Source organism: Myxine glutinosa, chromosome 6 (genome assembly GCF_964187855.1).
Source record: "Myxine glutinosa chromosome 6, kmMyxGlut1.1, whole genome shotgun sequence".
In the NCBI taxonomy this organism is placed as follows: Eukaryota; Metazoa; Chordata; class Myxini; order Myxiniformes; family Myxinidae; genus Myxine; species Myxine glutinosa.
The window spans coordinates 122,729,066-122,864,253 of record NC_136266.1 but is presented as its reverse complement, the minus strand read 5'-3'; the positions used below and the strand labels follow the sequence as shown (position 1 = coordinate 122,864,253).

Below are 135,188 nucleotides of genomic sequence, written 5' to 3'. Positions count from 1 at the left end.
TCTAAGCTGAACACTCACCTCCGTTTCTTCATCCCTCTATTATAAAAAATTGTGACACCAACTCCATGTATATCTTATCTCGTACTCTTCACTCTAGTTTTTAAGTGCTGTCGATTGTCATCTCATACTTTCTCGCTTACCCACTCCTGCTCTTCTAGTTTTGTTAACCCCCTGTGTCCTCTTTACCACTTTGTTTTAGATGCGCAGTGGAAAGCTCTACAATTGAGTGATTCTTTGTTCCCTTGCCTGAGACCCAAGGTTCGAACAATAATTTCCTCCTCAATGTTGTCAAAACCTCGGCTGGAGAGGTTCTGGACCATGAACATTTTATATCCTGTACAATTACAATTAGTTAAGAATACCCCAAACATATCGCAACTTAACTGCTTCTCTACACCTCTCCCAAAACTTCTCTCCTGCTTCAAGGACAATGGGGAGATTTTAATAACAGTTACCTTTGCTGCTCCAATCCATCGCTACTTGTCCCGACTCCAGTGAGATATTAAAGATATCCGTTAACATCACGCTTACCTGCTGTGCCACCTCCCTCAATACTCACAGGTGCATATTTCCCCCCCCCCCCCCCCCCACCCCATTCGCGGGGTGTTATCGACTCTGATTTCCCAACTGTTTCTTTACTTTCTCCACTCCACTTTTCCAAAAGCCATTCCTCATCTCCTTGATAGTTGCCCGCAGCTTTCAACATGGAACTGATTTGTACCATTCAGTTTGTACACTTGATGATTAACGAATTACCAGAATCATTGATTTGTCATCGGAGATGCTTCTTTTTCTCCTAACCATTCAGGAACCAAGGAGTGAAATGGTATCCCAAATATCAGATAATCCAGAGTGCCTATCATTCTATCTGAATTTGGCACTCGGTCTGTGTTTTCAAGACTCAAGAACATGGAAATTCTCCAGGGTATACAGTGGGGATCAAATGTGTTGGAGAGGAAATATTTGTGAAAAGTGATTCACATGGTCAAGATGAAGGTAAATGTTCAGCTTATGGCAAAACCGTAATTCTGATCGACGGTCACTTCCACGTCGCCCGTCTTCCACGTCTTCCACGTCACCACTAAACGGTGGTCACTTCCACGTCGCCCCTTGTTCAATACGTCAGAGAAATTGATGTGATCATTGTGTCAGTTTCATTATATGCAATGTCTGATTTTCATGATGAGAGAATAATTAAAATAAATCTCGAGTTTAAAGCAAGAGTTTTCATTAGAGAACTTATTTTCAAGTGCATTAGAGCATTCTTTGTCTGCATTTAGAATTTGGGACAGAGAGAAGCACCCACAATAAATGGTTCCCCTCACTCTGCTCGACAAAATTATATTTGACAATGCAATGCAAATTCTTTATGTCCCCCCCCAGTCTAAAATCATAGTTTCACATCTGCCACTCCTATGTTTGTACCACAAAAGGTCCCATGAGACGTGTTTTCTCTACATTTACTGACAGAATAACTAGGTCAAAAGAAATGCTTGAAATCCAACAAAACCTGTTTTTAACCAATCCAAGGTACAGAATTGGTGTAAATAAATGGTATCCAGAAGCATTTTTTAACATACAAAGTCGAGGCTCGTGAAGGAGATAGAACACAGAATGAATGAATGAGGACGTAACAGAACAAAAAAGAACAGTATAAAGAGGGGGGGGGGGGCACCAACAACAGGACTGAGGGGAAAAATAGAGGGTGACTTGGAGAAACTAGATGGTATTCATAGAATACTTACCTGCACAGTAAACTCTTCTCTTTTTGAAGGTTTTTTTTTTCTTCTTTGATCCAATATGACTGCCAGATTACATGAGCAATGACATCATACATTTATATTCTCTAATATAATTGTTGTGTAGATCATGCTCAATAAATTTCAAACTGATCAGACTAAGCGTTGTCCTTGTCGAATGACATCATAATTAAGGCACCAATGACATCATAGTTAACAACACTTATTCCCCCATGCGGAGTTCTTTACAATGAGCCACGTTTCAATATTTTCCATGGAGCGGTTTCGGAGATAGAGGTGCAATGTTTTTCGGTTTTTACAAGATGGCACCTGTACCACGTGACCTATGACATCATAATCATTAAAATATTCTACAGGAGGAAGTGCTCCTTTGGCGAAAATTTTGTGTCCATCAGACAAATCGCCTGCGATGAAGCTAACTCCGAGGGCCTTTCACTCAATCACCGCAGGCAGGTTGGTGGTCTTTCTGTCTTCTACAGACTCCTCTCTGGCCTTGCTCCCCCAGCTCTCTCTGTGCTCTGTCCCCCAAATATTCCTACAGGTCGCACAAGATCTGCCAGCAATCCTCTTATGGTTAAACTGCCAAAATCTAGGCTCTCTGCTCAACTTCACTCTTTCATTCCCCTTTTCTCCCACCTCTGGAACAAACTCCCCCACTCCCTTCAATCCCTCTCCTCCCTCCAGGTCTTTAAAACAGCTGTTCACCACCATCTCTTATCTTCCCCCATGCAAAACCTTGATCTTTTCTACCCCTGCTAATTCACCCCAGATCCACTTTTTTTGAAATTCCAACGTCTTTCCTGGAAGTCCTTGCAGTGTCCATATGTTTTATACCTCTCCCACCTCCCCCCAAGCCCTCTCCCTCCCACAGTTCTCTCGATGTCCCTGCTCTCAAATGTTGTGTTTGTGTCCTTCCACCTCTCTCCCCATCTTGTCAACCGCTCCCCTTATTTTGTGTTTTATGTGTCGGTTTGTGTCGGTTTGACTTTTTGTGTGATTAATGTTAGCTCTTTCACGAGCCTCGATGTTGTATACAAAAAAAAGAAAAAAAAACAGTTGCAGAGAAAAAAAAAATCATGCTGATCAGATGAAGCATCATACTTGTCAAATTATGACATAATTAAGGCACTGATGACATCATCATTAACATATCTTATTCCCCATTAGGGAGCACTTGACAATGAGCCATGTTTCAATTTTTTCCATTGAGCGGTTTCAGAGATAGAGGTGCAACGTTTTTCGAAGAAGGCGTCCATACCACGTGACCTATGATGTCATAATTATGAATAAAAAAAATTATACAGGCGGAGGCCTCCTTTGGTAAAATTTCATGCCAATTGGATCAATAGTTACCGAGAAAACGAACTTTAAAAATGCAGACACGCTCGTACGAGACACACTTAAGCAACCATTCGCAAAAGCCTGCTTTTCGCTTCGTAAGCGGAGGGTTAAAATGGATGTGTGACTAATTAGTGGGTGAGGGACACAGGAGCTGGAATAGAATGGATAGCTACAAATTTTCAATCACAGAAGTGGAAGGAAAAACTGGAAACCCAGAAAGAGATGTGCTTGGTGGGGTTAAAGGGGATGGGAGTAGTTGTGGATGTGGGGGGGGGGGGGGGGGGAAGGGGGGAAGGGATGACCCGAGATGGTGGTGGACAAATGTCTTGAATGTCTGGAGGGAAGAGTGAGATTGAAGAAAGCAAATCAGCTTGGAAAGAGCCGTTGCACCGAAAAACCTTATCAATTTGCTGATGAAACGTAGCTCTGGTGTTCTTAATGATGGCTGGTTGTCAGCAATCACTGAACAGAGAAAGAGCGCCATTGATACATATGTACACACATACATATATAGAAACATGCACACACACACACACACACACACACACACACACACACACACACATATATATATATATATATATATATATATATATATATATATATATATATATATATATATATATATATATATATATATATATATATATATTGTTACGGATATGGGATTTGCATCCATCCATATCCGCTTGTAAATATTCCCCTATTTCCTCAATACTTCCCAACTCTCCCCAATCCCCCATTCCCTAGTCCCATTTTCTGTAAACAACACTCTGTAGACCCGACCTCCCCCTATTTCCCCCATTAAATGTCGCATCCAGGTCCACCGCATCTCAGGTAGACAACGATAGGACATCTTGCTAGTTATTCTTAGTCTACGTCAGTTAAGGATTCGTTTCCATTAATTCTGACCCTTCGTTGCACCAGAATGTGATTGTATGGCACCGTTAGGAAGTTTAGGACCTCCCAATACCTCCCCGCAGCTCTTCCTCACAGTTCTCTACAACAACAACAACAACAACAACGAGCGCAGGGAGTGCGCGTCCTCACTCCGACTTGGTTGGTAGGAGTGGTGGGAGGGCACCAGGCCTTCCCAATGAGCCGCCATCGGACATGTGCTCGACGGGGTTACCCAACAGGGGCGGAACGTGGCTCCCTGTCGGCTCCTCGTCAAGGGCGGAGCCCGGTAACCCCCACACCCAATGGAAGCGGCGGACCGGCCCCAGTTGGGGCGGAACCAACCAGCCGAGGGCGTGTCACTCCCCGTTGAGCATGCGCAGTGAGAGAGAGGTGACGTCAGAGATGTGCGCTGAGCTTGGAGCAAGCAAGACCACCTCCGAGCGCTGTGAGACCTCCCTGCATCTTGAACCGTGCTTTATCCTGTCCCCGAGCCAAGGTGCACCTTGTGCCAGCGACCTACCTGTCCATTCCTGCCATCAATCCCCGTGTGAGTCTACCTTGTCCGTTTGTCCGTGGTCTGTCGGGGAATAGATAAGACTGTATTTAAGTGCCCATCTCTTCTGTGTCTTTACCTCACTCTGCCTTGTAATCTACCCCCTTTTCTCCACCACTGTAATTATACCCTCCTCCGGAGGTCTTGAGAACTGTACCCCCCTTGCGTCGTTTCATCTTTCCCAGACGTCGTGTCCTTTCTATCATTGATTTGGCATAGCGCGATTTGGCCAACGTCTGGGTGAATCGGGTGAGTCGGGAAGAAACGGGGAACAACTGTTCGGCCGCGGTTACCTCCGCTCGGTAAATAACATCCAATCCGCGGACCGCAACAACTGGTGTCAGGGAGTGAGATACGAGGCCCGAACCAAATTTTAAAAACAGCTAGACAAAATTTGGTCAAAATTACAAAGTACCGAAATTGCTTTTGTTTTACAAAAACCCGAATTTTGAAAGTCGCGCTATGGGAGATCAAGACGGCTGGGTTCCGGTAGAGGAGAGTGAGGCAGGGTCGATCCAGGACCAAATTGAGGGACATGAGGAGAGCGAAGCAGTGAGGGCGGCAGGTTCGCAAAATGGCGGCGCTAGGCATGGGGAAGAGGAGCGCGAACAACAGGTCGGCGCTGCGCAGGGGATTGCGGTAGCTGTACCCGTGCCGCCGATGGACATGCAAGTCCTCATGGCGCAAATAGGGGCCCTGTTGGCCCAGAATAGCGAGAAATTGAGGGAGGACATGGGGTCCAATAGCGAGAAATTGAGGGAGGACATGGGGGCCCAGATCGGAGGGTTAGGGAGTAGAATAGAGGGATTAGGAAACAAATTTGAGGGACTAGACAACAAATTTGAGGGATTAGACAATAGATTAGGGGAAATACAGGAGGGGTTAACGGGGGTAGAAAACAGAATGGCCGCTCAAGAGAATCAAATGGAAGGGATGAAAAATGGGTTAGAGGGGTTAGAAAACAGTATGGAAGGCAAATTGAGGAACATGAGGGACCAAGCGGAAAGGGAAGTTAAACAAATGGGGCAGCAGATAGAGGGGGTCAGAATGGGGGTAGAAACTAAATTGGATGCTCACAGGGAGGAAATGGAGCAGATGAGGGTGGCATCTGGGCAGGAGATGCAAGTGATGGGAGGGGAGATCAGAAGAGGTGTGAGTGAGGAGGTCGGAGGAGGGCGCGAGGAGGTAAGGCACTGTGAGGAACGCATGGAGAAGGAGGTGAGAAAAGGGACTGTAAAATTGCAAGGTGGTATAGAGGAGTTGACGCTGGGAGTAGAACAGCTGACAGTGGGACAAAAGGAGTTGGGGGACCAGGTAAAGAAGAACACAGTGGTAATAGAGGGTTTAAAATCGACACAGAAGGAGATGAAAAAGGACGTAGGGGTAATTAAAAAAGAGTGTCAGACGGTACATGAGGACCTGACGAAGAAAATGAACAAGGTGGTAGAGGTGATGGAGGTTAAAGAGCGGAAGGTGCGGGAGCACATAGAAAAAAATAAGGTGGAGTTAGAGGAAGAACTTAAGGGGGCGCACGAGGAGATGAAGGAGGTGAAGCAGAAATTAGAAGAAGTGGAAGAAGGGGTGAGCAGAATTAAGAAGCGACGGAGAGAGGATAAGAAAGAGATAAAAGAGGAAGTAAAAGAATTGGTCCAAAGTCTGTGTTCGGATCGTGATGATGTGCTCATTAACCGGATGAGGGATTCGCAGGTGATGGAGGAGAAGCGAAGAGAAAGAGGACCCGGTGTAAGTGGTGACCAATATGGTCGTGCGTATGATGCGCCAGGTGATTTAATAAACTTGGGGGTCGAGATGGACCCGGATGTTCGTGAGAGGCCAAGAGTGAGGTGTATGGCTGGTCCGGAGTGTATGGAACGAGGGTGCGAGCGAGAGGGTCCGGTGATGGGAGAGGTGCAAGGTGTGAGTGAGCAAGGTTGTGGTGGTATGGAATGGGTAGCGGGTTGCGGAAGCGTGACCCATGCATCGACACCAACAGGGGTAGTTTTTAGAGGGACAGGGGAGGCACGGGAGCCTCCTGGGGGTAATGTACTGTGGGGGCCCAGCCGGTTCGGCCCCACGCTGACCCCGCAAGGGGCGACGCACGGGGTCCGGCAGGCGGGCAACGACTCGCATACGAGGTGGTCCCACAAGGTACCCACTCGCGCCGTATGACGGCAAGAGTGATCTACGAGCGTACCTGGCGCAGTTTGACTGTGTGTGTAAGGGCAACGGTTGGGGTGAGGATGAAGGTGGAGTACACCTGGTGGCCGCGTTGCGCGGCGCGGCGGCGGAGGTGCTGACGGTATTACCACCGGGTGCTCTCACCCTGCCAGCCCTCCGCGACACCCTAATTAATCGATTCGGCATTGAACAGCAGAGCGAGCTTGTTAAAGCTCAGCTCACGCTGCGAAAACGCAAGCCCCAGGAAGCCATCGGGGAACTTGCCCACGACATTCGCCGCGCAGTGGGGATCGCACATGCTAACATGGCAGCGGATTCCCGGGAAAGCCTGGCGCTGGACCATTTTATCCAGGCCCTCCCGGATATTGAGCTCCGGCAACAGCTCGCCATGTGGCGCCCGCAGACTCTGAGCCAGGCGGCTGACGCTGCAGCCCGTTGGGAAGCAGCGAGGCCCCTGGCCCGGGGGAGCGAGCGTCACGCAGTGGCGGTCCGCCAGGTGGGACCCCCGATGGAGGGAGGACCCCTTAGGGGGCCCGCCCCCGACGTGAGTCCTGACCTGGCGGGCATGGTCCAGAGGCTGGTGGACCAGCGCCTGGCGGGAACTGGACCATGGCAGGCGGCCCCGGAGGTGGCCCGCGGTGGACCACGAGCGGGTAATCCAATTCGGACCTTCAGGGAGGGAAATTTGGAATTCCGGAGACAAGCACCTTATCAGGTGAGGTGCTATACTTGCAACCGTCTGGGTCACCTGGCGCGGCACTGTCGAGCCACGCGCCGGGATGATCCCCGGCGGTTGAGGTCCTTAACTCCGCCCAGGGGGGAGCGGGTTAGCCGACCCCAGACACCCCCCCCCCCCCCCCCCCCGCCAGCCCCCGGGAAACTAGAAGGTTAGTAGGAGACTTAGGAGTAGGAGTAGGTTAGTAGGAGTAGGTTAGTAGGAGTAGGTTAGTAGGAGAAGATTTAAGTAAGAGACTTGGTACCTGTAGTGGGGACGTAGTAGCTTAGTGTTTGATAATGACGTGGGAGCGCTGAGTGTAAGGGAAGACGGAGGAGCGCGAGTTTTAGAAGGGAGTAGACAGAGCAGATGATGCAGTATGAATGGAAGTGCTGGTGAGCAGCTTCAAATGAGGCATCGGTGAGGCAATGCTCCGAGGTGTGTGTGAGTGTACAAGTGATGAATGAGAGAGCATTGCGGATGAGTGTCATGGTGAGTAGTGAGTGTTGTGGATCAGCGCGAATGCGCTTGGGGGAGAGAAGGGTGCAGGCGGCACCAAGTATGAGAGCACAGGTGTGCAAGTACAGGTGTGTGGAATATATGGAGCAGAGAATGAGTGGTGTGGAGAGAGTTGGAGTAAGTGGTACGGAGTGGTGTGCGTGGTGCGAAGGTGTGGATGGGGGAAGAGTGGACCCTTTTCACGAGTACCCGGGGAGGGTAGTTTAAAGAGTAGTTAGAAGGTATAGGTAAATTGTGGTTGGATATTGGCATTTGTGGTGCGGTTGCAGAATGGTATTGTGGATGGGTGCATTGGTGTGGTGAAATTGGCTGGTCGTGTGGCCTGTTAGTATGAGTGTGAATGGTTGGGCACTCCGCCACTGTTAGATGTCGGCCAGGTGAGGCCGCAGGTGGGCTCTGGGAGCCGTTAGTGTCAGTGGGTGCCTGAGGATCCTGGGTGTGGATCGGGCAGCCCGTGCCAGAGAGGGCACCGAGGGGGTGAGAGTGCGAGAGGGCCTTCCCCAGTTAGTTAGGATAGGGTGAGGAGCAGGTGAGCTCGGTAGGCAACAACAGTGGTGGAGGTGTGCAGGTGGGCAGACCAGCTGGGAGCGTCACACGACCCAGCCACCGAAATTGTGCGGGAGCACCGAGTGTTGAATCGGGGAGTGAGACCCAAATTGATGGTGTGCACCACAGATGGTCAATGGGATTTTGGTTCTTCGAACCACATAGAGTAATGAGGGCCAATGGTTTGGCAGGAGAAAGACCCCAGGTAATGTAAAGTTGTTAAAGTCATTTAGGAAAGTTAGGATTGATGAACCTGTCGCACCATACGCAGCCACTGACCTGAGGTGATGATGATGACTCCACACCTGTGTTTTCTTTGTTTTGTGTTGCAGGAAGTGAGAATTGCTGTTTGGATTTGTGAGACGCATCACGATGTGGATGAGACATTGGGGTGATTCCATCTCTCCCTCCTTAGGAGGGACTGATGATGAATTAGTGATGGCAAATTTTGATGTTGAGTTGGAGATGGCAAATTTTGATGAGAGTTGAAAATGGCAAATTTGATTGGTTAGGGGGGAGAGAAGACGAATTTGGTTTATGGGAGGAACGGGGAAGACAGTAGGGACGTTTGTTGATGTGTAAAGTAGATGTTTATGGGTAGTGTTGTGTTTTGTGGATACAGTAAGGGGTAAGGGAGGGGCAATGTAGGTTACCTGGTGGGGGGGGGGGGGGGTACGGTAGGAACGTACCTGTCTCACCTGGTTCCCATGTGCCCCCAGTGTGCATTACCTTATATTGCATGCACTTTTGCGCCCTTACCACCTTATTCACCTGTCTTCTTTTGTCTCCCACCTCCGAGGATCTGGCTTTGGGGCAGAGAGAGAGGAGAGAGAGGTGCTGGCTCCGCAGTTGTGGGCCTGTACTTCCGCTGCTTGCTGCCTGGATCGATACACCATATGGACCGCAATTTTTGTGGCCACCCACAATGGACCGCAGTTCTTTTGCGGTCAAGCACCACCCGTTGATGGACCTCTGGGTCAACGTGGCACCTATGCCATACAGGTGAACCACTTTTAGTTGGCCCCCCTGACGGCCACAATTAAAAAATGGACGCGGTTGGCGCCTTTCTTTATTTCTAAAGAAGCCAGAAGGCCAAGTGCACTCCATGAAGGCAAGACCAGCGGCAGAACATTGGCCGGCTGCGACACCACCGGTGACCATGGACACTTGATTGTGCATTTTTATTGAACACTTTATTGGTGCACCGGATGGTGCTGACTGTGCATAATGGGGTGGTGCTTTTGGTGCTTGGAAGGGGTGCTCTGCACATTATTAAAGGCCGTAGGGCCACAGGGCACTCCTGGGTTGGTGTATCGATGCTGGCATGCGTGCTCTCCCTATGCATAACATCTGCATGTGTTCCTCAAAGAACAGGTCCTGGATTGTAGTGTAAATATCAGTGTAGTCTTGTATAAATGATGCTCCCTACTGGCTGTATGTTTAGTTTGAGGATGCTTTCCGCGATTCGGTTATCCTGTGGGTGTGTTTCTGTTAGGAGAAGGGTGCAACGTCGCAGGGGGACATATTTACTCATTTGTGAACATCTGTAAAACTGTCGCACTCAGGGTTGAGTTAATAGTAGAGGGAACTACATCTGAGTGCCACACTAAAGTAGGTAAAAATTTATCGGGTCGGGACGCCCCGAGGTAGAGAAGGGTGCAATGTTGCGGATATGGGATTTGCATCCATCCATATCCGCTTGTAAATATTCCCCTATTTCCTCAATACTTCCCAACTCTCCCCAATCCCCCATTCCCTAGTCCCATTTTCTGTAAACAACACTCTGTAGACCCGACCTCCCCCTATTTCCCCCATTAAATGTCGCATCCAGGTCCACCGCATCTCAGGTAGACAACGATAGGACATCTTGCGAGTTATTCTTAGTCTATGTCAGTTAAGGATTCGTTTCCATTAATTCTGACCCTTCGTTGCACCAGAATGTGATTGTATGGCACCGTTAGGAAGTTTAGGACCTCCCAATACCTCCCCGCAGCTCTTCCTCACAGTTCTCTACAACAACAACAACAACAACAACAACAACAACAACGAGCGCAGGGAGTGCACGTCCTCACTCCGGCTTGGTTGGTAGGAGTGGTGGGAGGGCACCAGGCCTTCCCAACGAGCCGCCATCGGACATGTGCTCGACGGGGTTACCCAACAGGGGCGGAACGTGGCTCCCTGTCGGCTCCTCGTCAAGGGCAGAGCCCGGTAACCCCCACACCCAATGGAAGCGGCGGACCGGTCCCAGTTGGGGCGGAACCAACCAGCCGAGGGCGTGTCACTCCCCGTTGAGCATGCGCAGTGAGAGAGAGGTGACGTCAGAGATGCGCGCTGAGCTTGGAGCAAGCAAGACCACCTCCGAGCGCTGTGAGACCTCCCTGCATCTTGAACCGTGCTTTATCCTGTCCCTGAGCCAAGGTGCACCTTGTGCCAGCGACCTACCTGTCCATTCCTGCCATCAATCCCCGTGTGAGTCTACCTTGTCCGTTTGTCCGTGGTCTGTCGGGGAATAGATAAGACTGTATTTAAGTGCCCATCTCTTCTGTGTCTTTACCTCACTCTGCCTTGTAATCTACCCCCTTTTCTCCACCACTGTAATTATACCCTCCTCCGGAGGTCTTGAGAACTGTACCCCCCCTTGCGTCGTTTCATCTTTCCCAGTCGTCGTGTCCTTTCTATCATTGATTTGGCATAGCGCGATTTGGCCAACGTCTGGGTGAATCGGGTGAGTCGGTAAGAAACGGGGAACAACTGTTCGGCCGCGGTTACCTCCGCTCGGTAAATAACATCCAATCCGCGGACCGTAACAATATATACACACAGACTTGGCATTTAATATGGAATTTTTTTTTTTCTTGACTTGGGTTTACTTTCTTAACTCAGTATATCAATCTGGTGAGTTTCTTTTCCACTTTGGTGATTTATTTGTTAAAAGAACCATGTCACTGATTGTCTGTCGCAGCAAGACGTCAACAACAGGATTATATCATAGGTGGCATGGCAAAATGTACGGACAGGTGCATTTGATGATTGGCTTCACAGTCGGGTATACAAGGGTTGTTGCGTTCTGTGTTAGTGGAAAACAACTGCTGCACATCTCCAAAAGTTATTTCCGCTTCCTCTGGAGATGGTCCGTCAACTCGACAATGCTGTTTGTCATGGAGTGGTGGCTTTACGAAATTACAGCAGGAAACAGCGTGCTATTGCTCGGCAGTATGGCATCACTCAAGGTCAGGTGTCAAAGATCCTGAAACGAAATGCTCAGAGGGGTGTCCCTACTCCAATACCGAGGCCAGGACGTCCCCGCAGAACCACAAGGAGGGATGATCGCCAGCTGCACCGGTTAGTCCGCAATGGCCATACCAAGTCAGCTAATCGGCTTAGGGCTGAGTGGCAGCAACTGACAAATGTGCCTGTATCCAGAAGGCTAGTCAACCAACGACTGGTTAAAGCAGGCTATCGTGCCAGGCGTCCCCTGAGAAAGCCACGCCTGACCAGACAACACCGCCAGCGCCGATTGCAGTGGGCCAGAGAGCACCGTCAATGGCAGCCAGGACACTGGAATCACGTGATCTTCAGTGACGAGTCTAGATTTCTGGTCTATCGTCAAGATGGCCGCGTCTGAGTGCGCAGACAAGTGTATGAAGCCTACAACAAAGATTGTATAGTGCCAAGAGTCCAAGCTGGAGGTGGTGGGGTGACCGTTTGGGCTGCTTTTCATGCAGGGGGCAAAACTGACCTGGTTGTTCTGAATGGAAACCTGCACCAGTTCAAGTACAGGGCCATTCTGGAAGAAACATTGCTTCCATTTGCTCGTGCAGCCTTTCGAGGAAACTTTGTCTTCCAAGATGACAATGCACGGCCTCATCGTGCTCGCATGATCCAACACTTTCTTGCTGACCATGGTGTAGGGCATATGGAGTGGCCTGCCATGTCCCCGGATATGAATCCGATAGAGAACTTGTGGGCAGAATTAACACGTCAAATCGACCACTTGAACCAGCAGCCGACCTCTGTGCGTGAATTGCAGCAGTCTATTGTCACTGCATGGCAAGCGATTCCTGTCCAAACCTTGGCAAATCTCATGAACAGCATACCTCAACGTGTACGTGCTCTCCTGAATGCTCGTGGGGGTTACACGAAGTAATGAACTGTAATTTTACTGTCCGTAATCCCAGTCGTAATTTAACTTTTGTTTTTGTTAAAAAGATTTTTGGCTAATGTGCAAAATAAAGAGATACTTCTGGAAAACGTAAAGAAGTTTAACACAGTACTGTCCATGAATTGAGTTCGATATCAGTTTACATCACTTTCAAGGATCAATTTATTTGTTTCGAAATGTCAAATGTGGTTTTTGTTTCTTTTAAAGGTCACATTAACAAAATCTAGAATAATTTTAACATAATTCCAATGAACTTTTGGTTCTAAGACATCTTGAAAAGTAAGTTCACCCCCACAAAAAAAATATTCCATATTAAATGCCAAGTCTGTATATATATATATATACACACATACATATATAATGTATATATATATATATACACACATATATATACACACATATACACACACACACACACACACACACACACACACACACACACACACACACACACACACACACACACACACACACACACACACACACACACACACACACAGTGTGTTCAAAAAGTATCCGACCTTTATTTTTCGTGTGTAAAAAAAAAGAAGCTAGGAAGGCGTTGATTGGTGCACGTATGTAGGCGATCCTAATGTGCACGCGTGAATTTTTTCTCACCTGCAGAAGCTGTCATTCGACGACAGACCGCCGATGAGTGAGGACATGTAAGCGAGCGCCGTCGGATTTTCGTTTTTGACAAAATGACGGAAAAACTTGAACAACGCTTGAAACTGAAACTTAACTTGAAACTGAACTTGAAAACTTGAAACTGAACAACACGCTGTTTTTCTTCCTATTTAAAAGGCTTTTCTCAATTTCCTCTCCAACTCATTCCACCTCAAAAAAAAGAAATTCAATATCTTATACGTCTCCCTCACTACATGGTCTAAATTCACATTCATTCCATCCCTCCTCCATCATTCTGAACCGGATTGCTACCTTGAAAATCACAACAAACCCAATTTGTTTTCAATGTTCGTCTTTCATTAATCATCCACTTTCTAAACTCCCCTCTTGCCCCTCCCATCCAAATCCCTCCCCTTGCACCTACACTCCTAAACTCCCCCCTTGCCCCGCCACTCTTAAACTCCCCCCCTACCCCTCCACTCCTGAACTCCCCCCTTGCCCTTCCACTCCTGAACTCCCCCCTTGCCCTTCCCCTCCTAAACTCCCCCCTCACTCCTCCCCTTCAAAACTCCCCCCCGACCCCTCCCATTCAAATCTCCCCCCATACCATTCCTCTCCAATTCTCCCTCCTCTCCCCTCCTCCTCAAAGCTGCCTCCTCCCCACTTCGTCTCCCTTCTATCTCATACCTCCACCCCCCCCCAACCTTCTTCTTTCCTCTGCCCCCCCCCTCAAACAACCCCTCACTGTGCCTCATCCCTTCACCTTCAAACCTTTCATCCTCCTCATCCTTCCCTTTCTTGGAACTCTTCTGCAATCGCTGACACACTAACAACTGCTCTCCCTACCTCCCCCTCTCATCCTTCATCTTACCCTACTCCTCCCCTCCCTTGTCCTGTACCCGATGCTCCCCCTCTCTCTTCATTAACGGTATGGACCTCAAACATCCGGGGCCTTCGCTCAAACCTGACTGATCTCTCCATACAGGTTGCTTCTGACAATCCAGACTCACTCTCCTTGCACTGCCCTCTCTCCTCCTCACCCCCAGGAGTACCTCTGGCTACGGCTTCCTCTCCGCTCCCACCTTTTGTTCATATGTGTTCTGTACCGTCCCCCAAACAGTGATGACTCCATCTACATTTCACTGTCTGACAACATGGACCAACTTCTATCCACTCATCCCAACTCTCTCTTCCTCATATGTGGTGACTTCAATTGTCATCATGCCACCTGGTTGGGTGTGGGTTCCTCTCTCACCAGTCATGGCACCTCAGCAAAGGACTTCTGTGACTCACTGGGATTGACACAATCTGTCAATTTCCCGACCCGGATCTCAGCCAATGGAGTATCTTCTCTTCCAGACTTGGTTATGACTAACTTCCCTGCTAATGTCTGCTGCTCTTCTTCTGCTCCATTCGGTTCTTCTGATCATGTGCTTGTCAAAGTGGACATCTCTCTGGCCATTCTCAGAGAGCCTCCTCAGCGTCGACGAGTCTGGCATTTCACTCAGGCCGACTGGGACGGTCTTCAAGCAGCTATCAATCGTCTGGATTGGTCTCCCATCTCCACTGCCTCTGACATCAATTCTTCCTGGGAATTCTTCCAAAGCAAACTGATCTCTCTCATGCACAGATTTATCCCATCTCGCCTTCAGTTGTCTTACCCTTCCTCCCGTCCATGGTACACTGAATCTTGTGGTGAGGCAGTTGGCCTGAAACAACTTGCCTTTGCCTCTTGGAAGGCTAATCCAACTGAAGGCAATCTCAGTTCCTTCCACCAAGCTCGGAACAAGTGTGTGTCTACCCTCAGGAGTGCCAGGAAGCACTATCTCTCCTCACTCAAGAATGAACTCTCAAACCTGTCTCCTTCCTCCAAATCCTGGTGGCGTCTGGTCAAATCCGTTTCTGGTGTTTGTTCCCCCTCCATCCCCTCCCTTACCTCAAATGGCCACACAGTTGACATCGCACGTGACAAAGCCGAATGCCTCAACTCTGTGTTTGCCTCAAAATCCTTAGTCCCAAACCCATCTCTCTCTGTTCCCACCTTTCCCAGTCGAACCAAACTGCTCCTGGACTCTGTGACATTCTCTCTTGACAAGGTGGAGGAGTTTTTGTCAAACCTCGACTCTGATTCTGCAACTGGACCAGATGGCATCAGCCCACGGGTCCTAAAATCCTGCTCTGCCGCTCTATCTCACCCTCTCTCTGTTCTTTTCACCCTATCTTTTGCTCAAGGTCATCTGCCAGCATCCTGGAAATCAGCAAACATTACCGCTTTACACAAAAAAGGTGCAAAAACAGATCCTTGCAACTACAGACCAATCAGCCTGCTCCCAATTATCAGCAAAGTCATGGAATCCATCATTGCTTCGGATATGAAATCTTTCCTCTTCTCCAATGGCTTGATCTCTGATCATCAATTTGGTTTCAGACCAGGTCACTCTACTCTGGACATGCTGCTTCTGCTGTCTCAACAATGGATGGAGGTCCTCAATGCCAAACAGGAAATCAGAGCTGTCTCCCTTGACATATCACGTGCCTTCGATACGGTCTGGCACCCAGCTCTGCTCACCAAACTCTCCTCCTATGGTATCCATGGAAATCTCCATGCATGGCTTGCGGATTTCCTCTCTGGTCGTAGTCAACGTGTGGCCCTGAATAGATTTCTCTCATCTCCCCTTCCCGTTCAGGCTGGAGTTCCCCAAGGCAGTGTGCTGGGCCCTGTGCTTTTTCTGGTCTTTATCAATGATCTCTCCGACTCTCTGGAAAATCCTCTGTATCTCTTTGCTGATGACTCCACTCTCTGCCGCTCCATTCCTCCTCCCTCAGATCGGCAGTCTGCAGCCTCCTCACTCTCTGAAGACCTGGACAAAATCACAGACTGGTCAAACATGTGGAACATGTCTTTCAATCCTGACAAATATCACACTCTTACTATGTCTCTCCGAAAAGATCGACTGGACAACCCTCCCATCTACTTTCTCAACAATCCTCTCCAAGAAGTTCTGTCGCTCAAGCTTTTGGGTCTCACCATCTGCCATGATCTTTCTTGGGAAAACCACATTTCCAAGCTGGCCTCCAAAGCTAGTCGCCGACTGGGCATCCTCCGTCGTGCGAAGTCCTTCCTAGGCACACCTGAGCTCCTCACCACATACAAGGCTTTCATCCGCAGCTCAATGGAATACTGTTCTCCCCTATGGGCTGGTGCTCCTGCCTCACACCTGGCTCGGCTTCACGCTGTTGAATCCAAAGCTTTCAGAATCATTGGAATCTCCCGCGATGAAGCTATCTCTGAGGGCCTTTCACTCACTCACCGCAGGCAGGTAGGTGGTCTTTCTGTCTTCTACCGACTCCTCTCCGGCCTTGCTCCCCCAGCTCTCTCTGTGCTCTGTCCCCCAAATATTCCTACAGGTCGCACAAGATCTGCCAGCCACCCTCTGATGGTTAAACTGCCGAAATCTCAGCTCTCTGCTCACCTTCACTCTTTCATTCCTCTTTTCTCCCGCCTCTGGAACAAACTCCCACACTCACTTCAATCACACTCCTCCCTCCAGGTCTTCAAAACAGCTGTTCACCACCATCTCTTATCTTCCCCCATCCAAAACCTTGATCTTTTCTACCCCCACTAATTCACCCCAGATCCACCTTGTTTGAAATTCCAACTTCTTTCCTGGAAGTCTTGGCAGTGTCCATATGTTTTATACCTCTCCCACCCCCCCCCCCCCCCTTCCCATGCCTTTCCCCCAAAGCCCTCTCCCTCCCACAGTTCTCTCGATGTCTCCATGTCTCTCGGTCCCTGCTCTCAAATGTTGTGTTTGTGTCCTTCCCCCTCTCTCCCCATCTTGTCTACCGCTCCCGATGTTATTTGTTTTGTGTGTCTGTTTGTCTTTCTGTGTGATTAATGTTCGCTCTTTCACGAGCCTCGATCTTGTATCCCAAAAAAATAAATAAAAAAAAAAATAAATTATTTTAAAAACGCTACTGCATCAAATTTTGTGTTTTTTGGCCTCGGGGATGTTGGATGCTTCCATTGTGATGACTGCAACTTGGTTTCTGGGTCGTACCCATAAACCCAGGACTCATCGCCAGTGATCACTGTGTTGAGGAAGCTGGGATCGCTGTTCACAGTCTCCAGCATGTCCTGTGCGATCTCCAAACGGAGTTGCTTCTGCTCAATCGTTAGCAGCTTTGGTACGAACTTCGCTGAGATTCTCCTGAAGCCCAAATCCTCCTTCATAATGGAATGAACGGTGTTGAATCTTGCGGATCGTTTCCACTTGGGAATCGCCAAGCTTTACACAAAATTTGATGCAGTATCGTTGTTCAAGTTTTTCCGTCATTTTGTCAAAAACGAAAATCCGACGGCGCTCGCTTACATGTCCTCACTCATTGGCGGTCTGCCGTCGAATGACAGCTTCTGCAGGTGGGAAAAAATTCACGCGTGCGCATTAGGATCGCCTACATACGTGCACCAATCAACGCCTCCCTAGCTTCTTCTTTTTTACGCACGAAAAATAAAGGTCGGATACTTTTTGAACACAGTAGTATATATATAGTGAAATATATATAATCCTTTAAAACAAATCCAACGTCCGCCATAATGAAATAAAGCTGACGTGGCCGTTTAACACAGTTCCTTGGGGTAAACACGTCGCGATGCCAATTAGTCTGGGCCTCATTGGTATGAGGATTACTTGCGCCTGAAGTCACGTTGAGCTGGCCCGTCACCAGGAGCACTCAAAATCGGAAATTTTACTTCGCGTGCATTGGCTCGCTTGCAAATAAAAAGGGGGACTGTGATCCACTGCACATACCCTTTATTGTGCAATGTCTGTATGAATTATACAATGGCAAACCAGATATACAACACATCACAGCCAAAGCTCACAGCACATGACAAGTATCGTGTGTGGGAAAGAATTAGCCGATTGCAATTTTAGACAATATACTATATTTGGAGGTCAGCGTCCAGTAATAGCAGCACAATTTTTCCAAATAGATTCCCAGAGCTTATCACAACATTGTGTAACTTCATCCACGTTTAAAAAGGTCTGTTCTAGGCTATGTGCAATTGTACAATTAATAAAGGTAAAGTTTGGACAAACCAAGAGCCACCCCTGCTGCACCACCACAAAGTTCCCCATCCACCTAGCTCTACAGTTGCTGTTCAAAGTGAAGCATGACGTCAATGGATGCCACGACGCAACAACACAATTGAATTTTCTCATTGCACAACCAGTAATTCCATCACCTCCGAGCCTGCACGCCATACTGAACACAGCAGGCCCGGCTCCAACCTGCACACAGCATAAATGTTGATGCATATTATTTAATACACAGCATATCTTAAAGCAAATGGCATTAACTCAGCAACACCAAGCTGTGCCTTCAAGTCTCAATCAACTGGGCACAAAACCAGATCGGGAGCCGCAAGCCAACGATATGTAGCATATACAACCAGTCCACATAACCATTTCCCAAATTGAAGAACCCTGCTAAGAAGGACCTAGAACAGTTACTCGGCCAATATAGTGCCCTGCAGTGTCATTAAGGCAGTTCAATCCACTATGTACAGTCACATTACACCGAGTTGCTCTGCCATACTGCACAGCTACAACTATATACAATTAACAAAGTGCAAGAACGAGCTCTTTACACATTACAACTAAATAGGGTGAGGTGTTGGCGATTTAACTACAAATCCCTGGAAGAAAATCTGACCCAGGAGAAATAAAAAATATATATATATATTCCGTATTTATAAGGAAACTACAAGATGATGAAAGCGAGCAGACTTGTATTTGGAAAAAAACGCACCAGGTGACAAATTATGTGAAGAATGCCAGATACGCAAAAGCAGTCGGAGAAGGAGAGGGCCCTTTATTTATTTTTCAACAATTTATCTGAAGTAGCCTGATTTATATTTAAATGATTTGAGACTGCAGAAGGTGCAAGTAAGGAAGCAAAATAATGGAAGGGATTGACAAGGAGTAGAGGAATGAATCATGGTATACAGGAAGGTGCAGCTTCAAGCATCCTGGTTTGTGCATTTTCCAATGACAACCTCATGAGTGCGAGACAAGGAAAAGGCTTGCACATCAGCATGTAAACGCTGCAACAACTGCAGATGAGAGGTCCCACAGGAGGTGCAGGGAGACTTCCAGCCCTGGAGTGACACAAGCTACCTGGCTAGCTATCCAACAACGCCGAGAACTCAAGCGGTCGCCCTCCATCACTTGGGATTAGGTACCGGTAACACGCTTTGCAGACACGAGCGGGATCGTACAGTTGCTGAGAGGGGACGGGAACCTTCTGACTGCAACAGTTCCAGCAGAAGACATTTCCACAGTTTCTGCAGTGATGCTTCCGGTTCACGGTCCAGAACTTGCTCTCACAGCTGAAGCAGCTGTTGGCCACGTGGTCTGGCACCCAGCGTGTTACCTGCTCGCAAGACGTCACCACAATGGAGGGACGGAATAATGTTTAAACAATGACTATCGAGTTTACATTTTGACTTTAACTACGACAGTATTGTATTCTGATGCATCATAGTCTGTTACAGTGAGTCAGTGCTTCCAAAACAGTTTCTTGGCAATGATTATGCTGGGTGGTTTGCCATTGCCTTCCCAGCAATAGTTACGGCAGGAATTTAGAATTTGTCCATGGTGCCGGCGATAGCTCACCTATTTTTCATGAACACCGAGGGATCTTCAACATCTACCAACTAATGCCGTCAAACGGGACGCCTAGGTTAACATCCATCCGAGGGACGGCACACACATTGATCATTGGGAATTGGCCTGTAAAACAACCGGGATTACAGTTTATAGCTGGGCCGAGATTCAAGCCCAGGCTAGACATTTTAGAGGTGAGTGTGCGTACCTCTAGGCCATCCTGACAGCTTAGTGCTGTACCTGAACCGAGTTTCTGAACTCGAACTCGGCGAGTTGCGTTTCCGAGCTGAGTCCAAGACAACCCGAGTTTGGCTGTCAACTCGGAAAATAACTCAGCTAGTTTCCTGCCACATGAAATGAAGTAATTGCAGTATTTTGAAAGTGTATGCGGTACAAATGCACATTAGTACATGAATCGGATGTGCTATAGAAGTCATTTTTCTGTTTGCGAGTTTCAAAGCAAAATGTTACTCTAATCTGGCACTGTAACTGTTACCTATCTAGCCCTGTTAGCTGTGAGCACGTGTCTCACGGCAAAGCTAGCTCTGATTTAACTCCGATCAACTGTGCTTGGTCTTTTTTGTGTGCTCCTTCAGTGTACTTATTTATATTGTTATTTTTATACTGCTCAGAGAAAGATTACTGTCTATAACTTAGTGCGCTCCTTCCTTAGCCTTCTAAAGGGTTCCTGCTGTTGTAGAATAATAAATGTTTCGTTGGATCCACTGCCTGAAGAAAAAAGCGATTCTTCTTCTTCAAACTCTAAAATAGGTTTTTCAAACAGGTAACAGATCAAATGAACAAATTTTTGTTCCAAGTAAATCGATTAGCTTTCCAACCAAGTAGATCGTTTGCGGTAACCCCTCACCATTTGTGGGGTTTACATCCCTGAGATCGCCATGAATGGTAAAACCGATGATGGGAAAATGAAATGGGATGGCCAGTTTAACGTCCACAAAGGGTTTATGGGAAAAAGAGGGATAGGTTCTCGACGCACAAAATAAACATATCGCGACAATAATGAATGTAAAAGTGCAATAAAAGTGTGATTATTAGATTCAAGTACTACGCAAAAGAAACGTACAGAAAACTTAAATCCTTTTACTGAATGTGCATGTAATATATTGTTACGTTTGTAGGGGGTAGGCAGTGATTACCTTAGAGCCAGGTAGAGTGCACAGGTAGTGTGCTCCGACTGTCGTGAAGAAGAAGAAACCTCGATGTATCATAAGTAGGAAATTTGTGTAGACCGGATGTCGGGTAAGCTTTTATCTTCGTCCCCATCAGAGGGATGGGGCTTGTTAATTAGCGAGGGATTATGGGTAATTACTTCCCTGTATGTAATTGCCTCTGCAATCTTTTCCTGTGTTCCTCATGACACCGCACTACAGACACCAAGTAAGAAATCGGCGATTAACCACACAAATTAAATACTAACCGGAAACGAGGCATCAAGCACTACCGCCGATACCGACTTGGTGAGCGCACAGGCGCAGGCAGGGCCATGAGCCACGCCCCGAAGGGCAGTGATTAGACCAGGATTTGATTGACACATAGACTGGTAAGATGGGACGATGGGATTGGTGAAGCAGGCACGGATGACATCAGAGCCGCGTGTACAACACAGGTGGAACGATGGACATTTTTTTTCGTCTCGAGACTTCTGATTCTGGATCCCATAGCGAACACTCGCATTTTATCTCTCTCAGCATCGATGTCCTTTTGGTTCTTCTTGTTTTGGGATCTGGTGGTGAACGGTCGCTATTACTCTTGCGCAAGGAAGCTTCATCGCGAACGGTCGTGTTCTGACATCTTGCTAGTGGTCGTGAGGAGGCGGAACTACGGACGGAGAGCTGCGGTTTCCGTGTAGAGATAGTGAGGACAAGCACGGCTGGAGGAGCAAGCTGCACGCCAAGGACGTTTGCTTCCCGCATGGAGCCCGGAGTGAGCGGGCCGCGCGGGAGGCCTACTTCACGCCAACGAACGTGCGTTTCCCACCAAGGCCTCAGACGATCTTTAACGATTCCTGATGAGATACACCAGCCGATTGGAGATAAGTGTCACAAATAACACATGTATTTTCAGTTCTTTTATCCCTTATCTGCATAACAATCTGTGTGGGGGCGCTCCAATTTAGGAATATAGTTTTATGGATCGTGCATTTTCTTTGTGACCGGCAATTTCTTTAATAAAGCTGGCATTTTCTTGTACATTTTAAATCTGTGTCGGTTGAATTAATTATTGCAGGTTTGAGGACTGCCGGTGGGATCCGTGAAGGTAAGCGCTCTTCGGTCTCTTCCCCCCACGCGTATTCTCCGCTATATTGACTGAACGCCTCAGAGTTAAAGCTCGTTCGGAAATCTGTTTACTTGGAAGATTTTAATCACCAGGAACGCAACAATATATATACATATATCAGTACTTATGCGACTCCATACTGTGAGTAGAGAACCGCCAGTAAGGTATCCCATACAGCCCTTGCTGCACCTTACCGGGAGTGATAAGCACAGCCTGCCATACAACAACAACAACATGCATTTTAAAGGCCATTTTCCATACTAGAGCGGGGATTAGCCTTGCGGTCCCCATGACGATCTTCTCCATTTTGCCCTATTTTCTGCATCTCTCCTTGTTAACCCCCTTGCCCGCATTTCTTCTTCCACCATCTTTAGCCAAGTCTTTCTCGGTCTTCCCCGTCCTCTACTTCCTTCTACATTCATTTCGATCACTCTTCTCAACCAGTCACTTTCATCCTTCCTCAACACATGACCAAACCATCTCAACCTGTTCCTCTTCACAGCATCAATCACAGGCTCTATTCCCATCATCTTTCGCAATTCATCATTTGTCTTCCTCTCTCTCAACGATACTCCGCACATCCGTCGAGCCATTCGCATTTCCACCCTTTCCAACCTTCGTTGCTGCTCTACATTCATTACCCATGTCTCGCTCCCATAAATCATAACACTTCTCACACATGCAGCATACACCTTTCCCTTCAGCTTCAACGACACTCCCCTCATCATCAGCACGCCACTCAGTTCCCAAAATTTCTTCCATGCACATCTCACTCTAGCAACCGCCGCCGAGTCCGATCCACCTTCTCCATTCAGCATGTCTCCGAGGTAGCAAAATGTTTTCACACCTTCCAGCTTCACGCCGTCTCCAAGATCCAAACCAACATTTCCTCCATCTGCAGCTCCCTCTGTGCACACCTTACATTTGAATGTAGCTGCCACACTGCTTAATGACCCTCTCAGACCGCTACATTTTTGATGAACCCACTCAGCGCACATTGTACATTGAATGGAGTTCACTCCGACACCCTTCCTACACACAGCACAGGGCCACTTCCCAGTTCTTTCCACCTCACCACATGCTTTACCACTTGCCATCACCTTCGTCTTTCCGATATTCACATTCACTCCTTTTGTCTCCATACATTCCTTCCACTTGTTCATCTTTTCCTTCAGTCCATCCATACTTTCCGCAATCAACACCAGATCATCTGCATACAACAACTCCCACGGTAAACCCTCCTTTACGTTCTGAGCCAGCACCTCCATCACAGCTGCAAATAGTAGTGGACTTAGTACCGACCCCTGATGCACCCCCACCTTCACCTCAAACTCACCACTGTTCTCGTCCTTCGTCCTTACAGCTGTGCGCACTCTTTTGTACATTGCCATCACTACTCTGATCAACCATTCCTCCACTCCTAACTTCCTCAATGCCCATGTCAATACTTTGCGTGGAACCCTATTGAATGCTTTCTCCAGATCAACAAACCCAAGAAACAACTTCTTCCTCTTCTCCATGTACTTCTTCTGCAACTGCCTCACAATGAAAAGCGCGTCTGTCGTTCCTCTTCCTGGCATAAATCCAAACTGCATTTCGTCGATCTTCACTTTCTTCCTTATCCTCCTCTCCAACACCCTTTCCAATACCTTCATTCCATGCTCCAATAACTTTATCGCTCAGTACGAGCTACACTCCAAAGGGTCACCTTTCCCCTTGTATAGAGGGACGAGGGTACTCAGTTCCCAATCCACTGGAATGCGGCCTTCTTTCACCACCAGATTACAGATCTCTGTCATTCTCTTCACACCCCAACTTCCTGCTGCCTTCAACATATCTCCCACAACTCCCGTCGGCCCTCCCGCTTTTCCACTCTTCATTGCTTTTATCGCTTCCTCAACTTCCTTCTCAGTTATCTTCTCTGCCGGTTGTAAAACTGGGTTACTCTCAATGTTGCCATCCCATTCATTCTCTGTATTCAACAGCATTTCCATATATCTTTTCATCTTCCTTTAATTCCATCTGGGTCGACAACGATTTGTCCCACTTCATCCTTCAAGCAACTCACCCCCATCACATCACACCTCTCTTTCGCTATCTGCTTTGCAATCCTGAATACTGCTTTCTGACCCTCTTCCGAATCCAAGCGTTCTCCGAACATTTTCCTACATGCCTCCTGCGCCTTTGCTACCTCTTTCTTTGCAGCCTTCCTGGCTGCCTTATAACTTTCATGCTCTGCTGTTTCTGCTCCCGTACCCTTCGCCTTCTGCCACTCCTTGAACTTCTTCCTCTTCTCGTCAATCCTCTTTCCAACTTCATCATCCCACCACCATGTTTCCGAGTGCCTCGGTGGTCCTTTTGTCCATCCACATACCTCACCAACGGCTCCCAACAGACTAGCTTTCATTGACATCCAACCACTTTCAAGCTCAACCACATCATCCACTACACAGTACATCATCCACTTGCCTGCCACACAGTACATTACATTATATACACAAAGAATTAAGTTAAGCACCCCCCCGTTTTTTTACAACCTCGCACATTACAAGTTTGTTGTCGTCAAAACAGTGTAATATACCCATGATATTGCTATATTTTCTGGAGAAGTGATATTATGGTCACATAAAAACATAACAATCATGCCGTTTTCAATATTTTATTCTGAATAATTTAAGGTGAAATTTTTTGGGAATTTTAGGCATATTTTCACCTCAATTTAAGTATGGAGCTATAGGTCCATCACGGACAGTGTGGATGACGTTTATGTTTTCTAACGTACAGTCATTGTTCTGAGAAGACCTCTAGCGATCTTTGCGTCAATAACGTGTGTAGGACCCACGTGATCGGATGGAGCAAGGTGCTGTGACAACCATCCCCTGGCCTGCGTACAGTCCTGACCTGAACCCCCTCGAGCACGTTCGGGACATGTTGGGACGACAAATTGCGAAGATGGTCCCTCCAATAGCCAATCTGGATGAATTGGAACGTGCATTACATCGGGAATGGAACAACCTGCCACAGCAACGCATACGACGGCTTACAGGGTCTATGAGACGTAGGGTTGAGTCAGTGATCCGATCACGTGGGTCCTACACACGTTATTGACGCAAAGATCGCTAGAGGTCTTCTCAGAACAATGACTGTACGTTAGAAAACATAAACGTCATCCACACTGTCCGTGATGGACCTATAGCTCCATACTTAAATTGAGGTGAAAATATGCCTAAAATTCCCAAAAAATTTCACCTTAAATTATTCAGAATAAAATATTGAAAACGGCATGATTGTTATGTTTTTATGTGACCATAATATCACTTCTCCAGAAAATATAGCAATATCATGGGTATATTACACTGTTTTGACGACAACAAACTTGTAATGTGCGAGGTTGTAAAAAAACGGGGGGGTGCTTAACTTAATTCTTTGTGTATATTACCTCTTGTGTGTGTCGGTTGGCCGTTGGAGTCGCTTCATGGAGTCGTCCCACTTCACCCACTTCATGGAGTCGACCTGGATGCAGTTGGGAGTAATGAAATTAATCTATATAATTTAGTGCTCCAACCTAATAAGCCAACGCTGTGACGCCACCGCCGCGTATGTCCTCCTTATCTGCGAAGTTCCGGAAGAGCCATCTCGCAGTATGTCATTATAAGATGTTAATTCAGATATTGTCACAAGTGCATGAAAAACTCAGTTGCCGACCTGGTTTTGCCCGAATTGGGGTATCACCAGGGCAACGCAGCGAGCTTTCCACACACTTGACTCTGAAAACCTTTCAGTTATGTACCATACCAGTAATTATGCGACTCCATACTGTGAATGGAGAACCGCGTGGTTGGAGCACGAAATTATGTATTAATTTCATTACTCCCAACCGCATCCAAGTCGACTCAATGAAGTGGGTGGAAACAAGAGATAATGTACTGTGTGGCAGGCGGTGCTTATCACTCCTGGTAATGGGCAGCAAGGGCTGTATGGGACACCTTACTGGTGGTCTACACTCACACTTTCCTCTCTCACTCACAGGTTCCTCCTGATGACTCAATCTTGGCTCTTCACTTCTTCTGTTCCTTCCGACGATTCCAATGCAGTATAGTCGGACCCCACTATTCTCGGGGGATACGTTCCTGGGAAATGCCGTGAATTATGAAACCGCAAATAGGGGGGAATTTATTTATTTACTTTTTTGTATACAAGATCGAGGCTCGTGAAAGAGCTAACATTAAACACACAAAAAGTTAAACCGACACATAAAACATATATTAAGGGGAGCGGTAGACAAGATGGGGGAGAGAGGGGGAAGGACCCAAACACAACATTTGAGAGCAGGGATATTGAGAAATCTGAGGGAGGGAGAGGGCTTGGAAGGAGGTGGGAGAGGTATACAACATATGGACACTGCAAGGACTTCCAGGAAAGAAGTTGGAATTTCAAAAAAGTGGATCTGGGGTGAATTAGTGGGGGTAGAAAAGATCATGGTTTTGGATGGGGGAAGATAAGAGATGGTGGTGAACAGCTGTTTTAAAGACCAGGAGGGGGAGTGGGATTGATGGAGTGGGGGAGTTTGTTCCAGAGGCGGGAGAAAAGAGGAATGAAAGAGTGAAGGTGAGCAGAGAGCCTAGATTTTGGCAGTTAACCATAAGAGGGTTGCTGGCAGATCTTGTGTGACCTGTATGAGTATTTGGGGGACAGAGCACAGACAGGGCTGAGGGAGCAAGGCCGGAGAGGAGGCGGTAGGAGACAGAAAGACCACCAATCTGCCTGCGGTGAGTGAGTGAAAGGCCCTCGGAGTTAGCTTCATCGTGGGAGATTCCAATGATTCTGAAAGCTTTGGTTTCAACAGCGTGAATCCGAGCTAGGTGTGAGGCAGGAGCACCGGCCCATAGGGGAGAACAGTATTCCATTGAGCTGTGGATGAAAGCCTTGTATGTGGTGAGGAACTCAGGTGTGCCAAGGAAGGACTTCGCACGACGGAGGATGCCCAGTCGGCAACTGGCTTTGGAGGCCAGCTTGGAAATGTGGTTTTCCCAGGAAAGATCATGGCAGATAGTGAGACCCAAAAGCTTGAGCGACAGAACTTCTTGGAGAGGATTGTTGAGAAAGTAGATGGGAGGGTTGTCCAGTCGGTCTTTTCGGAGAGACATAGTAAGAGTGTGAGATTTGTCAGGATTGAAAGACATGTTCCATTTGTTTGACCAGTCTGTGATTTTGTCCAGGTCTGCAGAGAGTGAGGAGGCTGCAGACTGCCGATCTGAGGGATAAGGAAAGGAGCGGCAGAGAGTGGAGTCATCAGCAAAGAGATAGAGGGCATTTTCCAAAGTCGGAGAGATCATTGATATAAATAAAAAAACCACCTTTAGAGGCCATTTTTCCCCGCAAAGCGGGGGTTGGCCTTTTTTGGGAACCGTGGTTGTTGTTTTTTGGTCCCATTTTTGAAGCAATGTTTTACGGCCGGATGCCCTTCCTGCCGCCAACCCTTTTTGTCGCCTTTTACGACAAACAGGGAATTACCAGTGAACTGGTACTCAAATTAGCCGACCTCGGAAGGATGACAGGCTGAGTCAAACCCCCTGGCGTTAATTCAGCGATCGACCGGGATTCGAACCCAGGATCGTAGGATCCTAAGCCGGCACCCGAGCCGCTAGCCCAACACCAGGGCTTGATGAAGATCATTGATTAGGAGAGATCATTGATGAAGACCAGAAAAAGCCAAGGGCCCAGAACACTGCCTTGGGGAACTCCAGCCTGAACAGGAAGGGGAGATGAGAGAAATCCATTTAGGGCCACACGTTGACTACGACCAGAGAGGAAGTCCGCAAGCCATGCATGGAGATTTCCATGGATACCATAGGACAGTTTGGTGAGCAGAGCTGGGTGCCAGATCGTATCGAAGGCACGTGATATGTCAAGGGAGACAGCTCTGATTTCCTGTTTGGCATTGAAGACCTCCATTCATTGTTGAGACAGCAGAAGCAGCATGTCTAGAGTAGAATGACCTGGTCTGAATCCAAATTGATGATCCGAGATTAAGTCATTGGAGAAGAGGAAGGATTTGATGTCAGATGTGATGATTGATTGCATGACCTTGCTGATGATTGTGAGCAAGCTGATTGGTCTGTCGTTGCAAGGATCTGTTTTTGCACATTTTTTGTGTGAAGCGGTAATGTTGGCTGATTTCCAAGCAGATGGCAGATGACCTTGAGCAAAAAGAGAGGGTGATGAGAACAAAGAGAGGGTGAGATAGAATGGCACAGCAGGATTTTAGGACCCGTGGGCTGATGCCGTCTGGTCCAGTTGCAGAATCAGAGTCGAGGTTTGACAAAAACTTATCCACCTTTTCCGGAGAGAAGGACACAGAGTCCAGGAGCAGTTGGGTTCGACTGGGTAAGGTGGGAACAGAGAGAGATGGGTTTGGGACACAAGATTTTGAGGCAAACACAGAGTTGAGGCATTCGGCTTTGTCACGTGCGGTGTGAATTGTGGAGCCATTTGAGGTGAGGGAGGGGATGGAGGGGGAACAAACACCAGAAACCGATTTGACCAGACACCACCAGGATTTGGAGGAAGGAGACAGGTTTGAGAGTTCAATTTTGAGTGTGAAGAGATGGTGCTTCCTGGCACTCCTGAGGGTAGTTCTGTGGAAATTGTTTCAATGGAAAAGGGGGGATTGGTTCCCAAATTGTGAAAATCCACGAATAGCGAGGAACAAACCGCTAATAGTGAGGACCAAACCGCGAATAGCGAGGAACGAATCGCAAATGGCGAGGCAAAATCCCCAAATGGTGAGATAAATCCCGAAAATGTCGACGATAATCCGCGAAGGTTGATAAAAGTCCTGGAAATGGCGAGCTATTCAAGGTGTGAATGATGGAATATCAAGTGAAGCTATTCACAGTGTGAATGATGGGATATCACGTGAAGCTATTCACAGTGTGAATGACGGGATGTCACGTGAAGCTGTTCACAGTGTTGATGACGGGATATCCCGCAAAGGCCATGAAAACACGAAACACACGGCAGCGAACGCGGGATAACCCGTCATCAACAGGTCATGCTCGTGGCTCAAAGAAGATGTTTTTTTGCGGACGTCCAGCTGCTTTGTGCATGGCTGGTGAAAGATGGGTTTTATAAATGTGTCAAGGTCGCGGCTCGCGAAAAAAAATGTTGTGCCCCCGAAAAATCGCGAATTCGTGGGACATGGCCGCGAATAGAAAAAAAAACCCTGCAAATTCGCAGGACACTTTTCCTCAAATACAGAAACAGGTCACATTTTATCAACCGCGAATATGTGGAACCGCGAATAGTGGAACCCCAAATAGCGGGGACCGACGGTATTTGGTTTTCTGTTCATTTACTTAATAATTATAAAATTTCCCTTAAGGGCGGATTAATTTGAAGCAGCAACTTTTACGTAATTTATTGTCTCGGGAGGAACAGACAGACAGTATTAGCCTTTTAAATACACAATACAGTGTATCGAGTGTTGTGAAATTCCAAAATCGTAATGTGTCCACAGCAAATGTATCGTGGCATATTTCTGAACAATATATTTTTGAAAAAAATTCAGGAGCGCTCGAAGCAACGTTCTGTTACTTTATACACCACCCAGTTTCATTTTTTTCCAACTGAAATAAATATAATTTTCCCGTAGATTTGGATTAATTTGAAGCAAATTTTACTTCATCATTTTTTTCTCCCCGAGGAGTGTTTCCGTGTTTCAGGATGGGACACAGACAGAGACAGCATTAGCATATACAAGGACTGGAAATAAACTTTGCACTATTTAAGTAACTACTGCATCACTATCATGTCCTGTGTAGGACATCGTGTGTTGTAATGCCAGTAATGCTGTGTGTGGCCAGCTCTACCTGTCAACATAGCTCAGATCGAGACCATGCTCCCCCCACCCCTACCTGCTCCCCCATGCGATTAATTTACATATGCTTGATTCTCGCACTTCCACAAGACTCAATCATGTAAAAATAATAAATAAATGTTTGCAAACTTATCTGAGTTCCGAGCCAATTCAGGACTCGGCAAAATTTTGCCATATTTACCAAGCCGGATCCGAACCGAGTTTTTGCTACCAGGTCTCAGCACTACTGCCTACGACAGTACAATCTTATAAAAATGAATACTTGATAAAGCAAATCTTGAAGACGAACAGCTTTGGTGAAGCATGTGGTAAGCCAAATATCCCAGTCATAGTTTATAGTCGACGCACCCAACAGGTAGAGAAGACAGATCTGACCCTTACCTCAGTGTCCAGGCGATCCACCTGTTCCCAGCTGTTCTCAGAGTTCTGTTCCGTACTGCACTGGGACAGTGAGCTGTAATCTGGATTGCCCTCACACTCTGGTGCACAATTCTGGAGGGAAGACATTCAGCCCTGCAGATAGCTTCGACATGACTAACACTAACACACACTAACACACACACACACACACACACACACACACACACACACACACACACACACACACACACACACACACACACACACACACACACACACACACACACACACACACACACACACACACACACACACACACACACACACACACACACACACACACACACACACACACACACACACACACACACACACACACACACACACACACACACACACACACTGGAAAATACAATATCAACGTTTAATGGATTCATATAACCACACCAACTACAGTCACGTGAAAAAGTAAGTACACCCCATGTAACGTTTTGACTTTTTCAACATATTTCAACATACAGCTTTTTGATTTTCATTTCAACAATATTGATAGATAAAGGTGATATAATATAACAAATATCATGAAACATTTACATTTTGTCGTCCATTGTATAATTTAAATAAACATAAATGCAAATTTCGCATGTGGAAAAAGTAAGTACACCCCTACACTACATTGATCACTACTTTAAATACCTAAAATTAGAATCAGGTGCACCAGCTCAGGTGCAAATGATTAGAACATCGTTAGAGAGGATCTTAGAGGAACCTGTCGTATTTAAACCTCAGACATTTAGTTTGGTTTGCTCTTTGTTTTTGAAGTGTGCGGCGTCACCATGCCTAGATCAAAAGAGCTCTCTGAGACCTTCAGAAAGAAGGTTATAGATGCCTACGAGTCTGGGAAGGGATTTAAAAAGATCTCCAAACAATTTGAAATCAATCATTCGATTGTCCGGAAGATCATCTACAAGTGGAGAAGATTTCAAACAACTGCCAACTTGTTCACGCCAGGCCGCCCCAGCAAGTTCAGCCCGAGAGCAGACCGCAAGATGCTGAAAGAAGTCTCTAAGAACCCCAGAATGTCATCACGGGACCGACAGTAAGCTCTTGCCACTGTTGATGTCAAAGTGCACGAGTCTACCATTAGAAAGAGGCTGCACAAATTTGATCTACATGGGAGGTGTATGAGGAGGAAAACCTTTGCTGTTCAGAAAGAACATCAGGGCAAGACTCAAGTTTGCCACTGAACACCCAGGCAAAGACCAGCACTTCTGGAACAATGTGCTCTGGACAGATGAGTCAAAGGTAGAGCAATTTGGCCACAGTACCAGAAGACATGTTTGGCGAAAACCAAAGACAGCATTTGACCACAAGAACCTGATACCAACTGCAAAGCATGGTGGCGGAAATATTATGGTTTGGGGCAGCTTTGCTGCATCAGGGCCTGGTCAGCTCACCATCATAGAATCCACTATGAATTCTTCATTGTACCAGAGGGTGCTTGAGGATAATGTGAGGCCATCTGTCGGAAAGTTGAAGCTCAACCGAAGGTGGACCTTGCAACATGACAATGACCCTAAACATACCAGTTGAGTAAATCCATCAAGGAATGGCTGAAAAGAAAGAAATGGAGGGTTCTGGAATGGCCAAGTCAAAGCCCGGATCTAAATCCCATTGAGATGTTGTGGGGGGATTTGAAACGAGCTGTGCATGCAAGAAACCCCTCAAACATCGCACAGCTGAAAGAATTCTGCATGGAGAAGTGGGCAAAAATTTCTCCCAGTCAATGCCAGAGACTGGTAGACAGTTATAAGAAACGCCCACCTGAGGTTGTTTCTGCCAAAGGGGGCAATACCACCTATTAGAGCCAAGGGTGTACTTACTTTTTCCACATGTGACATTTGCATTTATGTTTATTTAAAATATACAATGGACTACAAAATGTTAATGTTTCATGATATTTGTTATGTTATATCACTTTTATCTATCAATATTCTTGAAATGAAGATCAAATAGCTGTACGTTGAAATATGTTGAAAAAGTCAAAACTTTACATGGGGTGTACTTACTTTTTCACGTGACTGTAAAATAATTTTATAGCATTTACAAAATGGAGTGGTTGTCTCAAAGCAATGCCACGTGAAACACAAGATCCTTGACAAGGAAAAAAAAAATGCAATCCTTAGAATGGGAAATATTCACAAGTGCTTCAGACATCAAACAGTTCCTCTTCTTTAGCTACATGACCACAAACCACCAGTTTGGATTCATCCTGTTTGCAAGGTTTTGGACAATAAATCAAGATTTTAAATATCAGAGGTAAAAGTGGTGTATTGACGTGTACCATTGTTTTGCAGATATGCAAAAGAAGTACTTTGTTTTTAAGGACAAGATTGCGACTCAAAGATAAAAACCACAGATGATAAAAGATCATCATACTGATATCGAGATGGTGGGAGCAAGCAAAGGAACAGAAACTCACAGAAAGGGAGGCCTACAAGAAAGGGGGAATGGGCTGCCATCTTGAAGCCCTGAAAGGGAAGAATGGGATTGGAAACAATTCCACAGGTTGGAGAAAATGGAAAAAAAGGAGTGGAGGAAAACAGCAACAATGGATATTAAGCAATTAATAAATAGCACCGCAAAGTGGGCGTAACCCCTCAGCCCATGCATGGTGGAAACCAATTTCAAGATGGTTGCCGTGGCGGCCATATTGAAAATCACAGCACGCCCATTTTCGAAAGGAACCTTCCTCTACTCAACCCCAACACACACTGCAAAAATGGATTTAATCGGACAAGCCGTTCTGCTTGAAATTGACGGAAACCAATTTCAAGATGGCTGCCGTGGTGGCCATATTGAAAATCGCAGCGCGCCCATGAATTCAACCCCAACACACACTACAAAAATGGATTTAATCGGACAAGCCGTTCTGCTCGAAAGTGACGGAAACCAATTTCAAGATGGCGACTGTGGCGGCCATATTGAAAATCGCAGCGCGCCCATTTTCGAAAAGAACCTTCCTCTACCCAACCCCAACACACACTGCAAAAATGAATTTAATCGGACAAGCCATTCTGCTCGAAATTGACGGAAACCAAAAGTTGACTGACGCCCGGATGGCTGCCGTGGCGGCCATATTGAAAATCGCAGAGGGCCCATTTTCGAAAGGAACCTTCCTCTACTCAACCCCAACACACACTGCAAAAATGGATTTAATCGGACAAGCCGTTCTGCTCGAAATTGACGGAAACCAAAAGTTGATGGACGCCGGATGCCCGGACGACGCCCATGACGACAATACCCCTTAGCCCAATTTGGGCTGAGGGGTGAAAAGGAGGGTGAGTAACCCAAAAAAGTGTGTACATCCTAGTAGAGGATAAGGCTTGAGGGAGGAGGTGGGGGTGGGGGGGAGTAGGTTATCAGGCTAAAAGAGCAAAGCTAGCAAACCAGCGGGATTATTAGAATTTGTATAAAACCAAATGCCCAGTTGTTAGGCAGTCATTGTGGAGGTTGAGTCACGCTACATGAAAGGAGCTCAACCAGAAATTGCTTTTGGTGCTCGCCCCACATGAATGTGGGTCCCAGTCTGGCCGAAGGGTGGGTGTGGTTCAATGTCATTTGAGTGCCTTGGAGATGAAGAAATGCCTTATTGTGGCTTAGAAATTGTGATGGGCTTGTAGAGGCCTAAAATTGAAGGCCTTCATGTTAGCTTTTTCCCAAGCCAATTTGCTTTAATTCGCAACCAATGATCACTTGTCAATATGATACGTATATATTTTGGCAGATAACAATATTAAGGTAGACCTTGCAGAACACTAAAGCCAAAGAATAGGCCTTGCAGAACACTAAAGCCATTCGACTGCTTGTGACTTGAGATCAATTACTTTTTTTTTTTAAAACAAGGATCTCATGGCAGAGATTGCATATTTATGAAGAGTTTGTACATAAATCACATGCAGGAGCAGAGATATTAGGAGACACCAATGTACTTTTACATGAATTACATGGACACTAGTAGACAATGGAATCCCGGTCGATCGCTGAATTAACGCCAGGGGGGTCGACTCAGCCTGTCATCCTTTCTGAGGTCGGCAAATTGAGTACCAGTTCACTGGTAATTCCCTGTGTGTCGCAAAAGGCGACCAACAGGGTTGGCGGCAGGAAGGGCATCCGGCCATAAAACATTGCTTCAAAAAGGGGACCAAGGTGCCCGAAAAAGACCAACCCCTGCTCTGCGGGGAAAATGGCCTCTAAAGGTGCTTCTAGTAGACAATGGACATATATGTAATTGAGTGAGACTCAAGGAGGCACAAACAACAAATAGCAACATTAGTTGAGGGCTTTGCCGCTGCGGCGGCTGTGCCACTGATGTATGACCCCAGTATGTTAGATTTGGAATTTGTTCAGGATGATGGTGATGGCTTGTGAAGTGATGGCTTGATGGCTTCGGCGGGTGAAGTACCAACCGAGAATGAAGGTGTGGAGGTTGAAAGAGGTGACAGTAAGGGAGGCATTAAAAGAGAAGCTGAGTAGGGTAGAGGATGATGTGGTTGAGCTTGAAAGTGGTTGGATGTCAATGAAAGCTAGTCTGTTGGGAGCCGTTGGTGAGGTATGTGGATGGACAAAAGGACCACCGAGGCATTCGGAAACATGGTGGTGGGATGATGAAGTTGGAAAGAGGATTGACGAGAAGAGGAAGAAGTTCAAGGAGTGGCAGAAGGCGAAGGGTACGGGATCAGAAACAGCAGAGCATGAAAGTTATAAGGTAGCCAAGAAGGCTGCAAAGAAAGAGGTAGCAAAGGCGCAGGAGGCATGGAGGAAAATGATCGGAGAACGCCTGGATTCGGAAGAGGGTCAGAGAGCAGTATTCAGGATTGCAAAGCAGATAGCGAAAGAAAGGTGTGATGTGATGGGGGTGCGTTGCTTGAAGGATGAAGTGGGACAAATCGTTGTGGACCCAGATGGAATTAAAGGAAGATGGAAAAGATATATGGAAATGCTGTTGAATACAGAGAATGAATGGGATGGCAACATAGAGAGTAACCCAGTTTTAGGACCGGCAGAGAAGATAACTGAGAAGGAAGTTGAGGAAGCGATAAAAGCAATGAAGAGTAGAAAAGCGGTAGGCCAGACGGGAGTTGTGTGAGATATGTTGAAGGCAGCAGGAAGTTGGGGTGTGAAGAGAATGACAGAGATCTGTAATCTGGCGGTGAAAGAAGGCCGCATTCCAGTGGATTGGGAACTGAGTACCCTCGTCCCTCTATACAAGGGGAAAGGTGACCCTCTAGAGTGTGGCTCGTACCGAGCGATAAAGTTATTGGAGCATGGAATGAAGGTATTGGAAAGGGTGTTGGAGAGGAGGATAAGGAAGAAAGTGAAGATCGACGAAATGCAGTTTGGATTTATGCCAGGAAGAGGAACGACAGACGTGCTTTTTATTGTGAGGCAGTTGCAGGAGAAGTACACGGAGAAGAGGAAGAAGTTGTTTCTTGGGTTTGTTGATCTGGAGAAAGCATTCGATAGGGTTCCACGCAAAGTATTGACATGGGCAATGAGGAAGTTAGGAGTGGAGGAATGGTTGATCAGAGTAGTGATGGCAATGTACAAAAGAGCGCGCACAGCTGTAAGGACGAAGGACGGGAACAGTGGTGAGTTTGAGGTGAAGGTGGGAGTGCATCAGGGGTCGGTACTAAGTCCACTACTATTTGTAGCTGCGATGGAGGTGCTGGCTCAGAACGTAAAGGAGGGTTTATCGTGGGAGTTGTTGTATGCAGATGATCTGGTGTTGATTGCGGAAAGTATGGATGGACTGAAGGCAAAGATGAACAAGTGGAAGGAATGTATGGAGACAAAAGGTCTGAAGGTGAATATCGGAAAGACAAAGGTGATGGCAAGTGGTAAAGCATGTGGTGAGGTGGAAAGAACTGGGAAGTGGCCCTGTGCTGTGTGCAGGAAGGGTGTCGCAGTGAACTCCATTCAATGTACAATGTGCGCTGTGTGGGTTCATCAAAAATGTAGTGGTCTGAGAGGGTCATTAACCAGTGTGGCAGCTACATTCAAATGTTAGGTGTGCACAGAAGGAGCTGCAGATGGAGGAAATGTTGAGTTGGATCTTGGAGACGGCGTGAAGCTGGAAGGTGTGAAAACATTTTGCTACCTCGGAGACATGCTGAATGGAGAAGGTGGATCAGACTCGGCAACGGTTGCTAGAGTGAGATGTGCATGGAAGAAGTTTCGGGAACTGAGTGGCGTGCTGATGAGGAGGGGAGTGTCGTTGAAGCTGAAGGGAAAGGTGTATGCTGCATGTGTGAGAAGTGTTATGATTTATGGGAGCGAGACATGGGTAATGAATGTAGAGCAGCAACGAAGGTTGGAAAGGGTGGAAATGTGAATGGTTCGATGGATGCGCGGAGTATCGTTGAGAGAGAGGAAGACAAATGATGAATTGCGAAAAATGATGGGAATAGAGCCTGTGATTGATGTTGTGAAGAGGAACAGGTTGAGATGGTTTGGTCATGTGTTGAGGAAGGATGAAAGTGACTGGTTGAGAAGAGTGATGGAAATGAATGTAGAAGGAAGTAGAGGACGGGGAAGACCGAGAAAGACTTGGCCAAAGATGGTGGAAGAAGAAATGCGGGCAAGGGGGTTAACAAGGAGAGATGCAGAAAATAGGTCAAGATGGAGAAGATTGTCATGGGGTCGCAAGGATAACCCCCGCTCTAGCAGGGAAAATGGCCTTAAAATGCATGTTGTTGTTGTTGTTGTTGTTGATGGTGATGGCTTGTCTACTCTTCGTGAAGGATACCACAGGATTTTTAATGTCCACCAACTAAGGCCAGTAGATGGAACGCCCAGTTCAACATCCATCTGAAGGACGGCACACACATTGATGCCTCGCCCTGTCTGCGAAACACCAGGACTACAGTTTATAGCTGGGCCAAGATCCAAACCCAGGTTAGACAGCTCAGAGGCAAGTGCATACCTCGAGGGTCTAGGCTATATTGCCAGCTCTGCTCGTAGCGTCACTATCAATTATGTCGTAGAATACAGCAAACGCTCAAATATCGTGGGTTTGAATATCGAGGGCGTCGACCAATCTTGGGAAACCTATTGTGTTCCAATTTAGTTATCGTAGGATTTCATTTCGGCCAATCAAGGTTTTTGAGCAGAGATAAGTCATTGTTTGAATCCGCGTATACTATTACCTCCCATTACCAGCCTTTTGTTGTTTCACTTGCACCGTTTTTAATGGTGCCCAAACCCTAAATGATTGACTAAACTAGTTGCGCCAAAAAGTACAGAAAGGTTACGACTTTGGGCGAAAAAAAAAGTCGAGTTAGGCAGTTGGCTGGAGATGAAAGTGCAGCCTCTGTGGGCCGCAATCACGGGATCAATGAATCTACTGTATGGTATATCCGTAAAAGTGAGTCAAATATCTGTGCAAGTGTTGTCGCCAACACTCCGCAAAGCGAATAAACAGTCATGATCCTCATATTGAAAGGATGGATAAAGTGCTTAATATTTTGATCGAGAACCAAACACAGCAAAAAAGTTCCTTTGAATGGATCGGTGATATGGAAGAAATCATTGCGGATTTACCAAACATTTCCACGAGGCACCTGTGCCGAAGACCACAGTTCAACCACGGCTACCCACAAGTTCCATGCCAATAAGGGCTAGTTTGAGGTCTTCAAAAGAAGATTTAGAGTCCATCATGTAAAATTAGTCGGAGAAGCAGCATCGCCAGACCATGATGGACGCCGCCAGACGGCAGAGAAAAACTACCCACCGCAGCTCGTGAAAATAATAGAGGCGAAGGGATTTATGCTGGAGGAGGGTTTTTAATGCCGACGGGAAGGAATTATTCTGGAAGAGGATACCATCTCATACCTTCCTGTCCAAGCAGGAAAGATCTGCTCTGGGATTCAAGGTGGCTAAGAATCGTCTTTCCCTTTCACTATGTGAAAATGCAGCAGTTAGGCGACTTCACGTAATGTTTTTATGCTCACCCACCTCACCATTTTGTAAAAATCACCTCGCTGTTTTGCAAAAAGGTAAAATTCTTGCGTTTTGTTGATTTGATACTGCATTTAATTTATTTACATGTGTATTACCCTCGCCTGAGGAGAGGGTATTGCATTTGAGTCCGTTTGTCTGTCTGTTTGTTTGTCCGCACAGAATAAATACGATTTTCTCTACAGCCTTTGGTCCAATCGACAGGGCATTTTCACCATATGTACAACTATAGAAGTTTTTAAAGATAATTATGACGTCATAGGTCACGTGGTTCGGCCACCATCTTGGAAAAATCTAAACATTTTGCACCTCCATATCTCTAAAAGTGCTGAATAGAAAAACTTGAGAAATGGCTCATTGTAAAGAACTCTCCATGGGAAATAAAATATGCTCATGATGATGTCATCGGTTCCTCCATTATGACGTCATAATTCGACAAGCACAAAACTTCATCCGATCAAGATGAGATTTCGTGAGCGTCATGTAGGCATAAATTGGTGGAGAAAAAATAATAATGATGACGTCATCGGTCGCGTGGTTCGGCCGCCATATTTGTTTTGACACAAAAGCCTTAAAAACCACTGAAAATACATCCTGGTGAGGGTTTGCAATCTCTGACTTCTCTTTCTTGTTTCAATTGTGATGCATTTATTTCTGGCTCCCGCCACCCTTCCTCTATATTTTCTCTAAGCCCAGGACCTTAACCGTCCTTGGTTTTAACTATCGCGGCATTTTCCAGGAGCATAACCCCCACAATATTTGAGCGTTTACTGTATTCAGAATTGAAATTTCAAGAAGAGGACATAAAAGGATTCTTCAAGTTTCAGGGTGAAAATAATGGAAATTAATCCTGTTCTGCTCGAGAAAGAGAGAATGTGCCATCAAAAGTTGCATGCTGATGACATGTGCACTAGAGGGGAAAACGCCAGGGATGGGGAAAGCTTTGCATGCAATTTGCATAGAGCTTAACAAGGCAGGATACCAGACAATGTCAAAGGCTCAGGATATGTCAAAACAAAAGTTTTGACCTCGTGTTTGAAAGCATTGGGCAATAGAAATATCCTCCGCATATCCAGAGTTAAGTGAGAACATCCAAAACCAAACTGATAATCACAAGGGAACTGATGTTGTCTGGAAGTGTTGTTGATGTGGTGTCAATGCTGGTCATAGATAGAAGGAAGGGGAGGTTGAGGAGAAGGGGTGGGGAAGGACTAGTAAGGGGAGGTTGAGGAGAAGGGGTGGGGAAGGACTAGTTCCGTACACATGCTTGAGAAGCAGACACTGAGCTCAGACATTCTACCTGGTGTTAGCAAAGACAGCTGTGATGCCATTAGCGATGAGGAAGGGGGGGGGGGGGAGCAGGGGATGGGGGCGGAGGCGAAATAGCACGTACTGGAGACAGACTTTACAAGGTGTCACCATGTCTTTAAGGGAGGAAGTAAGTTAAAGAACCTAGTTATCTGAAATTGTGTTCTGTTTGCCTAAAGGCATAGTGTACACAGAGAAGCAGCATCGTTTCCTCGTAAGCAACAATTGTGATTTCTAAATATAAATACCTGTACATTACATTCAGATGCAGACAAGGAAAATAAATTGCGACTTGTACTTTAAACAGCCTTAAATATTCCCATCTTCTTTTGGGGGTCAGCCAGGGAACAATTTTGCACCAAGTATTTCATGAACTGTCTGGCCAAACCTGACATTCGACTGAAGGTGGGAGGAATCCAAGGTTGCCATCAATCACAAGTAAACTCTTCATGAAAAACATCGTAGGACAGTTTGATGGTCACACCCACCAAAGCTATCAGATGGGACACCAAACTTAACGTCCATCTGGGTGACAGTGAACTTAGTGCACTACCTGTGAAGCACCAATCGGACAGTTGATATGGTTGATATGGTAGGTTGGGTCGACAATCAAACCCAGACAATACAGCTCAAAGTTAAATGCGCTATCTCTGCACCATCTTGTCAGACAGAGAAAACTAAAGTAGGCCCACAATGTGATAAATACAATCCACTTCCTCGGACAAAATTATTTTTCAGATTTGCAATCATCTCGAGCTCCAATTTTGAAACCAAAATAAACAAACTGAGATATTATTTGGGGCAACTGACCGTTTAAGATCCCAAATAGGGGTATTTCTTGAAATTTGATGACCACGAGCATGCAAGCAACTAAGTAATAAGGAAGTAAATAAAAATATAAAACTAAAATTTATGGGCAAGTTTGCCTGCATACCACATCATCATGCTGAGTAGGGGCAGCTTCACGATGACCACAGTGCCCGACCTGTACACGCAATCGCTGCACTTGCAGCTGCAGTTCCATCAGCTCATGGCGGTGTCCGGCTTCCATCTGTCGTAATCGTGCCTGTACAGCATCAATGTGCAATGGTAGACCATCATCCTCAGCAGCACATCTGGTCACACCAGGAAATGTGCCCGGCGGTGGACTCCAGCCTGTAAGGTGGACACACAAGGCCAGGGAAGTAAAGTGCGATATTTTATATACACATCAAGCAAGTGGCATATTTCGGCTTTGGATTCAAGAAGCACAGTTTAAGGAAATATTGCATGAAAAAAAGGATTCTGAGCACGAATCTGGTAACAGATAACCACTTGGAGAGCTTTAGAAGCCTTGACGTTATCAACAGTGTTGTTACGGGTGACGGGGCTGAGGACCAGAGTCCCAAACGTCACTCCCGACTAAGTGTGTTACAGGGTGACTAATGTCAGCGACCCCAGGTCCTATCCCCAGCCCGCCAGCTGACCGAGCGGTATTTGGAAGCTTGAACTTTTGGTTTAATGTAAGGAGTAGAGGCTCTAGAGTCTAGACTGCCACACTGGCAGCTCAGGGGAGCTTGCAACCCAATCCCAAAAATATAAATCAAAAAATGAAATGCAATCAATTTACTTCAAAGAATGCAAAACGATACAATAAGCAAATCATACAAGTATGATGACAGACTTCATTAATAAATAATGAAAGACTGAATTAACACACACCACATACATCCGATACGAAAGGCCGATACAACATCACACAGACGGACCCTCTATCTAACCCAGGGTAAGGAAAGGGAAGCAAATAAAAAAAAAACAATATTCGCAGGGAATTCAAATAAAATGGAATATGAGGGAGGGAATGGAATGGGGTTCAGGCCTGTTTGAAGGGCAGTTTCATCGATGCTCGTCAGAGCGGGGCTTGGCGGGAACAAACGTGAATGGACCAGTCATCACGTTCTGCGATTCCTTTCTCCTTTGATCCTTTTCCTTTCCTTAACCTCCTTCATGCAACACAGCAAGTCCCTCAGGAAGTTCATCGAGGTCGACTCCTTCATATAGTACACGCCGAGACCGTTCACGCATGAAGCACCGATCGTCTCCAGAGACCCAAAGAAGCGCCTTTTTCCACAGAATACGCTCTTTTCTTTTTTGTCCACCTCCTTCATGCACACTGAATTCTTCAGAAAGTTCTTAGAGATCGAGTCCCTCACACCAACACACTCAAAGAAGCCGTTCACGCCACGAGCAAGGATTCTTTTTTTTACCTCGTCATCAAGAGACGCTCTTATTCCTCTTCTTACTCTTTTCCACACTTTCTTGCTTGAAAGAAAAAGGGCTGAATCCTTCATAACCACCTTTAGAGGCCATTTTTCCCCGCAGAGTGGGGGTTGGCCTTTTTTGGGCACCGTGGTCCCCTTTTTGAAGCAACGTTTTTTATGGCCGGATGCCCTTCCTGCTACCAACCCTGTTAGTCACCTCTTGCAACACAGCAAATGTTGTTTTGTTTTGTGCACCATCACCAACAGTCAAAATCACGTGGCGTAAAGGCAGTGGATATAGGGTAAACTTTAAAAAGGAAAAATAAATACAAAAAGGTCCTATTTGTGATCCACAGCTGACCTGGCATTTCGATGCAATACACCCTAAACAACAAGATTCATCTAAGCATGCTTTGTAAACGATTGGCATACCCACAAACGTAGCAGTATTTTAATGTGTTAGTGTAGAGACAACATAAAACAGGAAGGTAGTAAAAAAAAATGCCAATCTACTACAAATGGACGAGGTGTGTATGTGTGTGTGTGTGTGTGTCATGTTTTTTTTGGGGGGGAGGGGGGGGTTTTACTGGAGCTCTGATGTGGAGTGTGATACACCAAAATGATCGTCATGATCTCCTGAGTTGATTAGGCTAATTGACTACAAATAATCCAGAACAATGCCCAAGTTATTAAATGCACACGATGTTGAGGCGTATAGAGCGGCTCAATATATCCTTCCACGACATGGCATTCTAATTTAAAAAAGGAAAACAAAAAACAATGATAACATTTTAACAAAGCATATATTAATTATTACTAATAATATTAACAACAACAATAATGGTAGCATCATTTGGCAATAATAACAAACGAACAGTCCCCACCCTAGCCCAAGCACATTTAGGTTTGGTGAAAAGCAAGCTAATGCTTAAACAGTACAGCACACAAGTATGCTACCAATGAAGGTGAAGGTGATGAAGACCAATTAAAATTTGGTCCAATGGACCAACGAGTTCTCCAAAGCAATAAGTTTGCGTATTGACATAATGCTTACGTAGTGAGGTAGCAGTTTGTCGTAGCGTTGGCACGACCTGGCAGGATTCTGTGGAGCTCGGCGTATCAGTTCGTGCACATAGTGCACAAGGTCTGCAACCTATGCACCCGATACCTACTCTGCATCCCCTCAGTAACATTTCCCTGTTCTCAGGTCCATTTTCACCTTCGCGGGTCACCCCATTGACCTTAGAGCAACGGACTTTATGAGACCGGTACAACCTACTTTCAGAAGCTGAAGTGCTCGACGTATGGTTACCTGCAGCCCGTGAGCAGCTACTTATTGCCACAGGTGTTTCTGTGGCTGGGTGGTGGTCACCATTCAAAGGGGAAAAAGTGGACGAGGCACTAGTCGTGATGCCCCCAGTATCATAACCACCAAGGGAATAGGTCCCTCCATCGCCATTGACGGCTCTAGTATAGTCCGGCTCTGTACGAGTGTTGTCCTCTGTCAACGTCTCTGTAGAACTCTCCAAGGCAGTAGAGCTTTTATCTTGAAGTCGTAGCACCACCAAGGGACCAGGTGCCTGCCCATCAGCAATTATGTCTTCATCGTTCATCTGGCAGGTTTCTTCTAGCACGGTGTTGTTGTCTGACTTTACATGCAGAGGTCTTTCGGGGCCTTTCTGTGATGGGGTTGTGATACCTGGAAGCTGTTGCCATAGCAGGTTTTGATTCTCAAGAGTTCCTGAGAATTCCTCAATACTAGTCAGATGAGGTGGCACAGAAACTTCTGAATGTCTCTTAAATTCCACTACTGACTCCTCATTATTCAGACCCCTTTCATCAAGGATCTCTTCTTTTGAGACCTGCCCCCTTCTGAGATCAAGTCCATCCACATGCTCTACCACATCAGGATGTGGTGAGATCTGCTCGGCCGTGAGGGATGCAGGTACAGCGTGCATAAGGCCGTTGGGGCTTGGAGACAAAGTCTGCATTACTGGTTCCCGGTGCAAGATAGCAGATATACCAGGTTCGGCCTGCAGGTACATGTTAACACCATCGATTGAGCGTCGGCGTTCAGGAAGCAAATCATTGATGTTGGGGTCACTAGATCGCCGGGTCAGGGGAGGTGTGTTCATGTCACATGCTGCAGGAAGGTCATCAAATGAACGGGTCTTGGGAAGTCTGTGGACAGGGAATAATTTTTAAAGGGTCAAAAGCAAACATGTAAGTAAGTAATACCTATATGAAGTAAACTCAGGTATTAAAACTGAGGGAGAGTTGGGTGGAGAATGTAAAAGTGAATATTTATGAAGTGAAAGTCTATTGATGTGATTTTCAAACTCATTTTGCCTAACAAAATTTGTTTTAAAATCCCTTTTCTTAACTTTCATTGAAGATTCATTGAGGAGCTTGTACGTAAATCACATCCCAGACAAAGACATGTGGAGACAACAGTGTCCTTTCATATGAATTACGAGGACAAAGTGCTATCTGCATAGGTTTTTAAACTGGGCCCCCACATTACAAGCCAGAGGTTCAGATGACAATGCTATTTGGCTAATTATAGGGACATCATGTGTGACCTTTGATGTTGCTCCGATGTGCACAACAAACCTGCCAGGCAAGACTTCCTCTGATGGCAAAGGATACGCCGATGAGTTATCTTCTGTTGGAGGAGCTGGGGAGAAGCTCGGTAAATAAACGCCAGACCAGAGCAACAAGCTACGTACGTGGCACACTGGATGCAGAACCTGCATCGGAGAACACAGCAACGCTCAGCAGGGATTAGGAAACAGTCCATTAGAAAGGGTAGCAACTTGGCTATCCGATCTGCATTCACTAGGAGAAACCAGAAATGTAGTGTTATCTGCACAGATGATTAACTTGCATCATTATCATGGTCAAATAGATTGTGCTCGCAGGATACATTTGTGGATGTTAGGGTAGTATGAATGAAATGCCAAAGGTGTAAAATAAAACAAGCAAACAAATATATTCAAATATAAACAAGAGCAGAGATTGCAAACCCTTGCCAGGATGTATTTTCAGTGTTTATTAAGGTTTTTGTGTAAAAACAAATATGGCGGCCGAACCACGTGCCCGATGACGTCATCATTCTTTTTTTTTCTCCATTCATTTATTCCTAGATTATGCTCAAGAAATTTCATCTTGATCGGGTGAAGTTTTGTACTTGTCAAATGATGATGTCATAATGGAGGCACCTATGACATTATCATTAACATATTTTATTCCCCATGGAGAGTTCTTTACAATGAGCGATGTCTCCATTTTTTTCTATGCAGCACTTTCAGAGATAGAGGTGCAAATTTTTGTTTTTTTTCCAAGATGGCGGCCAAACCACATGACCTATGACGTCACAATTATCATAAAAAACTTATACAGGTGGAGTTGCACCTATGGTGAAAATTTCCTGTCAATCGGACCAACGGTTGCAGAGAAAATCATATTTATTCTGTGCAGACAGAGACAGACAGACAAACGGACTCAAATGCAATACCCTCTCCTCAGCTGAGGGTAATACGAAAGAAAGATACTAATATATATATATATATATATATATATATATAGACTTGGCATTTAATATGGAATATTTTTTTTTCTTGACTTGGGTTTACTTTCTGAACTCAGTATATCAATCTGGTGAGTTTCTTTTACCCTTCAGTGATGTCTTTGTTGAAAGAACCATGTCCCTGATTGTCTTTCGCAGCAAGAAGTCAATAACAGGATTATATCACAGGTGGCGTGACAAAATGTAAGGACAGGTACATTTGACGATTGGCTTCACAATCGGGTATATAAGGGTTGTTGCGTTCTGTATTAGTGGAAAACAACTGCTGCACATCTACAAAAGTTATTGCCGCTTCCTCTGGAGATGGTCCGTCAACTTGACAATGCTGTTTGTCATGGAGTGGTGGCTTTACGAAATTCTGGCATGAAACAGCGTGCTATTGCTCAGCAGTATGGCATCACTCAAGGTCAGGTGTCAAAGATCCTGAAACGAAATGCTCAGAGGGGTGTCCCTACTCCAATACCGAGGCCAGGACGTCCACGCAGAACCACAAGGAGAGATGATCGCCAGCTGCACCGGTTAGTCTGCAATGGCCGTACCAAGTCAGCTAATCGGCTTAGGGCTGAGTGGCAGCAACTGACAAATGTGCCTGTATCCAGAAGGCTAGTCAACCAACGACTGGTTCAAGCAGGCTATCGTGCCAGGCGTCCCCTGTGAAAGCCACGCCTGACCAGACAACACAGCCATCGCCGATTGCAGTGGGCCAGAGAGCACCGTCAATGGCAGCCAGGACACTGGAATCACGTGACCTTCAGTGACGAGTCTAGATTTCTGGTCTATCGTCAAGATGGCCGCGTCCGAGTGCGCAGACAAGTGCATGAAGCCCACAACGAAGATTATATCGTGCCAAGAGTCCAAGCTGGAGGTGGTGGGTGACCGTTTGGGCTGCTTTTCATGCAGGGGGCAAAACTGACCTGGTTGTTCTGAATGGAAACCTGAACCAGTTCAAGTACAGGGTCATTCTGGAAGAAACATTGCTTCCATTTGCTCGTGCAGCCTTTCGAGGAAACTTTGTCTTCCAAGATGACAATGCACGGCCTCATCATGCTCGCATGATCCAACACTTTCTTGCTGACCGTGGTGTAGAGCATATGGAGTGGCCTGCCATGTCCCCGGATATGAATCCGATAGAGAACTTGTGGGCAGAATTAACGCATCAAATCGACAACTTGGACCAGCAGCCTACCTCTGTGCGTGAATTGCAGCAGACTATTGTCACTGCATGGCAAGCGATTCCTGTCCAAACCTTGGGAAATCTCGTGAACAGCATGCCTCGACGTGTACGTGCTCTCCTGAATGCTCGTGGGGGTTACACAAAGTACTGAACTGTAATTTTACTGTCCGTAATCCCAGTCATAATTTAGCTTTTGTTTTTGTTGAAAAAAAATTTGGCTAATGTGCAAAATAAAGAGATACTTCTGGAAAACGTACAGAAGTTTAACTCAGTACTGTCCATGAATTGAGTTTGATATCAGTTTACATCACTTTCAAGGATCAATTTATTTGCTTCGAAATGTCAAATGTGGTTTTTGTTTCTTTTAAAGGTCACATCAACAAAATCTGGAATAATTTCAACATAATTCCAATGAACTTTTGGTTCTAAGTCATCTTGAAAAGTAAGTTCACCCCCACAAAAAAAATATTCCATATTAAATGCCAAGTCTGTATATATACATATCAGGCAGACAGACTGGTCAAGAAGCACACAGTTTCAGGGTTGGATTCCATCTCACCATGTCTGAACCAGCACTGTACAACAGATTATGAAAGCTTGAGCTCACGGGGCGCAGCAGCGACCATATTGAACACGTGCGCTCCAGACTGCGGTTTTCATCTCGTTCGCGTGGCGTGTTGCAAAGAAACGTTCCATATAGGCAAGAATGGCTATGCTGCACAAGCTTCACCTGCAAAAGAAAACCAAGTGCTGGGAATCAGCAATGGTATAAAGTCCTAAAAATCCACAAAACAAAAACACTTTAATTGCACTTGTCCCTGCGAGCATGACCACAAACATTCCATTTTTTTCAGTTGCAAAAATGAACCTCACCAGGAAGGCTTCGTTGAACTCGAACGAGCAGGGGAACTGTCGAAGGAGCTGGTGGACGGCATCAAGCCACTGCAGGAAGACTGGGCAACGCTCATTTGCGTCACCTGCACCCACACCGTGTCCACATCGCTCCCCAAACTTATGTCCAAAGTCAAGCCACTCGGTCTCCACAAGCAGCTGGAAACCCTAGAGGAAATTAATGCCCCATTTCATCACAAACGTTGAAACAAGCAAACTTTTCCACTTGGACAATAAAACTAAATTTTGTTGGCAACTTTGTTACGGTTGTCTCAGAATGACTGGCTACAGTTGACAGTACCTCAATGGTGCGGTAGTAGGGGTCCAATAGCAGTTTTGCGAGTGCAACGACCTGTGGTGTGCGGTCCCAGCCATCTGAACAGTGCACAAGAACAGAGCGTGCATCCCTGCTAAGTGTTGTGGCAACCAGTCCACCAGCCTTGAGTAGCAAAGACAGGTGCTGCAGCCAGCGTGTACTTTCCAAGCCCGACAGCCAGCTGCATCATAACACATGACATGTGCCATGTACAAGATCTCCAATATGCAACATATAGGAACGTTTACTTTGAAATGTACTCGTACAAACTCCTATTTAATTTTTATTTTAAATATGTCTTAAATGTTTACACCGCAAGTACTGCAAATCACCCACTTGCTGGGGTCTGGTGCTTGTGTGCAAAGAGCTCGCAAGGCTTGGAAGCTCTTCCTTATGGAATGGATATTGGCCATTCCCATAAAGTAGATCTCGCAGTTGGGGTAGTACTCTGCAGTTAATGAAAAGCAAGTGAATTAAACGAGAAAAACATTGCAAGACAAATACTTCCAAGGTCAATGGTTGCATTAGCACCCACTATCAGCCAATCTGGTAGCTCTACTGCTCAACCAAACCACAAGGGTGTTAATGTTTGAGGATACCTTTACATTCTCAGAGTATTAACCCTCTTCTTGTTAAACTCCCAAAATACAGGTGCACTCATTTGTTCCTCTTCTCGAGCCTATGGAACCAACTTCTCTAGTCTGTTCAGTCCCATCGTTTCCTCTAGGGCTTCAATACTGCTGTTCACCACTACCTCAGGTCACCCCCCATCCATATTCATGATCTTTTCTACCCCAAACAACTCCATTCTCAACAAACTCCCTTTTCAAGGTTATTATGGTTTTTCTCTCCCATCCCTCATCTCTTCTTGTTTGTTAGTTGTCGGCTGGTTTGTTCCTTTTCCATTTCGTCCCACCTTTCCCCTTCCTCCTCCTCTTCCCATGCTTCATTTAGCTTGTGTACAACTTTTTCACCCCCATGTGTCCTTCTCCCCCACCCTTGATCTCACTCTTTCCATTTTGGTCGCTTGCATTCTGCTATAGCTCTTCAATGAGCCTCAACCATGTATTACAATAAAGAGACGATAACAAGCCGGGTTATGGATTATACAGTTATTCAGCCTGCCCAGTTTTTGTATGTTGAGCTAACCCTGCATAGAATGACAGTGAAATGCAAATAGAAATACTGTTTAACAGATGCTTTATTTAAAAAGAAAAGGCATCACCATGCCAACAATCCAAATAATAACTGAAATGGTTCAATTTGTGTGTTAGTAAGGTGGCTTCATGAAATATTTTGGAAATACCATTAAAGGGTGGACAAAAATGCTAAATTTTACATGAATGTGCCTCAAGTCAAAATGATTAATCTCAGAAGGGTAACCACCCAGAAAAGGAATATGCATTTTTGACCATCCATACCCTGGTGTTTATGGATCCTTCGCATTTTTGGCTTGTTACCTCCGCCACCGAAGGTGGATGGAGGTTATGTTTTCACCCGTGTCTGCTGTCTGTGAACAAGATATCTCAAAAGATTGCGGACAGATACAGACGAAATTCGGCAGAGAGTTTGGGTATGTGACAAGGATGAAATGATTAGATTTTTGTGAAGATCCAAATCCGGATCCGGCTAGTATAATTATTTAAGTGACTCCACCATTGGAAGATAGGGCCAAGAACGATACATAGCAGGATATCTCAAAAAGTTGTGTATGGATTCGGATGAAACTTGGGGGAGATGTTGCGTATGTGACAAGGAAGAATCGATTCAATTTTGATGAAGATTTGAATATGGATCCGGATCAGATAATTTTTAAAGTGATTTTTCCCCACTGAGTGATAAGGTTAAAGCCAATACAGAGCAGGATATCTCAAAAAGTTATGGACGGATTTGGACGAAACTTGGTGGACCGGTTGGGTGAGTGACAAGGAATAATCGATTCGAATTTGGTGAAGATCTGAATATGGATTCGGATGAGAGCGTTATATAAATGTTTAAGTGATTCTTCACCATTGAGAGATTGGGTGAAAATCGATATATACGAGTAACATGATATATTAAAAAGTTGTGGAGGAGTTATGACTAAACTTGGTTTTCGAGTTGATTCGGTGACAAGAACAATACAAACTGTTCAGTCTGGCGGAGGTATGCGCTATACCGAGTGTGGTTCTAATTATCTTCTGCAACCTCATCTTGAGTTATCTGCCTCTTTTTAGCTCTTTGTAGTTTAGTATTGTTGAACTTTCTATGGCAGGATGCATACCATTTCGCAGAATGTTCAACAAAGCTGTCACTGCTTTCATGACTCGGAAAGTGAATTTTCACAAGTAGAGCATTTATAGATCTGAAGTCGGCCACATTTTGGACAAAACGATCATAGATATCACATGTTTCTCCTGGATTATTACTCTCCAAGGGGCACTTTTTAGGCTTTGACTTTTTGTTTCTGACAAATAACATAAAGTGTCCACTCCATTATTGTGCAGCTTTGGTCTGAAACAAACAAAAGGAACTATTATAAAGATACCATTAGTAACACTCATGCAGCCTGTACATATAAATTTCACATACTTGTGGTGTTATTTTGAACTTTGTTACCCTCTGCCATAAAAAAATAGATATATCCATTGCAAATCACTATTTCTAGAACCTCAACCTGAAACATATTGAATTTAAACATTTATAGAGACAGAAAATTATGCAACACCTGAAGGACATGTGACAACACAACACAACAGGCATTTTAAAGGCCATTTTCCCTGCAAGAGCGGGGGTTAGCGAGGGTTAGCCCGCCGGGTTAGCGGGGGTTAGCCCGCCTGAAGGACATGCGACTTACAAGAATTCTTCTGAAAGATTAGTGTCAAATTTTACCACCCCATAGTGGGGTCTTAGTAAATTAGTTTTTGATGGCTACCCTTCTGAAATTAATCAGAATACCCTAAAGAAATTCCCTGGAAAACTTGGTGCTTTTGTCCGGTCTGTAATGATATTTCCTACAACCCACCTTACTATGTCTTTTTACATGGCAACAAACAAGCTTCCAGTGGTAAAAGTACGATGTACACCTTTAATTTCAATGGCCCTGATAGCTTCTACACACAAAGGCATCTCTTCATCTCAGGCTGTTGAATAACTTGAAGACACCCCACCCCCCTCCAACCATACTCTCTGATGAGGCTTGCTTGACTAGGGCCATACCCTGATTTTTTTCAATGGTAATCAATGCGAGGCAAACAGAAAAAAGTAAATATTGGGTTGGGGAGGGGGACACAGAACCAGCAAAAACATTGCACATGTACAAACTGCCAGATGGGCTGGGCTGTGCAAATATACCAAAATGATGAGAAATTCTTAGCAAGAGTCCAAATTGCCCAATGGGAGAAAGGAAGCTTCTACCACCCAGCACATCAACCATGGTCTTTCTTTCCACTTACCATCGCACTCTTTAACTTTCCCTTTTACCGCTTGCACTTTGAGCCTTACCTGGACACTCACAACCACCGCCTTTGGCACGGTTTGCAATGGCAGCTGGGTAAGATCGAGCATCGAGGATGAGCAGCTTGGGTACTGGACGAGCAGCACTGTCTGTCTGTGCTGGGGATGCAAGGGAAGCATCTGCAACGAATGAAATATTAAAGGCAAAGTTAAAGCAAACGTTGAGACTTGCAGCAAAGCTCGAGGTTTATGATTCTGTAAGTTATACACTACTGTAATAGAGATGTTTGTCGGTCAGTCACCATTTTTCGCACAAATGGCTAAACGGATCTCTGTAAAACTTTCAGAGGTTCATCAGAGAGTGTCGGGGAGTGTTTTAGGCCAAAAAATTTTTTTAAGATAAAGTTGGTATTGTTTTTTCCCTTATTTTCTTTCATTAATCGCTCCATAGTGTCTAAGCCTTTGTAACTATGTGAAAGGGACTATTGAATGATCCTTGACCACATTTCTAAGTGGGTGTAGGGTTACCAGAATAAAGAATAAAGCGAATCTCAGAAACAGCGATGACGTTAAAAAAATATAAAAAAATACAACGGGGGGAAATCCATGGATTGTATGGAAATTCATCATGCCAGCCATCTATCTTCTATCTATCTATAATTCCACTAATCTCTGTGTGTGTGTGTGTGTGTATGTCTGTGTGTGTGTTTGTTTGTCTGTGACCGCTGTTTCTCGACAACCACGGGTCCGATATACTTGCAACTTGCCAGGTATATTGCTGGGGACCCGAGGATGTGCCTTTTCAAGGTTTGAAATTAATCGGACAAGTAGTTACCGAGCTATGTCCAAAAAACGATTCAACCAATCAGAGAGCAGCGAGCTATCACGTGTGCCGAACGTGGCGAACAGACTCTGCCTCGGACGGCACATTTGAGAGCGTATTCATTTATTTCACGTTGGCAAACTATGTTGGCGTTAAACTATGTTTTAAAACTAATTAAAACTAATTTGCGATTCACAATGTGCTAATGCTAATGTGCACGCTCTGGCGATTTCTTTACCAAACTCCGCAAGCCGTTCGCTTTGGACCAAACCATTTCATGTAAATAGAGGGGGGGGGGGGGATTGTCACCGTACTCGCAAGCCGTTCGCTTTGGACCAAACCATTTCATGTAAATAGAGGGGGGGGGGATTGTCACCGTACTCGCAAGCCGTTCGCTTTGGACCAAACCATTTCATGTAAATAGAGGGGGGGGGATATAATTTTAGATATAGATATAGTACGGGCATGCCCTAGTAATCTATAATTCCAGTAATCTCTGTATGTCTGTGTGTTTGTCTGTGACCGCTGTTTCTCGACAACCACGGGTCCGATATACTTGAAACTTGCCAGGTATATTGCTGGGGACCCGAGGATGTGCCTTTTCAAGGTTTCATATTAATCGGACAAGTAGTTACCGAGCTATGGCGATTTCTTTACCAAACTCCGCAAGCCGTTCGCTTTGGACCAAACCATTTCATGTAAATAGAGGGGGGGGGATTGTCACCGTACTCGCAAGCCGTTCGCTTTGGACCAAACCATTTCATGTAAATAGAGGGGGGGGGTTGTCACCGTACTCGCAAGCCGTTCGCTTTGGACCAAACCATTTCATGTAAATAGAGGGGGGGGATTGTCACCGTACTCGCAAGCCGTTCGCTTTGGACCAAACCATTTCATGTAAATAGAGGGGGGGGATTGTCACCGTACTCGCAAGCCGTTCGCTTTGGACCAAACCATTTCATGTAAATAGAGGGGGGGGATTGTCACCGTACTCGCAAGCCGTTCGCTTTGGCTTTGCGAATGGACCAAACCATTTCATGTAAATAGAGGGGGGGGATATAATTTTAGATATATATATAGTACGGGCATGCACTAGTAACCTTAATGGTATGACAAGCTCAAACAGGCTGAACAGTTTATGTTTTGAATCCCACTGATAGAGCGGATCTGGATTCAGACCTGAACCAAAATCGAATTGGCTTGTTCTTGTCACCTAACCAACTCGTCCACCAAGTTTAGCCATAACTCGTCAATAACTTTTTAAAATATCATGTTATATATCGCTTTTCACCCGATCTCTCAATGGTGAAGAATCACTTAAAATTCAATAATTATCGTATCCGAATCCATATTCAGATCTTCACCAAATTCGAATAGATTCGTCCTTGTCACACACCCCACCTGTTCACCGGGTTTCGTCAAAATCCGTCCATAACTTTTGGAGATATCGTGCTATGTATCGGTTTTAGCCCGACCACTCAATGGTGATGAATCACTTAAAAATTAAATAACACTTGTATACAACAACAAACACTTGTATATGAATCCATATTCAGATCTTCACCAAAATCGAATCGATTAGTCCTCGTCACACACACAACCTCTCTACCAAGTTTCGTTCAAATCCATCTATAACTTTTTGAGATATCCTGCTATGTATCGTTTTTGGCCACATCTCCCAATGGTGAAGAATCACTTTAAAAATTCCACAAGCCAGATCCGAATCCGGATTTTCACCAAAGTCTAATCATTTCGTCCGTGTCACACACACGACACCTCTCTGCCAAATTTCGTCCGAATCTGTCCACAACTTTGAGATATTTTGTTCACAAACGGACAGACTGACAGACAAACGGACAGACAGACAAACAGACAGGGGTGAAAACATAACCTCCATCCTTTTTTGGTGGCGGAGGTAATTAGGGCTCAACGTTAATGGTTGCCCGACTGTCTAGGAGGGGCAATTCTGCCCGTCAGAAAATTGAAAACCTCAACAAACCTGTCCGGAGGACTGGTCGATTTTACCACCAGGAAGTTAAACTGGGCATATCTTAACCTCCGTTCTTTTCCATATAAAGCCACAGCAGCCAATAAAAATGATCCTTTTAGACGACCACCCCCAAGCAGAGGCGAACAATAAATAAACACAAGTACAGATACATTCAAAGTACACCGCCCCATGCCAAATAATTAAATATCCTACAGCGCAGCATTGCCGGGGCGCCTCCGGTGCCCGGCAATACCGCAGTGCATCTCATAGAGACTGCATTGGGAGGGAGAGGTGTACAATAATTGATTGATTAATTGTATAATTAAAATCAATAAAAGATTATCACAAAATATTTTCTTAATCAATTGGCTAATAGCATAACTAAACCACCAGTGCTTCATCCGAAGATGTATCTTTTAGAAATTTAATTAAATAAGTCATTAATAAAAAATTAAATAATTAATTGATTAATCAATAAATAATATAATTAATCGATTAAATGATTAAACAATAAATCAAAAATATCCTTGATAGCCACATCACTTGGTCACTGTCATGTCCAAATATTAGCTTCCTAGCTCAAAAGGTGCCTGAGATATTGGCCAAATGAGAAAGAAAATAAATAAATGATTAACAATGAAAATAAATAAATAATAATCATTAAAAAATTAAATTATTAATCAATTCGGTCACAGAACACATAAACCACCACCATTTCATCAGAATCTGTAACTTTTTACAAAAATATTTTTTTAGTCATTAATCGAATAATTAAATAATTGATCGATTAATTGATTAATTGATTGATTAATTAATAAATCAAAAATAGCCTTTGCAGGCAAATCACCTGGTCATTGGCATGTCCAAATATCAGCTTCCTAACTCAAAAGGTGCCTAAGATAATGGCCAGAAGAGAAAGTAAATTTAATTAATTAAATAAGTACTTAATTAATCGCTAATAATTAAATAACTCCTCAATTAATTGATTAATCAAAAAACAAAAAACAAAGGACTTGCTCACTATTGTGCCGAAATTTCAGCTTCCGAGCGCAAAGGATGGCTGAGATATCGCCCGGACAAACAAACAAACAACCAAGAAAACAAACAAACAAACAACCAGAGTGAAAACTGAGTACTCCCTTTCAGCGTGCGTCATTGCCGAGCCCCCTTCGGTGCCCGGCAATGACGATATGCAGCGCCTGGAGATGGCAGTGGAAAGGTGCGGTGAACAACAAACAACCAAACAACCAGAGTGAAAACTGAGTACTCCCTTTCAGTGTGCATCATTGCCGAGCCCCCTTCGGTGCCCGGCAATGACGATATGCAGTGCCTGGAGATGGCATAGGAAAGGTGCAGTGTACAACAACCAGTGACAAGCGTTACGCCTAGGTCCCCCGTCGGTGAAGTGATGTGAGTTGACAAAGTGGAAGACACAAGGCGGCCATCATGGATTTTGATGTGGCGACCCAATTTTCAATAGCGTTCTCCCTTATGGCGTCAGGAAGGGCATCCGGCCATAAAAACATTGCCTCAAAAAGAGAACCATGACAATTACAACTACATATGGGCAGGGTACAGCCCGAAGTGGAGATAGGTTTCTGAGGTTTGGGACATGGAATGTAGGGACAATGACAGGGAGATCAGGAGAAGTGGTGGAAGTATTGGTCAGAAGAAGAGTGGACATATGTTGTGTGCAGGCGACGAGATGGAAGGGAAGTGGTGTGAGAATGGTGAAGGGTAGGCGGGGACAGAAATACAAGTTTGTGTGGCAAGGGTGCCCGGGGGGCACGAATGGTGTTGGTGTCCTGTTTTCTGAGGAGTTTGTAAACAGTGTGGTGAGTGTGACTAGAGTGAGTGATAGGTTGATGATGGTGAAAATGATGATTGGAAAGCTCTTGGTGAACATCATCTCGGGATATGCTCCGCAGGTTGGTCGGAGCGATGAAGAGAAGGACAAGTTCTGGTGTGCGATAGAGAAGCTGATGGAAAACGTGAAAGATGAGGAAGTTGTTGTGGTAGGAGGAGACCTAAATGGACATGTGGGAAGGAGTATAGACGGTTTTGAGGGAGTTCATGGGGGTTACGGATATGGTGTGAGAAATGGAGAAGGTGAAAGGATTTTGGAGTTTGCTGATGGAGCTGATTTGTTGATTTGTAATACTCAGTTCCAGAAAGGGGATAATAAGCTTGTTACATACACGTCAGGTGGGTCGACGACAACCGTTGACTACCTGATGGTGCGTAGGCGAGATAGGGGGCACCTCCGGGACACAAATGTGATCCCGGGGGAGGAGGCTGTTTCACAGCACCACTAGGTTGTCTGCGACATAAGGGTGAAAGGTGCGAGGAGAGCTCGGCGGGTGAAGTACCAACCGAGAATGAAGGTGTGGAGGTTGAAAGAGGTGACAGTAAGGGAGGCATTAAAAGAGAGGCTGAGTAGGGTAGAGGATGATGTGGTTGAGCTTGAATGTGGTCGGATGTCAATGAAAAATAGTCTGTTGGGAGCCGTTGGTGAGGTATGTGGATGGACAAAAGGACCACCGATGCACTCGGAAACATGGTGGTGGGATGATGAGGTTGGAAAGAGGATTGACGAGAAGAGGAAGAAGTTCAAGGAGTGGCAGAAGGCGAGGGGTGCGGGAGCAGAAAAAGCAGAGCATGCAAGTTATAAGGCAGCCAAGAAGGCTGCAAAGAAAGAGGTAGCAAAGGCGCAGGAGGCATGTCGGAAAATGTTCGGAGAACGCTTAGATTCAGAAGAGGGTCAGAAAGCATTATTCAGGATTGCAAAGCAGATAGCGAAAGAGAGGTGTGATGTGATGGGGGTGAGTTGCTTGAAGGACGAAGTGGGACAAATTGTTGTGGACCCAGATGGAATTAAAGGAAGATGGAAAAGATATATGGAAATGCTGTTGAATACAGAGAATAAATGGGATGGCAATATGGAGAGTAACCCAGTTTTAGGACCGGCAGAGAAGATAACTGAGAAGGCAGTTGAGGAAGCGATAAAAGCAATGAAGAGTAGAAAAGCGGGGGGGCCGACGGGAGTTGTGGGAGATATGTTGAAGGCAGCAGGAAGTTGGGGTGTGAAGAGAATGACAGAGATCTGTAATCTGGTGGTGGAAGGCCGCATTCCAGTGGATTGGGAACTGAGTACCCTCGTCCCTCTATACAAGGGGAAGGTGACCCTCTGGAGTGTGGCTCGTACCGAGCGATAAAGTTATTGGAGCATGGAATGAAGGTATTGGAAAGGGTGTTGGAGAGGAGGATAAGGAAGAAGGTGAAGATCGACGAAATGCAGTTTGGATTGATGCCAGGAAGAGGAACAACAGACGCGCTCTTTATTGTGAGGCAGTTGCAGGAGAAGTACATGGAGAAGAGGAAGAAGTCGTTTCTTGGGTTTGTTGATCTGGAGAAAGCATTCGATAGGGTTCCACGCGAAATAATGACATGGGCATTGAGGAAGTTAGAAGTGGAGGAATGGTTGATCAGAGTTGTGATGGCAAAGTACAAAAGAGCGCGCACAGATGTAAGGACGAAGGACGGGAACAGTGGCGAGTTTGAGGTGAAGCTGGGAGTGCATCAGGGGTCGGTACTAAGTCCACTACTATTTGTAGCTGTGAGGGAGGTGCTGGCTCAGAACGTAAAGGAGGGTTTACCGTGGGAGTTGTTGTTTGCAGATGATCTGGTGTTGATTGCGGAAAGTATGGATGGACTGAAGGAAAAGATGAACAAGTGGAAGAAATGTATGGAGACAAAAGGTCTGAAGGTGAATACAGGAAAGACGAAGGTGATGGCAAGTGGTAAAGCATGTGGTGAGGTGGAAAGAACTGGGAAGTGGACATGCGCTGTGTGCAGGAATGGTGTCGGAGTGAACTCCATTCAATGTACAATGTGCGCTGAGTGGGTTCATCAAAAATGTAGCGGTCTGAGAGGGTCATTAAGCAGTGTGGCAGCTACATTCAAATGTAAGGTGTGCACAGAGGGAACGGCAGATGGAGGAAATGTTGAGTTGGATCTTGGAGACGGCGTGAAGCTGGAAGGTGTGAAAACATTTTGCTACCTCGGAGACATGCTGAATGGAGAAGGTGGCTCAGACTCGGCAACGGTTGCTGGAGTGAGATGTGCATGGAAGAAGTTTCGGGAACTGAGTGGCGTGCTGATGAGGAGGGGAGTGTCGTTGAAGCTGAAGGGAAAAGTGTATGCTGCATGTGTGAGAAGTGTTATGATTTATGGGAGCGAGACATGGGTCATGAATGTAGAGCAGCAACGAAGGCTGAAAAGGGTGGAAATGCGAATGGTTCGGTGGATGTGTGGAGTATCGTTGAGAGAGAGGAAGACAAATGATGAATTGCAAAAGATGATGGGAATAGAGCCTGTGATGGATGCTGTGAAGAGAAACAGGTTGAGATGGTTTGGTCATGTGTTGAGGAAGGATGAAAGTGACTGGTTGAGAAGAGTGATGGAAATGAATGTAGAAGGAAGTAGAGGACGAGGAAGACCGAGAAAGACTTGGCTAAAGATGGTGGAAGAAGAAATGCGGGCAAGGGGGTTAACAAGGAGAGATGCAGAAAATAGGGCAAAATGGAGAAGATCGTCATGGGACCGCAAGGCTAACCCCCGCTCCAGCAGGGAAAATGGCCTTAAAATGCATGTTGTTGTTCTCCCTTATGCATAGATACACCCACACACCAGATTAGAAGTTAGTGGTTCGTTTATTTTTCAAGATATCCCACTCACAAGGTTCAGACATACATGGCGGCGGCCATCTGGGATTTTGACGTGGCGACCCAATTTTCAATAGCCTTCTTCCTTATTCCTGGATACACCCACACACCAGATTAGAAGTTGTTACTTCGCTTATTTTTCAAGATATTCCGCTCACAAGGTTCAGACATACATGGCGGCGGCCATCTTGGATTTTGACATGGCGACCCAATTTTCAATAGCGTTCTTCCTTATGCTGAGATACACCCACACACCAGATTAGAAGTTGGTACCTAGCTTATTTTTCAAGATATTCCGCTCACAAGATTCAGACATACATGGCGTCAGACATACTTGGCGGTGGCCATCTTGGATTTTGACGTGGGTTGCACCCACACACCAAATTAGAATTCGGTCCTTCGCTTACACACGCACGCACGTTCGCATGCACGCCCGCATGGACGCACGCAAGGACGCACGCACGCACACACGGACGGAGGGGAAAACCATAGTCCCCCTTTCGCTCCGCGGTGCGACGGGGAACAAAAACTGAGTACTCCCTTTCAGCGTGCGTCACTGCCGAGCCCCCTTCGGTGCCCGGCAATGACGTTTTGCAATGTCTGGAGATGGCATAGGAAATGAGCGGTGTACAATAATGGTATCGTCGCATATGCTCACAGTACGATTCGTTGGACAAGTAAAATCTACATGCGTTACGCCTTGGTCCCAAGTCGTTGAAGTGATGCGAGTTGACAAAGTGGAAGACGCAAGGCGGCCATCTTGGATTTTGACATGGCGACCCAATTTTCAATAGCGTTCTTCATTATGCCTAAATACACCCACACACCAGATTAGAAGATGGTACTTTGCCCAAATTTTCAAGATATTCTGCTCACAAGGTTCAGACACATGGCATCAGACATACATGGCGGCGGCCATCTTGGATTTTGACGTGGGTTGCACCCACACACCAAATTCGAATGCGGTCCTTCGCTTAGGCACGCACGCCTAGATCCCCCGTTGGTGAAGTGATGCGAGTTGACAAAGTGGAAGACACAAGGGGGCCACCTTGGATTTTGACATGGCGACCCAATTTTCAATAGCGTTCTCCTTTATGCGTAGATACACCCACACACCAGATTAGAAGTTGGTACTTCGCTTATTTTTCAAGATATTCCGCTCACAAGGTTCAGACATACATGGCGGCGGCCATCTTGGATTTTGAGGTGGCGACCCAATTTTCAATAGCGTTCTTCCTTATGCTTAGATACACCCACACACCAGATCAGACGTAAGTTGTTCGTTTATTTTTCAAGATATTTCGCTCACAAGGTTCAGACAGACATGGCGGTGGCCATCTTGGATTTTGACGTGGCGACCCAATTTTCAATAGGGTTCTTCCTTATGCCTAGATACACCCACACACCAGATTAGAAGTTTGTACTTCGCTTATTTTTCAAGATATTCCGCTCACAAGTTTCAGACATACATGGCATCAGACATACATGGCGGCGGCCATCTTGGATTTTGACGTGGGTTGCACCCACACCAAATTCGAATGCGGTCCTTCGCTTATGCACGCACGCCTGCACGCACGGACGGAGGGGAAAACCATAGGCCCCCTTTCGCTCTGCGGTGCGACGGGGGACAAAAACCTATCTGTCCCATGAATAGGCTGGAAAAAAGTTAATGTTGGGCCCTGACAATGCCATGTGCTGCATTTGGGGTATTAAAAAACAAAAAAATGTTTGGTCTCAAATAAACCAAGGAACCCGCACCAAAGTCAGAGCACTCGGAGCCAAGAGAAAGGTCTCCTCCACCATTGAGTTGTGGTTGATCTCCACAATCCTGAGCGCACGACTTGCTGATTGCCCGTACTAGGTGCTCATCATCGGCATTACGCCAGCCCCACCAGCTCACCTCAGGCTGGCTGCTCCTGGCTATCACTGCACCATTGCTGCCATGGCTGGATGGACAAAGACACACACTGGATGCTTTCAGTTATCAAAGTTCTCCATAAAAGCATGAATGCAAGAACGGTACACAACAATATAATAACATTTGGTGTTGGTTATATTTCATCAGAATGCTAAACATTCTAAAAGTCGAAGCAGTTCCAAAGATTGAAAGTTAGAAACCCTGCTGAGTGTATTGTAAATATGGAACAGTGATATATGACAAATGCTGAACCCAGAAAGGGAATGCCAATGGGGTGGGAAGGGGGGATGGGGAGAGGAGGGAGTGCCATTGGGTTGAGGGGTGGAGGAGGGAGAGAGAAGTAATGCTTTTGAAGGTACATATCTTGCTCATCGAGGTGATGTCACAAAGTGACCAAGCTGGATCAAATGACACAGTGGACGTACCGATACACAACTGTGGGGATTCTCTTGGAAGTGCGGAAAGATGCAACACTCTCCAGCTCTTTGTCTGTGATCCAGGCAGGCACAATCAGTCGCTGGGGGTAACTGCTGCAGAACCTATGCAAGGAACAGGCCAGCACAAGAGCAAAACATAATCCTCAACAGGAACAGGTCTGTAATAATGCAACAAAATGAATACATTTATGACAAGTGCTTTATAATGCCAATGTATATAATGTGCGACATCCACAGACCATATTACGGAATTAGTCTTGTAGAAGGAAAGTCAATGTGACAGGATGAGGAATGGGTCGTACCGGTAGTTCATGTTGATGGTGGAAATGCGCCAAGCATCCTGCATATCGAAACTCATCCTCTCCACTTCGTTTTCAAACCTCATTGTGATGTGCTCTCCTGGGATGGTACCAACCAACCAAAGGACTCAGCTACACAATGCCCACAATGGAGGAATGTGCAAAGTAAATGGGAAAAAAAAAAAACAAGGGAAGGCTCAAGGGGTTAAAGGTGTCAGGGGGTCCAAGTAAGAGTAAAAGCAGAGAAAAAACTCTCGCTATCCAACCTGGGCGATACAGTTCCCCATGAGTGTGCCCACATGGGGACTCAAGGCACCAGGCGTGATAAGCAAAAGCAAAAAGGTCTTCGAGGCGTGCGGGAGTGGCACAGGCCATCACTAGCCGTTTCCCCCACTCCTGACATTGCTCCATCGTTTGAAACTGACACCTGTGGGTAGATGTGGAGGGGCAAGAATCTACTGTGATGTGCAGAACAACATTGCAGCACAGGCCAACACTGTCACTCATGTCGCAATGTGGCGAACACAGACGAGGAGTACGACCTAGAACAAGGACAGAAGGAGACGAACAAATAAAAACTTAATTCGTGGGATTTCAACCTAGTGGGATTACGAGATCGTTAAAGCAACCAGGCAAACCTAGCAGATTCTAAAAAGTTCTCATTGCACTCATTTTTGACAAATGCACAGTCAATTGAATTTAGCATGGCATGGAGTAAAACATATGGTTCATTTCATGAAGAGGGGCCGTGAGCAACTCAGAACCACTGGTAAAATCTTCTGTACTATTTAGGGAACCTGGAGTAAAGGTCCTGGAAAGGCCTTTCGATGACAGTGCCAGACCACAGGCAAAGGGAAATGCCATTGCTCAACTTGAACCACAGCCTAACGCTATCAACATGCAATGGCAAAGCGAGCAGATTAATCGAAAGAGGACAATAGGGCACAGGAGGTAAAAACAGGAACTCCATGGCCTTGGAAGTCACCTGCAGCTATCAAGTGGAAATAAAGCGATCTTGGTGGTGAGTGCATCAGTCCGCAAGTGAAGAACAAGGCATGCAATTGGTGAGCTTCGGCGCGATCACCTCTTGAGCATGTAGCTTACCGAACCACCTTGCAGTCCTTGCAGGCAATGTAGAGCTGGAACATGTCCCTGCACTCCACCGTCTCGATGAGCCGGAGCGGAATCTGCAACGTGCAACTGTGCTCAATGTTCATTTTGTGACTAACTGGCTTGACAAATAGCGAGGAACATTTGCGTAAAGATGGTCACAAACGGTGCATTTCCCTTTGGCTCACGGGCGATCCGTGACTCGAACCCGGTGAGAAACTCAGAGCTTTAGCAATGTGAAGGTCGATGTTATCATGTCACACGGCACATGTGCCAACATGCCAAAAATATTGCACACGAGTATTGGCCGGCTGGCTGGTGAGTGCACGTACACACCACACACACCTAAAGCAATGGAGATTTACAAGGACATTTCAAATTCGACTTGGACTTTTGTTTACAGTCTTAACAAAGCTTGTAATCTGCCGGAGCCTGAGCGGAATCCGCTTTCCGGAGCGGAACAAGGCTTTCAATCCGCAGCTCAATGGAATACTGTTCTCCCCTATGGGCTGGTGCTCCTGCCTCACACCTGGCTCGGCTTCACGCTGTTGAATCCAAAGCTTTCAAAATCATTGGAATCTCCCGCGATGAAGCTATCTCTGAGGGCCTTTCACTCACTCACCGCAGGCAGGTAGGTGGTCTTTCTGTCTTCTACCGACTCCTCTCCGGCCTTGCTCCCCCAGCTCTCTCTGTGCTCTGTCCCCCAAATATTCCTACAGGTCGCACAAGATCTGCCAGCAACCCTCTGATGGTTAAACTGCCGAAATCTCGGCTCTCTGCTCACCTTCACTCTTTCATTCCTCTTTTCTCCCGCCTCTGGAACAAACTCCCACACTCCCTTCAATCCCACTCCTCCCTCCAGGTCTTTAAAACAGCTGTTCACCACCATCTCTTATCTTCCCCCATCCAAAACCTTGATCTTTTCTACCCCCACTAATTCACCCCAGATCCACCTTGCTTGAAATTCCAACTTCTTTCCTGGAAGTCCTGGCAGTGTCCATATGTTTATACCTCTCCCACCCCCCCCCCCCCCCCCTTCACATGCCTCCCCCCAAAGCCCTCTCCCTCCCACAGATCTCTCGATGTCTCCATGTCTCTCGGTCCCTGCTCTCAAATGTTGTGTTTGTGTCCTTCCCCCTCTCTCCCCATCTTGTCTACCGCTCCCGATGTTATTTGTTTTATGTGTCTGTTTGTCTTTCTGTGTGATTAATGTTCGCTCTTTCACGAGCCTCGATCTTGTATACAAAAAAATAAAAAATAAAAAAAATAAAAATCTATATTACAACAGCATTATTTTTCAAGGCAATAATTCAGCTTTGGACATGCACTTTCTCCAGAGTAGAAGCATGGCTTCAATGTAGAATTATTGAGGGTGTGTATAGAATTACAACCAATGCAGGACACCTTTTTAAAACACCCTAGTTCATCAAAATGTCTCTCCCAAAGTTGCTCTTTAATGCGGATGTCCTTGGCAAACAATCGTCAGCGCATTGTGCGTCTGTTTACTGTTTGTTTTTTTTCCAACAGGCTTGCTGTTTCCATAGACTATCAATTTCATAATTACCGACACCACCAAAGGTGGATGGTGGTTATGTTTTCACCGTTGTTTGTTGGTATGTTGGTCTCAAAAACCTATATCTCCTGATATCTCAAAAACCTATATCTCACAATATCTCAAAAGCCGATATCTCACAATATCTCAAAAACCTATATCGCACAATACCTCAAAAGCCGGTTTCACAATATCTCAAAAACCTATATCTCACAATACCTCAAAAAAATCTCAAAAGCCTATATCTCACATTATCTCAAAAACCTGTATCGCACAACATCTCAAAAGACGATATCTCACAATATCTCAAAAACCTTTATCGCACAATATCTCAAAAACCTATATCTCCCGATATCTCAAAAACCTATATCTCACAATGAATGAATGAATGATCGCTTTCAGGCCATTTTTCCCCGCCAGAGCAGGGGTTAGCCTTGCGGGCCCCATGGCAATCATGGTTCCCTGTTTTGAGGCAATGTTTTTATGGCCGGATGCCCTTCCTGACACCAACCCTTAGTCGCCTCTTACGATGCGCAATTGCGCAGGGATACGGTGTACCTATTCTAAATTGGGGTATACACCGGGATCATTCATCCCAGCAAGCTGTTACTCAATTTGCCGACCTCGGAAGGATGACAGACTGAGTCAACCCCCCTGGCGTTAATTCAGCGATCGACAGGGATTCGAACTCAAGATCCTAGGATCCCAAGCCGGCACCCTAACTGCTAAGCCAACACCAGGCTCTATATCTCACAATACCCCAAAAAATCTCAAAAGCCTGTATCTCACAATATCTCAAAAACCTATACCTCACAATATCTCAAAAACCCATATCTCCCAATATCTCAAAAAACTATATCTCACAATATTTCCAAAGCCTATATATCACATTATCTCAAAAACCTATATCTAACAATATCTCCAAAACCTATATCCTCCCAATATCTCAAAAACCTATATCTCCCAAAATCATAAAAACCTATATCTCCCGATATCTCAAAAAGCTATCTCTGGCGATATCTCCAAAACCTATATCTCCCGATATCTCAAAAACCTATCTCTGGCGATATCTCAAAAACCTATATCTCCTGATATCTCAAAAACCTATATGTCCCGATATCTCAAAAACCTATATCTCCCGATATCTCAAAAACCTATATCTCCCGATATCTCAAAAACAAAAATCTCCAAATATCTCAAAAACTTATATCTCACAATATCTCAAAAACCGATATCGCCCAATATCTCAAAAACCAAAATTTCCCGATATCTCAAAAACCTATATCTCCGAATATCTCAAAAAACTATATCTCACAAGATCTCAAAAACCTAAATCTCACACCATCTCAAAAACATATATCTCATGATATCTCAAAAACATATCTCACACTATCTCAAAAAACATATATCTCACGATATCTCAAAAACCTACATCTCACGATATCTCAAAAAACTATATCTCACGATATCTGAAAAACCTATATCTCACAATATCTCAAGCACGACATCTCAAGAAGTTATGGACTAATTCGGACGAAACTGAGTGGACAGTTTGAGTGTGTGAGAATGACCAATTGATATGATTTTGCTGATGATGGATACTGATCTGTATCCATTAATATTTCTTATTTTTTTTAAGCGATTCTTCACCATTGAGAGATTGGGCCAAAACGACATGTGGCATGATATCTCAAAAGGTTGTGGACGGATTATGACAAAACTTTGTGGATGAGTTTGGTAGGTGACAATAACAAGCCGATTCGATTTTGGTTCAAGTTCGGATGCAGATCCGGCCCATCAGTGGAATTGATGCAAGAAAAACTGTTCAGCCTGGCGAAGGTATGTGTTCTCCTGAGTGTCATTCTCGATATTCCTGTTACACACCATTGTTTTGTTAATCTCATTTCACCTCCATCTTCGCACACATTTAAGCAGAAAGCACACGATCAAGTGGTTGCAGGCAGGAAAAAAAACAATTCTCTCAAATTCGTATGTAATTCTACACGCATTACTCTCCACTGCCAAGGAACAAAAGTCCGGGTCAAGTTTGAATCACTTTATATCACTTGACTAGTTCACAAGGGCCTGCTATCACTATAAAGTAGCAAAGAATAGTCAATTTCCTCAAGCAGACGGCACCAAACCATATCAACCAGCTTAACATTCCGTCTCCAGAATGTGGATGGTATTTAGTGTGCAAAAGAGCAAGACAGCACAAATGGCACACAAGCCAACAAAACCATGGCATACGCTGTGGAAGTGCGAGTACTATGCGGGCAATGCCTCTTGCCTCATTAGGAATCACACAAGCCGTAGCAAGTAGACAGCTGCCACGTAGCATGCTTTGTACGGGCTCGTCACATGCTGCACACGTTAGTCGAGTTACTGTGCCCGACGGGCCACTTTCACACCATGGCCGGAGGAAAAGCTAACTTACAGAGATCTCACTGCAATCGACGCGACTGGCATTCTGATGGAAGGCAGTAGAAACCCCCGCACCCCACCCCAAATATTATTCCAGAGCGGAAAAAGTCACGGGGATTCGAAAAAGAAAATCAAATGACACAAAAGTTCCCAATTACCAATGCACAGAAGTCCCTCCCTCCCCCATTCACTCTTCAAAACTTTGCATACCAAAAAAAAAAATGTGGATAAGATAAAAGCAATCAATGCATCGGGCTGTTAAAACATCACATCACAACTCAAGCAAACATTCCTGCCTTTTAATTTCAAGTACGACCTGGCGTGTTGATTAAGATTGGCTCAATTCCCTGTTTTAACAAAACAAGCAAACAAACAAATAATCTCTCTCTCAGATTATAAAAAATAGTGCTGCAATCAGCAGAGTGGCACAAAAATCCCATAATCAACGGTTGAAAAAGGTCATGCACTTGCAAAGACAAAATGCCAGGTACAAAACACAGGATATTAATTGGACCTCAACTTTATCATCACAATGATGGGCAATGTACAAACATAAAGAAGCAGGGCATCGGTATTGGCTAGCAGATGTGCGAGTGACGTACGTTCACCACCGAGTCGGTGTACTTGATGTGCAGCCTGTAGTTCGAGATGGCAATGACGGCATCATCGGCTCGTCCCAAATACTCCACTGCCTCGCCGTGAACCTCTGTGAAGGGTACCTGGAAAGCAACAACAAAAAACATCAACAAAACATCCCACCTTCTTGCTGCACAACTGTACACTGGAGTCCCTCATCAAACACAGACCCTTATCACTGGCATCACAAACAGCTAAGGCCATCTAATTCTTGCATGGGCTTCAACAGACAAAGAAAATGACTGTCAGGATAAAATATTGGGCTAAGAACATTTTGACATGGAATCAAGCACACCAGACATATCCAAGCAAGATCTGAGCAAAAACAAACAAAAAAAAGGGTCGTCAAAGTAATTGCGCAACACAACAGACAGCGAGTCCAACTGGGAATTTCTTAACATCCAGGCCTTTCACAACACTGCCTGCACACAAACTCCACAGCATCATATGCACCACCAATTTCTGCCTCAAAATACATGGGCCGCAAACATAAAGCATTCCTTGTGCAAAGTGTCGCTAATGCGTTAATGGCATTACACGGGCATGTTCCTTCGCTCGTGGGCAAGTCTTCATGAGCTGGTTTGGCATAGTTTACACGACTAAAACGCTGGTATGTGTTCTACTCAATAAATGCGATATAACCCAAAGGAATTTGCACAATTGGACGACTATTATCACTTCCTAATCCAAGTCTCCCTCAATCCCACAACATGCAGTATTGCACCGAAAGCATATGCCTTTAAATCCATACAAGCTGTGGCTGGTGAAGAAAACATTTTGGCGACATTTTAAAGAGACAGTCGTGGAAAACACAAAAGGACTACTCTCGATTCCCACCTGAAGAATTTCATCCTCGCGCTCAAGAGCCTTCTTGGGAAACAGCTCACTGGCTTGGATGTACTCCATTCCACCGCGTTCCGCTTCAACCTACAGGACCCAGAGACAAGAGCATCGCTCATCAAAACTGTGACGTTGAAGCTGTATGACATCCACATGTGAGTCAAGAGCAAAACTGTACACAGAGACAGTGAGAAAAAAACACCGATCATAATTGCCTCACCAGGGTAACCAATACCACCCCTCGTTAAAACTACAAGTTTGAAAAAAGAAGCAGTACGGCCTAATTACAGTGCAGGCACGTCCATTTCTCATATATCAATAATTATCAATTAAACACCTTTAGAGTTATCCGAGACAATAACCTCATTATTGAGAAACCGCTCCAACGAATGTGTTGTGATTGCCAGCGATGGCTACAATCAAAATCTGAGAACGAGCACCAATCTACATATTATATAAGCAAAGGGATTCATTTGGAGGGTTCTGTGTACATTGAGAATCATACGAAAAGGGAGGATAGGGAAACGGACCCATTGCAAAAAAAATTCCAAGACCCGATCATTTGCAAACAGAAATATTGGCTCATGGAAGAGTGAGGTGATAAAGAGGAAACAGCTAACAGCATACTGATGGTGGGGAAACAGTTGGACATGATAGATAAGCAAGGGAATAAAGGAACAGGAAAAAAAAAAAGAGAAGATAGGGGGAGGGGAGGAAATCATAGATCAGGTTGAGTTAGGAAGGGGTTCATGAGGCTGGAAAGGAGCACAGGTAGGGGTGGGGGATGACACAAGATGGTGGTGCAACGCATGCTTGAAGCGCTGGAGGGAAGAGTGTGATTGAAGTCTCCAGAATGCAGTTACACAAATAGGAGAAAATAGGGATAAAGGAGTTAAGGTGTGAAGCAGGCCTAGATTTGGGGAGTTTAATGAGGAGGGGGTTACTTTAAGAACACTTGCAACCTGGGAGAGCTGTTGAGGGTCATACCCCTCAGAGAAGAGAGAACCAGAACAGGAGAGAATTAGTTAAAAAACAGAAAAACAGAGCAGTGACAAACGTCTCTGCGATGTAAGCAACAGTCCTTGTGCTTCGATCTCATTGAGGTAGATGACAGAAAAGTTGAGAACTTTACATTCCACAGAATCCAGAGCCACAGAGTGATGCTGGAGTGCCAGCCCACAAGGCAGACCAGTACTACATTGAGCTACAGCCAAAGGCTTTGTAGGCTGTGATGAGCCAAGAGCTTTCAAGAAAGGAATTGGAACAATGGAGGATGCTCAGACTGCAGCTCACATTGGAGGCCAGCTTTAAGATATGTTTGGCCCAGGAGAGGTCATGGCAAATGGAAAGTCAAATAACTTCAAAGGACTGCAAGCATGGAAACATTGGTGGCTTAATTTGACGATCCTTCCAGAACGATAGTGAAAATGAGATTCTTGGGTAAAAATGCCAGGGGCATAGAAAAGGCCCCTTTATATAAGGGTATGTGCCATGTGACAAAGTAGAGAAAAGTAGGGACATTCCATAGCTTATAGAAAATGACGAACAATAGAAAAGAAAGGACATTCAAAAAATCTCGTGTGCATGCTGTACTAACAGATATCGACTTTCCATTTGATTTCAATTCGACGTGCCAATTTGATTCATACAGCTGCATGAAGAAGTAAATGTATTTTATTTGCCAGAAGATTTGCCCTTTATATTAACCTTTCTAGAACATTACTTGGTTCCTCCTAAGAACAAAAGGGTCGTTAGGACAGCATGCACACAATATTTTTAGAATGTCCCTTCTTTTCTCTACTTTGCCACATGGCATATACCCTTATATAAATTTGCCTTTTCTATGCCCTTGACATTTTACCCAAAAATGTCCCTTCTTTTCTATAGTTTGCCACATGCACATCCCATATAAAAGAGGCCTTTTCTATGCCCCTGGCATTTTTCACGAGATACATTTTAAAAACAAACAAAATGCATTTGTTCATCGTATAAGACTTTATTCAAGATGACATAAAAGACTTGAAAAAGTAAGGGGGAAAAAAACAAAACTTTAAACCCAGATGGGATTCAAATCCACAATCCCCAGCTTGAGTCTGATGCTTTGTCCATTAGGCCATTGAGCCAGCACGTTAGACTTATATATATATATATATATATATATATATATATATATATATATATATATATATATATATATATATATATATATATATATATATATAACTGCAAGAAATAGTAGAAACTCCACAGTACGAGCAGGGCGTCTCATTTGCATTGAATAAATAATTATCGTTAGATTAAATAAGACGCGGACGTAGCTTCAGGACGTCGATCTTTAATTGTCGACAAGCTTTCGACCAACAAAGGTCTTCTTCTGAGTCGGCCCCAAGTTCAACGGAAGTGAAGGCGGAAGTTCAACGGAATATATATATCTTTTTTTTTTCTTTTTCTTTTTTTAAAGGGGTATAAAGTGTGTATATATGTATATTTATATATATATTGTTATGTCGGTAGGGTAGAGCAATATCTAGAGTCAGGTAGATCTGAATAGGTAACATGCTTCGTCTGTCGCGATAGGGGATCTACCTGTAATAAGTTATGTGTGTTTAGTCCGGTTTGTCGGTTAAGGAGTATACCCGTGAACATACCAGGATGTTCGTGTGCTAGTTAGTTGTAGGGATTAAGATAAACCCTTGTGTGTCACACCTGGTAATCAAACCTTTGTCCCTTATGGCAACGCACACCTGTAGACACTTAGATAGGCCCTTTATTGCACACAGTAATTAAATTCCCTTCCCTGACAATGACTTTGGAAGAAAACTGACAGGAAGCCAGGCCAGGACAATCAGGACAATTTATGAACCGATGATGGCTGCTGCCGGTCACATCACAAACTTGCATAGCAACATGCACAGGAGGTTGTGATTGGAGGGAAGGCGCTGGGAGGTTCGGTGGAAGGCGCTGGTTGGTGGCGTGCCAAGGCTGACGTCACCACCCAGGTGATAAAAGTGCGCTGCACGACATTTCAGCAGCTCTAGCCCTGGTGCTCTCTGGTTCTCTGGACATGCTTGAAGCTCTTGCGTTTTTTCTTGGACTTGAGAGGTCCTGGTGGTCGTTGACTCGCCATCTGCGTGGTGCTTGGAGCGGTGCTCGGTGCTTGTGCTTGGAGCGGTGCTTGTGCTTGGAGCGGTGCTCGGTGCTTGGAGCGGTGCTCGGTGCTTGTGCAGGAGCGGGGCAGTGTGCAGTGTGCAGTGTGCAGGAGCAGTGCTGTGAACGGGCGGGACCTCGTGTGCGAACGGAGAGGGCGTTGGCTCGGGCCTTCGCGGTGCTGTGGTGCTGAAGCGAGGGACCTCGTGGTGTGCAGCGGAGCTTGGAGCCGCATAGGGACAAGACGGACAGTTAAGACGCACCACATTTTACATTACATAACGAACGTTTTTCTTTTGGTTATTCATTTTCCTGTGTCTCATTTCTGAAGTGAGGTGTGTGGGATCCCAACTTAGGCTCTATTTGATTACCGTCGCGTTTCATTGCTTCGGGTTCCGTGAATAAATCCCTATTTTTGTACATTACATCTTGTCGTTCGTGAGTTCATTAATTCCCTGCAGGATCGAAGCTGCAGTCGGTGCGCTCCAGGCAAGCGCTTTTACCACGGCTTCCACTTCCCTTCCCACGCTACATAAGCAAAATCCGTGTTTGGTCGTCGCCTCCAGTAAATCTGTTCTGGTCCATCCGTGGTCCCTGGTCTTAACCGGAAGGGTCCGCGCGACAACTGGTGTCAGGAGTGGGATAGAACCCTGGAAAAAAATTTGGTGTCAAGGAGTGAGGAGAATTTTGACGCGAAATTTTTGTAGTCGGAGGCGATAAATTGGCATCGTCGATCGGTGCGCGGGACGCTGACGGCGCGTCATTAAATTAAATTTATTCCTGTTAATCTAATGGTACTCGTGCACTTTGACATCAACAGTGGCAAGAGCTACCTGTAGGTCCCGTGATGACATTCTGGGGTTCTTAGAGACTTCTTTCAGCATCTTGTGGTCTGCTCTCAGGCTGAACTTGTTGGGGCGGCCTGGCCTGAACAAGTTGGCAGTTGTTTGGAATCTTCTCCACTTGTAGATGATCTTCCGGACAGTCGAATGATTGATTTCAAATTGTTTGGAGATCTTTTTAAATCCCTTCCCAGACCCGTATGCATCTACAACCTTCTTTCTGAAGGCCTCAGAGAGCTCTTTTGATCTAGGCATGGTGACACCGCACACTTCAACAACAAAGAGCAAATCAAACTAAATGTCTGAGGTTTAAATAAGACAGGTTCCTCCAAGATCCTCTCTAACGATGTTCTAATCATTTGCACCACAGCTGGTGCACCTGATTCTAATTTTAGGTATTTGAAGTAGTGATAAATGTAGGGGTGTACTTACTTTTTCCACATGCGAAATTTGCATTTATGTTTATTTAAATTGTACAATGGACTACAAAATGTAAATGTTTTATGATATTTGTTATGTTATATCACCTTTATCTATCATTAATTATTGTTATCTTTATTTATTGTGGGATTGACTTTATTTGATTTCTCTTTATTTATTGTTGAAATGAAAGAAGGCCACATTCCAGTGGATTGGGAACTGAGTACCCTCGTCCCTCTATACAAGGGGAAAGGTGACCCTCTGGAGTGTGGCTCGTACCGAGCGATAAAGTTATTGGAGCATGGAATGAAGGTATTGGAAAGGGTGTTGGAAAGGAGGATAAGGAAGAAAGTGCAGATCGATGAAATGCAGTTTGGATTTATGCCAGGAAGAGGAACGACAGATGCGCTTTTCATTGTGAGGCAGTTGCAGGAGAAGTACATGGATAAGAGGAAGAAGTTGTTTTTTGGGTTTGTTGATCTGGAGAAAGCATTCGATAGGGTTCCACGCAAAGTATTGACATGGGCATTGAGGAAGTTAGGAGTGGAGGAATGGTTGATCAGAGTAGTGATGGCAATGTACAAAAGAGCACGCACAGCTGTAAGGACGAAGGACGGGAACAGTGGTGAGTTTGAGGTGAAGGTGGGAGTGCATCAGGGGTCGGTACTAAGTCCACTACTATTTGTAGCTGTGATGGAGGTGCTGGCTCAGAACGTAAAGGAGGGTTTACCGTGGGAGTTGTTGTATGCAGATGATCTGGTGTTGATTGCGGAAAGTATGGATGGACTGAAGGAAAAGATGAACAAGTGGAAGGAATGTATGGAGACAAAAGGTCTGAAGGTGAATATCGGAAAGACAAAGGTGATGGCAAGTGGTAAAGCATGTGGTGAGGTGGAAAGAACTGGGAAGTGGCCGTGTGCTGTGTGCAGGAAGGGTGTCGGAGTGAACTCCATTCAATGTACAATGTGTGCTGAGTGGGTTCATCAAAAATGTAGTGGTCTGAGAGGGTCATTTACCAGTGTGGCAGCTACATTCAAATGTAAGGTGTGCGCAGAGGGAGCTGCAGATGGAGGAAATGTTGAGTTGGATCTTGGAGGCGGCGTGAAGCTGGAAGGTGTGAAAACATTTTGCTACCTCGGAGACATGCTGAATGGAGAAGGTGGATCAGACTCGGCAACGGTTGCTCGAGTGAGATGTGCATGGAAGAAGTTTCGGGAACTGAGTGGCGTGCTGATGAGGAGGAGAGTGTCGCTGAAGCTGAAGGGAAAGGTGTATGCTGCATGTGTGAGAAGTGTTATGATTTATGGGAGTGAGACATGGGTAATGAACGTAGAGCAGCAACGAAGGCTGGAAAGGGTGGAAATGCGAATGGTTCGATGGATGTGCGGAGTATCGTTGAGAGAGAGGAAGACAAATGATGAATTGCGAAAGATGATGGGAATATTGCCTGTGATTGATGCTGTGAAGAGGAACAGGTTGAGATGGTTTGGTCATGTATTGAGGAAGGATGAAAGTGACTGGTTGAGAAGAGTGATGGAAGTTAATGTAGAAGGAAGTAGAGGACGGGGAAGACCGAGAAAGACTTGGCTAAAGATGGTGGAAGAAGAAATGTGGGCAAGGGGGTTAACAAGGAGAGATGCAGAAAATAGGGCAAAATGGAGAAGATTGTCATGGGGACCGCAAGGCTAACCCCCGCTCTAGCAGGGAAAATGGCCTTAAAATGCATGTTGTTGTTGTTGTTGTATTGTTGAAATGAAGATCAAATAGCTGTATGTTGAAATATGTTGAAAAAGTCAAAACTTTACATGGGGTGTACTTACTTTTTCACGTGACTGTATATATATATATACATAGTTTTAAAGCAAAAAACGATCGCACTTAGGTGGAATTTGTTTCAAAAGCCATTAACTAGACCTATTGGCCGATATATATTCCAAGTTTCTGCTAGTTACAATGTACAGTCATTGAGATATGAGCGCCAACACATTTTTGGCGGACGGACAGACAGACAGACAGACAGACAGACACCAACGTGATTTTGAGGGTTATCTAAATAAAACTCAAGAATGTGGAAACAGACGTTGCTGAAATTTGGAACATATTACCTCAATATACAAAGCATTTACTTCTGAAAGTTGCAGCCAATTTCATCCAGTAGAAGCCAAGAAACGTATTTTCAGTCCCCATGTTAAAGCTGCATACAGAGAAACGATCCCTTATATAAAGTGAGGGGCGCTTTGCACCCCCCCTTTGATTTACTAGATTGACATGTTCCATTTGTCATCCCAGTGTCTATTCAATTCCAGATCACCAGAGAGTGACAGCTGCTGTCTGTCTGTCTGTCTGTAAATAAGTTGGGGGTGGTACTGTATGACACAATGTAGTCATCTCCGCAAAGGAAGAGGGGGCTTTCCAGAGCATCAGAGAAGTCATTTATGGATATGAGGTGGGACCAAGGCACTTCCTTGGGGGCACTGCGGCCTTTACTGTGGTAGGAGAGAAGGTTCCATTGACAGCAATATGTTGACAGTGCAAGTGGCGGAAATCTGAAATCCAGGTGCAAAGGCAGTCTCATATGTAACAGGCAGCGAACTGGGCAACCAGAGGAGGACATCAGACTGTGTCAAAGGCTTAAGATATGTTCAGAGATATGCTCCTGACCTCTTGTGCAAGATGACAATTTTCTATCAATACTGAAAAAGCAGCAGCAGCATGGCCAGATTTGAGTGACCAGGCTGGGATACAAACAAATGGGTAGAAATAAGGCTGTTTGGAAAAAAGGAAGTCGTTATCAGAAGCAGCAGCAGCAGTGGTACTAGATCCCGTGGCTTTGCTTATAACTGGGAAAAAGCTTCTGTGTGGTGGAACCAACTTCCACATCCTCTTCAATCGCACTCCTCCCCCCAGGTCTTCAAGACAGCTGTTCACCACCATCTCGGATCGCCCCTCATCCAAAACCTTGATGTTTCCTACACCCATTAAAGCACCTTCCCTCGCCACTCCCCAACCAAATTTTGCTTGCATCCATCTTGTCCACCCCTTGCATTCTCCTTTACCCCTCATTGTTACCCGCATCCCCTGTTTGTCAGTCTTCATCTATTTTCTCCCTCGGCCCTGCTGTTGGCATTCCCCCTTCTTCTGCTGTTCCTTTTATTCTGTTGCGTCCTGATCTGTTCTGTGTTCTACCTCTAAAACAAGCCTCAACTCTGTATACAAAAAGAAGCATACTGGTCTGCAATTTATTTGATTCAATTCTCAGATTTATATCAGATCTCATGAGAAATCGAAGGATTTTCTTTGAAAAAGGAATGATGCAGAAATTGAGGAGCGGAAAGGGGGGGAAAAAAAGAAGAAGAAAAAAAAAAGAAGTTTACACATGAAACATCAGATTCTCCTTACTTCCCACAATGGTTAGCATACCTCAATCAACATCCTGTTCATTTAATCCATTAAACACGTTGTAGCGGTTACCTTATTCGCATGTCACGGTTACCTTATTCACATGTAGCGGTTACCTTATTCGCATGTCGTGGTTACCTTATTCGCATGTGGCGGTTACCTTATTTGCATGTAGCGGTTACCTTATTTGGTCATAATCCACGTGCAGGGGCCTGTGGGGCTTTTGGTTGTGTGGACGTGACGTGCACGCGGTTGTTGGAGCCACGCCCTCCGAAGAGGGTTTTGGCTTTATAAAAGCTGTACGAGTTCCGTTCGCGATATCAGTGCTGAAGATTTCTGTTCGAATAAATGAGCTGTGAACCCTACGAAATGGCCTCGTCTTCTCGTCTTCCGCAACTCCTAAACTGGTGACCCCGGCTGCCCCTGAACGGATTCAGGGGCTGCAAACGAACACGGCAAGCGCGCCCTGGCCAGAGAAGCCACCTAAACTGGTGACCCCGGCTTCTCCCAAACGGATTCGGGCGCTGCAAACGAACGTGGCAATCGCAGTTGCGATCGACCTGCCGGAGTTTTGCAAACGTTTTCGGGGGCTTCCAACGAGCATGGTGACACCTACACTGGTGACCCCGGCTGCTCCCGAACGGATTCGGGGGCTTCAAACGAACACGGCAAACGCAGTTTCGATCGAACTGCCAGAGTTTTGGGAACGACGGGCGGCCATGTGGTTCGCGCGCACCGCGCTCGGCTCCTCCTCTGCGACCAGAGGGGTGAGCCTGCTCCAGGATCCTCCGAAGGAATGCAGTTACGAGACGTGGGTGGCACTGCTGCTCATCTCCTGCGCACGCACTAACGTTGGCGGCACGGCTGCTTAGTCACCTTCGCGCGCACTGCGCATGGCACCTCCTCTGCGACCAGAGGGGTGCGCCTTCTCCAGGATCCTCCAACGAGACGTGGGTGGCACTGCTGCTCATCTCCTGCGCGCGCACTGACATTGGCGGCACAGCTGCTTCGTCACCATCGCGCGCACTGCTGCTCATAACTTCACGCGACACCTCCTCTGCGAACAGAGGGGTGCGCCTTCTCCAGGATCCTCCGATGGGATGCGGGTGGCACTGCTGCTCGTAACTTCGGGCGCGACACCTCCTCTGCGACCAGAGGGGTGCGCTTCCTGCAGGATCCTCCGATGGGGACGCGGGTGGCACTGCTACTCGTAACTTCGCGCACACAGGCCGAGTACTGCTGCTCGTAGCCTTCGCGCGCACTAAGGCCAAGCACCTCCTCTGCGACCAGAGCGGTGAGCCTTCTCCAACGAGCACTGCTCGTCACCTTCAGGCAACTACACACTACAACTACAACTCGCCAAAACTCTACAACTACAGCTACAGCTCGCGTGTAGAAAGCTGCAACTCGCGCAACTACTACTCCTACTCTGCAACCTCGGGAGGCCCGCGAGGAACCTCGGCAGCCTCCCCCGAGGCCTTGACCAGCCCCCTCGGTTGGCTCAACCCCACGGCGGCGTTTTTTCGAGCGCACCGAGGCCGAGCACTGCTCGAGCCTTCTCGGCACTGCCGAGCGCGCCCGCGAACTATATGCATGCCCGTGCGAGTGCATTCTGGGGGGGCGCATGTAGCGGTTACCTTATTCGCATGTAGCGGTTACCTTATTCGCATGTCGCGGTTACCTTATTCGCATGTCGCGGTTACCTTATTTGGTCATAATCCACGTGCACGGGCCTGTGGGGCTTTTGGTTGTGTGGACGTGACGTGCGCGCGGTTGTTGGAGCCACGCCCTCCGAAGAGGGTTTTCACTTTATAAAAGCTGTACGAGTTCCGTTCGCAATATCAGTGCTGAAAATTTCTGTTCGAATAAACGAGCTTTGAACCCTACGAAATGGCCTCGTCTTCCGCAACTCCTAAAACGTCATATTAATGACTGCATGAAGCAACCCGATGATTTCCAATATATATGTTGATAAAACGAAATTGCACGAAACAAAGTTTGTTTGCATCAATTATTCAGCCGAGGTCTAGTGTAGCGGGGTTGAGGCTGTTTAGTCCCGATACGTGAAACACCCTGCAACCCATGCCTAAAGAAAACAGACTTTCGGAATGCCTGTTGCATTTTCCATCCAATAATAATGAAGGTTTGTTTAAAAAAAAATTATCCATGGGTACACGTTCATATGTTTAACGTTCCGTGCCAATCGCTCAAGTGGTTGTGGAGAAAACAAATTGAAAAGCGGATAAAGGTGAAAAAGTGAGGGAGGTGGCGAAAAACAAAGTGAAGGCCTCTGTCGATGTTTCACAATATGGTCAAGGAGGATTGTGAACGCCTATTACTAGTTGTATTTATTTCTAACATAGAGCAGAGCAAAATATAAATCCTAAAACAAACAAATTAAGGGGATGCAAGGACGCAGAGCTCTGCCAATCCAACCTGCTTTAGGTATCCTTTCAAGTTTGAAAACATATCAAGACTTGCGCAACATGAAACACATTTTTGAACAGCATCCAGGCATAAACTGTGAACAATTTAAAACTGGATTCAAGTTCAAAAGGACATAGCGCCCCCACGTCAATGTTTGCAAATTTGTAGCGATGATGCCAAGCTACACAAAACATGCATGCAAAAAAGTAAATCAATAAAAGCAGAAGTGTCAAAGGCAACAAATCATTTACATGTGGAAACACAGGGAACGGCTATTCCACAGCACCATGTTGGCCTTACCATGCCTGCTAGCGGGCGCTGACAGTTGCTCCAGCCCTCCACGGTCGAGGCAACCAACCTGAAAAGGAAGAGGAAGAATTTGACGTTTCGGTTTGCAAGTGCACTACGCAGGTTATAAAAGGCAGCTTAACGCAACCCACAGGGAAAGCACAGATGACAATGGATTCAGGAATGTCGATTCCATCGAGAATGGGATTACATCCAATTTATCACACTATTATCCCAAAACAAACAGGGAATAGGTATTTAACAGCACCTCAGAAGCGGTTTGATTGTAAAGCACAGCTTAGAAATTGCACAATTATATTGCACAGCACATCAGACAGAGCAATGCTTGCCAAAAGCCAACATTTGAGAACAAGCTCGTTGTAGAGGGGTAAAGCCATGGAAATTTAAACCAATGTCCTAATGGCATAACCAGCAGATTTAATTACACGATGTACTCAAAACTCCTCTCTGCAGTACAGTTACTATGGGTGCAAACAAAACATTTACACATCGACGAGTCATTGTCATTGAATAACCATCCCACGTTATCTTCATAACAAGGGTAGCCTTAAAGATCAACTTCATAAATCCGTCAACGAGAGAGTAATGGCTTTATAGACACACGACACACATAATGTCAATCCTGAAGGAGATGAACTCTAAGCAATCTTACAGGTTTGAAGTGCTTCATGAAGAAGTGTCTTCACTATACACTAAGTCAAAAGCGAGAGAGTGAGAATAACAGCAATCATAACGGCAACATCAACTGCAATGAAGACAACTGAGACAACACATTTGGCAATTCACAAAAGTGCCCTGGAATAATTCGCATTGTTGTTATTCTTACAAGGGTGGCTGCTGCACTGCGCAGTGCCTTTGACGTGAGGCTTACTTCACTTGGAAAAGCATGAGACAACCCGTTTGTAATTCAAATGAGCATGAGAAGTTGGGGAAAAGCTGAAGAAAGATACAATAAATGGAAAATGAGCACCAGCTCGGTGGTATAATGGTTAGGCCGGATCTGCTCAGAGTCTGGAAGGTTAGTGGTTCCATTGCATTCTTGGCTATATCATACCAAAGACTACAAAAATAGTGTGCATCGCTTCATTGCTCAAGGCTCAGCATTTTGAGGCTAGGGCATAGACCAACCCCGTGCGTTGACTTCGACAAGGAGGGAGAGATTTCTCTTTGTGAAAAGAAAAGTGTGAAAAGAAAACCAATATCACACGAGACAGTTCATGAACACCTTACCCCACTGTCTTGAGAAACAAGGACATGGGTGGCATCTACGAGTGGAAAATTTGAATGGTCGTGATGACGTAAAATGACAGAATATTTTGTCCAAGTACTGCTAAACAGGTTCGAGAAAGAGCTAAAAATGCAATTTGTGTTCTACAGTGTTCAAGCGTAGAACACAAATTCCGTTTTTTATTTCTGATATGTAAATCCATTTTTGTTAGTTATTTTCTACAGGTTCGGGAACTGCCAGCGGACCACAGGTAAGCTCTTCAGTTTCCCCTTCTCCCTTTATTCCCCCGCGTGTATAACGTCCGCATTTGATCGTCGCCTCAGAGTTAAAGCTTGCTCGGCTAATCTGTTTCCTGATAAAGATTTTTATCGCCAGAAACACAACATTTGGTAGAAACCAGAAACGCGCCATACAATGACATATCCCGGTATGTGCCCCGGTTTAGAATAGGTACACCGTATCCCTGCATGTCGTAAGAGGCGACTAAAAGGGTTGGCGTCAGGAAGGGCATCCGGCCATAAAACATTGCCTCAAAAAGGGAACCATAACAATCACAATTACATATGGGCAGGGTACAGCCCAAAGTACCCCGTGGGGGTCCTCACCCCCTCTCGTCAAAAATCAAGGTGGGGAACCCGATCGAAGCAAGGGTGGAAATCACTCCATTTATGATGATGAAACGTCTGATTCCCCACGTGGAAATTGGTTTCTGAGGTTTGGAGAAGTTTGGAGATTAGGAGAAGTGGTGGAAGTATTGGTCAGAAGAAGAGTGGACATATGTTTTGTGCAAGAGACGAGATGGAAGGGAAGTGGTGTGAGAATGGTGAAGGGTAGGCAGGGACAGAAATACAAGTTTGTGTGGCAAGGGTGCCCGGAAGGCATGTGTTACGGATTCGACACTTCCGGTGTTGTGGTTTTCATCCACTTGAAACATTTCTGGTTCTATGTATTATTAGTATTATTGTTTGAGGGAAATAGCCATTATTATTGTCAAAAGGTAAAAAGGTTAATGTTAAATGAAACAGGAAACCGGATCGGGAACCGGAAGATGAAGAAGAAGAAGAAGAGGAGAGAGAAAAGAAGGCGGGGCAAAAAGTCGGACAAGAAGCTGGTCGCTTCAAGCTCCGGAGCGAGCGTTGTCGAACGAAAGTCACGAGTGAACTTTGAGTTTCCTTGAAAGGAATTCCTGCGATAGGTGTTATCGCTGGGATTGATAAACCTGCGTGGTCAGGTTTGGCGTTGGGATTCTGAAGAATCATCGACGGGTCGTTGCGACAAGTACGAGCCGTCGGCCATTTTGACACTCGCGCTTTGCTCATTGCAAAAGGTCTTTGCTTCGCGTCAGCTTTTTTTCACCATTCAGACGTCTATCTGGGATGTGTGTGTGCAACGCGGAGTTTGAAGATTAATTTGCGGTTCGCCGACGGTGAACCGTGAACGTTCATACCTGGAGGGCGCCTTTGGATTTCCCATTCCTCCGTGAGTTTGCCTTACGCGGTTTTGGATCACGTGACTTTGCGCCGCTTCGGCCGCCTACGCCTCTGTGCTGTTTTGGCGGAGTGACTGGGCCCGTCATCTGAACGGGGTTCGGGTTTCGATATCACTCTGACGCTCGCTGGAGGGGATCACCTTTGAGCCATAGAGACATTGGGGAATGTTCTTTTTTCACTCACTTGGAGCACAGTGAGTTATCTTATCCAAGCTGATGGTACAATCATAAGATGTGTTGATTGTACTTTTGATTGCTATTATTATTGTACCGTTATTCTTGTGTGATTTTTAATATAATATTTGTTTGTTGATAACCAGTGGTGTGATTTCCCTATTTATTTTTGACACAGAATAACATATTTTTCTGCCGTGGCTCCTCTCGGGGCTAGGAAGTACACCGTGACCAGGGGGTCGGGGAGGAGCACGTAACACATGCTCGGGGACGAGCACGTAACACATGCATGGTGTTGGTGTCCACTTTTCTGACGAGTTTGTAGACAGTGTGGTGAGTGTGACTAGAGTGAGTGAAAGGTTGATGATGGTGAAAATGATGATTGGAAAGCTCTTGGTGAACGTCATCTCGGGATATGCTCCACAGGTCAGTCGGAGCGATGAAGAGAAGGACAAGTTCTGGTGTGCAATAGAGAAGCTGATGGAAAACGTGAAAGATGAGGAAGTTGTTGTGGTAGGAGGAGACCTAAATGGACATGTGGGAAGGAGTATAGACGGTTTTGAGGGAGTTCATGGGGGTTACGGATATGGTGTGAGGTATGGAGAAGGTGAAAGGATTTTCGAGTTTGCTGATGGAGCTGGTTTGTCGATTTGTAATACTCAGTTACAGAAAGTGGATAATAAGCTTGTTACATACACGTCAGGTGGGTCGACGACAACCGTTGACTACCTGATGGTGCGTAGGCGAGATAGGGGGCACCTCCGGGACACAAAGGTGATCCCGGGGGAGGAGCCTGTTTCACAGCACCACTTGGTTGTATGCGACATAAGGGTGAAAGGTGCGAGGAGAGCTCGGCGGGTGAAGTACCAACCGAGAATGAAGGTGTGGAGGTTGAAAGAGGTGACAGTGAGGGAAGCATTAAAAGAGAGGCTGAGTGTGGTGGAGGATGATGTGGTTGAGCTTGAAAGTAGTTGGATGTCAATGAAAGAAAGTCTGTTGGGAGCAGTTGGTGAGTTATGTGGATGGACAAAAGGACCACCAAGGCACTCGGAAAATGGTGGTGGGATGATGAAGTTGGAAAGAGAATTGATGAGAAGAGGAAGAAGTTCAAGGAGTGGCAGAAGGCGAAGGGTACAGGAGCAGAAGAGGCAGAGCATGAAAGTTACAAGGCAGCCAAGAAGGCTGCAAAGGAAGAGGTAGCAAAGGCGCAAGAGGAACATAGGAAAATGTTCGGAGAACGCTTTGATTCGGAAGAGGATCAGAGAGTGGTATTCAGGATTGCAAAGCCGATAGCGAAAGAGAGGTGCAATGTGATGGGGGTGAGTTGCTTGATGTGGGACAAATCGTTGTGGACCCAGATGGAATAAAAATAAGATGGAGGAGATATATGGAAATACTGTTGAATGCAGAGAATGAATGGGATGGGAACATAGAGTAACCCAGTTTTAGGACCAGCAGAAAAGATAACTGAGAAGGAAGTTGAGGAAGCGATAAAAGCAATGAAGAGTAGAAAAGCGGGAGGGCCGACGGGAGTTGTGGGAGATATGTTGAAGGCAGCGGGAAGTTGGGGTGTGAAGAGAATGACAGAGATCTGTAATCTGGTGGTGAAAGAAGGCCGCATTCCAGTTGATTGGGAACTGAGTACCCTCGTCCCTCTTTACAAGGGGAAAGGTGACCCTCTGGACTGTGGCTCATATGGAGCGATAAAGTTATTGGAGCATGGAATGAAGCTATTGGAAAGGGTGTTGGAGAGGAGGATAAGGAAGAAAGTGAAGATCGACGAAATGCAGTTTGGATTAATGCCAGGAAGAGGAACGACAAACGCGCTTTTTATTGAAAGGCAGTTGCAGGAGAAGTACATAGAGAAGAGGAAGAAGTTGTTTCTTGGGTTTGTTGATCTGGAGAAAGCATTCGATGGGGTTCCAGGCGAAGTAGTGACATGGGCATTGAGGAAGTTAGGAGTGGAGGAATGGTTGATCAGTCGTGGCAGCAATGTACGAGAGAGCGTGCACAGCTGTAAGGACGAAGGACGGGAACAGTGGTGAGTTTGAGGTGAAGGTGGGAATGCATCAGGGGTCGGTACTATGTCCACTACTATTTGTAGCTGTGAAGGAGGTGCTGGCTCGGAATTTAAAGGAGGGTTTACTGTGGGAGTTGTTGTTTACAGATGATCTGGTGCTGATTGGGGAGAGTATGGATGGACTGAAGGAGAAGATGAACAAGTGGAAGGAATGCATGGAAGCAAAAGGTCTGAAGGTGAATATCGTAAAGACGAAAGTGATGGCAGGTGGTAAAGCATGTGGTGAAGTGGAAAGAACTGGGAAGTGGCTGTGTGCTGTGTGCAGGAAGGGGGTCAGAGTGAACTCCATTCAATGTACAATGTGCGCTGAGTGGGTTCATCAAAAATGTAGTAGTTTGAGAGGGTCATTAACCAGTGTGGCAGCTACATTCAAGTGTAAGGTGTGCATAGAGGGAGCTGCAGATGGAGGAAATGTTGAGTTGGATCTTGGAGACGGCGTGAAGCTGGAAGGTGTGAAATTTTTTTGCTTCCTCGGAGACATGCTGAATGGAGAAGGTGGATCAGATTCGGCAACGGTTGCTGGAGTGAGATGTGCATGGAAGAAGTTTCGGGAACTGAGTGGCGTGCTGACGAGGAGGGGAGTGTCGTTGAAGCTGAAGGGAAAGGTGTATGCTGCATGGGTGAGAATTGTTATGATTTATGGGAGTGAGACATGGGTAATGAACGTAGAGCAGCAACGAAGGCTGAAAAGGGTGGAAATGCGAATGGTTCGGTGGATGTGTGGAGTATCGTTGAGAGAGAGGAAGACAAATGATGAATTGCAAAAGATGATGGGAATAGAGCCTGTGATGGATGCTGTGAAGAGAAACAGGTTGAGATGGTTTGGTCATGTGTTGAGGAAGGATGAAAGTGACTGGTTGAGAAGAGTGATGGAAATGAATGTAGAAGGAAGTAGAGGATGGGGAAGACCGAGAAAGACTTGCCCAAATGTGGTGGAAGAAGAAATGCGGGCAAGGGGGTTAACAAGGGGAGATGCAGAAAATAGGGCAAAATGGAGAACATTGTCATGGGGACCGCAAGGCTAACCCCCGCTCTTGCAGGGAAAATGACCTTAATATGCCTGTTGTTGTTGTTGTTGTTGTCATAGTGTTCAAGCGTATAATTTAATCAAAATCAAATAAAGACTTTAAGGGCTGTACAAAATAGTTTTTGGAGGTTTACCGCCGTTGATGCAGTATCTTTTCACCACCTTAACACGTTACATTAGTTATTTGTGCCTGTTTGTGTGCTTTACGCCATCCCCAAAAACAGTAAGATTCCTGGTCGAATTGATTTCCAGTTTTGCTTGACTGCCACGCAGGCAGACAGAAGAAACAAAATAATAATAATAATAAATATCGCACCGTGTCCAAAGGAAGCTTTTTTGGCTTTTTTAATATGAAATAGCCAAAGCCTTGAAACAAACAAAACCCTTTATGCCTAAGTCACACATAGGCGGATTTGTCGGCGACTACTGGCGACTGGAAAAATCGCCACCACCCGCCGACAATCGTAATGAAACCGTAATGGACGGTCGCCTGTAGTCGTGGTTATCCTCCCCAGGTCGGCTGCAGTCGGCAAGAGCCACAAAGGGGCCAAATATTTTTTGAAATGTTTAAAAACGGCGCGCTCAGTCGCACTCGAAAAAAATCCGCCATGCTGTCGTGATGGAACCGCCATGCTGTCGTCGGTATCCGTAATAAGAGCATAAAGCGGCCGCAACCCAGTCGCTCATAGTCTTCCGCAATCGCCCCACCAGCTAGCACGGCAGAGATGCGAATGCCATACGGCCTTCCTGCGGCATCTTCCCGACTACGGGCCGACACTGTTGCGGCTGCATATCGACTACAGAAGAACTGCCATGTCTCCCCTGCGGCTATGGGAGACTGACGACAGCAGTAGGACTAGTGGCGGCCGAGTTACGGCCATTGGCGACAAAGATACGACTGCCTGGTGACTGCATTACGACATACCACGATTTTCAGGCCAGGTATAAATAGGGGTGGACATTTCAGCTCACTGCAGTATGGTCAAGGTCTACCAAGGGTCTCTCTACCAACATCTATCATGGATGATGAACATAGGATGAAGCTGGTCCTTCTGAATGACATGGCAGCACTGGACCAAGATATTGCTGCGAATGACCTACTGCTGGCTCATGCTGAGCTCCATTCCATGGCAAGACAGGATGGTGTGAGGGTCTCCGTGGAGTGAGGTCATGTGGTGCCGACAAGGATATGGCTTTATTGTTTGGACTTGGGACTTTTGGGAACTTTATTTTTGGGACTTTAGTCCTTTGGAAACTTGATTTATTGGACTTGGGACCAGTGGAAATAATGTGTTGGACTTTCTTTTCATTCTCTCTCCCTGCAGAAAAGTTTGATTATTACATTACAATGATACATCTTTATTAACTTTCTTATTGTACATCAAACATCTTTATGCTTCATGTCATACATCATTGAAATGAATAAAGGGAAATGTAAAATAGAGAAATAAAGATTTTAAAAGTTGTGTGAATCGTCTCCAATCACCGGCGATCTTATTGCAGTCTTGCGGACATCGGAGTAAACCGCCACCCGGCCCCAATGCAGTCGCCGCGATCCGCCATCGGTCGTAATCTAGCCGCCAGACTGTCGCCATGCTGCCGCCGTGCATCTGCAATGCAGTCGTCTTCGATCTTCAACAGTCGCCATCCCACTCGGGGCGTCGTCGCAATGCAGTCGCAATGTGGCCGCCTGCAGTCGCCATACTGCCGCCTGACCATATTTGACCGCCCGAAATCGCCAGTGGTCGCCGAAAAATCTTGATCGCCGGCAGTCGCCAAAATATCCGCCTATGTGTGACTTAGGCATTAGAATTAACCTTTATAACTACCTTTAAGAAACCACGAGGATCACCCTTTTAACCCACTAGAAATACCCTTTAGAAACCATTAGAATTATCCTTTAAGATTACCCTTTAGAATCCATTAGAATTATCCTTTAAGATTACCCTTTAGAAACCATTATAATTACCCTTCAGAACCCTTTAGATTTAACCTTTAGAAACAATTCGAATTACTCTTCAGAAACCATTAGAATTACCCTTGAGAACCCTTTAGATTTACCCTTTAGAATTACCCTTTAAAAACCATTAGAATTAACCTTTAGAACCCACTAGAATGACCCTTTAGAAACCATTAGAATTACCCTTTGGAACTCGTTAGATTTATGCTTTAAGATTACCCTATATAATTACCGTTTAGAACCCATTAGAATTACCCTGCAGAACCCTTTAGATTTACCCTTTAATATTACCCTTTAGAAACCATTAAAATTACCCTTCAGAACCCTTTATATTTACCCTTTAAGATTACCCTATATAATTACCGTTTAGAACCCATTCAATTACCCTTTAGATCCCATTATAATTACCCCTTAGAAACCATTAGAATTACCCTTTAGAAACCATTAGAATTACTCTTTAGAACCCATAAGAATTACATACGGTGAGTTAGAAAGTTTCTTCTTCATTTTTAGCTCACCTGGAACATAGTTCTGGGGAACTTGTGCGATGGCGCATCGTCTGTGTCAGTCCGTCAGTCTGTAAACACTGGAAATTTCATCTCTGAAACGGCTGATGGGATCATGACCAAACTTAGCAAAAATGATATTTGGTATGTTGCAAATCAAATGTGCACGGCATGAAAAAATTTGAGGTCTAAGGGAGTCTACCGGGGGTCAAAGTGGATACACGTCTGACCACCCAAAATAGGAATTTGTTTTTTCCTCGGAAACTAAACACACAATTTCGATGAAACTTGATCACAACCTTCATCACCTGTGATGTACCAAAGTTTGTTTGTGGAATTAGAAAAATCTGGAACTCAGGGGGTCTATGGAGGGAGGGGTGTTGGTGTGGGGGTCCCCCTGCAAAATTGGTATTTTGTTGTTCATTTGTTTAAAGTCTTCTGATTATATGAGTATGATTATACCTGCTGCCCTGTCTTCTAGCAACCATTGAAATTGGTTTAAAATACCGTGATATTGTTTAAGGTACCTTTTGTCAGTGTAGTATACTGCCTTATTCTACCAGGTGAGCGCCCAGTGGTATCGCCCCTATTTATTGATGGATGGAAGGAAGGACAAAGCCAAATATTGAAGCAGCTTCACCACTTAAGAGTTATCTCAGTCGTCTCTGCACATGTAGCCTTGTAGCCTGGTGTTAGCTAAGCGGTTAATGTGGCTGGCTTGAGATCTCAGGGTCCCGAGTTCAAGCTCCTGTCAACCGTTGAATTAGCACCACGTGGGTTGGTTGACTCAGTCAGTCATCCTTCCGAGATCAGCAAAATGAGTACCAGCTTACTGGGATGAATGAGCCATTCGAATATCCTGCGTCGGAGTTGCGACCCATCCAGAATCGTGCCCAATAGCCGAGGAAACTGCTTCAGCAGCCCTATGCATCTGAAGATGCAAAAGGTGTGGTCTTCTTCTTTCTCTTCCCTGCGATTGTACGATCGGAGGAATTCAGAGCTACTAAACTACAGGATTGAATTCTGATTAATGTTTTGATTTGTGTTCAAAATACAACATTCAATTGAAATTAAGTTTTTAGACAATGGAGAAGACCTCGATCATAAACCGACGTTTGCAGACAGACAGACAGACAGACGTGAACCATTGCTTCGCCCCACTTTTCGCTTCATGTGCCCAGGGTAAAGATGGCGTCGCTGGCACCCATAGTGCCCCAGGAGGTTGCATCACTTCTACCAACCACAGAAGCTGCATTTTGTCAGAAGTCATGTTCAATGTTGTTTCATGCCTGCATCTATGTGAATGAGTGATTTATGTCATAGCTTTTCCACAGACCTCAAACATGTAATCGTCATCATTCATCATTTCGTATGCAGCTTGTGGCTGCTGGTTGCATCATTGCTGGGAGCACAGCTGTGATGCTGATGCAGAGCTCCCCGTTTCCAGTAAGTCGCTACTTATTTTTGCCAGTAAGTGTCAACAGACCTGGTGTTATTTAACGGTATGATTGGGGCTCAACTCAAGACCCTAAGATTTTAAGCCAGCCACCTTAACCGTTAAGCCAACACCAGGCTTTAGAACATATAATAAAAACGTTTTTTTTTTTTCATTCCTGCTTCATAGGAGCGAGGCTCGTGGAAGAGCAAGGTAGATCTGACAGTGGGACAAACATTATAAGCGGAAAAGGAGCAAGGGAATAAACAATGCAACTAGCAAGTAAAATGGTTCGCTTAGGAAAAGTTAATGGGAGTAATAAAGATCATGTGAAATAATTGGTGATGCCAGTGCACTACTTGCTTAATAGTCCAGCGGATTAGCAAACCAATTGTTCATTTTTTTGATAAAAGCATCAAAATTGGCACAGACAAAGATAATTACATAGTAAACAATTTCAGATATGGAGGCACTTGAAATTGTACCTATGTTGGCCAGAGCGGCCATTTTCCAATATGGCCACCATGCTGCATTAGCGATATAGATAATGCCTACTAGATGTCTTTGTTTGTGTCTAATAGCCACTTTAGAGCTGCCAATTGCTCATGATCTTATGCCAGAATATTAACCAGGTGCTGGCCTGAATATTTATGGGCGCCATTTTTCAAAATGGCCACCATGTTCACAAAATGGGATCATATCTGAGCATATTGCTTTAAAATAGTTCAGCTTATGTAAAAATTGACGAACTGCTAGGTATATTAGTTTCTTGGGCATTCTCCTTCACACCAGCAGAGAGCTGTGCATTTAAGTGCAGCCTTTTTGCACTTGCAGTGGTTACGGCATCCTTTCTTGCAGCCACAGGAGATCAACTCATAGCAGGTCTTGGATGCTTCAGGAAGTGTCATCCAATTTGGTTGATAAAGTCCTCATCAGTCTTTATCCAACCCAGCTACATGGAGAAGGAAGTGCAGGCTATGGAAGCAGTGTCTGGCCCCAGATATGGCCACCCTGGAAAACAGCCCTCTTAACATGTTGTTCTAGAGCAGCCTGTGTTGGTGGAATTCACTTAATAGAGTTATTCTTTGCAAACAGCTTCTTCCTAGCCTTGTTAACATCAGTGCAAAAACTTGTTCGATCAAAGAGGAGTATGACGAACCTCTCAATGACACTCATGCTTTGTTCCGAGATCCCACTGGGAGCACATGCCAGTCGCAAAAGTGCATCAGTGAGCTCCGGCAGTGAGTTCCAAGTAGCCCATGCAATTTTCTTTCCATGTCCAACAAAGGCTGACACTGTTGTATCACACCCTGTTAGGGCATGAAACATTGGAAGCGCACGTGATTTCTCTGGACCCAGACAGGCTGCAATTTTGTGGGTTGGTATGTAGCGAAAACTCTTTCCTGTTCCAAAAGCTAGCCACAGTTCATCTTTATCTGGTAGTGTATGAGCTACCATCACAGGCAACACCACAACTTCGGTGTCAACAGTACGTACTAGTATCTGGTGATGTCCGTGCTTTGCAGCATGTGCTACATGCAGCAACATTCGACTGTCTGCCTCTTCATGGTTGCATGGTGCAAGTGAGTCAATGTCCTGTTGTGGTGGCACACAGAGTACCCGGTCCCCATCTGTGACTACCAGCTCCTTGTTTTCAGTTTCGAATGAATGGATGAGTACTTTTGACAGGAAACTGAACAGTTCTGTCTTATTGATCTCCAAACGCAAGAAGTCCTGCCAGTTTTTTGGTATGGGTGCAGACTCAACAACACGTCTGCGAACCCCCTTTCCACGTTTTGCCCTGGCTGTTGCTTTTGGAGAATCAATTACATAGCTGTCCCAGACCAGATCTAGACGTGATGCATGTTGAAGCTGTCCTAAGATGTATGGGATGAACACCTGACTGGCATATTCAAGAAATGTCTTTGCAGTTCCTGGCTTCATCATTTGAATGATGGCTGCTCCATTTAATACTATATTGGTGACACGAGGAGCTTCTGATTGTGCATTGGAAAGGCCTTCCAGACACGAAAACAAGTCACTCTTGGTGCCTAGGTGAAGTCTCCCTGCCTCAGAGAGTGCTGGTGGGCATCCTTGGTTCTCTTGTCGAAAGAATTCATCAAGATTTCCATCCCGAGTCTGACAGCCGATATACAACCGATAAAATAATTCCATGTCACTCTTCAGGGAGGCAAACTGTTGCTTTCCCTTAGGTGCTTTGTCTATAGGGGTGCCTAAAAGTGGTAGCTTAACACGGTGAAGTACATCATCGATTGACTTGGTCCTGTCTAGGAGACGTTCCTTTGTGAATTGATCAAACTGTTCTTGGCCTAGGTTATTGGCAGTACGGACTGTCTTCAATACTGAAGGGTCTGCAATTTCTTTGGTATCAAGAACAAGTAAGTCTTGGCTCTCCTCATCAAAAGGGTTGCCCAGTTCCTCGATTACACTCACAAGTGAACGAACATCTTTTGCAAAGGATTTCTGTACACTCGATGTTTGATCATGGTGACATAAGTATACTCGTTTTTCCCAGTGAAGCTCCACATTCTCGAATTCCTGAATAACTCTGGCAACCTCTGGGCCAGCAATCATCCACCGCCGCAGAGCACTTGGGTTCTCTGTGAGGCCAATCGCCCCTCTGTCACCATTGATGCAAGCATTATTCTGTTCATGTGCTTGATCAATAGTGATGGCTGAGAATACCCGTTTGGTCTTCTGCACCATAAAGTGACCAGCACTAAATTCTCTGTAAACGTCTGGGTGTTGCTTTGACAGTTGAGCCATATCTCTCAGATGCACTGGTATCCAGCGCCCATAGTTTGTGTGATCTAGTGCATAGAACCATGGAGTCAGTTCTGTCAGTGCATCCAGATACTTAGTAAAATTGGCTTCTCGTATGGAGTGCACATAGATTAGAATGCAAATTTCCAGTGCCATTGTTGTTGCCCAGTACTGAAACTGTGGGCAATTCTGTTGTCTGTCATTACACCAGGCATCAAAGTCCACTGGAGTCTCTCCATCTTCTGTATTAGCAACACTGTAGTGGTTATAGGCTCGATGTTGCAGAATGTATAAGGCAGCAGCTGTGATTTGGTGTGCCCTTCTTGTACGTGTAACATGTGCTGCCTGGAGGAAGGAGTCTGCTGTTCCTGCTGTAGTAATCTCTGCTTGTACCAGTGCTTGGACCCATCCACTTCCACGTAGCCAGTCACCCACAGTCTTCAGAGCTGCCATCTCGATGTGGAGACCACCGAACATCACCACAAATTGATCTTCTCCATATTTCTCAGGCCACTTCCACTGGATCTGTTTGGCGAGAGCATATAGCGGCTGGTCAAATGTCAGCACTGGTGTTTGGCCTGTGTTCAGATGTTCGACAGCATTCTTCACTATCCATTGAGTGTTTAATCATAGCCACAGTGTGGGCACACTCCTGGAAAAGGGGGAGTAAGGCAGTGGGTGTGATGATTCGATCACCAGGGGTTTGATGGCTTGCATGGTATGCAGCCCGTGATATGTTCTCAAAGTCCTTCTCTTCGTCATCATCAAGGACATGTCTCGTGTTTTCCAACCACCTGTACTGTGGTTCGGTTTAGGTCTTGAAATTACTCCTTCACAGGGAGGTGACATGGGTAGCCGGAACAGTAGATTCCTTGATGCTGGATGTAACAGGCGGTACATCAGCATAGAAATGTGGTAGATCACCAACCGTCTTCGAGCCAACATTGCCTCCAATTATGACAATACCACGGTCTACTCCAGCATCTGCGCAAGTGGGATGTTGCAGCAATGACATTCCTGTTCCATGGAATGAGTCTTTGGCTGTGGTTGCACTCGGATTGTGGTCAATATTGTACACAGCAGCAGTTGTGAATATGTTGCTGCGCATGGTGGTTGGACAAACCACTTGCTCCATGCGAAAGCGTTGGCAGACATTGTTCCCCATCTCAGCAGAGAGGCACAGCACGCGGTCATATGAGATGCTGAGGCCGAGATTGAATAGCCTGTTTACCAGTTCTTTCTTACGAGTTTTTGCATGCAGCATTAGCCCAATGTATGTTGGAAGAGGTGTTTCCTGGGAGGTATCGTGTCTGACTGATGGAGTAGTGTTTTTCTGGGTTCGCCTGTGCTTGACACAGTTATATTTCAGAAGCTGGGCAATAGCCAGTGTTGCTGGTGTCGAAGACACCAGGCTTTGGTCGTTGATGCTGGGGCCCTCCAGCACCATGCTTACTAAGGCAAGCAAAAGTTTTGGCACAGAGTTCTCCTGGCACCTTTCATCAAATGACCCATTTAAAGGCACTGAGTCTTCGAACATGTGTTGACGTACAATGTGTGCAGCACGTGCAAGGTGAACAGCATCACTATCAATGTCCCCATCACAGGCTTTGCCTAATGCAGCACCGATATCTTCATCAAATACTAGCACATCTCTCCCCTTACTCTGAGCATGCAGGTCTGGGAACTGGGCCAAGAGTCTTTGCTTCAGTCGTGTGGTATTTACTCTTTTGTCGTGTGCAACTCCCAACTGTTCCATTCTTGACATGTAGAGATGTGCCAGATCAGCAAGCTTAAAGACTGGTGCAGTTCCTGATTCCAGGCGAGTTTCTTCAATGTACATCACAAGTTCACCAAAGGCGATTCCAGAAATTACACGTTCGCTATCTGTCCCTTGCTGTGCATCTGTCTTGACCTTTCTTGCGTGATTGTATATGGCCAGCAAACACTTTGTATGGTATTTGGCTTCCAATGCCACCATGTCACCCATACTGAGCCTGGCCAATAGCTCAGTATCCTCAACAACTGCTGCACTTGCCCGTACATTGCGGTCAATCTGAAATGTTGAAGCCTCATGAAGACCATCATTACCAGCCAAATGTCCACAGAAGAAGCATGAAGGCTCGCTTGCAATTGTTTCTGTGCTAGCAGGCCACGATCTAGTCCGTTTGCATGGAGTATCACCACTTCCACTCGATGTAGCTGCTACACTTGGCATCGTTCTTTTCTCTGCTCTTCGCAGCATTGTACTGTTGTAGCAGAGCATGCATGTGTGATGCCACTTAGCCTCGTTGGCAACCATAGCAGCTTCAATACCAGAACCACCATCTATTCTGTCCAACTGCAATGTTCTTGGTAACTGTCTTAGTTCATTGAATTTGACAAGGTTATCAGCAAGTGACTTGTACCCTCTTCCAATGTCTGACCGTTTCGACAGTGCCGGGCATCGAAGCGACTCCATTGTTTGCTACTGGCATATAACACAAAGTTCCCAGTTTGTATGAGCTGGCTGTTGATATGCAGGCAATGCACATGTGTCCACAAGTTTGAACCGTTTTGACATGATTAATCAAGTGTCTTAGTCGCTATTATGTGCTATCGGGTCACCTATTACTGCAACCGCCACCTCTATCACAATAACCACCATCCACCACCACCACCATACTCTGCAAAGACATGTAGCACATTAGGTTGATTGTGGTCGCTATTTTTTTTTTTTTTTTTTTTGTATACAAGATCGAGGCTCATGAAAGAGTTAAATAAATTCATTTGTAATGTGATTGAGTTAGCACTGAAATTTTCAATAAATCACCACCATTTTCATAAAATGGTGGCCATATATATTTTATGTAACCCTCTGTTTGATATTCTGGTGCAATAGTATTACCAACTTACACCTTCAAAACGACTTTTAGAATCAAAGTGACATCTAAAGCGGCATATCTATATTGCGAATGCCCTGGTGTTGGGCTAGCGGCTAGGGTGCCAGCTTAGGATCCTAGAATCCTGGGTTTGAATCCCGGTCGATCACTGAATTAACGCCAGGGGGGTTGACTCAGCCTGTCATCCTTCCGAGGTCGGCAAATTTGAGTACCAGTTCACTGGTAATTCCCTGTTTGTCGTAAAAAGGCGACAAAAAGGGTTGGCGGCAGGAAGGGCATCCGGCCATAAAACATCGCTTCAAAAAGGGGATCCAAAAAAACAACAACAACCACGGTCCCCGAAAAAGGCCAATCCCCGCTTGCGGGGAAAAATGGCCTCTAAAGGTGGTTTTTTTTAAATATGGCCACCATTTTGGAAAATGGCTGCCCTGCCCGACAGAGGTAAAATTTCAAGTGCCTCCATATCTGAAATTGTTTCGTATATAATATTCTATGCTTGTGCCAATTTTGGTGCTTTCATTAAAAAAATGAACAATTGGTTTGATATGTTGACCTAATCGGCTGGACTATAAAGCACTGGAGGTAAGAGAGACAGAACCGCTACTGGAAGGTGGTTCCATAGACGGGAGAAGCAAGGAATAATAGATTTGAGGAGGGCAATTAGTCTTGATTTTGGAAGTGTAATCAGGATGGGGTTCATAAGACTTGCATCCTGGAGGAGGTAGGGTTGGGTCGGTGGACCCACAGAGCAGAGGGAGCAATAATGGAGAGAGGCGGTTAAAAAACAGCGACCTACCTGCGATGTAAAAGGAACAGACCTTGTGCTTTGAACTCATCACACGAGAATGCAATCGTTTTGAGCGCTTCAGATTCCACAGAATCCAGGAGAGCCAGATATGATGCTGGGCGCCAGCCAATAGCGGAGAGCAGTACTCCAATGAGTTATGAACAAGGGTCTTATAGCCTGGAAGTAGCTCAAATTTTCCAAGGAAAGACTCGGTTCGATGGAGTATGCTCAGTCTGCAGCTAACTTGCTAGCAGAGGCCAGCTTTGCTATGTAGTCGGCCCAAGAAAGGTCAGGGGCTGATGGTGAGACCTAGAAGTTCAAGAGACTGAACTTATTCCAGTGGATGATCAAGGAAATAGGTGGGTTTGTTTGACGATCCTTCTGGAACGGCCGAGTGAGAACGAGAATGGAACAAGATTAAAGATAATGTTCCATTTATCAGACGTGTCTAATCTGTTGCAGGAGTGGCAATGCTAATCAAACTAGTGGGTAGAGAGGGTAAGATATTAGGTTTTTTCCCTTCCCCTTCCACCCCCATGACTAGAACCAGATGAGGCCAATTAAGTGTGGATGACATTGGGTCTCAAAGAACAGTGTTGACTGGGACATGCCATTCTGTGTCTCTACCCGACGCTGGAAAAGGGCAGGGACTGTCTTCCATGCAAGGCCATGATTTTGGCTGTGAGGCCCGTGCTCGCACAGATGCAAGTTGATTGGCTGCCTAGTGCTGCCGTCACATGGATCGTGGGCAAGCATTGGCTGAAAGGAACTTGGGCTAATCTGTGTTCTGTCTTCAGGGAAATGGTGGGGGCCAGCAAGTGGTGAAACTATAAATACGCCAGGCCACGGCGCTGTTTATTTATATCTCTCTCTCTCTGGGCCTTTGCTTCTATTGACTGGTTACTGGGTTGGGCAATTTCTGCCTGCAGTCTTCTCTGTGCCACTCCCCCTGTAATCTGCTATGTGACACCCATCCTGGAATCTGCTCGGTCCCACTAATGTCTGGCTTATTGAGGTCTCTAGCTATTCATCATCGCCCAATGGACTAGTTCCCTCAAGTGTGAATGGTGGTTGTCCGACCTAGAGAGGGTACTTTTCTTGAGAATAAGTGTTGTTCAAATTTTAATTGTGTTCTCTAGATCTGTGTTGTTTCGTGCTGGGATGTCCATTTCCATCGTCTCACCTGGTATGTGTAAGAAATTTTTGGATTTGAAAGAGAGCATTGCGCGTCTGGTTCCTGCCATCTTTGGGTTGGTTTGCAAAGCTCTGGAGGGTTAAATGAGTCAATTATAATACAGCATTGCTGACCCACTTGGTTTGGACCATGTTCAGAGTCCAAAACGCACTCCCCATTCGGGTGTATCTTTGTTCCAAATGGTTTCAATCACAGTCATCCTCAAAGCAACTGCATCAGCGTGTACGGTCTCTGCATCAGTTATGGATGCGGTTGTGGTTAGAAGGTTGGCGTAGGGCCGTACACGATAATATTAATAAGTATAAATTACAAGTGCTCCAGCTGATGGCCATCAACCAAGAGGTGAACAGTACACTCTGCATCTGCATCCGCCCATGAATATCTGACGTGTTGAACGGTCAACATCGTGCCATATAAGCATTGGGGGGGGGGGGGGGGAGGGGCAGAGGGGTGTGGGTGGGGGAGGGGCTGAGGGGGTTTTGGAAAAAACTCTGCAAGCAGGTATAACTGTAGTCGGAAGCGTCATAGTCATCATCGGCTCAGTCCTCGTTAAGTCAAAAGACCGACAGAACTCAAGTATCCAGCAGTATTACCAGACTGCCAGAGGTCTAGTGTACAAGAGATGTTGAAGAGGTATCTGTGTTGGACCATGGAGGGGCACTTACTCATCACATGTGTGGTGGTTTGTGGGGCAAATAGACAGAAGAGACATGCTGGATTTAGTGTGGTCTGGAGCCTATGTTGATATTGCATAAGGTAGGGGTGTGTCCAAACTGGAGTCCAGCCAGCTGGAATCTCATTTCACGACTAAGTGCTGCTTCAGAAGAGTGAATTTCAGGGGGTGGGGAGGGGGTATCGTATGCTGGACAATTGGGACACACATCTGTCGTCAAGAATTGTGACTAAAAATCCCAGAACCGCAGCCGCAAAAGTAGGTGCAGAACTGAATACACACCCAACACGACCAATAAGTATCAAAACAGCTCATAAGTTGCACAAAATGCAGGGCTGCCACAAGTAAACCATTGATTACGAAAATAAACTGATGAAGGACTCGTCTTTGAGGCAGTGAAGAAAATGGTCAGATGAGTTCTTCAACCTCATCTGACAATCACCTCTGAGCTCTCTAGCCTCGGTCTGAATCCTGACCCAGCTATAAACTGACATCCCGGTATTTCACAGGCAGGGCGATTTATCAATGCCATTTATCAATGCCATGTGCCATCCCTCGGATGGACGTTAAATATCTGATGGCATTAGTTGGTGGACGTTAAAGACCCCATGGTGTCCTTTGCGAATCGAAGGCAAGCTCTCACCGGCACCCATGGCTAAATTCCAAATTCCTGCCATAACTACTGCTGGGAAGGCAATAGCAAACCACACAGTATAAATCTTGCTCAGGAAGCTGCTTCGGAGGCACAGACGCTCTGTAAAGAGTATGATACAAGGGAGCGAGAGAGAGGCAAAATGGAAATCTTTTGGCCCGATTATTACAGTACATTGCAGAGTACCTGCCAATGACTATGAAAAGCCATCCATTTTGTCGAGCCATTTCGGTCAATTCTCGAGCACAAGCTGAGGAGCAGATTTCCCCAAACAATGTCCCTCAAGGAACTTGAAGCCTTACACGTTGAGGATTGGCATTGATATGGTCACCCGGTCTTCCAGGTTTGAATCTGGCGAGTCGCCTCAATGTGATTGTAACAGTCAACTACAACATTGCTAACTCTGATGTCATAGGTCACATGGTTTAACAGCCATATTGGATTGAAGGAAAACAAACGAGACATTTGTTCAGAATGAATGCACGAGGGTGAGACTGTGCGCTCCACTGCCCGTAGAGCTGGGTTCTGGTGCCCGTAGAGCCGTGCTAGTTTTAGATACAGACAAAGGGATGGGTTGACATCATCTAACTAGACATACAATGGCACATATCTAATATCACGATCAATTACTTTACACTTACCCTATAAATTTACGAAGGAAAAAACTGCTTTATTCTAAGCATGATTAACCCTGAGGAGTAATTTCCACAACAGTATTAATATACCTCAATCAAATGTGCAAAACTTGTACCAGTCAATCCCACTCACCAATAATAAATTCTGTGTTTCTGCCTCAAATTCTGCCTCAACTCTGTGTTTGCCTCTAAATCTTGTGTCCCAAACCCATCCCTCTCTGCACCCACCGTACCCAGTCGTACCCAGCTGCTCCTGGACTCTGTGTCCTTTCCTCCTGACAAGGTGGAAAAGTTTCTGTCAACCCTCGACTCTGATTCTGCAACTGGACCCGACGGCATCAGCCCACGGGTCCTAAAATCTTGTTCTTCCGCTCTTTCACTCCCTCTCTCTGTTCTCTTCACCCTCTCTTTTGCTCAAGGTCATCTGCCATCTGCTTGGAAATCTGCCAACATCACCGCTTTGCACAAAAAAGGTGCAAAAACAGATCCCAGCAACTACAGACCAATCAGCCTTCTCCCAATTATCAGCAAAGTCATGGAATCCATCATTGCTTCAGATATGAAATCTTTCCTCTTCTCCAATGGCTTGATCTCTGATCATCAATTTGGTTTCAGACCTGGACACTCCACTCTGGACATGCTGCTTCTGCTTTCTCAACAATGGATGGAGGTCCTCAATGCCAAACAGGAAATTAGAGCTGTCTCCCTTGACATATCACGTGCCTTCGATACGGTCTGGCACCCCGCTCTGCTCACCAAACTCTCCTCTTTTGGTATCCATGGAAATCTCCACGCATGGCTGGCGGACTTCCTCTCTAGTCGTAGTCAATGTGTGGCCCTGAATGGGTTTCTCTCATCTCCTCTTCCTGTTCAGGCTGGAGTTCCCCAAGGCAGTGTTCTGGGCCCTGTGCTTTTTCTGGTCTTCATCAATGATCTCTCTGACTCTCTTGAAAATCCTCTCTATCTCTTTGCTGATGACTCTACTCTCTGTCGCTCCATTCTTCATCCCTCAGATCAGCAGTCTGCAGCCTCCTCACTCTCTGCAGACCTTGACAAAATCACAGACTGGGCAAACAAGTGGAACATGTCTTTCAATCCTGACAAATCTCACACTCTTACGATGTCTCTCCGAAAAGACCGACTGGACAACCCTCCCATCCACTTTCTGAATAATCCTCTCCAAGAAGTTCTGTCACTCAAGCTTTTGGGTCTCACTATCTGCCATGATCTTTCCTGGGAAAACCACATTTCAAATCTGGCCTCCAAAGCCAGTCGCCGACTGGGCATCCTCCGTCATGCGATGTCCTCCCTTGGCACACCTGAGCTCCTCACCACATACAAGGCTATCATCCGCAGCTCAATGGAATACTGCTCTCCCCTCTGGGCTGGTGCTCCTGTCTCACACCTAGCTCGTCTTCACGCTGTTGAAACCAAAGCATTCAGAATCATTGGAATCTCCCGCGATGAAGCTAACTCCAAGGGCCTCTCACTCACTCACCGCAGGCAGGTTGGTGGTCTTTCTGTCTTCTACCGACTCCTCTCTGGCCTTGCCCCCCCCACCCCCCCCAGCTCTCTCTGGGCTCTGTCCCGCAAATATTCTTACAGGTCGCACAAGACCTGCCTGCAACCCTCTTATGGTTAAACTGCCAAAATCAAGACTCTCTGCTCACCTTCACTCCTTCATTCCTCTTTTCTCCCACCTCTGGAACAAACTCCCTCACTCTCTTCAATCCCACTCCACCCTCCAGGTCTTTAAAACAGCTGTTCACCACCATCTCTTATCTTCCCCCATCCAAAACCTTGATCTTTTCTATCCCCGCTAATTTCACCCCAATTCCACTTTTTTGAAATACCAACTTCTGTCCTGGAAGTCCTTGGTGTCCTTGTGTTTTATACTTCTCCCACCCCCCCATCCCCCTTCCCATGCCTCCTCCCCCCAAGCCCTCTCCCTCCCACACATCTCCCTGCTCTTAAATGTTGTGTGCTCTCAAGTGTTTGTGCTTCCTCTTTTCTTGTCTTCCACTCCCTCTTTTTATATATTTTGTTTGTCTGGTTGATTTGTTTGTGAAGTAAATGTCAGCTCTTTCACGAGCCTCGATTCAGTATACAAAAAAAAAAAAAAAAAAAAAAAAAATGCCCATTTTTTTTGTCCAAACTATCTCAAAGAGCCGTTTAATAAAACAAAATCTCTAAATTGCTGGAAAACGAAGAAGAGACATGTTTTGCGCCTTGCACTCATCAGGACTCACCAGAAAAAAAGATCTAAGACATTTATGCTCACACATTGTTACCATTTGGATGTAGTCTGGTCTGTTAGGGGAAAAATTGTGCAGATTTGTCTACAAGCATGACATTTGGCACACTTGTAGTTTTTGACATGCTGAATTCAAATCTGCCGGGAGCCAAAGCCAATTCTCAATGGGAGCGCCATATTTGACACTTCAAAATGGCCGCCACTCAAAAACGGACTTTTCCGTTACTAGCCAACCAAAAGTCACATAATTACAATTAAAAGCACTTTTCTAGGGTTTTGGACCTCACCGATTCTAAATCTGATGTCTGTTTGACAGTAGCCTTGACAGGAAATTTTTCTTTTTTTTTCTTTTTTTTTGACAATTTTTTTAAATTTAAATTTTTTTATTTAAATTTAATTTTTTTAATTTTATTTCAGGTGCCTGTCGTTCTGCTGTGGGAATAGAAGAATAGAGAATAGAAGTCCTAGCTGTACTGGTGGTGGATGGCAAGGATGGATGCCATCAACTGGGAGCTTTGCTGTGTCTGCCAAGAAGAAAAGGATGAACGGTTGCAGACGCCAACGGAAGAGGGCCTTGCTTCAATTGAGAAAGATCTGAATGGTTTTAAAGCCATTGGTGTCATGCCTTTTTGTTTGAAAGTGTCATGGGCTCAGCTTGATGAGGGCCAGGGCATTGCTCAGACGCTTCAGACACACAATGCCAAATATCACAAAGTTTGCAGAACCTACTGCAGTAACTCTCGCCTGAGAAAGTTCACTAAAAAAGAGGATTCTAGTGACCAAAACTCACCTAAGAAACTACGGTCCAGTTTTGCAGTGTCTTCTGCTCCTCAGAAGTCTCCTTGTTGCATAATATGTGAGGGACAGGACCAAAAGAATCTACGTAAAGTTGAAACATTAAATGTAGACACAAACTTAAAGACCTGGGCTCAGAGCACCAACAATTTCAATCTTCTGGGCAAACTGATTGCCCACGCAGCTGATGCCCACGCTGGTGACACTTACTATCATGTACAGTGTTACTTGCACCTGAGAGACTCAGCTCGTGCTGAGGATCGCAGATCATCTGCAGGTCCTCCTGCCCCTCACTTCAATTCAGTTGCCATTGCGCAAATTGTTGCTTTAGTCGAGGACTCTGACTCAGTCTTCAAACTATCTGCTTTGCAACAGTTATATAGAACACTTGTGGAGCAACAGGGAATTCCCTGTTCTGATACCAGGGAACCACATGCCACACGGTTCAAGGAGTATCTTCTGAAGCTGTTTCCTGAGTCGACAGAGTTCTCCCAGGGCAAGGAAGTCTATATCTCTAGCAACCAGAACGTTGGAGATCTAATAGCTGAAGCCCATAAGTCCCAGATAGGTCAGGATGATGCTTTGTTGTTGATGCGAGCAGCAGTAATACTTAGGAAATGCTGTCTCCAGAGGCAAGAACCATTTACTGGTTCTTTTGCCTCTGATTCCCTGACATCTCCCATCCCTGGACAGCTGAGAAGCTTCCTCAACATCCTGCTCCAGGGCCCCTCAATCTTGCGTGAACAGAGCAATGAGGAGTTGCAGGCGCAGGTACAAGGCAGGGCAAGAGTTGCAAGCGCCATTGCCCAGCAGATTATTTATAATACCTGCAGTGGTTCACATCATGCCACAAAGTCCAGCAACATCCATCACAACAAAGAACATGAGACCCCTTTCCCTTTGTACCAGGGCCTCAAGCTGCATGGTGAGGGTAGGCGGAAGAAAGATCAATAATGCCAATGCCTTTGGGGTTTCTGTGTCTTACAGTCGTGTCTTGGAGATCAGGCGATCCATGGCACGAGCACACGTCAAACAGTTTGTCCAGGATGGAGTTGTGCTGCCCACAAACATCCGTAGTGGGATCTTCGTGACCTTTGATGTAGACAACTTGGATAGCAGCAACCAAGGTAACTTCTCCCATGATGAGTTCCATGGGACAGCAATCAGCATGACAAACCACCCGTCTTGGGACAACCAAGGAGTACAGCGACCCTCTATCGAGCTGGATCCTACAGACACTACTGTACCACAACTTCCTGAATCCTACACAGTGGTTCAGCCAGCTGAATTCTCAGGCAATGATTTGCATGTACCATGTACTCCAGATCTCAATTCTCGGCCATCTCATAATCTGCTACATGGAGCCAAATTCAAGGATGAGTCCTGGATGGCACATGTGTCCACAGTGTTGAAACAGGACACATTGCCAGAAGGTGAAGTCATCACCTGGTCAGGCTACAACTCCCGACTCATGAGTGATGACTCTGTGAAGCCTAAGGCATTGATAGGGGTTCTACCTCTGTTCCCTGACAAAGCAGCCACACCTTCTATGATGAAACATGCAATGCATCTCACAGTGCAAGGCACAGAGGCCCTCAACCCTGGTCAAACTCATGTGCTTGGTGGTGACCAGCCTCTGTATGCCATCGCTAAGCAGCTGCAGTGGTCATTCCCTGACACAATGGGGGAAGATAAGCTGGTCCTGATGATGGGCGCTCTACACATAGAGGACAAATTGCACTAGATGATTGGTAAGTTGCTGCGGGACTCTGGGTGGAGCAACATTCTTACTCAGGCCCAGGTCCTCACATCTGGCCGTGCCCAGTCTGTGCTTCATGAGCATCATATAAAGCGCACTCGCTATGCTCACCAGGTCTCTGTCATGGGTCTGTATCTCCTCAGACAGAAGTCATACTCCAATTACTGCTCTGGTGTTGAGGAACCACCTGAGTCTCTAGAGATCTGGGCTCAAAGGTCCAGAACTCACAATCCCATGTTCATGTTCTGGTCTACCATCGTGGACCTGGAGCTCCTAATGTGCCGCTTCATCCTTTCTCTCCGTGAGGGAGACTTCCTGCTGTATGTGCTTGTCTGTGATGAGCTGTGCTCCTGGTTCCATGTGATGGACCACACAAACTATGCTCGTTGGCTACCAGTGCATGTGCGGGATATGGTCCAGTTGCCTGAGAAGCACCCACAGTTGTATGCTGAATGATGATCGCAGTCAATGCACGCCATGGCTGTGAGGCACCGAGTGAACTGGATAACAACAGACTTGTTACAGTGCTGCAGTCGTCTCACACCAAGCCAAGCATGTGTACCACGCTTAGAGATGATTAGCCCTGACCCTGACCTCCTGCCCGGAGGAGTGTGCATGGGAATCGCACCCACCCCATGGAGGAATGCATGCGGGCATCGCACCCACACCATGAAGGAGTGCATACGGGCATCGCACCCACACCATGAAGGAGTGCATACGGGCATCGCACCCACACCATGAAGGAGTGCATACGGGCATCGCACCCACACCATGAAGGAGTGCATGCAGGCACCACAACCACTCCGTAGAAGAGTGTGCATGGGCATCACACCCACACCATGAAGGAGTGCATGCGGGCATCGCACCCACACCATGAAGGAGTGCATGCGGGCATCGCACCCACTCCGTAGAGGAGTGCGCACGTGCATCGCACCCACCCCGTGAAAGAGTGTGGGGATGCATCACACCCACTCCATGGAGGTGTGCGCACCGGCATCGCACCTACCCCGTGGAGGAGTGCGTGCGGGCATCCCACCCACTCCATGGAGGTGTGCGCACCGGCATCGCAACCACCCTGTGAAGGAGTGCGCGCTGTCATCGCACCACTCCATGGAGGAGTGTGCATGGGCATCGCACCCACCCCGTCGAGGAGTGCGTGCAAGCATCGCACCCACACTGTGGAGGAGTGTGTGCGGGCATAACAACCACCCCGTGGAGGAGTGCATGCGGGCATCGCACCCACCCCGTGTAGGAGTGCGCGCGTGCATCGCACCCACCCCGTGAAGGAGTGCGCGCATACATCACACCCACCCCGTGAAGGAGTGCACGTGGGCATAGCACCCACCCCATGAAGGAGTGTGCACAGGCATCGCACCCACCCCGTGAAGGAGTGTGCGGGACATCGCACGCACCCCGTGAAGGAGTGCCCGTGGGCATCACACCCACCCCGTGAAGGAGTGTACGCAGGCATCGCACCGACCCCATGGAGGAGTGCGGCCATTGCACCCACCCCGAGGAGTGCCCGTGGGCATCGCAACCACCCCGTAGAGGAGTATGTGCAGGCCTCGGACCCACCGCGTGGAGGAGTGCGTGTGCGCATCGCACCCACCCCGTGGAGGAGTGTGTGCGGGCATCGCACCCACCCCATGGAGGAGTATGTGCGGGCATCGCATCCACCTCATGGAGGATGGCGCATGGGCATTGCACCCACTTCGTGGAGGAGTGCGCGTGGGCATTGCACCCACCACGTGAATGAGTGTGTGCGGGCATCGCACCCACCCCATGGAGGAGTACGTGCGGGCATTGCATCCACCTCATGGAGGAGTGCGCGTGGGCATTGCACCCACCTCATGGAGGAGTGCGCATGGACATTGCACCCACCTCATTGAGGAGTGTGCGTGGGCATTGCACCCACCTCATGAGGAGTGCGCGCGGGCATCGCACGTACCCCATGGAGGAGTGCGCGCGGGCATTGCACCCACATTGTGGAGGAGTGCGCGTGGGCATCGCACCCACCCGTGGAGGAGTGCATGCGGGCATCCCACCCACCCTGTGGAGGAGGGCGCATGGGCATTGCACCCACCTCGTGGAGGAGTACGCGCGGGCATTGCACCCACCTCGTGGAGGAGGGCGCATGAGCATTGCCCCCACCTCGTGGAGGAGTGCACGCGGGCATCACACCCACCTCGTGGAGGAGTGCGCGCGGGCATCCCACCCACATCATGAAGGAGTACATGCGGGCATCACACCCATTCCATGGAGGAGTGTGCATGGGCATCACACACACCCCTTGGAGGAGTGCATGCGGGCATTGCACCCACTCCGTGGAGGAGTGTGCATGGGCATCACACACACCCCTTGGAGGAGTGCATGCGGGCATTGCACCCACTCCGTGGAGGAGTACGCACGTGCATCGCACCCACCCCGTGAAAGAGTGCACGCATGCATCACACCCACCCCATGGAGGAGTGCATGCGGGCATAGCACACAATCCGTGGAGGAGTGCGTGCGGGCATCGCACCCACCCCGTGGAGGAGTGCGTGCGGGCATCGCACCCACCCCGTGGAGGAGTGCGTGCGGGCATCGCACCCACCCCGTGGAGGAGTGTGTGCGGGCATCGCACCCACCCCGTGGAGGAGTGCGTGCGGGCATCGCACCCACCCCGTGGAGGAGTGCGTGCGGGCATCGCACCCACCCCGTGGAGGAGTGCGTGCGGGCATCGCACCCACCCCATGGAGGAGTGCGTGCGGGCACCGCACCCACCCCATGGAGGAGTGCAAGCAGGCATCGCACCCACCCCGTGGAGTAGTGCATGCGGGCATCGCACCCACCTCGTGGTGGAGTGCGTGCGGGCATTGCACCCATCTCGTGAAGGAGTGCGAGTGGGCATAGCACCCACCTCGTGAAGGAGTGCGAGTGGGCATCGCACCCACCTCGTGAAGGAGTGCGAGCGGGCATCGCACCCACCTCGTGAAGGAGTGCGTGCGGGCATTGCACCCACCTCACGAAGGAGTGCATGCGGGCATTGCACCCACCTCGTGAAGGAGTGCATGCGGGCATTGCACCCACCTTGTGAAGGAGTGCGCGCGGGCATCACACCCACCTCATGAAGGAGTGCGTGCGGGCATTGCACCCACCTCATGAAGGAGTGCGTGCGAGCATTGCACCCACCTCATGAAGGAGTACGTGCGGGCATTGCGTGCGAGTGCGTGCGGGCAATGCACACGGGCATTGCACCCACCTCGTGGAGGACTAGGAGTGCGTGCGGGTATTGCACCCACCTCATGAAGGAGTGCGTGCGGGCACTGCACCCACCTCGTGAAGGAGTGCGTGCGGGCATCACACCCACCTCATGAAGGAGTGCGTGCGGGCATCGCACCCACCTCATGAAGGAGTGCGTGCGGGCATTGCACCCACCTCATGAAGGAGTGCGTGCGGGCATTGCACCCACCTCGTGAAGGAGTGCGTGCGGGCATTGCACCCACCTCGTGAAGGAGTGCGTGCGGGCATCACACCCACCTCATGAAGGAGTGCGTGCGGGCATCGCACCCACCTCATGAAGGAGTGCGTGCGGGCATTGCACCCACCTCATGAAGGAGTGCGTGCGGGCATTGCACCCACCTCGTGAAGGAGTGCGTGCGGACATTGCACCCACCTCGTGAAGGGGTGCGTGCGGGCATTGCACCCCTCCTCATGAAGGAGTGCGTGCGGGCATTGCACCCACCTCGTGAAGGAGTGCGCGCGGGCATTGCACCCACCTCGTGGAGGACTAGGAGTGCGTGCGGGTATTGCACCCACCTCGTAGAGGAGTGTGCACGGGAAACGCACCAACCACCACCCCTAACCTCTCCCCTGAAGAGTGCGGCCGGGGAACGCACCAATCCCTCTTACCTCCCTCCTCCGCCTGGAGGAGTACGCTCAGATGGCGCAACCACCCCCAGGAGTGCCCCGGGCAAAGCACCCAACCGCCTCCCTCACCCCCATGAGTGCGCGCGGTTACGCACCTGCAATTAGGTGCGAAGTACAGTACAACGTATAAAGTTTATCTGATAAAGGAACAGACACTGTAATAAAATCAAGCGATAAAATGAGAGATGATGCTTTTGATAAATTACAAAATCTCAACAAGCAACCACAGCTCATCACAAACCGATGCTCATTGACAAATATTGGGATAGTTCTTGGCTCGGTTAACATTTGCCTGCAGCAGGCCGAACATATGCCGAGCTTCAACCTCTCACGGTCTCCTCAAACCGACTTCGTTGAGCCGGAGGATCAGCCACCGCCCCCTCACACAAGGCCGCGCGTCCGTCACCGCCGCGTCGCGCAAGCAAACCTGCGAGTTCCAGTCATCTGTGCTCGGCACTGACGTCCGGGGGTGCGAGGAAGAGGAAGGCGATAAGGAAACGGACGTAGAACAAATGCCAGGACGAGGATCAGCCTCCACGTCAGATGCAACGATGATTCAACGGCTGGGACTCTCCAAACAACATGGCGGGCAATGGAACGCGTGACGTCATCGCGCGTGACGAAAACCTTCACGTGATCTCAGCGACATCATAGACTTCAGAGACGCTGTCGCGTAAAATTATGAATTTGAAGAAATGTTAAATGGCGAGACGACACACGGAGGTTAGTTCGCATGCGCAAACGATGCCGCGATTCTCTCAGTTTCCTCAGATCACACATAAAATGGAGATATTGTTGATCTGTATGAATTGTTACACAATAAAAACAAGAATGCGGAGATTGTTCTAAAATGTGTGTCGTACAAAGGAATGAGTTATTCACGTCTTTCACGTGCAGTGTGTTTAAAGCCCAACACTTCCTTCCCCCTCCTATTGTCCCGCTCGTGTGAGAAACGTTCCATCTGAAGGTATTTGGCGATTTTCGACGGATCATATTGTCAACTTCCATTTTCGGCCTGTGGGGATGTTATTTGATACTACAACAAAAAGTAATGAAACGAAACTTATGTTGACTCAGTCGAGATTTGAGTGAGTCAAATGAAGAACAGACAAGATTACGTCACTCGTTACAGAGCATCAGAGCCTTCATCAGAGCAACAGACCGAACCTTCATCAGGTTTACATTTAGTATTCCACTGGCAGGTCAGGTCTGGATTCGGACCTGAAACAAAATCTAATGGGGTTGTTAGTTCTCGTCACCGAAACAAACTCAACCACCTCGTTTTGTCAGAAGTCATCCACAACTTTTTGGAATATCATGTGCTATTATATCGTTTTTGGCCATATCTATCACTCAGTGGTGAAGATCACTTAATAAATTATAGTATCTCGATCTTCCCCAAAATATAATCATTTCCTCCTCGTCACACACCCAACCTGCCAACCAAACTTCATCCGAATCAGTCCACAATTGGAGTGCTATCTTCAAACATCCTGAGATTTTGAGATATCGTGTTCACAGACAAACAAAAAAACACACAAAGAATCAACCAGACAAACAAACATATGAAAAACACACAAGCAAACAATAGAAACAAACAAACAGACAAACAAACAAGAGAAACAAACAAACAAACATACAAACAAACAAACAGAACAAACAAACAGACAAACAAACTAGAACGCCACTCAGTAGAGCGCATACTCCCGCCGTGGGTCAAGTTGGAATAATACGTTTTGTTTAACATCCCCTCTCCCCAAAACAACAAGCATTCTGAGTATTGCGCTGCAATACATGTCCCCTACCAAAGTTCAAAGTGCCATAACTTTGTCAAAAATGATCGAATATGCAAATTTATGCACGGTTGATGCTGGTTTTTAAACTTGATCTGAGGTATGCTGAGACACGTGTGTCACGCCTCGCCTCGTTGATAAGCCCGCAAGGCCGCTCCGTGCAGCGGCCTGCACGTATTGCACTGTGTGAATTATATAAACTAGGGCGTGCCCGTACGTGGGTGCAAAAAAACATGCGTGCAAACAACAACAACAAAAAAATACTTTGAAACCATGTGGCAGTAACGACCACAGAACCCCCCCCCACCCCTCTATTTACATGAAATGGTTTGGTCCATTCGCAAAGCCAAAGCGAACAGCTTGCGTTACTTTTACTAATAGCTCGGTAACTACTTGTCCGATTAATATGAAACCTTGAAAAGGCACATCCTCAGGTCCCCAGCAATATACCTGGCAAGTTTCAAGTATATCGGACCCGTGGTTGTCGAGAAACAGCGGTCACAGACAAACAAACACACAGACACACACACAGACACACACACAGAGATTACTGGAATTATAGATAGACTAGGGCATGCCCGTACTATATATACTAGGGCATGCCCGTACTATATCTATATCTAAAATTATATCCCCCCCCTCTATTTACATGAAATGGTTTGGTCCAAAGCGAACGGCTTGCGAGTACAGTGACAATCCCCCCCCTCTATTTACATGAAATGGTTTGGTCCATTCGCAAAGCCAAAGCGAACGACAGTTACGAATCGCAGTTACGATGAATCGCAAAGTAGTTTTAATTAGTTTTAAAACATAGTTTAACGCCAACATAGTTTGCCAACGTGAAATAAATGAATACGCTCTCAAATGTGCCGTCCGAGGCAGAGTGTGTTCGCCACGTTCGGCACACGCGATAGCTCGCTGCTCTCTGATTGGTTGAATCGTTTTTTGGACATAGCTCGGTAAGTAATTGTCCGATTAATATGAAACCTTGAAAAGGCACATCCTCGGGTCCCCAGCAATATACCTGGCAAGTTTAAAGTATATCGGACCGGTAGTTGTCGAGAAACAGCGGTCGCATACACACACACAGAGATTACTGGAATTATAGATAGATATCTAAAATTATATCCCCCCCCCCTCTATTTACATGAAATGGTTTGGTCCAAAGCGAACGGCTTGCGAGTACGGTGACAATCCCCCCCCCCCTCTATTTACATGAAATGGTTTGGTCCAAAGCGAACGGCTTGCGAGTACGGTGACAATCCCCCCCTCTATTTACATGAAATGGTTTGGTCCAAAGCGAACGGCTTGCGAGTACGGTGACAATCCCCCCCCCCCCCCTCTATTTACATGAAATGGTTTGGTCCAAAGCGAACGGCTTGCGGAGTTTGGTAAAGAAATCGCCATAGCTCGGTAACTACTTGTCCGATTAATATGAAACCTTGAAAAGGCACATCCTCAGGTCCCCAGCAATATACCTGGCAAGTTTCAAGTATATCGGACCCGTGGTTGTCGAGAAACAGCGGTCACAGACAAACATACAAACATACAAACATACAAACATACAAACATACAAACATACACACAGAGATTACTGGAATTATAGATAGAAGATAGATGATTACCAACTCACGGTCTGAGGTACTGGCGATTCAAGAGATATCCATTTTTTTATTTCGTTTAATTAACGATATCTGCCAAACCACGTGCCCTATCGCAAATTCCAAAACGACATTTTAGTAGACTGACGTGCTGAACAGATTTGTGAAGTTTCCCCTCGATTGGATCAAAAATGAGGGAGCTCGGTTTTAAAGGTTCATGCTTAAAAACGTCATAACTCTGAAACCATGTGACGCATGACGTCATGCTCGCTGACTTTTTTGTTCGTCATGGGTATGCGATTCTGCCTGCAAAGTTTGGCCTCGATCTGTTCAGCCGTTGCAGAGAAAAAGAGGTTTTCGTGTTTTTACGAAAAACAATATGGCGGCCGAACCACGTGACATGTGACGTCATAATTGCCATTAAAATATTCTACAGACCGAGTCCCTCCTACGGTGAAAATTTGATCTCAATCGGTCCAATTATTGCAGAGAAATTGGTTTTTAAAGGAAATTAAAACTTCAAATGGCACTGAGTTAAGGATCATCAGAATTATCAGAATTCCCAAAGTTCAAAGTGCCATAACTTTGTCAAAAATGATCGAAACGTCGTGAAGTTCGAACTTGATCTGTAACTTATCATGAGGAAACCATGTGCCAAGTTTGAAATCATTAGCATTAAGCGTTTAGAAAAACATTCCGGAAAACTGTTCTTTGCGTGATGGACTGACGGACTGACAGACTGACGGACTGACGGACGGAGGGACGGCGTGCAAACCTATCGTCCCCTCCGGTGTACACCGGTAGGGGACTAATAACAATAAACGCTTTAATGCAGTAAAACAGAAGAAAAAAAATCCCCAAAAAATTCCCCAAAAAAATTCCTGGATCCGGAATAATATCCTGAGCTGAATAATAATATCCAAATCCGTTCAGAACTTTTCCAGATATCTTGTTCACAAACACACGAACAAACGAACATACGAACACACATACGCACACACACACACATGGACGCACACGATCAAATGCATTACTCCCTGGCGAGAGTAACAAACAAACAAACAATCATAGAAACAAACAAACAGACAAACATACAAACAGACAAATAAATAAACAGTCAAACAAACAAACAGACAGACAAACATACAAACAACTAAACAAACAAACAAAGAGACAAACAAACAACGAGACAAACAAACAACGAGACAAACATACGAGACAAACAAACAAACAGACAATCTCAGCTCCATACATCAACCCTCAGATCGGCAGTCTGCAGCCTCCTCACTCTCTGCAGACCTGGACAAAATCACAAACTAGTCAAACAAGTGGAACATGTCTTTAAATCCTGACAACTCTCACACTCTCACTTTGTCTGTCCGAAAAGACCGTCTGGAAAACCCTCCCATCTACTTTATGAACAATCCTCTCCAAGTTCTGTCACTCAAGCTTTTGGGTCTCACTATCTGCCAAGATCTTTCCTGGGAAAACCACATTTCCAAGCTGGCCTCCAAAGCCAGTCCCCGACTGGGCAGCCTCCGTCATGGGAAGTCCTTCCTTGGCACTTCTGAGCTCCGCACCACATATAAGCCTTTCATCTGCAGCTCAATGGAATAATGCTCTCCGCTCTGGGCTGGTGCCGCTGCCTCACACCGTACTCGGCTTCACGCGGTTGAAACCAAAGCTTTCAGAATCATTGGAATCTCCCGCGATGAAGCTGATTCTGAAGGCCTTTCTCTTTCTCACCGCAGGCAGGTTGGTGGTCTTTCTGTCTTCTACCGACTCCTTTCTGGCCGAGCTCCCTCACCCTGCTCAGTCTGTGTTCTGTCCCCCAAATTTTCATATAAGACGCACAAGATCTGCCAGCAACCCTCTTATGGTTAAACTGCCAAAATAAAGACTCTCTGCTCACCTTCACTCTTTCATGCCTCTTTTCTTCAGCCTCTGGATCAAACTCCCTCACTCTCTTCCATCCCACTCCACCATCCAGCTCTTTAAAACAGCTGTTCACCACCATCTCTTATCTTCCCCCATCCAAAACCTTGATCTTTTCTACAACCGTTAATCCACCCCAAATCCACCTTTTTCAAATTCTGACTTCTTTCCTAAAAGTCCCAGTAGTGTCCATTTGTTTTATACCGTGTACTCCCCACCTCCCACCCTCCCTCTCCTCACCCACTTCCGTCTCCCTCCCTCCCACAAATCTTCCGTTGTCCTTGCTCTCGACTGTTGTTGTGCTTGTGTGTTTCCAACTCTCTCCCCCTCTTGTCTCCTGCTCCCTTAATTATATGTTTTCTGTGTCTCTGTTTATGTATTTGCATTCCAAGTGTTAGCTCTTACACGAGCCTCGACTTTGTATTCAAAAAAATATATTTCAGTGTCCCAATATACAAATTCATAAAATTTTAGGGCAATTGGATTAAAATTGAAGATTTTAGGTGACACTGACTTTTGACTTTATGACAAAATTATTAATTTGTCTTGTCCGTATCTTTATTATAATAGAGCAAACGTATATGGTTTGCTATGTATGTACGTATGTATGTATGTATGTTTATATGCGACAAAAACGTCTTCTTCTTCTTCAAAAAAAATTACCACCCTCTTAATTAACCCTCTTAATTGCGTTACGACTGCTAGGACCCCTCAGACCTTTGACGACCCTTTAATTCCCCCAAGACCCTTCAAACTACCAAGACACCTGAAGACCCAAAATACCCTGAAGACCCCCAAAGATCCAACATACCCTGATGACCCCCAAATACCCTGAAGACCCAAAACACCCCGAGGACCCAAAACACCCCGAAGACCCAAAACACCCTGAAGACCCAAAAGACCACGAAGACCCAAAACACCCCGAAAACCCAAAACACCCCGAAGACCCAAAACACCCCGAAGACCCAAAACACCCTAGAAGACCCAAAACACCCTAGAAGACCCAAAACACCCCGAAGACCCAAAAGACCACAAAGACCCAAAACACCCCGAAGACCCAAAACACCCCGAAGACCCAAAACACCCCGAAGACCCAAAACACCCTGAAGACCCAAAACACCCCGAAGACCAAAAACACCCCGAAGACCCAAAACACCCTGAACACCCAAAAGATCACGAAGACCCAAAATGCCCCGAAGACCCAAAATGACCCGAAGACCCAAAATGCCCCGAAGATGCAAAATGCCCCGAAGACCCAAAACACCCTGAATACCCAAAACACCCCGAATACCCAAAACACCCCGAATACCCAAAACACCCCGAAGACCCAAAACACCCTCAAAAAGCCAAAGAAGACTCTGCAGACCCAAAAGACCCTGAAGACACCAAAGACCCAAAAGACCCTGAAGACCCAAAAACACCTCAAAGACCCAAAACACCCTTAAAGGCCCAGAGGATCCAAAAGACCCTGAAGACCCAAATGGCCCTGAAGACCCAAAACACCATGAAGACCCAAAAGACCCAGAAATGGTCAAAGATGCCTACCCCTCTGAAACGACGTGTGGTGAGGCATGTCGAGTCACGCTAGTTCTCATAATAAAACTTTGCTGAAAATTTGATGACAAAAGCTGAAATGGCAAAAAATAGTTATGGCCCGGACAGACACAGACAGACACACGGACAGACAAAAGTGATTGCAAAACCCCATCTCCCGTTGTGCGTAGGACAGGCTAATAAAGATTTAAAGGTCACAGATAAATAACATTTTGGAAGTTTATCACAGTTGATGCAGCGTCTTTTACACCACCTTATTTAACACATTACATTAGTTAGTCATGCCTGCTGTTTGTCCTTTATGATTTAAAGCGCTCTTAAAAGATAAACAGCACGATTGGGAAACACATTTAATGCACTATTAAAAAATGATCTCAACACCTCTCATCCATTTCAGCCACCGCCACGGTTATATCAGAACAAGCCAATTTGGCACACGGGCATTGATTGCTTAACCCCAATATGGTGCCGTTCAAAAATTACGTAACACTATTTTTTTTTTTTTTGGTATACAGAATCAAGGCTCCTGTAAGAGCTAACACATTGAAAATGAAAACATGCACACCCACATAAAACATAGAATGAAGGGAGCAGGAGACAAGAGAGGGAGGGAGAGGGAAGCACACAAGCACAATAACAGTAGTTATGTTGTTCGGTAGATCTGTGGCCGTCGGTCGATCTGTGGAAGGGGGATGGCTGGGGGAGGTGGGAGGGGTACACGGTATAAAGCAAATGAACACTTCCAGGAATGTCAGGAAAGAAGCTGGGGATTGAAAGAGGCAGATTTGGGGTGTGTTAACGGCAGTAGAAAACATCAAGGTTTTGGATGGGGGAAGATAAGAAATGGTGGTGAACAGCTGTTTTAAAGAACTGGAGGGAGGAGAGGGATTGAAGAAAGTGTGGGAGCTTGATCCACAGGCAGGAGAAAAGAGGAATGAAAGAGTGAAGCTGAGCAGAGAGTCTTGATTTTGGCAATTTCACCAGAAGAGGGTTGCTGGCAGATCTTTTGCGTCCTGCAGGAATATTTGGGGGGCAGAGCACATGCATAGCTGGGGGAGCTAGGCCGGAGAGGAGTCGGCAGAGGACAGAAAGACCACCAACTAAGACTGTTTGAGAGAGAAAGGCCCTCAGAATCAGCTTCATTATGGGAGATACCAATGATTCTGAATGCTTTGGTTTCACCTGTGTGAAGCCAAGCTAGGTGTGAGGCAGGAGCACCAGCCCAGAGTGGAGAGCAGTATTCCGTTGAGCTGTGGATGAAAGCTTTGTATGTGGTGAGGAGCTCAGAAGTGCCTAGAAAGGACTTTGCACAATGGAGAATGCCCAGACGGTGACTGGCTTTGGAGGCCAGCTTGGAAATGTGGTTTTCCCAGGAAAGATCAAGGCAGATATTGAGACTCAAAAGCTTGAGTGACAGAACTTCTTCAAGAGGATTGTTGAGAAAGTAGATGGGAGGGTTGTCCAGATGGTCTTTTCGGAGAGACAAAGTGAGAGTGAGATTTGTCAGGATTGAAAGACATGTTCCACTTGCTTGACCAGTTTGTGATATTGTACAGGTCTGTAGAGAGTGAAGAGGCTGCTGCCTGCCAATCTGAGGGTTGAGATATGGAACAGTAGAGAGTGGAGTCATCAGCAAAGAGATAGAGAGGATTTTCCAGAGAATTGGAGAGATCATTAATGAAGAACAGAAAAAGAAAAAGGTTTTGATAAGATAAAGATAGCAACCCCACCACTAGGACGAGGCTCAGGTCTATCATACCTGATGAGGGAGTTACCAGGAAGATATATAAAGAAATCAGAGACATCTTGAAGGAGGAAAGTTTCTGTTAAGCAGATTATGTCTGATTTGTCAGAAGCAACCTGCATGTAAAGATCAATCAGGTTTGAGCGAAGGCCCCAGATGTTTGAGGTCCATACTTTTAAGGAAGGGGGAGGGGTGCACCGTGTACAGAACAGGGGAGCTGAGGGGTAGGGTAAGATGAGGAGTGAGAGGGGGGGATAGGGAGCGCTGTTGATAGTGTCTCAGAGACTGCAGAAGAGCTAGGAGAAAGGGAAGGATGAGAAGGGCAAAAGGGTTGATGGTGATGGGATGAGGCACAGTGAGGTGTTGTTTGAGGAGTGACACAGCAAAGTAGAAGGTTCGAGGAGGTGGAGGTATGAGATGGAAGGGAGAGGAAGTGGGGTGGAGGCAACTTTGAGGAGTAGGGGGGAGAGGGGAGAATTGGAGAAAGATGGATGGGGGAGGGGGGGTGAGATTAGAAGGGGAGGGGTGGGGGGAGTATTTAAGGGGGGGAGTGAGGGGGGAATTTTGAAGGGGAGGGGTGAGGGATGGTGTTTAGGAGGGGAGGGGTGAGGTGGGAGTTTATGAGGGGAGGGGCGACGGAGGAGAATTGAAAGGGAGGGATGAGCGGGAAGTTTAGGAGGGGAGGGGTGATGGGGGAGTTTAGGAGGGGAGGGGTGAGGGGGAAGTTTAGAAAGTGTACAATTAATGACAAACTAACATTTCATACAAACTGAATTTATTGTGATTTTCAAGTCAGAGATCCGTTTGAAAACGATAGAGGAGGAATGGAATGAAGGTGAGTTTAGAGAATGTAGAAAGGAAGAACTGTAAGAGATTGATTTTTTTTTAGAAATGGAATGATTTAATGAGGAAATTGAAAAAAGCCTTTTAAGTAGGAAGAAAAACAGCATGTTGTAATATACCATTGAATAAAGTTGTAATATACCACTGAATAAAACACTGCAGGGGAAAGTTTAAACATATTTAAATAATATTGAAAAAAACCGTGAAGAACAATTTGGGAAATGTCCCTGAAGTGAGGCCGTAGATCTGAGAAAGGAGAAAGGGTTGAATGAGTATGGTGGAAACTAGAATGGAAAAGGTGAGTATGGGCTGGAGAGGCAGAAGAAAAAGGAGAAAAAGGGGGCCGGGTGAGACAACAAGCACGTGGCCGTGGGCGGGGCCCAAGAGAAGAGAAGGAAATAACAAAGTAATTTTTTTTTTGTATTAAAAACTTTACACAAAGGGTAAGATGTTCGGGGGAGGTAGGAGGAGAAAAGAAAATCAAAGAAAAAACAAAATACCTGTGGGAGGATGGAAGCCTCGGGGGACCAAGCCGTGCAGGCCGCGCACGCGGTACGAACACAAAACGACTAATTACACACAAGTTTGCACGAATTACAAACCAGGACCTAACTAGAAACACACAGTAACACATACACAGTAAAATAACCAGTGGAAATTTGACAAAGACACGAATGGGAAAGTACTCAACTTTGATGACGTGGAGAAATCGAAGGGCGCTCTTCCTCACCGGAGGAACTGGAAGCGGAAGTCCAATTTTCTTAGGGATGTGTGTACCGTACTGTACGTGCTGATGGGCTTGATTAAATTTTGCCATTCATTTTTAATCGACATTGATTAGATACAGTATTTTGGGGTCCCTCATTGTAACACTTGACCCAAACAAAGCCAATAGAAATCTAACACAACAAACCCAGGCAGTGTATGATCAACAGAGGCTAATACATGCCTGAAGTCTTAGGCCACCAGAAAACCAAGATGGCGCATCCACATAATTTCGGCTGGGTGCCATTGTGGGTGGAGTGAAGTGGCAAATGAGGGTGGGGTCCAGCAGCTGTCTGACCAATGGGTGCACACTTGAAAATAGACAGCCCGAAACAAATTTTGTTTTACGAAAATTGCGTCATCGACAGCCGCGTAGAGCGAGCGCGGCAGCCTCCGATAAAACTGGATTATACATGATTCGTCGCAGGTGATCTTATTTTGTTCTCTCAGCTAGTGTGCAGATGCCTTATTAATGTGTTGATGATGTATTGATGGTGGAAGGATGGAGTTTGAAGGATTGTATGGAGGAAGGGTAGGAGGGGCCCTTTTAAAAATCCAATTTTTTTGAAAAGGAAGTTCAAAAAGTCCTATGACTTATGATAACATGTTATATTTTTGACCTAAGCCTAAGTATGCTAATTGATAGCCACTGATGTTACTACACAGATAGAATATGACTTTTCATGTTTTCCATCAAATTCGGTCATCCTTGTCTGTAGTCCGGTAAGGAACAGCAGTTGGTATAGCGTCTATTTAATGTAGTTGAAGGAGCTGCGCTCCAACGCGAGTTGAAAGAATTGACGCGACCAAAGACGGAATTCGTCCGAGTTGCTTTAATGAAACAAAACAGCTCAGGTATTCTGACAAGCCCGTTTATCGGGCAGCAATATATATACACATTTATGCCGGGGCGTTTGCCCGGGAAAACCGAGACCGGGCATGCCCGGGTGTCAAGGGCGAGTCCTGGAAAGGCGAGTCTGAACATGCCCGGGCGTCCTGAACGCGGCCTGGCAAGTCGAGGCTGGGCGTGCCTGAGCGCTCTGGGCGAGCCCTGGAAAGGCGAGAGCGGGCATGCCCGGACGCTCTGGGCGAGCCCTGGAAAGGCGAGTCTGGACATGCCCGGGCGTCCTGGACGCGGCCTGGCAAGTCGAGGCTGGGCGTGCCCGGGCGCTCTGGGCGAGCGCTGGAAAGGCGAGAGCGGGCATGCCCGGGAAAGACGAGACCGGGCGTGCCCGGGAGGTTCGGGCATGCCCGGGAACAGCAAGTCCAGGCATGCCCAGGAGAGGCGCGTCTGGGCCCGTCCGGACGAGCCCGGCATGGCGATCGCGCCCTGGCCGCGTCCTGGCAGGTGCAAGGCGATTGTGTACATTCAGCGGGAACCGCTACACACGCCCCTCCAGAATCGACCTGCACCGGCAGGGTCAATTTAAGGGGGGTCCGGATGACCCGGCCGAAGCGACCCCTGGAGGGTCGTGGGGGGGGGGGGTCCGATCTGGTGGTGGGTGGTCGAGCGGGGGGAACTGTGGACGGGGGCGGCCTCGCCGCGGAGGAAGGGCCAACCGTGGTGGTCGGTCGACGTCCACGTGCGCCGGTTTGAGGCGGTCCACAGAGATCCGGTCGGACCGGCCGCCGACGTCGACGACGAAGGACTTGTCGCCCCGTCGCAGGACCCGGAAGGGCCCGTCGTATGGCGGCCGGAGTGGCCCCCGGTGCGCGTCATGACGCACAAAGACGTACTCCGCTGTGCGAAGCGCCGGGGGGACGTAGGACTGGGGGCCACCGTGGCGGGACGTTGGCACGGGGGCAAATCGTCGGGCGGCCTCCTGGAGGTCCGAGCGCTGGTGTGCGGCGGACCAGGGACTGGTAGCGTCGGGCATGAACTCGCCCGGGACGCGGAGCGGCTGGCCATAGACGAGCTCGGCGGCGGACACCCGGAGGTCCTCCTTGGGGGCCGTGCAGAGGCCCAAAAGGACCCACGGCAGCCGGTCGGTCCAACCGCCGTCCTGAAGGCCGGCCATGAGTGCGGCCTTCATGGAGCGGTGAAACCGCTCGCACAATCCGTTGGCTTGGGGGTGGTAGGCCGTGGTGCGGTGCAGCGTGACCCCCAACAAGCGGGCGACCGCGCCCCAAAGTTCGGACGTGAACTGTGGGCCGCGGTCGGACGAGATGTCCGCCGGTGCGCCGAAGCGCGCGACCCAGGTGGCGATGAACGCCTGCGCCACGTCGGCGGTGGTGGTGGAGGTGAGGTGCACGGCCTCCGGCCACCTGGTGGTAATGTCCACCATGGTGAGCAGGTGGGTGAACCCCCGCGATGGGGCAGGGGACCCACCAGGTCCACGTGGACGTGGTCGAAACGCTGTGCAGGCACGGTGAAAGGTGCCAGCGGGGCCTGGGTGTGGCGGTGGACCTTGGCCCGCTGGCAGGCCGTACAGGCATTGGCCCAGTCGCGGACGTTCCATCGAAGGCCGTGCCAGACGAAACGCGCCGACACCAGCTTCTGAGAAGCTTTCCGGCCCGGGTGAGAAAGGCCGTGGATGGAGGCGAAGATGCAGCGCTGCCAGGAAACAGGCACGATGGGGCGAGGCTGGCCCTGGGAGACGTCGCAGAGCAGGACGGTGCCCGCGAAGGGGATGTCGGCCAGGCGGAGGCCCGTGTCCGCCGCCCGGAGGGCCTGCACCGAGGTGTCGGTGGTCTGGTCGGCCGCCATGAGCGCGAAGTCCACTCCGAGGTGGACCGCGTTCGCGCTGGCCCGAGAAAGACAGTCGGCCACGGCGTTGTCTTTGCCGGCGACATGCCGGATGTCCGTGGTGAATTCCGACACGGCGGAGAGGTGGCGCTGCTGGCAGGCCGACCACGGCTCCGTGACTTTGGCCATTGCGTAGACCAACGGCTTGTGGTCGACGAAAGCCGTGAACGGGCGGCCCTCCAGGAGGTGTCGGAAATGGCGAACGGCCAGGAATAGACCGAGCAGCTCGCGGTCGAACGTGCTGTATTTTAACTCGTTCGGCCGGAGTTGCCGGCTGAAAAAAGCGAGTGGCTGCCAAACCCCGTCCACCCATTGTTCATGGACGGCGCCCACCGCGTAGTTGGAGGCGTCCGTAGTGAGGGCGATGGGCGCGTTGAGCACCGGGTGAGCCAGCAGCGTTGCGTCGGTGAGGGCCCGTTTTGCGCTCGCGAAGGCCGCGTCCATGGCCGCGGTCCAAACGATGTCATGCTTGGCCGGCTTGCCCCGGAGGGCCTCGTAAAGGGGCCGCATGAGCTGAGCAGCGCGGGGCACAAATCGGTGATCAAAATTCACCATGCTGAGGAACTCTTGTAGGGCCTTGATGGAACGGGGACGCGGGAACGTGGTGATGGCCTCGACCTTGGTCGGCAGCGGCACGGCCCCGGTCTTGGTGATGCGGTGGCCCAAAAAGTCAACGGTCGTCGTGCCGAAGTGGCATTTGGCCGGGTTGACAATTAAGCCGTGCTCGCTGAGGCGACCGAACAGTGTTCGGAGGTGGAGGAGGTGCTCGGCTCGGGACGTGCTGGCGACGAGGATGTCGTCCAGATAGACGAAAAGAAATGGGAGGTCGCGCAGCACGCCATCCATTAAGCGCTGGAACGCCTGGGCCGCGTTCTTGAGGCCAAACGGCATCCTAAAAAATTCGAACAGGCCGAACGGCGTGATGACGGCCGTCTTCAGAACGTCGGCCGCCCGGACAGGTACCTGGTGGTATCCCCGTATCAGGTCAATTTTGGAAAATATGACCCGTCCCGCCAAACGGGTGGAAAAGTCCTGGATGTGCTGGATCGGGTACCTGTCGGGGGTGGTAGCGTCGTTGAGGTGGCGGTAGTCGCCACACGGGCGCCATCCGCCCCCCGGCTTTGGCACGATGTGCAGTGGTGAGGCCCACGTGCTATTGGAGCGCCGCACGATGCCGAGGTGCTCCAACGAGTCGAACTCGGCCTTTGCCATGGCGAGCTTGGCCGGGTCGAGGTGGCGGGCCCTGGCGTAGACCGGCGGGCCCGTAGTGGGTATGTGGTGCTCTATCCCATGCCGCACTGCGACGGCCAAAAACATCGGCCGCGTGAGGGCCGGGAATTCCGTGAGCAGGCGAGCGAACTGGTTCGCCGTCGGGAGGGCGCACGCCAGTTCGGTCGGCGTGGAGCTGCTCATCGTGCACGCCAGGGAGCTGAAGGTCTCGGCGTGGACAAGGCGACGTCGTTTGACGTCGACCAGCAGCCCGTGCGCGCAGAGGAAGTCGGCGCCCAGCAAAGCCATGGGGACGCAGGCGGTCACAAAGGTCCACTGAAAGCACTGGCTGCCGAAGCAGAGGGTGACGTTGCGTGGGCCGAAAGTGCGTATGGCCGAGCCATTAGCAGCGACCAAAGAGGGGCCGCAAACGGCGTCCCGCCTGTCCTGCTCAGAGGCGGGTATGACGCTCAGTTGGGTGCCGGTGTCACAAAGGAAACGCCGCCCGGACGCTTTGTCCCGAATAAAAAGCAAGTTGCCCGAGTGGCCGGCGCTCATGGCTGGGAATGAACGCCGGCCCGGCCGTTTCCCGACTTGCCGAAAGTGCACGGGGGTCGGCACGTCTGAGCCTTGTGTCCGAACCTGGCATGGTAATAACACCACGCCTGGTCAGGTGGAGGCCCAGGTCCATCGTGTCGGAAGCGGTTGGCGTGGCGTGGCGGCCGCCAGTTGCACCGGCAGTTCGGCCTCCAACTGTGCAGGGCGCTCGGGCATCGTGGGCGTCGCCTCAGACGGCGGCAGGCTCCAGGTAGCCGCGCCGATGTGTTGGGCCACCGAGGAGATCTTATCGGCTTCCCTGGCGAGGGCGCGGGGATCGGTGATCGACGTGCCAGCCAGGGCGAGGTGTACCGGGTGAGGCAGCTGGCGAAGGAACAGCTCGCGGAACAGAAAATCCGGAGAGTGCTCACCGAGCAACGAGAGCATATAGTCCATGCGCTCGGACGGGCGCGTGTCGCCGAGCTCGGGCAGGTCGAGCAGGTGCTGTGCGCGTGCTGCCGGTGAGAGGGCGAAAGCGTCGAGGAGGAGCGTCTTCAGCGCGTCATACTTGTCAGCAGCCGGCGGGTGCTCGAGGAGGCTCAGGGCGCGGGCCGCGGTGGCGGAACCGAGCGCTGCCACGACGTGGTGGAAGCGGGTGTCGTCCGCGGTGATGCCTCGCAGGGCGAACTGGGCGTCCGCCTGAGCGAACCAAACAGCCGCGTGAGCCTCCCAGAAGGTAGGCAGTTTAAGAGTCACTGTCGTGTCCATGTCGGTAGGTCACCAGTGAAGGAGCTGCGCTCCAACGCGAGTCGAAAGAATTGACGCGACCAAAGACGGAATTCGTCCGAGTTGCTTTAATGAAACAAAACAGCTCAGGTATTCTGACAAGCCCGTTTATCGGGCAGCAATATATATACACATTTATGCCGGGGCGTTTGCCCGGGAAAACCGAGACCGGGCATGCCCGGGTGTCAAGGGCGAGTCCTGGAAAGGCGAGTCTGGACATGCCCGGGCGTCCTGAACGCAGCCTGGCAAGTCGAGGCTGGGCGTGCCCGAGCGCTCTGGGCGAGCCCTGGAAAGGCGAGAGCGGGCATGCCCGGACGCTCTGGGCGAGCCCTGGAAAGGCGAGTCTGGACATGCCCGGGCGTCCTGGACGCGGCCTGGCAAGTCGAGGCTGGGCGTGCCCGGGCACTCTGGGCGAGCCCTGGGAAGGCGAGAGCGGGCATGCCCGGGAGGTTCGGGCGTGCCCGGGAACAGCGAGTCCGGGCATGCCCAGGAGAGGCGCGTCTGGGCCCGTCCGGACGAGCCCGGCATGGCGATCGCGCCCTGGCCGCGTCCTGGCAGGTGCAAGGCGATTGTGTACATTCAACGGGAACCGCTACATAGTAGTATTTATTATTAGTTAATGTAGCATCCTGCGGTGTCCATTAGTTGGTCGACGTTATAAAAGATCCAGTGATTTCCCATCTCATAGCATTAGTTGGTGGACGTCAAACAAGAGTTAATGAGTTATCGCCGGCATCCTGGCCAAATTCCTACCTGGACTGTGGGTAGCAAGTGATCTGGTCTTGTTGAAGGCTTCTTGACACCAGTTTAATGTGGTTGTCGTCTGGAGTGGCTTTTGCACTGTAAACAGATTGATCATATGTAGTTAGCATGGTAACACCTGAACAGCCTTCTTCGTATACCAAGGGTAACCACCACATTAAATATATTGTTCTAAGTGGATTGGCGGTTCTGCTGTTCATCAATGAGGGCTGAATGCTCAAGTTAAAAAAGCAACAACATCTTCAGAATTATCCACGCCATTGTCAGTGATCCCTTTATTTCCTTACCTTACATTTACCTTACCTTACCTTACATTCGTATTATTATTTCCTTACCATGAACTTTCACAAAGTCCGTTTTCAGTTCATCTGGCCGAAGCGTCCTTGTTCTTTAACTTCTCGAGCTTTTAATTTCCTGTTTTTACATTACTTACATCTCTTCACCGAAATGACGTCAGAGTCATGCCTGGAATTCAGTTTTTTCTGACATTCTGCATATTTTTGTCAGTTTTAGCATTCCATCTTCTTTTTCTTGGCGGTCAAATGCTGCTTTTTTACTGTGGAGCTTCTGATTTATCATCAATTTAATGTTTTATTTTCTTTAATGGTTTGTAAAAAATTAAAAACTTTGATCACGTTGACCATTTGCTCGTGACATCCCGCCTCCCCAACCCAAGTAGAAAACCCCCTCCCCCAATGAGCCCCATTACTTCGTTGACAGCGTAGTGACGCCATGCACCAGTAACTGCAATGCGGAAATAAAATGTAAACTACAGCACCACAACACGACAACATTATTAAGTGGCACTTGAACATATAATATGTATATACAGTGTGTGCATATATACATATATATATATATATATATATATATATATATATACATATATATATATATATATATATATATATATATTGTTGCGGATTTGAGAATCCTGTGTTTTTTTTAGAAAATGTCACCCTGTGTAAATGTAGTAATTCTTGTAAATACCTCAGTTTTGTGTGTAAAGGTCAAAGGTCGTCCCCCTAGTTAATCCATCGCAAACACGTAGGCCACCATATGCCCTTCTAAATAGTTATTTCTTATTCTATGTAGTTTAAGGCTCTGTTTCCCATTCGTTGACTCTGCATTGCACCGAATTGCAATAAGATAGATCCCCTTTCTTTCAAATTCCCTCAAAGCCTCCATTTCCAACTGCATTTGCCGCCATTACGGTGTGGTCAAGCCTCGGAGAAGAAGGGGGAGGAGCTATATCAAGGACGTTGCCCGCCCATCGTCATCAAAAGGTGGAGCCAGCGAGCCCCCACCAGCCAACCAGGGCTGATGAGAGACCATCATGGGCGTGGCGCGCATTGATCTGGAAGCGCGTTATAAAAGCGCCCGCGCAAGCTTTTTCAGGATGATGCGGGAGATGCGGCAGATGAAGCACGCATGAGCTTTGAGACCACCGCAGCTTTGAGACCACCGCAGTTTTGACCACCGCAGCTTTGAGCTTTCGCGAAGTAACGCCGCCGTGCGAACACGATTGAGGAGGGGCGGCGGCTGCTCACTCCCGGCCCGGCCGTCCTCCCGCGTCCAGCCGAACCTTCCTCCCCTTCCAGTCATCTGTGCCTGGCCTCATCCATCCTTTTGTGTACGTGAGTTTGTTTCGTGTGTCTTGTCCTGGGTATAAGTAAGCTTGTATAAGTTAGTATTGCACTGTGTCTTCTTCCTCTTCTGTAAATTATTTTCGTTTCCTTCCATCTCCCTTGGTTTCTTTGACTTAGATATAATTAGTAATAAATAATATTTGTTCTTCCTTACCTTCTGGTTTCCTCACATCCGATCGTCTTTGTGATTTCCCCAATGAGTACCTGTGGCGCGATTTGGCCAACGTTCATAATCGGGTCTAGTTCTGTTAATGGTTCGAGCCGCGGCTGCTAATCCACTCGGCAAATAACATCTTGTCTGCGGTCTCGAACGAGGTTGCTCACCTGCCTCTCTGGAGGGAGCTGGGCAGCTTCAGGACTCACATCGGTCAGTCGCAGACAAGGGGGCTAATCCCCCCTTGGTAAGGGGAAAAGGGGCCAACGTTGAGATCCGCAACAATATATATATATATATTTATATATATATATATATATATATATACACACACACATACACTACCGGTCAAAAGTTTTTGAACACCTCAATTTTTCCAGTTTTTATTGAAATTTAAGCAATTCAAGTCCAGTGAATAACCTGAAATGGTACAAAGGTAAGCAGTAAACTGCTCGAGGTAAAAAAAAAAAAAAAGTTTAGGTTAGCAAAAACGGGAAAATAATGTAAATTGCACAGTTATATTGTAAAAAAAAGGCCTTCTTCAGGGAACAAGTAATGGGTTAACAACTTACAGCTGTTCTGCAGCAATGTAAGTAAATTAAGCCTTGGAAGTTGATGCAAAAAATTCCTAAAGGTGTCCCAACCTCTGCTGATTACTTGATTACAAAGCCCCTATCTGTATAAAAGCAGTATTGGAGCAGACTGTTATTACACCCTCTGAAGCATTATTTGGACAATATTGCACTGCAGGAAGTAGTATATTGGAAACTGGAGGAAACTCTGACAGGAAGAGGTCTGGCAGACCCAAAGCCACAACAAAATCAGAAGACAAGTTTCTGAGAGTCAACAGCTTGTGTGATCGGTGGCTCACAGTACAACACCTTCAAGCACAGCTTAATAATGGTCGAAGTAAGCAAGTCTCAGTTTCAACTGTGAAGAGAAGACTTCGAGCTGCAGGTTTGACAGGTCGAGTGGCAGTAAGAAAGCCATTGCGAAGATGGCTAAATATGTAAAAGAGGCTTGCCTGTGTCATGAAGCACCGCAAGTGGACTAATGAAGACTGGAAGAAGGTCTTATGGACCGATGAATCAAAATTTGAAATCTTTGGTTCATCACGCAGGGTTTTTGTATGCCGTCGAGCAGGCAAAAAGATTGTTCCTCAGTGTGTGAAAGTAAATGTCAAACATGGAGGAGGAAGCGTGATGGTCTGGGGCTCTTTTGCTGGATCCAGAGTCGGCGACTTGCACAGAGTGACTGGCATCCTGAACCAAAAGGGCTACCACAGCATTTTGCAGCGCCATACAATACCCTCTGGTATACGCCTAGTTGGTCAGAGGTTCATCCTACAGCAAGATAATGACCTTAAACACACCTCCAGGCTATGTCAAAACTACCTTCAAGGAAAAGAACAAGACGGTAGGCTTCAAATCATGGAATGGCCAGCACAGTCTCGAGACTTAAACCCCATCGAGCTGGTTTGGGATGAACTGGAAAGAAGGGTGAAAGCAAAGCAACCTACAAGTACAACACATTTGTGGGAACTTCTGCAACAGAGTTGGGAAGAACTTCCTGAACAATATTTGATTTCCATTGTAGAAAGAATCCCACGAGTGTGTTCGGCGGTTATATCTGCTAACGGTGGCTACTTTTCTGAGTCAAAAATTTAAATTTAATTTTGTTAAACAAAATGATTCTATGATTTCTTTTTTATCTCCAATTGTTTATTTGCTCTATGCTTAATTGCAGAGTACATCGAGACATTAAACTGCGTAAATTTCAATAAAAACTGGAAAAATTGAGGTGTTCTAAAACTTTTGACCGGTAGTGTATATACAGTGCATTCAGAAAGTATTCAGACCCCTTCACTTTTTTCACATTTTATTATGTTGCAACCTTATGCTGAAATCGTTTAAATTCATTTTTTACCTCATCAATCCACACTCAATACCTCAAAATGACAAAGAGAAAACACCATTTTAGAAAGTTTTGCGAATTTATAAAAAAGAAAAAGTGCAATATCACATTGACATAAGTATTCAGACCCTTTGCTATGACACTTGAAATTTAGCTCAGGTGCCTCCCATTTCTCTTGATCATCTTTGAGATGTTTCTACACCTTGATTGGAGTCCACCTGTGGTAAATTCAATTAATTGGACATGATTTGGAAAGGCACACACCTGTCTACATAAGGTCTCACAGCTGACAATGCATATGAGAGCAAAACTCAAGCCATGAGGTCGAAGGAACTGCCTGCAGAGCTGAGAGACAGGACTGTGTCGAGGCACAGATCTCGGGAAGCCTACAAAAAAATATCTGCTGCATTGAAGGTTCCCAAGAGCACAGTGGCCTCCATAATTCTTAAATGGAAGAAGTTTGGAACAACCAGGACTCTTCCTAGAGCTGGCCGCCCGGCCAAACTGCGCAATCGGGGGAGAGGGGCCTTGGTAAGAGAGGTGACCAATAACCCGATGGTCGCTCTGGCTGAGCTCCATAGATCCTGTGTGGAGATGGGAGAAACTACCAGAAGGACAACCATCACTGCAACATTCCACCGATCTGGGCTTTATGGCAGAGTGGCCAGACGGCAGCCTCTCCTCAGTGAAAGACACATGAAAGCCGGCTTGGAGTTTGTAAAAAAGCACCTAAAGGACTCTCAGACTGTGAGAAAGAAGATTCTGTGGTCTGATGAAACCAAGATTAAACTGTTTGGCTTCAATTCTAAGCGTCATTTCTGGAGGAAACCAGGCACTGCTTATCACCTGCCCAATATCATCCCATCGGTGAAGCATGGTGGTGGCAGCATCATGCTGTGGGGTGTTTTTCAGCAGCAGGGACTGGGGGACTGGTCAGGGTTGAGGGAACAATGAACAGAGCAAAGTACAGAGATATCCTTCATGAAAACCTGAAACAGAGTGCTCAGGACCTTAGACTGGGCCGAACGTTCACCTTCCAACAGGACAATGGCCCAAAACACACAGCCAAGACAACGCAGGAGTGGCTTCGGGACAACTCTGTGAAGGTAATTGAGTGGCCCAGCCAGAGCCCTGACTTGAACCCAAACGAACATCTCTGGAGAGACCTGAAAATGGCTGTCCACCGACGGTCCCCATCCAACCTGACAGAGCTTGAGAGGATCTGCAGAGAAAAATGGCAGAAAATCCCCAAATCCAGGTGTGCAAAGCTTGTTGCGTCATACCCAAGAAGACACGAGGCTGTAATGGCTGCCAAAGGTGCTTCAACTAAGGAAAGAGTTAAGGGTCTGAATACTTTTGTTATGTGATATTTCAGTTTTTTCGTTTTAATAAATTTGCAATACTTTCTAAAATCCTGTTTTTTCTTTGTCATTATGGGGTATTGAGTGTGGATTGATGAGGTAAAAAATGAATTTAAACGATTTCAGCATAAGGCTGCAACATAACAAAATGTGAAAAAAGTAAAGGGGTCTGAATACCTTCTGAATGCACTGTATATATTGTTGCCGCCGGCCTTCTCCCCTTATCAAGGGGGGTTAATCCCCTTGTCTTTAATGACCTGGTGTGACCCGAGACCTAATACGTCCCATCCAGACAGCGCTAAATAGGGTTTCGGGACCAAATTCGCGGTTACCTAAGTACTAGCGCTGCCCTGGAAGCGAGGGAATAAGCCTCGCATGAACCACGTGTGATGGTGATATGCTGAGCGGTTTGCGTACACATGATCCGCGCTATTTATAATTACTAGACCCGATTGGAGCGATCTTATTCGTGCCACGCTTAGTCAATGGAGAAATCACAAAGGCGATCGAATTGGAAAGAAAAGGAAGAACAAATTGGTTTAATTATTACGCACGTATTTACAGCACAGGAGGAAGAGACACAGAGCAATCCTTATACAGTCTTATACTTAATACCCCAGGACAACGGGCCCGTCTGACATACACACTCACACAGGGATTGCAGATGGGCAGGATGCTGTTCAGGCCGAACGCGCCGGCTTGGTCGTCCAGGATCGGCCCCGTCCGGCTCTCCACGGTCCCCGGCACGTCCCGAGAAGATGGAGGTAGGAGAAGGCAGGACCGCGTATCGTGTCGCTCGAACGGAAAGGGTTATCTCGGGGCGAACAGTAGGGGGCGGACTTAGCGTGGCTGGTAACTATTCAGCTGCGTTCACTCGCTTTGGCTGAACCGCTTGGTGAGCAATTTATCAATGCCCTGGCTGCGCCCACGTATCCCTCGTAACAAAGTTCATACAGCGCAGGTGATCCTTTTCAAGCGCGTCTCCTTAGAATCCTCTCATAAACTCCGCACCGCTCAGCGCACCTCCATCGACAACTCTCAAGTCCTTCCCTCCGCGAGTCCTTCCGAGGGCTTTTCGCATCGAGTTATATATGCCATGCCCTTCGAGCCCTCTGGAACTCACCAGACGCTCTTCACCACGCACGCCTCTCACGCCATTCCGCTCGAGCTCTGATTGGCTGGTTTATTCTTACCGTCCCCACTGCTGCCACGCTGAGCTCAACCCTCCTTCACCTTTCGAGACCCTGCCTCATGTTAACTTGACTAGTGGACAGCCAAATGGGACGCGGGATGGATTGCGCCCATAGAGGTAGAATGGATGTGAATGAATGAATGGAGGGCCTATTCTCCTGTCTTTACACAACGCAGGTACTAAGAGGGGAAATGGCCTATTCTTACACATACTAAGACATAACTATACTACAAATGGGCCTATATGTTGCTCGTGTGACTAACTATAGGGGGCAAACCTTTAACATTTATTGCCTTCAATGTGCCAATCTCAAAACCGCAGCACTGCCCCCCCTCCCTTGTCAGACTCGTCCCCGAGTCGAACCCACACAAGTGTGAACGACCTGTTTTGAGCAAGACTTGGGACTAGTTTTTAATTACGTGTGACACTTAGATGTGGTTCCCCTCTAACATTTACTCTAACCCGTGTATGTGACAGTTTTACAACACTAGATATGTCCCACCTACTGCATTGTGTAACTAACTAACAGACTCGCACCCACAATTAACCGAATTGCGGCATTAATTCTCAAACTACACATAAAGCCAGTGGGTAGCATCTTATTTACAATTACAAAACCTAATTATTTACATTTCTATAACCCAGGACCTGTTCTTTTTGTGGAAAGAAGATTGGAGGGGAGAAAAAGCACAGCAATGCATCAATACACCAAAACACATTCGTCAATGCACAGTTCAAAAAGTTCACCATTTGCTGCTGGGCCGCATCTTCTGCTTGCTTCATCTTCTGTGTGCAATAAAAACTTAGTTCTTCTTTCCTGGCACACCAGAATAAAATGTACAAGAACCCGTGTTCGTTTTTATTTCTCAGCAGGGCCAACCCTATGTGGTCCAACTGCGTGACATTGATGCCACTCAAAACCAGTGGTCCGAAGATGAAGGGTAAGTTTGCAGCAAATGACTGCTCAGCAAAGTGTAAAGCCACAAAACGTGTGGTCCATGTGTAATGTGGTGCAGCAAAGTGTCTGTGCATGTGCAGCAAAATTTATAATAAGAGTACGGCAGCAAAGTACCGCGCCGTTCATCTGCACTGGTGTAGCAACGTGCAACCGCACAGGTGTGGCATGGTGCAGCTGCGCAGGTGTAGCAAAGTGCAGCCGCACAGTTCAAGGTTGCTGCACACTCCTCCAAAATGGGTCCATGGGTGGGAAGGAGAGACAAAGCACAGTTAGCAAAGGAAAGGGCGCAAGGGTACACCAAAACACAAGGTAATGCAACATGAAGGGCGCGGGAGATTGAGCAGAGCAAGCTCGTCCCTAGACGTTCGTACCCCCCTCACCCCCCCCCCCCATGTCAGCTAACACTACCCTTGCCCTTCCATGTATTTACAATTTACAATTCCGTCTCTACGTCTTGTCTCCCATATCCCCCTCTAAACCAAATTCGTCTTCCAATCCCTCCCAGGAAGGAAGAGATGGAACCAACACATTGTCTAATCACGTCGAGATGCGTCTTACTCACTCAAATCAGTCACTTGGTGCTGGTGCGGAGCTTTGTCACCTTGGTGAATGGATGTGGATGGCGCGAAGGGAATTCCTCATCCTAACTACACTAGTTGACATTAACTTTTAAACTAACCTGGGGTCATGCCCTGCCAATTGGCATCTTTAAACTATGCGGTTCTAAAAACGAATTCCCATTGACCCACCCTGTGGTACCCTACGAATTTGGGTCTCACTCCCCAGTTTTTCACACTGGGCCTTTGCACAATGTCGGGGCTGGGTCATGTGGCTCCACTAGCAAGTCTACCTACCTGCGTACCTCCGCCACTGAAGTCGCCACCCGAGCTTACCTTGCTCCTTGCGACTACCTAAATTGGGGAAGGCCCCTCCTGGCTCTCTCAACCCTTGATGCCCTCTCTGGCATTGGGCTACCCGGGTCCTTCTCTTGGATCCTCGGGCCCCATTGAACACTACTCTGACTGGCTCCCAGAGCCTACCTGCGGCCTCACCTGGCCGACAAACTAACAGTGGCGGAGTGCCCCAATAACCATACGCACCAACAAAGCCCACACGCCCAGCCATTCCACAAACTCATGCACCCATCCAAGCACTTCTTGCTACTTCCCGCACCACAGGTGTCAATATCCAAACAATTTACCTAAACCCTCTACCTGAATTTTAAACTACCCTCCCCGGGTATTCGTGAAGGGGTCCATCTCCCCCCATTCACTCCTTCGCACCATGCATTCCACACCATTTACTTCAGACCAAGCATTCCACACCACTCATTCCACACCATTTATTCCACACACCAAGTTATCTTGCACACCTCTTGTGCTCACACACCTGTTTCCCACTTGCACACCATGCAAGTCAATTCACTTCAATACACTCCATTCGTCCTCAATACACCACCTCTGGTTATCCCCAACCAATGCCTCATTTGCTCAAGCTCATCCACACACAGTGATTCTCATTCAATTCCTCATTCGCTCAAGCTCATCCACACACACACACAGCATCATCTAACTAACTACTTCCCTGTAATACTCGTGCTTCCCGTCTTCTCTTACACTAAGCACTCCCTCGTCATTATCGTCCAACTAATCTCTCTACGTCCCCTCTAACTGTACCAATGTCTCTACTTAAATCTTGTCATCTACTGTCATTTCTAAATCCCTAACAATTATCCTAGCCCGCCCTCGGCTACTTTACACTGCCACCCCATAATCTAATGCTCATGAGCCCAAAGTGAGGAATGGCGAAACCACCACTCCCCCACGCTGGGTACCATTCGCCAACACTATGGCTAATCGTCCACTGTACTACGAGCCTCTCAGTGCGGAAATACATTTTCACAGCTCGGCTTCAAAAAGCCGAGCAATGCATATGGGTGGTTGGTCTCCTGTTCGTTGGGTCCATCCGGCATTTTCGATTCAGGGGAGGAGGCATGCTTGGGCCAAGGCTCCAGGCGCCATCTCTGCGCGGTGCCTTTCGGTCCCATGCACGATGGCCCAACCATCCACGGTCGAAGCACCGCGCCCGCCAGGGAGTGAAGCTCCGACCTCTCCTACGCCCCCTCGAACCGTGCCGATTGCCTTTCCTGCCAAGGCACGGCACCGACCATACAGGGCGGGACCCGGCCCGAATCGTGCACGCCACCGCGGCAACGATCCCCGCCAATCCCCGCTGCACACAAAGCACACCACACACCGAGGGCTCGTGTTGGCTATACATCGCCCTAAACGCTGCCCTGGTCTGCGTTGATGCCCGAGCCGCGTTCTCAACACCCGCGACCCGTTCCACACTCGTACAACGCGGCGCTCCAGCACCTCTCATACACCCCATGCATTCTGTTACTGCATGCTCTCTTCTTTCGCCCTCTGTTGTGCATTCTTTCTCGCACACCGAATTCGCACCTGCACACCTCGGCGCACTCATGCCGCTCACACACTCCGTTACACACTCGGCCATCGCACACCCTCGCGTACACTCTTTTGTTACACACTCAGTAACAACCATGGGTGTGCACTCTCTTGGTACACACCCAATCAGCACACACTTACCCACGGGTGTGCACTTTCCCGGTACACACCCAATCACTCGCTCTGGTGTGCACTCCTGCACACTCTCTTCAACACGCTCTGGTGTGCATTCTCTCTCACTCGCGGCCATTGCACACTCTGTTTCACACTCGTCTCCGACACACTCTTCCCACATACACTCCATTGTGCATTCTTCCTCGCACTCTGTAACACACTCTCCTGTTACACACTCACGCTTCGGTGCCATTCGCACACGCGCGCCATTCACTCGCATGCATCGCACCACGGACCTTCCACGAGTGCCCGGGTTTCGTCTGGATCCCAAGTGCGTCAAAAATGTTTTCCCGCCAAACACTTTTGCGCCATACACACCAATACTCACCTTCGGGATTCTCTTCTCTGCCAGCACCTGCAAACCTTTATTGGGATTAGCAAGCACGACATCACAATGCAAATCCAGACTTTGAGTGCAATCCATTTCTTTTTCTGGCGATTCAATTTCTAACTCGCACAGTTACCGACCTCTTTGCTCAACCTGCGTCTTATGTCCTTCCCTGCCTCTTTTATTTCCTTTTTCGACGTCACCCTCATTTTTCCCAATTCGTTTTTTTGGGTGTCCATTATGCTTCCCAGCCCCTTTTTCACCTTTTCCAATTGATCACCCATCTGTTTTATGTCCCGGGTGGATTTGTCCCCCATTTCTTTCAACTGGCCCCCCATTTCTTTCAATTGGCCACCCATCTTGTTTTCCAATTCATCACCCATTTTTAAAATGTCATTCTTTTGGGCGTCAATTATTTCCCTTTTTGGTTTGTCCCCCATCTCTTTCATTTCTGCTCTCATTTCATTACTTTGCACCACGAAGCATGCTTTGAGTTGCGTCATGAAGGTGCCTATATCCATTGGCGCCGCGGGCTCGGCTCTCGCCGCCACGTGCGAGGCGCCGCCATTTTCTACCCCTACGGCCGGCCCCTCATCAATGTTCTCCTCTTCTTCCCATTCTTCCCGGGGGTCCTGGGTTATCGATTCTTCGTTATCTACCTCCTCTTCTACCCCCACCGGCATTCGACCGCTTTGGCTAGCCATGGCACGAATTTAATTTTTGGATTTTACAACTAAATTTGGGTCGCTTGTAATTTGAGTGTGTTAAGCGCACTTCGGGTCCTAATCCAAACTCCTGACACCAATTGTTGCGGCCAATATGCAAAATTGGTGTCCAAAAATTTGTCTAACAAATTTTGTCCCAGGTTCCAAATCCCCACTCCTGACGACCAATTGTTGTGGATCTGCCGCCGGCCTTCTCCCCTTATCAAGGGCGGATTAATCCCCTTGTCTTTACTGACCTGGCACGACCCGAGACCTATTACGTCCCTTCTGGACAGCGCTAAATAGGGTTTCGGGACCAAATTCGCTGTTACTTAAGTACTAGCGCTGCCCTGGAAGCGAGGGAATAAGCCTCGCACGAACCACGTGTGATGGTGAAACGCCAAGCGGTTTGCGTACACGTGATCCGCGCCATTTATAATTACTAGACCCGATTGGAGCGATCTTATTCGTGCCACGCTTAGTCAATGGAGAAATCACAAAGGTGATCGAATTGGAAAGAAAAGGAAGAACAAATTGGTTTAATTATTACGCACGTATTTACAGCACAGGAGGAAGAGACAAAGAGCAATCCTTATACAGTCTTATACTTAATACCCCAGGACAATGGGCCCGTCTGACACACACACTCACACGGGGATTGCAGATGAGCAGGATGCTGTTCAGGCCAAACGCGCCGGCTTGGTCGTACAGGATCGGCCCCGTCCGGCTCTCCACGGTCCCCGGCACGTCCCGTGAAGATGGAGGTAGGAGAAGGCAGGACCGCGTATCATGTCGCTCGAACGGAATGGGTTATCTCGGGGCGAACGGTAGGGGGCGGACTTAGCATGGCTGGCAGCTATTCAGCCGCGTTCACTCGCTTTGGCTGAACCGCTTGGTGAGCAAGTTATCAACACCCTGGCTGCGCCCACGTATCCCTCGTAGCAAAGTTCATACAGCGCGGGTGATCCTTTTCAAGCACGTCTCCTTAGAATCCTCGCATAAACTCCGCACCAGC

The 135,188-nt window shown here is 46.9% G+C and overlaps 1 protein-coding gene across 17 annotated transcripts; it reads right to left on the bottom strand.

The window, feature by feature from the left end:
- Positions 1-18,098: 18,098 nt before the first annotated feature.
- On the bottom strand, positions 18,099-123,671 carry LOC137430249 (phosphatidylinositol-3,5-bisphosphate 3-phosphatase MTMR3). 17 transcript variants are annotated; one of them, XR_013623855.1, is made up of 21 exons: positions 123,263-123,396; positions 78,767-78,824; positions 68,229-68,318; positions 67,358-67,474; positions 66,769-66,801; positions 62,774-62,856; positions 61,936-62,096; positions 61,673-61,769; positions 61,359-61,472; positions 60,774-60,982; positions 51,530-51,661; positions 48,383-48,494; positions 48,032-48,227; positions 47,713-47,898; positions 47,399-47,569; positions 44,690-44,826; positions 43,131-44,257; positions 40,771-40,991; positions 32,992-33,040; positions 30,531-30,641; positions 18,099-19,739 (listed from the first exon to the last, which is right to left on the bottom strand). XR_013623855.1 is itself a non-coding variant. In XM_068120976.2 (21 exons), the coding sequence occupies exons 3-21, from the start codon at positions 78,767-78,769 to the stop codon at positions 19,488-19,490; spliced, it is 3,552 nt and encodes a 1,183-aa protein (XP_067977077.1). In that variant the 5' UTR covers positions 78,770-78,824; positions 123,263-123,349; positions 123,607-123,628; the 3' UTR covers positions 18,099-19,487. The 17 variants fall into 17 exon arrangements, 13 of the variants coding, with proteins under 13 accessions (XP_067977077.1, XP_067977073.1, XP_078636577.1 ...); XR_013623856.1 differs by having other exon boundaries at positions 60,774-60,961; XR_013623857.1 differs by lacking the exon at positions 123,263-123,396 and adding an exon at positions 107,424-107,608 and having other exon boundaries at positions 60,774-60,961.
- Between the last annotated feature and the right edge of the window lie 11,517 nt (positions 123,672-135,188).

Coding starts and splice junctions, on each gene's coding strand:
- LOC137430249 (XM_068120966.2), bottom strand. CDS start 123,381: ATGCTAACTACATATGATCAATCTGTTTACAGTGCAAAAGCCACTCCA. Junction 44,827..47,398: donor ACAGTGCTGGTTCAGACATG/GTGAGATGGAAT, acceptor TCTCCGATGCAG/GTTCTGCATCCAGTGTGCCA. Junction 30,642..40,770: donor CTACTCAGCATGATGATGTG/GTATGCAGGCAA, acceptor TCTTCCCTCCAG/AATTGTGCACCAGAGTGTGA.